The following is a 102924-nucleotide window of genomic DNA, read 5'->3' on the forward strand; positions in this document are numbered from 1 at the left end:
AATCTGAGAGCTGATAGGAAGGGTAGAGTGGATGGCTGAGGGCTTGGAGCTATCAGTATTGGAGCTCTAAGGACTCCATGGGGTCTGAAAGACATAGCTTCTTAATGTTCCATATTGCCAGTGGGTTTATTGTAACCCTTATAGGATTGTGACTGGAAAGGCTGTACTGAGGGAGCTTTATAGCTTGGAAGATGTTTAAGACTGGCAGGGCTTAAAATGAGGCTTTAATGTAAAATCTGAATATGGGACACATGTAACTCTGGCAGTGTGAAATGGTTGAGATTAGGAGAAGGGTTAAGTGGCAAAATACTACATACAAATAGAATTAAACAGAATAGTTCTGTTAGTTTAAACATTTATTTCATAAAAGGAACATGTACAATAGAAGTGGTTCTGATGCACAGTAATTTTGATGAATAGACCCAGAAAAAGGCCTACATGTATTTTCACAGCAAGCTAAAATTTGGAAATTCTGATGTAAAATTTTTGTGATAATTAAAATTGGAAAGTCTAATAATTAAAAGACATCAGGAAAATACAAAGGCACATAGAACCATTTCCAGGGGGTGATAAACTTGTTACAGTGAGGTTTTGAACAGTCACTGTTTTGGCTAAGCAGGGTTGATGGGTACGGTACAGGTACATGCTTATTGCCTAAATGGGAAAGGGGGAGATATGAAATGTGCAATACACTGTTCACTTCTTGAAAGCATGCAATATAGTTATCCACTCTCCTCCTGCCCTGGAGTGTAGTCTTTCCAAACGGTGACTATTTTATGGTACAAATATGTCTGGTCAGGGCTAAAAGGCCATTACAACAAAAATAATTTTTTTGAAAATACTTTTACTCTGAGCATGAAGGAAATGCATTGAAACAGACATTTCTTTAACTTTTTTTAAACTAGTTTGTTTTTTTTTTGACCAAAGTATTTAAATTTCAAGAAATTTTCTTGCCCAAGTTTATGTTTAGAAATACAATTTTTCAGTAAGGACCATTTAGCACCGACAGGACAAATTACAGTTTTTGAAGTACCATACATGTACATGTGTAGCATCGTGATAATGTTTTGACTTTATTTTGGGGAGACAGGTTGGCACAATGATACTTTCCTTGCCCTCCACCTCAGTGTTCCACCTCAGCGATCCACAATCAAATCTTGCCCAAACCGACGTGTGGATTGAGTTTCGGCCCCTACTTGATTCCTTGGGTTTCTCTATGATTATTTACCTGGAGTTTTCTTCCCACCTCTAAAAACTTTACATTAATCCCCCATGCAAAAATGGGTGAAAAATGTACATGTAATTCATGCACACATCATTACACTAGTCTAGTCATCCAATGAACATTCAGCACTTATTGCAGGATGACTATGAGTGGTAATGAAAAGGAAAATAAATCTTCAGATTTTAGAGATTGTGGGCCTTGGTGGGATTCAAACCTGGGCCGTTGAGGTGGAAGACAAGGAAAGAGCTGCTATGCAAACCTGATTCCCAGTAAAAGAACTTAAAGCAAGAAATTTGCATAAATATGATGTCTGTGTATAAAGCTCTTTCCCACTAATATACATGTACAAACACATAGTAGACTTGCTTCAGCGTGGAGGGAGTGCAGTTAATCCTCGTTAATAAGAGCCGGGTGCTTTGAAAAATGTACTGCACGGATATATGTAGGCGTCATTTTCAAGATTTTCAGTTTTCCAACTTCTTCAAATATTTACTATTTCATTTAACGGACGTTTATACCCACACAAAGGACTCTTCGGGCGCTACTCTAAGCTAACAGGTAGTTTTCATTGGCACCCGAATATTTCAGCCAGCCCTGCAGCCTTGTAAATGCCCCAAACCTTGGTATACTGTTCCCTAACAAATCTGGATTATCTCCACTATTGAGAGTGAAAAAATGTCGGTATTAAAGGCCCAGCAGCTCAATCTTTTGTGCTGAGCACAGTCTTTTGTCCCGGTTTTTAGCACTCCCGGCTCTGGGTGTAAAGCCTATGTACTCGAAAATGGGCCCCTTGACAGCAAATGGTTAAGAGTTAGCAGATTAACTAGTTATAACAGCAACGAACCTTGCATTATCAGGAATGAAAACAACGAAGGATTGGGACCTAAAATTTTCCTCGTTACAAGCAAAATGTGGTATTCACAATGCTCTTATTAACAGGGTTCAAATGTATATGCCTCCCCTGCACTTTTTGATTGGGGGAGGGGCTGTTATTGGGTCACTCCTGCCCAATTTTTTTGGTGGTGACAAAAAAAACCTGATTTTAAAGTACTTGTCAAACTCCCCACTAGCCAAAATGTGTTCAGTAATACTTAAAAGGCAGATAACACACAGTTGACACAATTGATCGTATCATAAACAGCGCCTCCTAGTGTTCTGCAGCATCCACTAATAATCCCCACATAAATGTGAACATGCCACAGACGTACAAATGCATAGACCACCAGATCACAGTGCAGCAAATTCACCCCTAGACTCAAAGTTGAAGAATTCCACTCAGAAAATTCCATGAAGCCGTTTTCCGATTGCCAAAAAAATCCTCTATTTACTTAATCTGGCCTATGTAGATTCAAAACAATGAGATAACAGCGTTTATTGGGAGCACATGTAAAGAAATGCAGGCAATGAATGTGTGCATTTACCACGCCATCATCCATTGTCTCACCCATACTTTAAAAATCACGGTTATAACAGTGAGACTGGCGGTCTATGCGTTTATGTCTGTGGTACAGCGCCCCCTAGTGTCCATTGGTATCCAGCCCCCTAGTCCCAGTCATAGATTTACATCACTGTGGAAGCAAGGAACTGCAGTCTTCCTTGCCTGTGTGAACCACTGCTTGAGATCCTGATGTGGAAACTGTTCTAACGGAAGGCGAGGACTGGCATCTATCTGAGTTACTACCTCTCATTGAAGTGAATCGTCCCTGGGAAGTCCTGTAGGATCTTGCCCTCAAGTTTGCTTCTGTCCTTGTTGAAGGAGGCAAGGGCTTTCTTCTCATCAGCACCATGGTCTGGTCCTCATAGGCCATAATGTACAGCTTTCCTACAAGGTCTGGGGGAGGAACCAATCACAAAAGAATGAGCTCAGCTACAGCGAGAACAGATGTTTCTGAAAAAAAAATTATCCTCTTTTATGGGTATCATGCAGGTCCAAGAGAGGGCGCAGTTTTCCTTGCAAAGCAGGTTTCTTTGGTGGGAACTGCACTTTGCTGGTTTACAAACAAATATGAAATGCATGTTACAATTGCATTGCTACCAGCAAAATGAGCACTTCCCACCTGCATGGCTCTTTTCAGCCGATGAGGGGGTATTTCTGTTCTAGGTGAATAGGTCTAAGTTCACCAACAGAATCTCAGTCTTTTTGTACTCAAATGACCACATCTTTATCAATATTGGAGCCACTGTTAAAAGTGAGATGTCAATGTATCAAGGAGGAAACATTTGTTCAATCTGACTTGAATAATTTCTGAAATCTATCGTTCTGGCAAGCTGTCATGAAGAAACAATGAAACGTCAGTTCCAAGCAAGCGTCTAAATATTCATTTTTGAAAATTTCCAGTAGAAACATGTGCAAGCATTGTGACATGACTCGTGTTACTTAATGTATAAAACTATAATTCATCGGTTTAGTACATGACATCACACAGCTGCACTTAATTGAATGTGAGAATGTGTACTGGCCATTGAATGTAGGTGCAATTTAACACATTACTCAGCAAATCATGATCTTAGAATGCTGTTCTTCCTGGAATATATATTATTCACTGAGCTGAAACTCAAAGTTTAAAGACTTAAAGGCGCCCTTTAAATTTTTGAGTAATTTTCTTGCTTCAAAGGAACATAATCCACAAAGGATCAGACAAATGATAGGCTGTATCTTTAAATGTAGCCCCCCCCCAAAAAAAGGTGATACTTTTCTATGCTGTGCCTATTAATTATTTACTGGCCAAAAGTCGACATAAATTACATGACACTCTTACCGTCTACCGTTCATGATGTAAGGCCTGCGTTTTCAACATCAGAGATTCCATCTCCTGGTCAGTCCAGTCACACCAGAATGCGGGATATGTTAGCGAGCCTCAGCAGTACCGGTGCATTCACCTGACAACAGGAAAAAGCAGTCAACATCATGACAAGTGAATATAACATTTTTTAAATGAAACGCTTTTGAGTGACGGTCTCCAAAAAAGAGCAGATCCATAACCAAACTTTTTTTTTGGGGGGGGGGAAGTACTGTTTGAAACTTTTAAGTTCCTGTACATATTTTGCTACCAAGTGACTGCTTATTTGTTCTTGCATTGCAAAAATGGCAGCTGTGTGACTTGGGAGTTCTTCAAGTGTATGGGCTCTTTTATAGAAGGCAGTGAATGTTCAGCCATCACTGGCAAACAAACGGCATTTTACCAGGAAAATGTGCAATAAACTGTTTTGGAGACCTTAATAATAATACCATGCCAAATCATAGTCTGGGTCTGTGCCAACATAGTCATTGTCACTTTGTATTCACTAAGTGGGGATCAGACCATTTTACAATTTCTTACTTTTTCGTAAAGAAAACAAATCTCCCAAGCTCCGGAGCAATGAATCAGAAAGAAGATGTACATGTACAGTAATACTCTGGTATTACTGTACATGTACATCTTCTTTCTGATTCATTGCTCCGGAGCTTGGGAGATTTGTTTTCTTTTTTTAATACTCTGGTATTACTGTACATGTACATCTTCTTTCTGATTCATTGCTCCGGAGCTTGGGAGATTTGTTTTCTTTACGAAAAAGTAAGAAATGTTGAATGTTAAATGTTGAAGTCAAGTCTCAACAACAAAAGAAGAAAATTCTTTTTTTTTTGGAAAAAAAAAGATAGCTGAACAAGAGCGTATCACACTATGAATTTGAACACCGTGAATTCGCTGTGAATTTGCAGTTTCACCGTGAAAATTTTTTTCACGGTGATTTCACGGTCGTTTACCTCGTGAAAATAACGTGAAAATGCTCCTGGTCGTGACCTCCTGAGGACACCTTGAGGTGAGACAAAAAGCCGTGAAAATGCCGTGAGCCCTCTGATGGAGTCCTCCCCTGCGGTTTGGTTAATCTAATAAACACTTTACGACCAATTAGCTTATGTCATTAACCAGGTCTCATAATAGGGCCAGTGAAACCACAAACCGCCCACTGTTTATAAAGTTACCAGGCACTTAACTGTGTGTGCTGCCCATGCCCACCACCCATACTTGCTCAAGGCCACGATCAAATAGGTTGGTGTACACGTACATGTACTTGTGCAATGTACATGTACATGCAACTTGTGGCCGGGAAATGGTCACAGTGCAGATACAGTAGATTACTGTTACAGAGCTCCCTGATACAACGCTCTATACTTACTATACCGATCTAACGCTCTATTTTCATTTCCCCAACTGCACGCCCATTCACTGTTTATTTTTTTATGTGGTTGCTTGTAGTGCTCCCGTTTACAAAGCTTTTTGGGATATAACGCTCAGGATTTCCGGTTACAGCGATCTTTACCTTGGAAAATCAGATTCTTTGAAAATCAATCCATCTTCACAAGGCCGCCGCGATTGGCTGGCCAGGCCTGGACACCATCCACTTAAGCGTAGTGCAGACATGTGGCTGGCCGTCCATGCAGCGCCATCGCCAGTACGACCTGCTCACCACGCAGAGCCGCGGCTGCGTGGCTATGATGTGGCGAAATTGTAGTGATTTCTTTTCGCACTTTTTATATATTCTGGTGATGTAGTTTGTGACATTGAGATACTTCTACATGTAGTATTTCCGACCTAAATGTTTCTTTCCACCAGTAAATAAAATGTTCGTGTTTGGCATGACAAGTCGTATCAGTTTTCATAGCCGTTTTCTAATTTTTCTAACTTCGGCTCCGTCTGATGCTTCAAGTTATTTTTTTACCATCTGACTTTGAAGCTGTAAGAGCACTGATTAGTCTAATAGAGCCACAAAACATAAAATAAGATTCAAGAGAACCAAAAATTACAGTAATCCAATTTAATGTAAACGCTTCAGGCCCATAATTGGGGATTGGTTTTGGGGACGAAGACGGAGACGAAGTTGAGAACATGTATAGACCGTATTTGCGGCATCCCCAATTTCAGTCGTAGTCCTGAACGTACAGTATGAATTTTAAACCCCTAATGGGATGGTACCAGGGGATTTGGGTACTCGGAATGAAATCGTAGAATATAGTCTGTGTGTGTGTGTGTTTATTTTTGTTTTCCAATTTAACGTTTTCCAATCAATACATTAAACGTTAGGGAATATGACTGAAATTGGGGACGCCCCAAATACGGTCTGTCACATGGTCATTGGGAAAAGTCAGTGTGTGGACTGACCATGACGGGTACGCAGTACTTTAGCAGTCACAGGATGTCGCGGTGGATGTGCATTGCAACTTTGCGTGTGCTCCGTGCTACGCAGCATGCCCAAGGTCCTGTTTGTTGCGGTTTTTGAAGAGAAGTTTGATGTGTTTATTATATCGCGTGATTAATATGGGTCTGTGCTGTAGTACATGTATAGTCGTACAACTGGACAACGATCGAAGTTCCTGGTGACTAGCAAGGGAGGGGGAGTAACGGGCACCTGGTCGCCTTGGCGATCAGAATTAAACATAATTTGATCATGTGTTGAAAGTTTGGATTTTAGGGTCACTATAGTAACAGTATTACAATGCATAATTATTTTTCATAATTTCCCTCTGCTTTTATGAATAAAACTTCATCACTTGTGTTGACATTATCAGGAGTCACCTGGAATCAGTCATCACATGTGAAGTTTGGGTTGAAAAGGTGGAACGATTCAATTTTTAGGGTGAAAAAGGTGTAGCCAAATATAGTTTCACCAAAGTACTCAGAGCAAAGTAAGATGGTCCTTTTCCTATACTTAGATATGTAAAAATTAATAATTTACACTAAAATTCTCAGGAATGATCTGAAATCAGTCTTCGACATCACGCGTCAAGATTTGGGTGAAAAGATTGAACGGTTCTGTTTTTTACGGTGAAAAAGGTGTTTTTAGGGTTTTGCCATAGTACTATGCAGTGGCATGATTTCCTATCATTTTCCTACACTTGGATGAGTAAAAATTTGATCAGTTGGGTTGAATTTTTCAGGAATGATCTGAAATCGGTCTCCGACATCATGCGTCAAGATTTGGGTGGAAAGATTGAACGGTTCTGTTTTTACGGTGAAAAAGGTGTTTTTAGGGTTTCGCCATAGTACAGTACAGCTACATGATTTCCTATCATATTCCTACACTTGGATGAGTAAAAATTGATCAGTTCGGTTGAATTTTTCAGGAATGATCTGAAATCAGTCTCAGACATCATGCGTCAAGATTTGGGTGGAAAGATTGAACGGTTCTGTTTTTACGGTGAAAAAGGTGTTTTTAGGGTTTCGCCATAGTACTGTACAGCTACATGATTTCCTATCATATTCCTACACTTGGATGAGTAAAAATTGATCACTTGGGGTGAATTTTTCAGGAATGATCTGAAATCAGTCTCCGACATCATGCGTCAAGATTTGGTTGAAAAGATTGAACGGTTCTGTTTTTACGGTGAAAAAGGTGTTTTTAGGGTTTCGCCATAGTACTGTACAGCTGCATGATTTCCTATCATTTTCCTACACTTGGATGAGTAAAAATTGATCAGTTGGGTTGAATTTTTCAGGAATGATCTGAAATCAGTCTCCGACATCATGCGTCACGATTTGGGTGAAAAGATTGAACGGTTCTGTTTTTACGGTGAAAAAGGTGTTTTTAGGGTTTCGCCATAGTACTGTACAGCTACATGATTTCCTATCATATTGCTACACTTGGATGAGTAAAAATTGATCAGTTGGGTTGAATTTTTCAGGAATGATCTGAAATCAGTCTCCGACATCATGCGTCACGATTTGGGTGAAAAGATTGAACGGTTCTGTTTTTACGGTGAAAAAGGTGTTTTTAGGGTTTCGCCATAGTACTGTACAGCTACATGATTTCCTATCATATTGCTACACTTGGATGAGTAAAAATTGATCACTTGGGTTGAATTTTTCAGGAATGATCTGAAATCAGTCTCCGACATCATGCGTCAAGATTTGGGTGGAAAGATTGAACGGTTCTGTTTTTACGGTGAAAAAGGTGTTTTTAGGGTTTCGCCATAGTACTGTACAGCTGCATGATTTCCTATCATTTTCCTACACTTGGATGAGTAAAAATTGATCACTTGGGGTGAATTTTTCAGGAATGATCTGAAATCAGTCTCCGACATCATGCGTCAAGATTTGGGTGAAAAGATTGAACGGTTCTGTTTTTACGATGAAAAAGGTGTTTTTAGGGTTTCGCCATAGTACTATGCAGTGGCATGATTTCCTATCATTTTCCTACACTTGGATGAGTAAAAATTTGATCAGTTGGGTTGAATTTTTCAGGAATGATCTGAAATCGGTCTCCGACATCATGCGTCAAGATTTGGGTGAAAAGATTGAACGGTTCTGTTTTTACGGTGAAAAAGGTGTTTTTAGGGTTTCGCCATAGTACTGTACAGCTACATGATTTCCTATCATATTCCTACACTTGGATGAGTAAAAATTGATCACTTGGGTTGAATTTTTCAGGAATGATCTGAAATCAGTCTCCGACATCATGCGTCAAGATTTGGGTGGAAAGATTGAACGGTTCTGTTTTTACGGTGAAAAAGGTGTTTTTAGGGTTTCGCCATAGTACTGTACAGCTGCATGATTTCCTATCATTTTCCTACACTTGGATGAGTAAAAATTGATCAGTTGGGTTGAATTTTTCAAGAATGATCTGAAATCAGTCTCCGACATCATGCGTCACGATTTGGGTGAAAAGATTGAACGGTTCTGTTTTTACGGTGAAAAAGGTGTTTTTAGGGTTTCGCCATAGTACTGTACAGCTACATGATTTCCTATCATATTGCTACACTTGGATGAGTAAAAATTGATCACTTGGGTTGAATTTTTCAGGAATGATCTGAAATCAGTCTCCGACATCATGCGTCAAGATTTGGGTGGAAAGATTGAACGGTTCTGTTTTTACGGTGAAAAAGGTGTTTTTAGGGTTTCGCCATAGTACTGTACAGCTGCATGATTTCCTATCATTTTCCTACACTTGGATGAGTAAAAATTGATCACTTGGGTTGAATTTTTCAGGAATGATCTGAAATCAGTCTCCGACATCATGCGTCAAGATTTGGGTGAAAAGATTGAACGGTTCTGTTTTTACGATGAAAAAGGTGTTTTTAGGGTTTCGCCATAGTACTGTACAGCTACATGATTTCCTATCATATTCCTACACTTGGATGAGTAAAAATTGATCACTTGGGTTGAATTTTTCAGGAATGATCTGAAATCAGTCTCCGACATCATGCGTCAAGATTTGGTTGAAAAGATTGAACGGTTCTGTTTTTACGGTGAAAAAGGTGTTTTTAGGGTTTCGCCATAGTACTGTACAGCTGCATGATTTCCTATCATTTTCCTACACTTGGATGAGTAAAAATTGATCAGTTGGGTTGAATTTTTCAAGAATGATCTGAAATCAGTCTCCGACATCATGCGTCACGATTTGGGTGAAAAGATTGAACGGTTCTGTTTTTACGGTGAAAAAGGTGTTTTTAGGGTTTCGCCATAGTACTGTACAGCTACATGATTTCCTATCATATTGCTACACTTGGATGAGTAAAAATTGATCACTTGGGTTGAATTTTTCAGGAATGATCTGAAATCAGTCTCCGACATCATGCGTCAAGATTTGGGTGAAAAGATTGAACGGTTCTGTTTTTACGATGAAAAAGGTGTTTTTAGGGTTTCGCCATAGTACTATGCAGTGGCATGATTTCTTATCATTTTCCTATACTTGGATGAGTAAAAATTGATCATATGTGTTGAAGTTTTCAGGAATGATCTGAAATCGGCCTCCAACATCATACGTCGTGTTTTAGATGAACAGATTGAGCAGTTCTTTTTTTAGGCTGAAATAGGGTATATTTAGGGTTTCACCCAAGTACAAAGCAGTTAAATCTTTTCCATCATTTTCCTATACCTAGATCTGTAAAATTGCCCATTTGTGTTAAAATGTTCAGAACTAGCCTGAAATCGGTCTTTGATATCACGCGGGAAGTTTGGGGTCAAAAGATTTAACTGTCCAGTGTTTGGGGTTTGGCCATGATAATTTGACAGTGCTCTAGGAGTGCCATCTTACTTGTTGCCATCTCATTGGCAGATAATCTAATCATTTCACTTGTACGATATCACAGTCCCATGACTAAATGTTTTGGATGTTTTCATCATGTAATAACTTAGCTTAGTCTCTGTATGTCTACATTTTGTCTGTTTTATGTAGTCATCCGACAAAAAAATAAGGATGTCAAAAAGTTGGATGGCATATATGGAGCTCCATACAAAGCAACTGCAGATGATTTTTATCATTTTTGTCCAGTGAAGTGTTTAAATGTTAATGATTTGTATTTAGATTTTCAGGAATGATCTGAAATCAGTCTCCGACATCATGCGTCCAGATTTGGGTGAAAAGATTGAACCGTTCTGTTTTTACGGTGAAAAAGGTGTTTTTAGGGTTTCGCCATAGTACTGTACAGCTACATGATTTCCTATCATATTGCAACACTTGGATGAGTAAAATTTGATCAGTTGGGTTGAATTTTTCAGGAATGATCTGAAATCAGTCTCCGACATCATGCGTCACGATTTGGGTGAAAAGATTGAACGGTTCTGTTTTTACGGTGAAAAAGGTGTTTTTAGGGTTTTGCCATAGTACTGTACAGCTACATGATTTCCTATCATATTGCTACACTTGGATGAGTAAAAATTGATCACTTGGGGTGAATTTTTCAGGAATGATCTGAAATCAGTCTCCGACATCATGCGTCAAGATTTGGTTGAAAAGATTGAACGGTTCTGTTTTTACGGTGAAAAAGGTGTTTTTAGGGTTTCGCCATAGTACTGTACAGCTGCATGATTTCCTATCATTTTCCTACACTTGGATGAGTAAAAATTGATCAGTTGGGTTGAATTTTTCAGGAATGATCTGAAATCAGTCTCCGACATCATGCGTCACGATTTGGGTGAAAAGATTGAACGGTTCTGTTTTTACGGTGAAAAAGGTGTTTTTAGGGTTTCGCCATAGTACTATGCAGTGGCATGATTTCTTATCATTTTCCTATACTTGGATGAGTAAAAATTGATCATATGTGTTGAAGTTTTCAGGAATGATCTGAAATCGGCCTCCAACATCATACGTCGTGTTTTAGATGAACAGATTGAGCAGTTCTTTTTTTAGGCTGAAATAGGGTATATTTAGGGTTTCACCCAAGTACAAAGCAGTTAAATCTTTTCCATCATTTTCCTATACCTAGATCTGTAAAATTGCCCATTTGTGTTAAAATGTTCAGAACTAGCCTGAAATCGGTCTTTGATATCACGCGGGAAGTTTGGGGTCAAAAGATTTAACTGTCCAGTGTTTGGGGTTTGGCCATGATAATTTGACAGTGCTCTAGGAGTGCCATCTTACTTGTTGCCATCTCATTGGCAGATAATCTAATCATTTCACTTGTACGATATCACAGTCCCATGACTAAATGTTTTGGATGTTTTCATCATGTAATAACTTAGCTTAGTCTCTGTATGTCTACATTTTGTCTGTTTTATGTAGTCATCCGACAAAAAAATAAGGATGTCAAAAAGTTGGATGGCATTTATGGAGCTCCATACAAAGCAACTGCAGATGATTTTTATCATTTTTGTCCAGTGAAGTGTGTAAATGTTGATGATTTGTATTGAAATTTTCAGGAATGACCTGATATCAGTCTGCAACATCATGAATCAAGTTTGGAGTGAAAAGATTGAACGGTTTTCGTTTTAGGGTGAAAAGGGTGAATTTAGGGTTTCGCCATAGTACCATGCAGTTACAGGATTTCCTATCATTTTCCTACACCTAGATAAGTGAAAATTGATCATTTGGGTTGAGATTTTTAGGAATGATCTGATATCAGTCTGACATCATGCGTCAAGACTTAGTTTGGGGGCAAAAATTTGATTGGGTCTGTTTTTAGGTTGGAAAAGTTTTTTTGGGTTTTACCATGTTATTGTACAGTTAGATGATTTCCTATCATTTTTCTTTAAATGGTTCTGTTTTTAAGGTGAAAAAGGTGTTTTAGGGTTTCTCCCTAAAAATGATTTTTCAATATATTACTATTCTTAGATGTGTAAAACTTGATCAGTTGTGTTGTAATTTTCAGGAGTGCCCTGTGTCCAATATCAGACGGCAAGCCTTGGGTTAAAGGATTAAACGTTTCCTGCAGTTTTAGGGTAAAAGGTCTTACTTCGGGTTTGACAATAATACAAGGCACTGAGATGATTTTTCAATTTTTTTCTTCAGTTTGATGTGTAAATATTAACCTCCCCCATAAGTCTGAGCTTGAAATCACACATATGGGCATCACACGTCAAGTTCGGGGTCAAAAGATTTAACAGGTCGGATTACTGTGAATGGTGTGCCGGGCGTGTACTGCATGGTCGAGTTGTCCCTAGTCAAATTGGTAAACTAAGGCATTTGACATCCGTCACGTAAATCGTTGGAGCAAACGCCAGTGGCACTGCTTCTTTGCAGAAAACCATCCTCGCGCTCGAGATCTCTCCGGGATATTCTTCGGGGAGCGATCTTGATTCATTTAAAAATCACAGTGATCAATCTACCTGCATTCTCAATGCATATCATAAAATTTCGGGTCCATTTCAAAGAACAGAACCTTTATTTGCCTTCAGGGTATCATGTCGAATGTTGCATGGTAAAATCACAATAAAGGAAGGGGCGCACGACAACATCCGCATTATGTTTGTTAGACATGAGAACAGCTTTTTTTTCAAGAAAGGCTAATGAAGAGTGCAGTTGATCGATTGCCATTATCGCGTAACTGTTCTCGCCAAAAGTTGGGAAAAATTAGTTGTTTTACTAGGTAAACTCGGCTGTCATGTTTTATATTTAAAATGTAGCAAATTCAGGGGTTTGACATGACACATCTGGCACCAGGGTCAGTTTATCAAGGTCGAAGCCAAGGTAGGGCCACTCAAGCTCCTCAATGCACTGATACCTTATTACTGTCCCCGCCTTTGTGGGTGCATTCAACCACGGAGGTAGAAATAGGTCTATTTCTACCTCCATGATTCAACTGTGCAACTCGCATTTCTTGGTCAAAACTTGCACAGCATAGCATGGGTGAAAAGACCCATTTCAATGTAATGTGCATGATGAACATCATGCGCTGGGAACCAGAACCTGAAGCACAAACGTATCGAACTTTATCATCATAGCAAAATGTACTGTTGCAAGGAAGTGCTATCAATTTTTTGAACAAGTGCCCAGCGCTTGACAAAAAGCATGGAATGAAAGGTCGGGATAGCACTTGACTTTTTAACATGACCCTTCAGTCACCACTCGGAATCCAACACTACGTACATGTACGTTGGCCTTTCACCTCGTACAGGCTTGTGCGGTTAGCCTTCCTTAGCCCTGTTGGCACAAATCGCCACAAACTCAAGGTGATCAGCGACCACTAGTATTGCGTGGATCGTAAATAATGGATTTCGGTGAGCATGCCGTCGCGCCTCCGCCGCGCCAGGCCTAAGGCGCGCGACACAAATTGGCTTCCTTCCTGACGGATATGTTGAGAACGGCGCAACATAAAAAAAAATTGAAGTCAAAAGAGGTGCCGGGTTGACGGCTACTTGAATATGATGTCAAGTTGGGATTTAAAAAACCTTCTTCTTCTATACAGAAGGTGATATTTGTGCACATTTACCAATGTGTTTGTAAGTTATATGGGAAATGTCCAAAAGCATTGAGAAAATGCAAGAAAGTTTTAAGTCCGTCCAAGAAGTCCTGTTAATTGGCCACTTCGCAGCGACGACGTGACTAGGAATCGTGTAGAAGCCCAAAGTCCAAACCCGATACCCTAGCCGTTAGCGGCTATAATTTGTGTGGCTGCAGTGGACTGGAAATACTGTTTATTATTAAGGATGGATGAAGATGGATACGTTCCATCCATGTTTTTCGTCTTCCGATTTCCCGCTGTCCACTGTAGCCGATGATTACAGCCTCATTCCAGTCATAATAATGGTCGAGGTATCAAACAGCCTCTCTCGACCGGCGCCACCAGCACCATCCTGCGTCGTGCCAACTCCACAAAAACAGGAGAACTTTATTTCATAACGACACAAGAAGAAGGGACGACAGAAAATGTCTTCATACCACCGGGGACAGCTTTGTTTACGTATTTTTTATTCTTATGCCACATGTCCCGAAAGGAAAATCTTCGGATCCAGCTGCCTATAGGCCTCTAATCCATGCTGTAGGATAACTGGATTTTAAAAACACATTTTGCTTCATATACTTTTGTCCGATAGCCAGATATGGTCAACCACAGTTTTAGCTTCAGACCACCACGTTGGGAAATATAATGGCTGAGATGTCGAAAGAGCAAACATCAAGACGATGGTATTTGACGGCTGAAAATGAGAATTGGCCGTTCAATTGTTTATTGTGCTTAGCTATTTGTTATGGTTATTTTAAAGCGGCACAACTCTCGTGTGTTAATAGTGTGGTATTGCATTGTATAAACTATGGTATTGCTTTGCTTTCCCTAGTTATAGACTCACTGCAGTTTTTTGTCTTTTCACTGAATAAAACGAGGCAGGCCTAACTGATTGCGATGTCCAACTTTGGGAAACGTCACGGTTAATGAAAAACCTTCAATTTTATTGGTTCAAAAACACTGTATACGTGTACGTATTCCTGAATAAGTAAATAAACCAATTGTGGGTTGTAAACTGACAATTACGAGAACTATCTCTGCAGGACTACACAGTGGCGTATCCAGCTTTTGGTGTAAGGGGCAAATTAAAAAGCGAATGCTGCTTAGGGGTCATTCAAAATGGTGTTGGGGAAGCAAAGAATAACAAAGAATCCAAAGCTGAAAGGCCTACTTTTGGCCTCCAGATCCTTGCTTTTTTGTAGTGTTGTTTTCGAAGGGTTTTGGTGCTAACATTTGATAAATAAGTGTACCGATTCCTGAGGCTCACCTGTGAAGTATCATGCATTAATAAACAAAACAGACAAACAAAACATTGGGTGGAGTTGCCGCCACTCATGGATATGCCACTGTTACTACAAGAATAAAAACCAAAACAAAACGTATTCACGTTGGTTGTTATGAGATCCACAACTAGAGCTTAAACATTCGTAAAATCGTGTCAGGACTACAGCGTCCTCAGGTCATATAATGTTTGATCATAATCGAACAGTAACCCATCCCCTTTTTGTTTGCTAACCCTCCCCGTTATGATTAATCCAAGGTATATCGTTTGTTTAGTTTGCGTTGGCGCTTGCCGTTGGCTGGCTGAAACTTCTTTTTGGCCACGGGGCTTCCTGGCACGTAGCCTCTCCATGCCTTCCTGTTCCTGAAACATAAATTTAAGAACAAACTCTTTGCAATGTCGCTCTATAGACTGACAGACAGACCACGTGCGTTAAAAGTGTCGGGAGTGCATACACGGGGAAGGGAAAAAGCAAAAAATAAATCAACATCGATGCATGCAAATACATTTTATGAAACTGGGCTCTGGTACTGAACACAACAAACTCTTCCATGCTATCTCTTGAAAGAATCGTTTGGATCGTTTCCCCGCAGTGCACCCAACAGGAATCACTTCTGTACTGTGAAGAGTGATGACGCGCGGTTATCTCAATTGTTGCGTTGCCCCTGGCCTGATCTAGGTCTTTGGTGGTTGGGGACCTAGTTAATCAATCACCAACCCCTGATGTTGTGCATGCGTTACTGCGCAAACTTTACTTCTGCATTTCTCAGCATTTTTATTCTTCTTCATTTGATTTACTGAGCAACAAATCCAAGCGTACATATATATTTCGCGCCAAATAAACCACCATCGCTTCTTGGTGCACTCACTTCTAACATTTCACAAATAGTGTTTCATAAATAGTGTTGCAACACCCAAAATGTGTGCATATGAACCTACTTGGCCATTGCGTATTCTTCATGTTGGTCGCCGACTTCTGCTTCCCCTTCCTCTGCCTCGGCAATGCCGTCTGACTCAATATCCTCCACCACATTGAAGAAACCCTCCCCCAGCTCACTGTTTTCTTGTCCTACATTTCTCCTTTCTGTTTGTGGATCCTCCATCGTGGCCTCATTTGTCGTCATAACTCCGGCTGTTTCTGCATTGGGAGGCCTCAGTCCACCTTCGTCCATAGAAACATTTGTGTCCCTGTGGTATTTATTCATTTATTTATTTGTTTATGTTTTTGTAAATTACGACATAAATTGAATAAGCAGTGTATGTTACAATAAGTTTTTCTAAAATAATATAGACGTTATTGTGCAAACACCATGGCGCACCATCCCAGTTACACAAGCTTTTGTCGGCAAAGCAAATTAAACAGCAGATGATATGTTTTCATCCAGACGTATTTCGCGTTTAATCTTCAGAATAGTTCATAGTCTCTTAACTTATTTGGATCTTTTTTGTGTGGCTTTTGTATGACTTAGAGTCTAGTAGCTGGCCAAATTTCCAGCATACTTCCAGCGAGGTCCTATTTCTTTCTAAATTTAAAATGTATTCTATGACGACAACAAAGGGATAGTACTTTTTAAAATTCTGAACAGAAAAGGAAATGGTCGTTAGATGATACGGCAAAACTGTGCAAACTTAAATTCGTACCTCATCTGCAAAGCCCGAGCTTTCCGTCTGAAAGGAAAAAAAGGAACAGTGAAATATCAACGGCAGGTATGAAGCACGATTAAACCTTCCAAGTACGCCCTACAAGTACTCTCTAGTGAATAGCATAAAAACAAACCATGGAAACATTTTGAATCTTCATTTCGTGTCGGCCAGCATGCATGGGTGTCGAGTATATATAGCAGTTTTTCATTCAAAGCGCATCAACTATTCAATTTCAGAAAACAACTGGTATTTATACACATAATTTCCTGTTACTATTATAAGAAATTATACCAGAAACTTTTTACTTGAATACAAAAACAAACCTTTTCCGGTTCTCATAGGTGTGACGGTTTGCCACACACTCCCCAATGTCTTGCCTGATCCTCTCACGGCCAGTTAACGTGTTTGCAAGTCCCATTTCAAGGAGCACATGCTTCACGGCATGGCGAATCTTGGCGTCCCTTTTGCCTGTTACTCCGTACAAATCAACGGCCTCCCGGATCAGTGTCTAACAATTGAAAATTTATTTAAAATTTATTTTTTGCAATTTGAATTAATAAACAAAAAATAATTAAGAGGATTTAAATACAGCTTCATTTCACAGGATCAAAACTGTACGCTTACAAAAAGTGTATAAAAAATGCAACACATACCAAATACATGCGCCTCGCCGGGGTAGTTTTTATTCGTTTTTTTTTTTTCTTTGGTGTTGGCACCTTCCTGGCCGGTGTGCTGTGACTGGTTGGTAGGGTTGGGAGAACAGATTCCTGATCAAACGAGCAGTCTCTGAGACTTGATGAAGGAGCAACTGGCTCATGACGCAGGTTGAGGACATTCAAGGAGTCCACGATGCAGCGGCTGATCAGATGGTTAAACGAGTTATCTGCCATTTTTGTTTATCGTGTATGCTCTGAAACACACGAGGCTGTAATACGCAGTGGACGTGTCTACAGTCGCACCATGGCCAGTTCAGCGCTCAAACTCACCGCGCTTTTTCACGGTCATCCACCTGTAGCCTATCAACGAGGGGGTCATGCGTGATTTTTTTGCCATATGCCAGCCCACACACTGAATTTGTCTAGACTTAAAAGCTGGACCCGGAACTTTTGGTGTGAGGGAGTTAGATCTCACCCCTAACCTTGGTACGCCAGTGCTCCTTTCCATTGTTGAAGAGATCTGACAAATCTTCACTTGTGCACGTTAGAGGTCGTCTTGACAAAAAATTGAATTCATTCCAATTCTCTTCAGTCTTGAAAGATTTTAGATTTCATTTACAGTTATTTTCAATTTATTAATTTGGTGTGCATTTCTGCTCAATCACTTGTTTTCTCGTAGCCAGCCATTTGGGGAGGGGGATAAAACCTTGCCACCACTTTGCTTGCAGAGTTGAGTTTTGAGGGCAGACCGTGAACCCCCAAAGGAAACTATCTAAACCAAAAAGAGGTTCTATAGGATGCGCAAAAGGGATTCTGTCTGATGATTTTTTCCTGGGGACCACAATCAAAATTTAATGTAGAATCATCTCTACTTTCGTACACAAAACAGGCCTAGCAATCTTTGGCAGCGATTGTTGTCTATTGTCGGGCAGTGTTCCTAAATGATCTGACCTAATACGCTAAGAACGGCAGGTTGATTGATTTATGTTTCTAACAACAGCCTTTCAGCTTGACAGCATAGCCTTCAATATTTTTTTTTGGGGGGGGGGTAAGTGGTAAGGTCCAATGTATTGCTTTCCCCACAAATAATACGTTGATACCGATATAGTTAAAAATACAATCTCTGGCCAGATTTCATCTTTTATAATTTCCATAGTTCTGTTTTCATTTTTTAATTGATTCTCCAAGCTGGGGAGGGGGCGAACCCAACCTACCCCGGATGTATTAGCCATAAAACATCCGGGCAGTGTTACCTGACACATGGAGGAGGAATGTTCTGTACAATTGCCTGCTTTGTACAAAAAACAGACCTGCTTTATAGTAAAATAACAAGGCGCGGCCCACCACGTTATCCGCAGAGAACCCACGGGGGACATTATTTCCACGTAGGTCTGTGGTTACCATGGCCTCGGATATCAGGGGTCTATCTTAGCTTTTAATTAAATGATAAATCTTTCCTGCGAACAATTTATCTTCTTTCGTGCACAGGCGTTTTGATCTGGTTTAGACAAGTGGAACTGATGACACAGTTCTTCTCATGCACAAAATATGTAGGTAGGATTTGATAACTTAGACCAGGGTTTGCAAACGGGAACAAACTAGAAAACGCGAATTGCGGAAAAGCACGGTGGATTTTTTGAGCGGCAACAAACATGGACAGTAAAGTCGTGTGTAAGTGTCCTAAATGTGGCCCGGGCAAGTTTGTCTCTGAAAGAACCTTCAATCAGCATGGCAAGGAATGGAGAGCGAAGAGGAATGACGAACATCGTGATGACCCTCGCAACTTCGACCCGAAAAACGCACCTCTTTTCACTGGCAGCGAAGTTTCTGTCTTGCAAGCCGTCACAATGCTCCTATCTGTGCATGGGCTCTTCCCTGGGGTAAGTTTATCTTCACCCATGTACTAATGCTAATAGCTAGTAATCATTGTGGCAGAGCACCGAGAACACAATCTCTACATCTTCTACCAACTCAAGCAGCGAGTGAAAACTCATACGCCCTGTGATTGCCTTTTAATCACTAGTGCAGTATGTACCCATACATGTTCTCGTGTTTAGTTAGCTTTCGTGATTCTTTTTGGGCTACCTTTGTCTGTGGTGAAATCTTAACTGTTTACCAATATGCTATCTTCTAAAGACAACCTGTAGACTTTGTTTTCTTAAACTTATAATTGTAGTAAAACTGTATGTTTTTTGTCAGTTAAGCACATTACTAAACAAACCATGAAGCTCATACTACCTGCTTCCCTAGTTATTGTAATGTATTTCCTATTTTGTAAAAATAGGAAATACAGTATGTCAAATAGGACTCACGTTAATATTGCCATATGCTTTGCATGTCGGCAAAACAAACACAAAAGTAGCACATTCACTCCATGTGGAGACCTCTAGACTTTTACATAATAAACCTAACTTTTTCAAAGCACAGCAAAAAGCTAAAGGGCCAATTTATGTACCTATAAGGGTGATTGGTTCAGTGCAAAATTAAAGGTGAATTGTGCTACAGTGGTACACCGTGCAAGGTTCGCTTGCACACAGGCAGCACGAAGGAGGTTCGGTTATGGCAGGCAGGCCTAGCAGATAATTTCTTGAAAATTCTCCAGCAGGGAGAATAACGAAAAGGCTTTCAAGGATACCACAACCACATGTTTTACTGCATTGAAGTTCAGGCCCGTTGTCTGACCAGAGACGGGGGGGAGGGGAGGGTCGTCAAACCAAAAAGTGGAACTTTTGCCATTTTTCGCTTTGAAACCGTGACCTGAAATGTGGATATTTGCCGGAACTTCCTGACGCTGACGAGAGATTAATATGCAGAATCGTGGTCACCTTGAGCTTGAGAATTGACGTATAAGCCGTGACTCTTATGTCGAATATTACGGTAGAATTAAAATATTCAGTACACACAAAAAAGACCACCAACAAGCGGAACTCAGAAGTGTCCCTATGGGCCTGAAAGTTGTAAGTAATTCTAGGCTTTAATAATGGGAAACTTGGAGTTTATTTCACGTTTTATAGTAAACTTGGAAAGATGTGCTGTTCGTTTTATCCATCGTAATGGCCAAAAAAGTGATTCACCAACCGTCTTTTTAAAACGATCATTAACGGGCATGACAAGGAGATTAATATTTAGAAGTAAAACACATGAGATATATGTGTGGGGGATTAGATCACAGGTATACTAATGCAAGCAAGAACTAACGGGAGTCTGTAGTGATCTGTCGTGCAATTTGAGGCATTTTCTGACCAATTTAACCAACTCTGTTTTTCTTGCAAACACTTCCGTAAGATTTAATTCATTTTGAATGAAACATACTCTTTCAAAGGATTTTTTGTTTCATAAATTACAAAAAGACCACGGGACAAACAGTGTTACAATCCACAGAAAGATGTTCCATTCTTGAACCCCATGCTGAGAGTGAAGCGAGCTACTCAGCGCCTTCTTAATTGTCATAAAAATTCTATTAAAGTAAAGATTAACATGTAAAGTTGGCCTAAACGGTAAAGTAGGCCTAAACATAAACATTCCTTGTGCTTTCCCTCATAGTACTGCATGGTGGCATATAAGTAGCAGCACGTAATTGTGTTGCGTGCAAGCACTCTCAATCTTTCAACCAGGTCACACAGAGGCATTCTGATTTATTTCCTTTTACTTGTAAAGTGCTTCTAGGACTCACGACTAATCATATCGTTTGCAGTGTGTCATAGAAAAATGATTCCTTGTTTCTCCTGACATGTAGGTGAGCCAAAGAGCGATAGGGGAGATATTTAGAATTTTGCACTACTTCATCCTCCCAGCTGGAAATGGTCTTCCAGACTCATTTGTTGCTGCAAAGAAGCTTGTTGGAGAATTTCTCATCCCCGTCAATACGTTTGATGTGTGCCCACAAGACCATGTGGTATTTGATGGTCCCAACAGAGAAAGACTACATTGCCCAAAGTGCTCTGCACCGAGGTACGTCCCGGGTAAACGTAAAGAATTCCATCGATTTTTATGTGTGTGTTTCATTCTGAAGTAACAAGTTTTCATTATATACCTCTTTAAGTTGGCACAATTACTCTATCGACTCGTGTAATTGAGGAGTAAAGGGTCGAAATTCAATTTGAAGTGTTGTAAGTTTTATTAAGTTCACGATTATGGATATGATGAATTAGTGGTGAACTTTAATTGAGACTAAATCACCACCATCACACCTGTTTAACTTTGCGTCTATGGTCGGTTGTAGTGTAATTTGTTACAATATTGGAAGTTCATAATTTCATTGACCTGCCATTCAAGAACTATGAGACTTTTGCAGATGACAGGTGTAATTTTTTTTGGGGGGGGGGTTGCAATGTCAACAAAGAGTTCTAGTACAATTTCTACAGCATTACATGGTTGGTTTTCGTAATGTTTCGTGAGACTTGAATAATCTGTCTCCGCTTGGTACACACATTCGTGCAACTTTCTGCAATGTATGACAAAGGAACAGAGGGACATAAAGTTCTCGTGAAAACTCATCCCTCTTTAAACAAACATTGATTCACTTATTTGAACTTCTCTAGGTATCACGATGGCACGCAAAAGCCCCAAAAGGCCTTTGCCTATTTGCCACTCATTCCCCGATTGCAACGATGGTTCAAGATGCCAGTCATTGCCAGAAGTCTTCAGCAGCATGAGCTGATAGAAGAACAAAATCCCGTGAAAGATATTCACATGTCACCTGCTTGGAAAAGCATGTATAACAAAGGTGATGCCATGTCTGTGAAAGCTTTGTGTTTGTTCTAAAATTTTTAATTATGTCTTATTTTTAATCTGTCTCAACACTGTTAACTTTGTAAAATCTCCTTTAAACCTGCCAATCTCGATGATGACTCTTTCAGCTTGTATCATTACACACACACATATGTACGGAAAATGGTCTGCATTGTGTGCTTACTATCTTTCAAGCCGCCGCACTCAATAATTGAGTCGGACTGAAGCTATTTGTGTACATTTTCTTGCATTTCTTCTTGATCAGATGGTGTTTTTGGAGGGGACAGTAGATGCCTGTCGTTGGCTTTAAGTGCAGATGGCTTCGACCCCTTTAATCATCAAAAGGTCCAATACTCGATGTGTCCTGTGCTCCTAAAATGCCTTAATTTCGATAGTACTTCCCGGGACAAAATTGGCAAGATGTTGCTTTCATGTATTGTGCCAGGTGAGCTCTTAGTCTTTTGTGTTCCTCAGGTGCATCTGCCTACAGCTATAGCACTTTGTTACCGCGCGGAGTTGACGGTGAACTATGCACTGACACCTTGGCTATGTTATGCATGGCATGTACTGTACACATTTTATGTTTATGCACACACTCTGTTTGCTCTCAACAGTCAGCAGTATCGTAACTCCTGATTTCTCCCGTCATATATCTCTACATTCGTTTGAGTTTAAATCTGAATGTTAGTGTGTACGCTCGTCAAAATAATGCAGTTGAAGGCATATCAGCACTGCAGCATTGCATTTAACATAATGATTCGAGGTGCCTAAAAGGTTCCACGGTTCAATTGTGCAGCAAAATATATAAAATTCAACGTGCCCTGTCACAACAAAATGAGAGTACAGTCACATCCCGCGTTTTCATATTTTGAGGGTTCAAAGTAAAAGTGAAGTTGGTGTCAATTGGAGGGTTTTGTAATATTAGTAACAGACTGACCTGTCGCCTATTTAATTCCAAATATTTTGCAGGATTGTATAGCTAAAGTGACAAAAATTTACTAGGCATTAGTTTCAAATTTGCATGGTTTCGAATATTGACATAGTGTCGGGAACAAAGACGCAACGCTGCCAGAATAAGGCCACGTCGTCACCTTATCATTTTGCCCAAGTGTTCCAAGTACATACTATTTAAAACCTTTGTTTCAGCCGGTCAAATAGACCAATATAAAAAACTCTGGCAACTCCGAATGGAAGCTCATTTGTGTTGACAGGTCACATATGACAAACGTTCTTCTAACTTCGTCTACCGGTATATTGTGTCTGGTTGAACACAGGACCATGTGGGCCAACGGATATCAATCCATACATGGCCCCCTTAATTGATGAACTGCAGGAGCTTGAGGAGGGGGTCCGTTGCTTTGATGGCAGCAAAGATGCAAGTTTTATACTGAGGGCAAGGGTTGTGATGGGCATCTTTGACAACCCAGGGGCATCTAAGGTGCTAAAGACTGCCGCACCAGGCTCACTCATCAATGCTTGTCGACATTGTCACATTGAAGGTGTGTATCTGATTAAATATCTGTTAAACCCTTTCTTGTCAACTTTCTTTCATACGAATTTTATGTTCAGCAACGTTGCCTTTGGTGATTAAAAAGTGAGATTTTTCACAGCGTTTTTTTAAATATTGGCTTCACACACGCAATGCCATTTGAAGAGAGCGCCTGTAGGCAATTACAAAAAAAGATTAACATGTACAAACAATGAGATATTTATGTAATTGTATTTTAAATTTCAAATTATGCCAACTCCAATTATTTCTGATTGTTGTCAGTTTTGGACAATTGCTTCTTTCTTGTGCCAACTACTAAAAATTCACATCTTTGATTTTTTAAATTTTTCAATCATACATCTGATAATGGGCTGATTGTAATGCCTTCTCAGGTAAACACATCAAAGAATATGGGAAGGTAATATATGGTGAAAATCGCCGATATCTTCCACCTGAATAACCCCTCCGGACTAACAGCTTTGGAAACTATGAGAACCGCCCCCCTCATGAGTTGACATCCATTGGACAGAAGCTAGACTTTGGCAGACAGGTGTTGGAACTTTGGCACAAAGCCTCTCACGATCCAACGCCCCATCAACGGAAAAAGGCAAAGTCTGCAGCAACAAAGCTGGAGAAGGCAACAGGAAAGAAGGGAGTGGAAGAATTGGCTCGATTGCCATATTACACTGACGTTGATATACCCGTCGAGCTCATGCACACAGTTCAAGTGAGTTATATTAATCATGTATTTCATGTGAGTGTGAAAATTTTCGATAAGCTAACATTGACCTTAAATGGCGTGAAACATTGTTTTATTGAGCCTGGGTTTTGTTAACCAGCCGCTTATTCTAAATCAGTAATGTAAACAAAGTTTAGTTGCATATTGAATAAATTGACAAAAGGTTATGACAGATGACAGATTTTAGGCAGGTTATGCTATCACGAATTAATTACTGCATTAAATGTGGTCTTGTTTAAATGGTATAAATTAAATCCCACAAAAGGGAAATACTTTTTTAGAAATTTGATTTCGAGTTATATATACGCACAAACATGAGTGTAACAAAAACAAATGTTGAATGAAGTCTTTTTTGTCAAGGGCAATACACATGACCAATTTAATGTATGAACAGGTGGTCATGAAGAAGTTTTTTGGGCTTCTGACTGGAAGAGACGACAACGAAAAGCTCCATGATGCTGAGGCTGCCCTTGGGAGAAAAATAAACATGCGAGCTGGGAACAGTGCACCATGGACATTGACAAAAGAGGAGAAAAAAACAGCAGATGAGAGGCTTCTTCAAATACGGCCACCATGTGGACTAGACTGGACCCCCAAGAAACTCTTTACACGGACCAGCCTACCGTACATGAAGTGCAGTGATTGGAAAAAGGTACCGGTACACATCTAGAGTTAACATTTTCATTTCGATTGCCGAGAGGGGCTGCTTTTGCATTTTTAAAAGTTCATGGGCGTTACAGAATTCCATTAGTAGAAAAACACGTGTAGTCAAATTTAGACAACGCATTGTTACTCTGAAAATTGTTGCATTCATCAAAGTTGAATAAAACATTTTTTTCAGTTTTGGGCAAGTTGACGTGGTTCTCCTGGTTAAATTTTCACTCAATTAGGCCACGTGCCCATTTTCAGGCATCCTCGGTCACATATGCGTGAAAAGATACTTGTGGCCTTGCCTAGAACGTTACAAGATTCAAAACTTTCATTTCAGCTTGCCTCTAATGGCATACTGAAATATGCACTACGTGGAGCTCTCGGTGATGCTCAACGAACTACGCTGTCCCGACTCTGCGATACTATAAGAGAGCTGACGGACTACAGTGTGGACCTAAATAGAATCGGAGCCATTGAGAAGGAGCTTCATGAGGTCTTGAGCCTGGTTGAACAAGACTTCCCATTAGGAATTCAGGTGAGTTTGAGATTGTGTTGCATGTTCACAAAACGTATTTAGTAAGATTCTGAAACGACAGAGTTTGATAATGAATCGACGTAACGTTCCATATATCTGATTTTTGGCACTGCAGAGACACTTACAGTACTGAAGAACATAAGGGTACGCGTTCCAAAGGTGTTGTGAAGCACAAAGGGAGTATTACCATACAAAATACACTTTCGGAATATTGATATTTTCGGTTTTTTAACTGTACAGACGCTGTGTATGCATATTCTACACCATGCTTCATCCACACTGCGAAAGTACGGTCCGGCAACATCCCAGTGGATGTTTGGTTTCGAGCGGTTTATGTCATTCCTCAGTGGTAGGATACTCAACAGGAAAGAGCCAGAAGCAACTGCAATCGAAGCATACAGAGTAAGACCACAATTTTCTTTTAACACATTGCATATCAGCAGTACGAGTTACGACCCTCCTAACTTGCAGTTAATCGGCAAAGTTATTTCCACTCATTCGTGGAGTTCTACAAACGATGGTGGGTTCATTCACGACAGTAAAATTTTTATAGGCCCTAATCAACTCAAAAAATCATTTCTGCAACAGGTGAGATATTGTCAGCAAGAAAAAAAATTAGCCCGGGGTGCTGTGGAGGGATCACTCTAACTCTCTTCTTTTCAATGATTTCTGATGTTCTCTTCACAGATCTATGAGTTCAGCCAGTTTATGGCTATGTCTGGCTTGCTTCCTGAAGGCAGTGTATGTACAAAAAACTCGATCACTGTGATTGCTGCAAACGAGTCTCCTGACAACCAACTTGAAAGTAAGGACCAATGTCTAAAAATGGAAAGTTTTAAACTTATACGGACTTAATGTGAAAGATTCATTGTTAACAATTAATACACTGATGACATCTCGAAATATCTCAAACCTTGTTAGGAAATGAATCAAGTTAATACTTACTTAGCAAAAGTATTTTGCTGTTTTCAATTTGACAGCGAAATACATATACACTTTAACCCAATCAATAACAGCAATTCAATTCAAATTTCACTGGTTTCTTGTACGGCAGGAAACAATTGTCTTCTTAAGTTTAGCAACAAACGGCATTTGAACGAATGGCCACCAGTGGCCAAAGGTTTAAAGGGAAACACTGTGGTGATGTGAATCGGTTCTAGCCAGCTCGCCACACTTAGGCTATCAGTTTCTCTTATTATGTAAAATGACTGAACAACCGAAAATTTGTTCTAAATCAACTGACAGGTCATGACAACCCGAAAGACCAAAGAGATGTAGTTCGGAGGCAAAGGGAAGCACTGTTGGAGGAGAATAAGGCTGCTCTCCTCTCACTTGGTATTTCAGGTACCAGTGTAGAGAAAGTGTTCACCGCCCAGAAGGCCAACCCGCGTACTCTGAAGTACTCGTGCTTGGAAAAAGATACCAGTAAGAGTACTGTCTCTTCCATCATCGCTGGCTTTTTTCAGGCAGGCGGTGGGTCAAGTAATCGTTGGGGTACACAGTACGTTTACTTTGGGCAAGTTCTCTACTTCCTCCGGTGCAAGGACACACTAAAGGAGTTTGGCAAGATATCCTGGTGGAAGCAGGCAATTATTGATACAGAGAGTGGCTTATGGAAAATAGAGGAGCCTCAGGAGCATCTGTCCACAGATGTTGTTCCAGTTGCACTGCTCTCTCCACCTTTAACAACAGCCATGGATGAACACGGTGTTCTTTGGGTACTAGACTTCAATTCCAAATATGTCAATGTAATACGTTAGAGCCAAAATGAATGCAAAGCACAAATATGTCTTTCGAATTAAACATCATTCCTGGAGGGAGACGAAAATGAAAAAAAAAACAATTACGAAAGTGACCCCTCTTTGACGAAATTAAACTGTCTTTTCAGTACTTTCAAAAATTGCCAAAAATTCCAGGCCGCCTGCAGGGATGTCAGAAAGTAATTTTGAGTATAACAACATACACTGATATCTCCAAATTTCAAGTCTGATAGTACACGTATATCCATCCAATGCTGGAATGCCCAATTGTCTATTGTAAAAGGAGCAGAAAGTAGATAACTCAGAATTTATTAATTTGATCAGAAATGTGGTTAATATTTGCTTATCTATTATATGCTTCAGGAGGAGAATGTCATGCCGTCAAAAACAGACATTTAATTCAAAAAGAATACACTTTATGCACAGATTTTGGTAGGTGAATATTTTCAAATCAACATGACGTGCTATCCTCACAGTTTCATTCGTTCCAGATGAATGCATTTCGGGTTCTCAATTGTGCTATTTTCAGTTGTAATGACACTTCATTTAATTCGCTGACCTACCCATCTTTAAGAAAGAGACCACGTGTTGTACATACAATCGTCAGTGTTTTCACGAAGTGAAAAAAGAAACAAAGTTTTCGATCTCTACTTTTTTGCAATATACCCGCAACTTGGTACGGATTAGCAATATCCGTGTGTAAAATTATATGACTTTGTAAAAAATTTCTCAATCCGTAACATAAGTGATCGAAAAGGTGTATTGGCAAGATTCTGAGGTTTTGAGGTTACTTGCCAACGTCACTTTCCAACGATGTGTTGTTGTAAAACAACTCGGCAGGCGTGTATACACCTTTATAAGTTGTAGCGCACTGTAAGTTGTAGTGCATGGCCAGAGGGGAATGGTCAAGAAATCGATTGTTTTATGCAATAATTATGATGTCAGTATTTCCCAGTGTTAATCTTTTTCGTTATCGTGAGAATAATTAACTGGTGCGAAACATCATAATTGACGTAAATTGTGTTCAGGCAGCCAGACTGATACCCTCCAGGAAAATAATGATTTACGATTGTAAATGTACATGTGCATCTTCTCATTAGAGCATAAGCTCTCTGGTGTGATTTTTGTAAATGTGTTGTGTGTACCATTATGAGGGAACTGCACTTTTTTTTCGTAAACTCTCTGAGTCGATGGTTGCTTTTCCCATATTCGGTGCTGATATGCCGGCCGTTTCCTCTCGGCTACCCTAAATAAGTAGCCCGGTAAGGGATCTTGTTAACGGGCAACTTCGGTCAAGAAAAAAAATAAAGTCACTTTTCCGAGATGGAAAGTCAATGTGTACTGTATAGCGCGAGTATACAGTATAGGCCTACAATGTCCACGTACACATGTAGTGACAAGCAACTTTACACAATCATGATCCAGGGCACGCCTGCTTTATTTCGGTAGTCTGCACTGACATGACAGGGTCGTGGTCGACTGGGCCAGCAGTATAGGTCAACGGCCTTTCCTACTATTAACCTTGAATAAGTAGTAGCAAGAGTTGCCAACCGCAAGTATCCAAGGCGTCTGTGTCACGTTTAACTATTTGTGGTTCATGGGATTGTAAATAACATGTAATTCCAAACAATCTGGATGTTTCAATTTACACACAGATCCATTTTTTGAGGCTAGTTCTTTTGTGTCTTCGAGTTTTGAACTATGTGACTGAAAAAAGTAAATGTTGAACAGCCTTACTGCCCCAATGATAGTGCGAACAAAGACTTGTAATTTACAATAAATTGGAAGTTTTGCTGTTTCATTTTTTCATGCTTAGTGAAAGGAGTGAAAGGTTTGTAGAATAATGACTTGGTGGGTCCGATAAATAATGTGTGAACCTCCATACTTCTTTTCAATGAAAGAAACTATTTCTTTCTCCGTGATTTCCAGTATTGTTTAACTATTTTGTATAACTTTGAATTATTGCTCCATTCTATCCACCGTAATGTGATAGAGCCCAAAACACTTGTGGCGAAACACATGTTACACAAATGAGAATTTCCCAAGGTAATGGTCGAATGCGATCACTCACTGCACTGACAGACCTCAAAAGCCAGAGTGCCCTTTGAGACAGCGGGCACCGTAACCCAACCACTGGCTCGCCGCGCTGGCGGTGCAGCACCAATCTTAGAAAGAGTGCAAGATACCCGCCCAGTTCAGCCAGTGCCAAAATGACGCCACGAGACTGTGCCTGCAATCATTGGCTAGTATCCGTCAGTCAGTTTGTGATGAATTATTCAGATTGCCTCGCTGGCTCCTACCATAGAGCTACAACCCATTCTACAATCAATGAAGGATGAACAAAACGTCTGTGGGCTATACCATTGAGAAGTTTAGGGAGGTTATTTGGAATTTCATATTGTGAAAATTTGGAATAAAAGTACCTGAGTACTCAAAACAAAATTTCTCCCACGTTTAAAGGAAAGAACTATTACATTGGAACAGTTTCAGACAAGCCATCGCTTTTTTTATTTTAAAATTGGAGGAATCTGCGATCTGGATTAGAGCCTGCCCACCTAAGATTTATTAAACTTGTCCTACACATATTCAGAGCCGTTGGCCAGGCGTCCAGCTTTTGGTGGACTATGCGGTTTCCCAATACATGTACTCGATTCAGGTCATCGAAGGCCTCAATTTTTTTTAAACCTGACTTTGAAGTTGTAAAAGCGATACTAAGTCTGACAGTGCCATAAAAAAGAAACAAACATCAAAATACTTCGAATTACGTACGATGCTTCAGGCCTACAATCAGGGATTAGTTTTAGAGACGAAGCCCTCGAATGGAGACGAAGTTGAAAAACGTCCTTAGTCACGTGTAGTCGTCATGTACAGTACATGTACACATGTACAGTACAGTACATGTACTGTATCTCTGTACATGTACGCGCGCTCATCGATTTGGACCATACTATTATTTTAAGGGGTAGTACCTAGGATACTAACATTGTCGCGTGAAATAATTAAATACTTAAATTATTAAACTTCATTGCATCCATTTTATTACTTTCTAATATGTTTGAATATATCGAACGTGCAATGGCAGCCTCACTTTTACCCATTTGTAAGTTACAGCCTTACTTTCACCCGTGAATAGACTCCTTCAACAGCTGTACGCATCCATCACACGCATATTTGTTGGGCTAGTTCACCGCAACGTCATTTGGACATGTCAAATTAACCCCTTGCGTGATGCCTTCTTGTTGAAAGAGGTCAATAAAGCGAGACAATTTATTGCTGACCAGCTATAATTGGGGGGCGGTACCGGTATGCCGTTATGGATAACACAAGACCTAGTGGTCACAGTGAAAACGCCGTGAAATTGCAGTGAGCTGCTCATCTGCAGAAGTGACCCACTTCCTACCGTGAAAAGGACCTCACTTTGCTGTGAAAAAATCTTCACGGCGATTTCACGGTGAAACTGCATTTTCACGGTGTTGAGATTCATAGTGTCAAGCCATATCAAGATGTGCACTCTATCAACTAGACAACAGCATGAATGAACGGAGAACATGATGTGATTTTAATATTCTTTATCTGCTTACTCATTCAAAGAGGGCACTCATGTCTACTTGTACCTGGCAAGATTACTTAAATTTACCGGTAATAATGATTCCACATATTCACTACCTTTATAATAGGCAAGTCAGAACTTTTAGACATTGGCAAATGCCATGGCCAAATGTACATGTCCCAGCAAAATTCATTTCTAAACGGATAGCAAACATCATGACTGAGAAGTGAGAACTTTTCTACCTACTGTTTTCTTCATCGGTCATTCTTGTTCCTCGTCACGTCTGAGTCTAGGTCATCATTGGGACTAGTTTCTGTCTTCAGCCTGCTTCTAACACTGTTGGAATACAATAGAGATACAAAAAACAAATGTTTTCATTGAGTGTGCGAGTTCCATGTACATGTAACTTCAGCCAGAGTTGCAATGAGTCACTAAACTTTGTAACTCAAGGTCAGTAATGACAACACTGTGACTCAAGTAAATGTAGCTCCAGTCAATTGAACATAGTACAGTATGCTCATTACATTGGGTCAAGTCCAGTCATTATGGTACAAAAGTCGAGTCTAGTCAGGTATGTACATGTATCTAGAGTCAATTTGAGTCACAACTATTTGAGCACATCAGTACAATAAACAAATATAAGACTGGTTCCCATTTCCATACATAGTCCACGTGGAGGTGTACTTCAGACTGATTCGCATGGCCTATACATGTACATGTATAGTCAGTGGCGTAGCCACAGGGGGACCTGGAAGCGCACATTTCCCCCCCCCCACAAACTCCTGGTGACCCCCCCCCAAAAAAACTGATGAATGGATATCGAACAAGGCTAACATAAACTTGCCCCAAAAAACCACACCCCTGAAAGCTGGTGCCCATCCATAAGATGCTGATGCCCGTGCCCCCCAGTCATGCCAGTAAAATCCTAGCTATGCCACTGTGGGTATCAAACATCAATAAACATATGGTATCTTTAATAGCAAACCCTACTGAAAATGTCCAATTCATTTACCTATTGAGACCAATTCACTTGGATCCAATTCACATACATGTACCAGTTGGATCCAAAATTCCAAAACCAATCGCTTTTGCCTGGAATCAATTGGGTTCAATTGGTTAGAATAGGAAATTTGGACCTTTTCTCAGTTGGATCATTTCAAACCAATTGACACCATTTGAATGCAAATTCATAATCCAATTGTAACCGACCGAAGAACCAGTTGAAACCATCTCAATACCAATTCAAACCAATTGAGTCCCATTTGAAAAAATCTATTTGATGGGGGAGCAAGCTGAAAGCAAACCAACTGGAACCAGTTGCGTCCCATTTGAAATTTCTAATTGATCAAGGAAAACAAATAGAGAGAAAGCATACCAATTGGAACCATTTGATTCCAATTTGGAATTCAAATTGGTTGGGGAAAATAAACAGCAAAGAAATAAATGCCAATTGCAATCAATTACGTCCCATTTGAAATCTCCAAATGATGGGGGCAAACAAATGGGAGGGAAGACATACCGGCACTAACGAACTTAGCAATTGATTGCAAATTGGACCCAATTCATTCCGATTAAATCTGATTCAAAATCAATTAGTTCTAATAGGCAATTATTAGTAGGGAAGTGTGTTGCAACGTCGATTTACTGAAAATAAAACTGACGTGCCGCGAAGTACTTAGACTGTTGATGATGCGCTAGGAATTGTACAGAAAATTGCCATTAGTTTTAGTAAACACTTTGCTATGGCGACAGGTACATGTACGCCATGTCTGTATCAATGTTTGATACCCCGACTACGGGCTACATGATTTGGTAGGTGCAACGTTCTGGTCAATTTTATTCATAACTAAAGACAGGAAATGACTCGCAGATATCAAGAAGTGAAACCTTGGTCTTATATCTGATTTGGCTTTGTGTCTAGATTTTGTACTCAAATTACCACTTTTTTTCAATATTGCTGCTACAGGTGAAGTGTCAAAACATGCACAAGAACACATCAGTTCAATATAACTTGACTGGTTTCTCTTAAAATGCTATAAACGGTCCAAATGAAAAAGTTATCGTTGAAAAAAAAACTTGTTTTAACACCTTCACGGCGGGACACGTCAAGACATGCCGTAAAAATTGAGATCCTCAGCCCGCTTTTCAGCTATTATTCTCGAACCATGAACACGGTGAAAGAAGGCAGACCCCGCCTCTTGTGTATATGGTAATTGGTCTTTGTGTGTAGCCCAGAAATGAAAAGACCGAATTTGCATCATAATCACTAGCTTCACAATAGTCCCCACTTTGAAAAGAGTCAATGGGAATGTGGAAGCTTGAGTAGAGCCGCATGCCACCGAACAATCAGCCTTTTCACGGTGTAATTTAAAGCGCTGGGTCACACGCTGGGCCACAAACCGAGAATTTGCAGTTTGCCAGGTGGCCTTCGTGGCCAAGCGAGGCTGGAATTCTTGGAGTCGGCTTTCAGAGAGAAATTCCCGCCGAGAAGGGGTTAAGATGGTAATGGGACTATAGAGTACCTGTGAAATTACATGTACTCTTTCCATCAAGCTGTCATTTTGAAGAAAACGTTGAAAGAAGGCCATTTCCAACAATGCGTCTCAAGATTGGATAGTTGTCATTAGAAGCATGCCCAAGTCTTGTGACACAACACATGCATTACTAAATGTATAAGTTGTTGGTTGTGAGCATGACATCGTGTGGTTGTCCTGGACTGTGCATGAGAATTGCCCCAGATGCTGGATTCAGGTGCAATTCAAAACATGACTCATGAGCAACCTTGGATCTGAAACTTAAACTCTACAATAATGTTTATTCACTGAGATGAGACTTCATCAGGTTTGGTCTTTAGTCAACCTTCTTTAGATTTTTGAGTCATTTTGATGCCTTAAAGGAACATATTGTACAAATGAAAAATGATGGACTGCACCTTTAAATGTAGGGCTCCCTGCAAAAAACATTGATACATTTTGGTGATGTGTATTGTTTACTGGCCAAAAGCAAGCATGAATCTAATGACATTCTTACCTGCTTCCATTCATGACATAGCTAGCCTGCATCTGCAGATTTGAAGATTTTATGCCTGGTCAGTCTACTCACTCCATGACGTGGGATAAGTTAGCCAGCCTCAGCGTAGGCATCCTTTGCAGTACATTACGCCTGTCAACAAGGCACTTCCATATCTTACAGAGAAAAAATAACCAAAATAACAAGATATATAACCTAAATTTTTTTTATATGAAAGAATAATAAGTATGTGTTGTCAAACTGAGTTTGAAGCTTTCAAGTATAATAGGACAAATCAAGCCCTTTAGTGGGGGGGGGTTGTCTTTGCTGGTTTGGGAAAGGGACACAACTTTTCTGAATGTTTGAGGTCATGTGGCCATTTATGGCCTTTCTGTGGGCCAAGACTACATTCTGGAACTTTTTACGCACAGGGAAAGAGAACTAAAGACAGAACCAAGAAAATAACCTTCAATTGCTTAACATAATTTGGCTCTTTTTTGGGGGGGAGCTGTTGCACTTCAACCCGGGATATGCAACTGCAAATGTAATGTAAATGTCTAAGACCATAGAAAAAGTACATTACTGCCTGGTAAGCAGAGAGTAACAGCGTGGGTCTATCTACAGGCTCTGGTAACGTGCACAGCCAGTATGTGCAAATGTTGTATGCATGATGGCAGCCACGTTGAAGGTCACAATTCAATGACCCCACTCATGGCTGTGAAATGCAAACTGCTGAATTACTTTAGCATGGCACAAGTTGCAGCATGACTTTCCTGCACGTAACCCATCGCATGACCGACACTGAGCATGGCCAGGCCTGGCCTGCATGTACATGTACCTCCAATGCTGCCAAACATAGTGCAGTGCGTTGGGGTAATAAGTCTGATATGCACTCTGTTGCACTGGGCAATCAACAGTAGACGAACTACCAGTAACTGGCCATGTTGAGACAATGACAACTGGACACTCATTGAACAATGCCACTGTGGGATCTTGTGGTAACTGGTAACCACAGACACCCAGGCTGTTTGGTCTTGGTGGCTGGCAACCACAGACTCCCAGGCTGTATGGTCTTGGGGAGAGGTAACCTGTTGGATCCTGTGGTGACTGGCAACCACAGACTCCCAGGCTGTTTGGTCTTGGGGAGAGTTAACCTGTTGGATCCTGAGGTGACTGGCAACCACAGACTCCCAGGCTGTTTGGTCTTGGTGGCTGGCAACCACAGACTCAAAGGCAGTATGGTCTTGGGGAAAGTTGACCTATTGGATCCTGAAGTGGCTGGCAACCACAGACTCCCAAGCTGTTTGGTCTTGGTGGCTGGCAACCACAGACTCCCAGGCTGTTTGGTCCTGGGGAGAGATGACCTATTTGGTCCTGTGGCGGCTGGCAACCACAGACTACCAGACTGTTTGGTCTTGGGGAGAGTTTACCTATTGGATCCTGTGGTGGCTGGCAACCACAGACTCCCAGGCCCTTTGGCCTTGGTGGCTGGCACCCACAGACTCCCATGGGCCCTTTGGTCTTGATGGCTGGCAATCACAGACTCCCAGGCCGTTTGGCCTTAAGGTTAATCGACCTGTTGGATCTTATTACGATTGGCAGGCAAACTACTTGGCAGGGATTCTGACACAGGTATCCTGGAGAATTAATTAAAGACATCTTTTTTAGGGTTATTGTGGGTGGTCAGGGGCCTGGGCTCTACTAAATAACATCCAGGATACTATTCCATCATGCCTAGCCCCATTATACCCCCAGAACTATAAGGACGAATCAACCTTCTAGGCAGACATTAAGTGCCATATATCATTATGTATCAAATAGATGGAAATATCCATTGCTTTGGGCTCATCAGGACTCAGGGAGATTTGCCATAAAGTTGTTAGAGATCAGTGTTTACCATGAGGGTTCTGCTTCACTTTCCCAAGCTTTTTGGCACTAAAACTCCCTTCAATTCCGCCACTTCAAACCCAACCAGATGGTGATTTTAAACTTCTGAACAGTTTAGCTCCACAAAAGGCCCCTGGTCCAGATGGGATTGACCCTTTCCTTTTGAAGACACGTGCATCAGAAATCCCCCCCAAGCACTTAGGCCTACAAAGATACTTTAGTCAAAGTCTCCTCACTGGTTTTGTTCCAGCTGATTGGTCTATGGCAAATATTGCTCCTTTCTTCAAAAAAGGAAGTCGTACCAATCTAATTACAGGCCTGTTTCCTTCACCTCTGTACGTTGCAAAGTTATTGAGCATATAATTTACAGTCATGTCATGAAACATCTTGATCGCTTCCTTGCTTTGAATCAATGCCAACATGGGTTTAGAGTAAAAAGTGTCTTTTGAAACTCAACTTCTGGCTACAGTTTATCGTATTTGGGAAACTAGCGAGTCTGTTAAGCATGTTCATGTCATTGTTTTAGATTTTGCTAAGGCTTTCGACACGGTTCCTCACTGCAGACTCCTTCATAAGCTCAATCATTCCAACATTGAAGGTCCCTTATTTACTTGGATCTCATCTTTGATCACTGGGAAGCATCAAACTGTTGTTCTTCAAGGCCCATCTTCAACTCCTGTTGAGGTATTGTCTGGGGTACCTCAGGGCACCGTTCTTGGACCTCTCCTGTTTCTCCTGTATACTAATGGTCTCCCTGATGGCATTACATCCCAAGTATGTGTATGTCTGTTTGTGGATGATTGTCTTGTCCTATGACATCAGCAGCAGATTCTGGGATCCTTCAAAAAGACCTGTAGCTGCTCGAGGACTAGGAGAGGAAATCGATGGTATCCTTTAAACCGCAGAAATGCAGCGTACATTTCACAAAAAGAAAGCTACATGTACCATTGGGTATTCGTATAAACTGTTTAATCCAGGGGTCAAAATTAATGGTGGTCCGATGGCCCAAGGCCAGTAGAAAAGTTGGCGGACCAGCTGATCTAATAAAACTCGTGGTCCGTTGGGCCAGTACAAAATAAATAGACAAATTTAATAAAATATTGAAGAACTGAAAAAAAAAGATCTCTGTACACATTATCCGAACTACTAGCATAGTGGATCCGGTTATACATTTTCATGTGCTGTACCTAGCTGTGCGACATACATGTGTGAGAACGATCCAAATTGTAGTTTTTGCCACACCTAGAGCATTTCCGAAATGAGTGCATTTGGCTTAGACTAGTTTTGCTGGTTCCAGGCAGACTGTGAGCTTGGACATGTGGTTTTGACTGCTGTTTCAAAATGGCTGGAACCGGCATAACTAAAGTTGAAGCCAAATCTACTCGTTTTGAAAACACTCTATGACTTTGGTTTCACTGGTTCCAGCCATTTTGAAAGCAGCATTCAAAACCATGTACACATACATGTTCCAGACCTGACTGGAAAAAGCGAAACAGATGTGAAGGACCAGTCGAAATTTTGAAGTACTGGTCCTGCTGACTACCAGAAAGAAAAGGTTAATTTCAACCCTTGTAATCTCACCGTCAACATATTGAAACACCACAAGTACATGTACGTAGGAGTTACCTTGTCTTTTGATTTGAAATGGAATACTCACATTGATGCAGTAGTCTCCAAAGCAAATGGTATGACTGGATTTCTTTGTTGAAACTTTGGCAATGCCCCTCAAAAAGTGAAGATTCAAGCATAGAAGAGCCTGGGTTGAGCTCACGTTGAGTACTGTAGCACAGTATGGGATTCTCATACTAAATGCAACATAGAGAAAGTGGAGGTACATGTAGTGCAGAGCCGAGCAGCTCACTTCATCACCGATGATTCTACCTGTCGTAGAGAAAGCTCAGTTACAGCTACACTCAAACACCTTCAACTCCCAGCACTTTGTGAGAGATGATGTATTAACAGGTTAGTTATGTTACACAAAATGGTTCACAATAATGTACATGTACATCTGCTAGTTGAAGACCACCTGAAGTTCAGCACACTTACGGGATGTCACACTAGGAAAACAAGATTGCACATTCCTCTATCACTAACAGTTCCTTCAACAAGAATTAAATGCCTTCAGCAACAACAACTAGGGACTGTGGAATCAGCTGCCATATTACAACATCAAATCTGTTCAAAATTCATCTACATGCACATTCAGAAGACATACATGTAAGCTGTTTGATATGCTTCTCTCTGACCTGAATTGAGTGATGTTCCAGTTGGAGCTGTTCAATATTACCGGTACCTAATCCAGACCAAAGGGACCATGGCAAATACGGTCACACATGTTAGGCCTACCTAACGTCTCTATGTAAATGTAGCCTACACTGTACAGAGCTATATGCAATCACACGTAGGAACCCAATCACGGTACACAACCATGCACAATGCATGACATCTACATCTAGATGCTCAACCAACCATAAAAACGTCACATGTTAAATCGGGCTTTATATTTTCGTTAATTAAAAAAAAACCTCCCTGTCCACAATTTCAACCGAGTATTCGAACTCACACCCCATTATCACAAACCTGGCATTATGCTGTACATGTATGTAACCACTGGATTACCAAAATTCACACAAATTGGCAGTGTTTGTACTGTTGATATACCGATGAACGGCTGCAACGCAAGTCTAATACACATTGGACAAGCGCAATACAAACACAATCACCGTGGTTTGGCTTCATGACTGCATATCTCCTGTATTGGTATGTACATGTAGGCCCTACGTATTGTGTACGTAGGCTATGTGTCTGCATGGTCGACCTGCTCCAGCAACAAATGATGCAAGCTTTAACTGAAACAACTGCTAAGCCATGCAAACTTTCACATTTCATTTACAAAGAGTAATTGCATCATCTCGTAAGGCTCCGGTCAAACTTAAAAATTACCTCCTGCAGAGGACGTTTTTTCCTCGCGTAAGTTTCGTCTGTTCACATTCCGCGCGCTGTCTAGTATTTGAGACTCCCTCAGCTAGCTAGCTGAAAATATAAATAAATAAAAATTGTAGCGCCCTCTCTTGAACTAATATTTAGCGCCATCTTTTGACCTAAGGAATAGCGCCCCCTATAGGAAGATTAAAATTTGTTAACAGCGCCCTCTGTTGAGTCGATTAGGCAATTTTCAATTTACAGTAGACAGTGCCCTCATGACTGAATCGATTCACAGATGTACTCTTAAGAATGGCGCCCTCAATAGATAACTAATTTTTTTTTTTTTTTTTTTTTTTTTACATAAAATAAAACTCCACAGCCCCGGCCTAAAAACCGGATGACTGAAAAAAAAATCGGCTTATTGTTTCCCCAGGAAAGAGCAAAGTTACAAGAGAAATTGCACCAATGCACGTTTTCATGCATCAACAGTAAAGAAGAAATTGAATTTGCAACAAATCTCTGAGACGTTCCATTTGAAAATATAAAATTTTCTCAAAAAACGTTTGCAAATATTCAGTAGTAACAAATTCCCAGTTAACACTTATAGTTATTTGTCTTTATCCAAAGAGTTCAGCTTCGAAATTAAATTGTTTTTGTTCCTAACATAATTTTGACACCAGAACTTCTGTCATTTCATTATCCACTGTTCGGTCGAGTTCGGGCGGCCTGTTCTTGACATGGGCTTTGTGTTCTCGCGCTCGAGCAGCAGTAACATGACCCAAGAACACTGTTCTCGAAACAGGATCACACATCACCCCCTCGTCAGGATTTTACACAAACACACAGAAAAACTCCTGTGATTTGAATTTTGATCAGCTGCACTCGTGAGATTTGATTTTTGATCAGCCGCAAAAAAGGATCGATATGGCTTACAAATCGGAACACAATAGAAAGTTTTGCAAAATTAACATTGGCCATTACAGTCCCGAATCCTCCGATTTCAATATGATTTTATATACACCCTAAGAAACGATTTTTTAACGGAAAAGAAATGAGCACAGTTAACCGACATTGACTATCGAAGAATGCACAGGGACGCTGCCATGTTGCATGTTGCTTGCCACAAATAACTACCAGCGATAATAACCGGTTGTACGTTCCCAGCGTTCGAGCAGCCGACCCACGAACAACAAATCGAGCTGAACATACGAGAACAAGCCGCCTGAACTCAGAATAAACGTGCCTCCTTTGGGTACAAACTATCTATTTTTTTCTAGTCTTTTGTTTTTCCTTTTGAGCAAGAAAAACACTTCAACACCGCATTATATGCACATGGGATTAAATTATAATTGAAGTGGAAAAAAGCTTGGAAGTTGCCGGATAACAAATTTAGTTTTCTAGAATTTCAGGCTGAGTTCCGGCGGCTTGTTCCCGTGTGTTTACGAACAGCTCGATTTTTTGTTCATGGGTCGGCCGCTCGAACGCGGGGAACAAACAACCGGTTATCACAAGCAACATGCAACATGGCGGCGTCCATGTACGTTATTCGACAGTTAAGGTTTGGATGGGCTGAGTTCTTTTCTGCATAAACATGATCATTCATTTCTGTGTTTCGGAAAATAATTAATGTTAACCTGGGACGCGTTCCTAATTTAAACTCACACGGTTCCGTGGACGGACTATTCCGTTGAGTCCGTTTTATTTTTCAGGTTTGCAGAGCCCTGTGCTCGTCCTGAGGGTATAGTAATGCTTCAGTGGTTGTCCCCTAGCCTCTGCAGATTTTACAAACCACCAAAACCCACCAAAGTACATTACAGTACCGTGTGGGCCGTTTTCCCAGGCTATCCGGATTTGAAGGGGGGCCCTCGCCAGCCAAGCCATACCGCCACCACAACACCCCCCCAGCAAAAATAACACTTCAAAGACAGCCGACAGAGGCCTCTGACAAGTTCAAGACAGCTGTCACTGATGAAGAACATTCCACTGCCTGCCCCAGGCACCGTTTTGTAAACAACCCATTAGGTTGTGCACAAGGGACCACTTAGTACACATTCCTATGGGAATTGCCTGGAGGCTGGCTCAAGGCCATCTGGGTTTGTTTGCATTTTTTTTCCGGTTAGGGGAGGCCCTGGCTGTAAAATGACTAAACAAGGCTTTTCAACATGTTCAGGGGTAGGATACGATAAGTAGTCGAGGAATTTGGACTTTAAAAAATTATATGTTAATTAGCTCCAATGGACTCGCCAGGAGAGGCTGCTCCCTCTACCGAGGCTTTTAATTTTGCAAAACTTTCCATTGTCAACATGGTCTATTGCTTTGGAAGCCAGCTCTCTACTTTTTGCAGCTGCTCAAAAATCAAAATCTCACGAGTTTTTCCGTGTGTTCCTGTAAAACCCTGACAAGGAGATGGTGTGTGATCCTATTCCAAGAACAGTGTTCTTGAGTCGTGTTCCCGCTGTTCGAGCGCCAGAACAAGAAACACGTGTCGAGAACAGGCCGCCCAAACTCGACCTAAGAGTACCAGTAACATCTTCTCTGTAAAAGCTCTTAAGTTTTACTTTTTCTTAAAAAAAAGTATAATTATTGTACATTGAAGAATTCACGTATGCGCAGCCGCCCTCAATATTATTGTGGCACTTTCAAGGACAATACTATGAAGCTATAATCGAGGCAACCGGTACACACACACAAAACAATTCCACTATCAGAGTCTCAATCCTTACAACCTTAGGCCATAAAATTCATTGTCAGTCACTGGTCTGCTTCAGCAATCCTCATATTTGTTTGCTTAAGCGAACAGGTTCTCTTCAGTCCCCATGTGCCACGTAATTAATAATGTTCGTCCTTCTCATTATGTCATTATTTGAAATTGTCAACTCCCCCGCCTTTGTGTTGGTCATTGTTTGATCATAATTTCAGGAATTCTTTACAGACTTCTAGGGGGTGTATTAGGTAACAATAATCTAGAGTGTGTATAGGGATTTGACATTTTGCCCCTATCGTGCACGATATCGTATTTTTCCGGCTGCCTCGCTACACCAGCAGTGCTTCTTCTGCTACGTACCATAGCACTTACCTTATCTCGTGACACATATACCATTATAGGAAAAGCCTTGCCTGAACTGGTCAGCCCCCATACTAATGCGGTGGTACAAGTATCCATGATTTAATATCACTATTTTTCTCTCAGCAGAGGGCGCTGTTTCACTTTTACTGTTAAAGCTACGCGAGTTTATTTCGGGGAGCTAGCTGTATCCAGGGGAAATAGGCCATGGTAATGAGTTTTTTGTAGTGTAAGGGTGTCAAGGAGCCAATAGTGGTTGGATGGGGGTTTGCATGGAAATTTCCCACAATGTTGAACAATGTGACAATGTTGGTGAAGAGATTGTAAACAAGTGTTTAATCTGTGCAAGGGTTTTCGCGGGCGTCGGACAGACTTGTGAATGTTTACCACCATGTCATGTCTGTAATGGAATCGGATGAGCAAGAAATAATTTTTTTCACAAAATAATGTACCCTGACCCCAAACTCTGTTTAGTCAGTTCACTACACTAAATTAATCAAAACGTGCTACAACTACTGTAGTTAAATCTATAATGTATTCAGAACCCTGTTGTTAAGAAAGTAGTTTACTATTTGGTAAGCTCTGACAAAGTTCTCAACTGCAGATAAGGCGGTTGAGCAGCCATTATAATGGGTACAAGCCTACCCATCCCCCGGCCCTACATTCGTTTAGAACGATCAGCGCTCACTGATCTCTATGCACTTGATAGGCAGCTCAGCAGTAACTGCCGATGTGTGTCGCGTGGCCATCTTAGGGTATTCAATACAATGGCCTCCAACCTCAGTTCATTCACTGAAGTGCATTCATGCACGGCGCTAAAGCCGGTGAGTTGGAAAATGCCATAGTAATGAATAGCCTGTGATGGCCGCGCAGTCCCTTCAATTCGCCGAGCTGAATTTCCTGCGTCTGTGCTGCGCATGTTTGACAATCCATTTGATTGACATGGTTCACGCCCTCAATATTGGGGAGAGGGCTTCTTTCACGTCCAACCCTGGCCTGCCCAAGTGGTTGCTTGATTGGACCACGTTTGCCGTCATTTTATCATTTAAATCAATAAAGTGTGTCGTGGTATATTTTGTGTATGCGTTGCCAACCTAAGAAAAGGCTGCCTTCATGAAGCGGGGCAGAGCTTGGTTTCCCTCAGTTTTAAAATAGGTGCTGGTAATTTCTCAAAATGGGTTGGTACTGTATAATATATTGGATGAATTATCGGTTCACATCCAGTAGAATGAGCTCTGAATACTGTAAGGCATATTGTGAAATTCTCTAAAACCTACTGGTCACTAGTTTGGTTTGAAATGTATATGCAGTCGAGTAGAGTTGGTGCAGTTCTTGTCTGGAAACACCTTTCACTTCCGAAAATTTGAAATGCATACAATTCGGAATTTATCGTACGCAGATTCAGAAACTGTGGGAGGAACAACAATCAAAGGATTATCGAAATAACTGTACTCTCTCGAATCACGGTGAAAGTTTTCATTAGTATCTTCTTCTAAAACGAAATGAGGACCCCTCCTTGAAAATATCCCCCAAAAATGGGCTTTCATCACAAATATCCCCAGACAACATGCGGAAGATCATCGTCTCTACTGGGCAGATTAACCATACCCTGGAAAGCATCATGGTTATTGCACTGCTCACCAGGGGCTACAAAGGGGTAACGGCTAAAATCTTTTGTTCTATTAGGGAGAACACATCATCTGCAATTAACATCTTTTTTGTGTCAGCAAATTATTCGAGGAAATCAACCATGACCTCATCAAAATTAGTTTCAGGATCGATCAAAAAATTACCAAATGTAGCCTCTTATAGACAAATCATAGACACAAAATACCATTGCGTTAAAAGATTATCATAACGAAGGGCAAGTGCATCCTCAAGCACTGTTAGTGCACCCATGATCGTACAGGTGGAGATGGAAATTTCACTCTATATATTAAAAATCAATGCCATATTACCAGAAAAACCGTCAATAAATGGTACATATATGTTGTTTATTCACCAATACTTGCACAGGGAATCGTTGTTCCCGGTGCACGCTTTCCTCCGATAGTAAACTAAGGTTTATACAAGGAATTTCTACGACCCCAAATAAATTCAAGCCATTTCAAAAGTGCAGTATAACAATGACGCTATTGGAACTATTTTCGGTTTTTTGGAAAATGCTACTTTTTTAACTTTTCTGCCAAAAAACCCCAATAATTGACCAAACAGGTGTGCTTAATCAGGTAAACCTTGCATTGAGGATTGTTGTACCAAGGATTCTGATAATTGATGCTTAAAATTGTAATTTCAGAAATACATGCGTAATTATATCAGCTCAAAGATTTAACGCGAGAATTCCCTAAGGAAGTTAAAGATAATTTTATACAGCAAATACTGAAAAGCTATTTCTTGATCAAACTAAAATGGAGTTTTTTCCAATTAAATAATCAATATGTAATTCCGATGACAATATTGCCTGCTTTTTAAGACCCAAAGTGTAAAAGCACGCTAACAAGTAAAATAAACCTTTAAAAAAGAAGAAATTTATTAGAAATTCTCCCTTTTCATCAGCAGTTGTTTCATTTGCATAAATACTGAAATCCCCATTGCTCACAATAAATTCAATCTCAATGAAAGGGTTTCAAGAAACAATATTGGCAATTTATTAAATTTATACATCCAACAATAAAAATCACAAAAACACACCGATCTACATGTAAGTAACCGAGGGAACGTATGTAGAAATAGTACACAAATACTGATAGGCTCAGAAAGAAATGGGAGAGCATGAATGAGATCGTAGTACTGGTCCTTCACATTTCAAAAGAAAGGATCAGTATGTGAGTGATATAATAAGACAGACACTCCCTTACTGAAACCAAAATGACCACGTTGTATCATCGATGCCGTGGGGTACTCCCTAGTGCGGTACACACGTCGTTTTACAACATACTATGTCCTTTATGCCTCCAACACCATACTTCAAGAACTAATCGCAAGCACATGCAGTGTCCAAACTTATCAATTTTTATGATGAAATCTCTGTATATTGTAGTCCCTCTCCACTTTAGTTATTTCACCACATTCGAAATTATCCCTGTCTCCAACCACAAAAAATGCCTCTATAGATAAGTCTTTAAACACTCTGACCATCATTTTAACGAGCCGATCATTACCAAGGGCATATATCTTCAAGCACTGTACGTGCAACCATGAGAATATAGGAGGAAGTCAAAACTTCACTTTATACAAAACAAATACATGTACCAACGATCTTAACCACATGGTTGTCAATGAGAGGTACATAACATACTGTGCATACGAAAGACACCAATCAATACTTGACAACAAATAACAAAATACTAAGAATATACTTTCATCTACCCACTAATATGGGGTAGAAGTCTGAATTCGCTAAAACAAATGCCTCTTCATCAAATACGCTCACCGTTGTTTTAGCAAGCTTATCGTCACAAAGGGCAAATACATCTCCAAGCACTAGCAACCATATAACACAGGAGGAAATTAAAACCTCACCTTATAACAAACAAAAATTAACGATCTCAAAAAAACGGTTGTCATTAAGTGGCACATAATACTGTGCATACAAAATACATCAATCAATACTTGATACTTGATCAAACTTTGATCAGCCAACTCAACAAAGGGGAGGGAAAGAAGTCTGACGACACAATTATTAGTGCATACTTGATTCACCCTCTTTGTAAATTATGATATAACATTTAATAATATATAATGTTTTTGATCCATCCACTCTCTAATGGATAGGATACGAACGATCTAAAAACTTCCCAGTCACGGGGCGTATTCATAAAATATTATTAAATCTTGTTTTTAAAACAAGTAAAAAACAGCAAGTCCACCAAATCTTATTAATCTCCTCAGATTTAAAACAATCTGTTTTATTTAATACTTTAAACTCGCGAATACCATTCATTGCCTTTTTTCTAATAGCTACGTTTTCTCTTATTTCCAAGCCGAGCCTCCGAATATCTTCTCTAATCTCCAAGGATTTATTGACAATGAATTCATCGCCACTTTTTAAGTTTCCACACTTCAAGTTTTTCATTAATACAGCGAACAAAGCAATTTTACTTTTAGTATTTTTGCATCGCAAGGAGTCTTTATAAACATCCGAAGCAAAAACAACTGATTCATTCAATGGATTAACGCAAAGTAATGCCTTGAAACCAGAAACCTGATCTAGTTCAATTTCGTCTAATACAAGAACCTGTTTAGGTAACTTCACAGAGCCATCCGGCAAAAGTTTATTAACAGAGTTATTCGACCACTCCATGTTTTCAGTAAATTCAAAAATAACTTCGATCAATTTTGAAAATGCAGGATAACAATGGGATTTGTCTATATTAAACAGATGCGCTAAACGATCAAAATGAAAACCATGTCTTAATTTGACTACCGTCATCATAAAACATTCTCGGAAAGAAAGGTTCATAGCATTTTGATTTCGCTTCCTTTCACAAACCAACTGAAACCGTTTTTCAAGTTTGTCAACAATAATATCAAATTCGTTTACGGAAAATCCCGTGTAATAAGCAATATCATCTAGACCATTAAAGTATTTTACATATTTCTTATCTCTTTCATGATGACCATTTGACAAAGGTATCGTAATTTTTGGAACTTCTGATAAAATTATTTGGAATGCTTCTGGTTCTGCAGATGGGGCACTGTGAGTAGCTGTAAAAGCAGAGAAAGGAAAGAATCATTTTAGTGTATTTATAACCAGTGTGAATAAGTATATACGACAGGGCAGTTTATTTGTATGTTTAGTGAAATGTAAAATTGAATGAACACTTTATTCCCGTATCAGTTAATGCACCAAATCTATCATCACAGAGGAAAATCACCTCAAGAGTCATGGGGTAGCGCCCACCCACCCCAAGAAAAAGAAATGCTGACTCACGCGTGATGTATAAGGGTATGTCCCAGCTTTTGTTTTGCGGTAAGGATATCAAAGCTTTAGTTCTTTCGCACATTTAATTAAATTTTATTCCCCCAGTGTCTTCTTTTGAATGATACCATTTGATATGGAAAAGGGAAATATATATACCATTAAAAGCTTTAACTCCCAGTTATGAGGCTGAAAACCTTTACGTGGTGTTGCGCTAATGGTTGCATGTATACGCTATATGAAGTATCGAGTGGGCATTGATGCCAAACGCCACGGGTTAATTAATTCTCAAAATAATCTGTTGTTATTATTGTCACTGTTTTCCAGGGCATCCAAGAACTAAAATAGTGCTGATATCAGCATAATGGATTTCTTGACAGTTTGCTACACCTGCGTTTTAATGGCATCTTGGTAATGTCGCCAGTGAGTAGTTTGCCCTCATGCTACTTAAAAAAACCCATGGCAGCAAATGGGCTGTGGATACGTTTGTATGCATGCTAAGTGTGGTAAAAGCAAAATGATGCATGTCTATCATGACTTTTACGCGGATTTTATATAGGGTAAACGATAGGAGATACTGCTTCAGTAATAAAGACTCTTGCAACCCAAACTTTACAGGCAAAGGTGATCGACCTAACAAAATGGGTCAAAGGTCGCCAGAGTAAATTTTGTGTCGAAGGCCATGAAGGGAATATGTATTGCACGTATAAACCAATGGGAGGCCTCAACATTTCTAAAACCATGTTGCTAATTTTCATCAGGATTCCAATATGGCTGAAACAAACAAAGGCGTTATTTTGGTCATCCTCTTGCAACCTAAAATAAAATTACCTGCAAAGACTTTGAGGCTGAGCTAATGAGATTCACTAACGTGTAGGCCTATGCAGCATTAAGAGTCAGCCCATGTAACTCCTCCCGTTGCTGATGGGACATTTGAGCACAGGGAACATTATACCTTACCTGCTGGTCGTCGGGATGCGTACTGATGACCTCGATACTGAGATGGACCCACTGCAGAATCGGAATCACCAGTGGATATCCCAGCACCCTCAGCTAATGCATGTTCAGCATCTGTGGGTATGAATTGATTGGAAATTACAAACAAATGAATTACCTTTTTTATGTTTTCCACTCACACAAACATTATCATTGGCACAAACAATTAAGAGGGATACTTTTAACCACAGTCCACGTTTAAAAGTGTTTTCCCTACATATCACGAGAAATAAATATTGTTTTCTCAATCGGTTTAGTTTGCCTCAATTTACCTGATGTTTTCTGCTGTGTATTATAAATGTTGATTTTGTCGCCGAAGACGATCCGGTTTCCATAACCTGAAGTGGTAAACTTGTAGATATTTTGACCATTGGATCTCAATGCTACTTCTGAGACACACCTTCTACGTGCCACCGTCCCTAGAAAAGGTATACACAGCAAAGAAATGTAAGCGTTTGGTAGAGAAAGACCACAACACAGACACCCAATCTTCTCTATGTTAACCTTTATACATCACCTCAATAATTACTTTGATTCCATTTTTTTCAAACAAGATTAGGGGTCTCCCTTTGCTTTGACTGTTGAAAAATTGGCGAATCGTTGAAAAAGTTAGACTTGGAACTGGTAGATCATTCCTTGAAATTCACGTTGAAAAATTTTCATGCGTCAGAGCGACTCTGCTCAAAATGGTATCGAATAATTGTGAAATTTTAAATTAGCTAGTTGTCTAAAGATGACACATTGACACCCAGGTGTTTTCCATGTAATTCTATCCCGCCACAGGAACACTCGGGCAGGTTTGTGTTCCGTGACCAATAGTATAAACAATATCAAACAGGTCCAATGTGCCTAATCAGAAGTCACAAAAATGTATCCATAGAAAGGGAAAGGGAAATAAAAAGGACGAGGCAAAGTGCACTGAAAAATTAAAGAACATCCAATGCGGTGCATTTAGACGTGAGCGTGTTTAATTTTCAAAAAAGCGTGAATTCCATTATTTCCCGCCAATATTTTTTAGTGCCGATGAAATTCAAATCTCATGTTGTTATTGGTTAAATTAAGCTGATTTAACGCACAATACGTGGATGTAGAGCGGATCACCCCTGGATCATTACACCAAAAATAAGCACCCTTGTTTACACAATACATTCAGTTGTACCGCCCGGGTTCTAAGACACAACTGTGCACGTGTGTATCGTGTACACGCACGTGCATGCGCACTTTGATCTCTTTCTGCGTCCCCTGCAAGTCTGCCGGCTGATCACAGTTGCACCAATCATGGTTGTACCAATCATTCGTTTTTTACACAGGTTTGTGAATATAACGTGCAGAGATATTTCAGGATCTTGGGGGAGGGATAATTTTCTGAAATAAACTAAGGTCTGTCAACGGTATCAACTTTTTTTGCCTACAATTTACGGTGTGCAAAAACAATAATTGCTCTTGCTCGTGGTCAAGCATTTACTTTTAGCGCCTTCTGAAAAAGGAGGTCGTAGATTTACTCCACAGGCAGGTAACATCAGTCTGCACGTCCTTTGAACCATTTTTATAGTCTCTTAGACAAACAAAGCCCTTAAAAAACCAAATAACTCTTTCTTTTTATTTTCAAAGTGATAAAAATCAAGTGATCACGAATTTCGTACACGAACTTGGGAGCAGAAATTGCACAGTCAAACAGAAACATACCAAGCACTGCATATTGGGCCCTACGTTTTCGATAACATTCTAGTTTGAGAACTAGTTTGAGAAATTAGCACACTGTTAGTTAGAGTGCAATTTCATTGTTTCTACCAGCATTATTAATGGTATCTTTCATGCCTCAGAGGGGAAATCACACTTACCATCATCTGGCAAAGCAGATTCAGCATACAAACATTCAGTATCTGCACATTAAAACAGGGAGCAAAAAGAGTAATGTTTAACACCATTGGTATCCGTAATGTGGACGACACCAATCTGTTTTTAATTGCGTTTCGCAATATGATAGCTTAAGGATTTACGTATATACCATCAACTGTTTGATTAGACAGCACTTAGCACTTCACCTGACTGTTGCCCTCTGCTTTCACAAACCGCTAAAGTGAAATTACAACTCTATAGGTTCTGGGTTGCAGCGGATGCAATTTGGCCATCTTATAACCACTTATCTCGCAACGCCTAATGTTGCATCACAAAGGACCAACCATTTCAAGGCAGAAAATTCATTCATTCATTCTTTATTCCATCTAATTATATGAAGTAAAGATATAACAGGAAGGAATATGATTGTGGATGGGGTCCAATAGAAGCAGTTCTTGTCGAGTAAGGGTTCCATTAGGAATAATACACTTTATTACGAAGAAATAAAAAGAAAAATTTTTTGGGGAAGTCCCCAATTTCGCAATGCACTGCTTTTTACCAAATGTGGACTCCCGGTCTCCAAGGGACTTTGGTTCAGGGGGTACGTCATGTGCACTATTGTCCAAGAGGCAAAATGTCACCGTACATTACCGCGTCTGAAATACGACATGCAATGCTGCTTGCGTGCATAACGAAGGGTTTTAATTCGTGGCTGCTATAATATGGAAACTTTTTTGTCACGGTATATTTGCCTTTGTTATTGTCAGCTGTAATTTGGACACCGCCCTTGTATCATTTGTACTGGAGATGTGGGTTCTGGAAAAATCACAAGTGTGTGTGTAGTTCGTTCCACCATTGCTGAGCAAGGAGCACAAACAACCCGAGGTGTATGCTATATTGGTCATTCTATCCCAAAATAGTCTTTCACGACGACCATTATATGCAGCGTTTTTAGTTACATACATCTACTGCTTGATAGATCACAGATTGAAGACATTTTCAAGCATTATGCCCCTAATGGTGAAATTGAAATTATTTCAGGGTTTATATTTTGATAACAACGCTCATTCCAGGCACCATGTTGTCAGCTTGTTTCCAACCAATCTTATAGTCACCGACATAATGTCATGAGCAAGATATACACGACCACATTTAATCCATCAACGACTCCTGTACTTGAAAAATGCCTTTGGAACAAGACAACACTATCTCAGATACGATGGCGTCTTCTGGTATTGCTGTGGTATCCTCTGCCACGCCTAAACGTTTACTGAGAGCTATTCCATCATTGTTGCCAGCACACTCTCTAAACAATTAGGTGGATCGGATCTCATTCTTTCACCTTATGTTTAAATGTAGTACTTTTGGCTTCTGTGTGAATAGCAAGAATATTATTGCCTCATTTATTGTAGAAGAGGAGTGCTATGGTGTGCTTTGCTTTGCCTTCTTTTCTTCTGATTAGATAAAATTTTAGATCAGATTTGTACATTTTTTCAGGAGTCACAACTTTCCTGCTCAGAGTAATTTCATATAACTGAATATTCAAATAAGCTTTGCTGTTGTCGCATGAAAACACGGTCATACTTGTTTTACATGTAATTTTCTCCATCATAAAATGAACTTCACAAAGGTATGTATTCAGTTACCAACAATTTGGCCACCACTTCCTGCCGGATGGAATTTGCACATGACGGATAACTTGCCGGGCGATTTAAATGATTTTCCGCCTTCAAAGTTCTTCAAAAATTCTGAACATCATTTACTGGACGCTTACACCCACACGGATGACTGAAAAACAAAGGCGTTATTTTGGTCATCCTCTTGCAACCTAAAATAAAATTACCTGCAAAGACTTTGAGGCTGAGCTAATGAGATTCACTAACCTGTAGGCCTATGCAGCATTAAGAGTCAGCCCATGTAACTCCTCCCGTTGCTGATGGGACATTTGAGCACAGGGAACATTATACCTTACCTGCTGGCCGTCGGGATGCGTACTGATGACCTCGATACTGAGATGGACCCACTGCAGAATCGGAATCACCAGTGGATATCCCAGCACCCTCAGCTAATGCATGTTCAGCATCTGTGGGTATGAATTGATTGGAAATTACAAACAAATGAATTACCTTTTTTATGTTTTCCACTCACACAAACATTATCATTGGCACAAACAATTAAGAGGGATACTTTTAACCACAGTCCACGTTTAAAAGTGTTTTCCCTACATATCACGAGAAATAAATATTGTTTTCTCAATCGGTTTAGTTTGCCTCAATTTACCTGATGTTTTCTGCTGTGTATTATAAATGTTGATTTTGTCGCCGAAGACGATGCAGTTTCCATCACCTGAAGTGGTACAGTTGTAGATATTTTGACCATTGGATCTCAATGCTACTTCTGAGACACACCTTCTACGTGCCACCGTCCCTAGAAAAGGTATACACAGCAAAGAAATGTAAGCGTTTGGTAGAGAAAGACCACAACACAGACACCCAATCTTCTCTTTGTTAACCTTTATACATCACCTCAATAATTACTTTGATTCCAGTTTTTTCCAAACAAGATTAGGGGTCTCCCTTTGCTTTGACTGTTGAAAAATTGGCGAATCGTTGAAAAGTTAGACTTGGAACTGGTAGATCATTCCTTGAAATTCACGTTGAAAAATTTTCATGCGTCAGAGCGACTCTGCTCAAAATAGTATCGAATAATTGTGACATTTTAAATTAGCTAGTTGTCTAAAGATGACACATCGACACTCGGGTGTTTTCCATGTAATTCTATCCCGCCACAGGAACACTCGGGCAGGTTTGTGTTCCGTGACCAATAGTATAAACAATATCAAACAGGTCCAATGTGCCTAATCAGAAGTCACAAAAATATATCCATAGAAAGGGAAAGGGAAATAAAAAGGACGAGGCAAAGTGCACTGAAAAATTAAAGAACATCCAATGCGGTGCATTTAGACGTGAACGTGTTTAATTTTCAAAAAAGCGTGAATTCCATTATTTCCCGCCAATTTTTTTTAGTGCCGATGAAATTCAAATCTCATGTTGTTATTGGTTAAATTAAGCTGATTTAACGCACAATATGTGGATGTAGAGGGGATCACCCCTGGATCATTACACCAAAAATAAGCACCCTTGTTTACACAATACATTCAGTTGTACCGCCCGGGTTCTCAGACACGACTGTGCACGTGTGTAGCGTGTACACGCACGCGCATGCGCACTTTGATCTCTTTCTGCGTCCCCTGCAAGTCTGCCGGCTGATCATAGTTGCACCAATCATGGTTGTACCAATCATTCTTTTCTTACACAGGTTTGTGAATATAACGTGCAGAGATATTTCAGGATCTTGGGGGAGGGATAATGTCGCTAGCTCGATCTGCAGCTGCGGGTAATTTCTTTGGCTCGATTTGTTCCGGTTGAATCGCTTTTAAACTTGGAATCGCCTGGGCTACTTTTTACCGTAATTTTCAAATCCTAAAATATTTTGAACAAAGCCCGTCCCGGAATATCCAGCCTCTCTTGCGTGTTTGGCGATCGTATCGAGATTTACAAATCGACCAACTTCCCATTTCTTTTTACTAGTTAACAGTACTTCCCGTGTTGCCCATTTTTCCCCACCTTTGAAAAATAGCCCTCTATTTTCTCGACATGTAAATAATCCGTAATTGAGTTTAGGCGGTACGTCCGTTCTACCCATGTCACGGTAATTTTTGTAAAATTCATCGACTTTTGGATTAGTTACCTCTGGGCCAGAACCCGGTTGGGGATTTAAGTATAATTTTGGTTTAACCAATATTGTCGTCGTTTTTGATCCAACTGTTCCGCGGGTATTGAAGGTCCTCACCCGTGACGTAGAAGTCCAAACAGAAGGATTAAACTATCGCGAGTTGGTCGCTTTAGATAAATCATTACAAACGGTAAAAGGAGAATTAATTTTAAATCAAGGTAAATTAGATGAGTTAGACGCAAAATTTCAACAGGTCGAAGCCGAGTTAGAAGAGGTGACGTCCGAAGGAGAACGTACAGAACTTCAACGGCAATTGGAAGACTTACGAGTCGAAAGACGGGGTAGATTAGAAGTCATCAATAGAAACACCGATCAATTGAGGAGCCAAATTAATCGCATCAAGGAAACGATCGAAAAGATCATGAATTCGGATTTGACACTACGCGAGAAGATTCGAACGATATTTAGAGAACAAGGCGTCACGATCGTAAGCATCTTAACGGCTTTTAGTTTAGCGGTAAGTACCATCGTTAGTAGTATCGTAGCTAGCGTCAGAGCTGTTGGAACTCCTAGTGTAACGCCTGCACCAACGCCGGCTCCTCCTTCCGAAGGTGGAATTACCGATTGGATCAAACGTCAACTGTGGAACCTGGCAAACGTATTGAAGAAACTCGGGTTGAAGGCTCTAGGCGCTTTGCCTGGGGTTATCGGTAGCATTTTGAGTTGGATTTTTAACGTAGCGAGTAAAGCCGTTGGATGGGTGGCAGAGCATGTGTGGATCTTGTTCGTAGGATTGGGCGTTTTGATTTTGACGTACGTGCAAAAAGGGTAAACGGATTCTAAAAAGGGAATAAAAAATAAGATAAAAATTCACCCCAAATTTGAGGTGAATTTTTTTACGCCTTAATTCAAACCGTTTAAGTTAAAATTTTATACAACGTAAAACCGATGACACCCACGGCAACGGCTCCGATAGTTAATGATAGTTTCTCTTCGTTGTGCGCGTCTAAAGGCTTTAGAATTGGTTCTGGTTGCTTTAAAACTGGCTTTACAATTGGCTTCCTCGGTAATTCCTCTTCGTTAAAATCACCTTTTAAACTCGCTCCGTTCGTTGCTCCGCTCGCTCCGCTCACTTCGCTATTCAAACTCGGTACGTATCCAGTCTTCATATCCTCAGTCGCGACTTGTAAATTATTGTTATATCCCTCAAACGTACCGATTCGTAAGTCCATGTCCGAGGGCACCAGGTACAAACCCGGGGCAACTACGAAATTCAACGGCGTTTTCGCGTATTGTAGCGAATCTTGAAATTGGTCGATCGACTGTTCCAGATCGGGGTCCGAGTTAATTAAAGATTCCACGATCGTAATAAATTGCCGTCGCGCGTCTAATCCGGTGCCGGTGGCCAAAACGCTGGTCTTGGTCTGTGCCTGTGCCCCGAGTAACGCGTAGACGTAAGCTCGAATTGATTCGTTTACCTTGGTGATTCCCCCGTCCGCCAAGCGAGACTTTTTAGGAACGAAATCCCACCAGGCCAAAGTAACCGCGTCCGACTGTGAAATCCAGGTGACCGTGTAGGTACTCGCGTGACCGGAGCCTTTAGGCGGTTTAGCCCATCCAAATCCCATGTAAGTAGATCCCGCATATTTACCGTTGGTCACGCGTAAGTCGTGCGCGTCGTAGTTTTTACCCGGAACAGGTATATATCCATTGTCGTAATAATAAGTGGTGCCTAATCCGTTCGACAAAGTGTCTCTTGTTTGTTTATACGATTTATTCGGGTCTACCCATTATAAAGGACACGTGTCCGTAAACTTCCGATGGTCATAATTATTGTGTAACGCGTCAAATACGTCGTCGCTCGGAATGGGCATCACGCAGTCGTAAAATATTTTTCGTACGGTGTAATACACGTAAAATTTAGATAAAGCCGAGACGTACGGATTAGGGTCAGACAGCAGATCAAAACCCACACCGCAGGCCGTCGTCGCGCAATAGACCGCGAAATTAAATTGATTTTGGTAAAACGCTATCGACTCGGTAGACCACCTATTTACCGCTTCGTCCGTGGTTACTTTCGGTAATTTATACGCGTGCGTTAAATTTGGAAACTCGGCTGTAAAGGAATTGTCTTCGTTTACTAAAATATTTAGACTACTAAAATTGCCTCCCATTTATTTTAAAAGAATTTTAAAGGAGGTGCCGTTGGAAAGACCAAGTTTTGATAAGCGGGCGGGCTCTCTTCGTACACCCCCCGGTCGTACTTAACCGACTTTGTAAAACTTCGCCAAGTTTTTTCATAAGATCTTTTTTTAAAACCGCTGCCCGTTCGTTGGCTAGCGCTTCTGCTCTTTCGTTGACTTGACGTTCAAATTCTTCTTTAGAAGTTTCGCTCGCTTTGCTCGCTTCCAATTTTGTAGACGTACGCGATCTGATCTTTTCTTTCATCTCGTTAAACTTTTTAAGCTCGGATAAAATAAGGACAAATTCTTCCTGGGATATGTCACCGTCTTCAATCGCGTGAGATACGTATTCCTCGATGGTGTTTAATTTAGAGTCTGCCAAAATTCGAATTTGGTCGTGTTTTTTAGTTTTGTGGGTGAGTCTACGGGAGGCGTACTTTAAAACCGCGTAAAAACCAAACGCGCCGATTGCAATTCCTTCCATAACGAGTCCAACGGGACCGGTAATGACACCCAAAATGGCGGGAATGCCTACGGCTGCCGATGTGGCTCCAATCGCTTCCACGCCGTACTCCACGTATCTGAGCGCGGTTTAAAGTCGTTTGATCTTTTTGTAACTATTTTCCCTCGCGTCGCGTTCTCTTTGGATTTGGGATATAATTTCTTCGATCTTTCTGAGCCTGTAAACCTTTGTTTCCGCTTGTTCAATCGAGTTTAAAGTCAAATCCGGGTATATCATCTTATTACTGTTATAATTGAGAGTTTTAAAAAAAATGTCTAACTCGATTAAAATTTTGCCAATGTTATTCAAGAGCTCGCCTCTGTCGTTTTTAACAGAAAAAGTCAATTCACTGATGTTTCTGTGTATTAACTTTTTAGGCGTTTTACAGTGATTACAGGTGCTAGGCTCGGTAGCTATCACGTCTAGCAAGTCTAAAGTCCGCCCGTTATAAAAGTTGTCAAATTTATTTAATTGTTTGCAATGAATAAACGCGAGTTTCAATGGGTTCAAATCGTACTTGCCTTCGTAAATGACGTTGGGTAAAAGTTTTATTTTGGGTAAGTTTAATAGCTTGGACACTTCTTTATTTAGTCGCAACTTGAGATTGGGGTCCGTAATGGCCAAAGTGATCCGTTTAGATTCCGAGTGAACCTTAAAAGAAACGCCCGGTATCGGGTTTAACAAAAAGTGAAACCAGTCTATGCTATAATAACCGGGGGATACCACGATGCTTCCTCTTTGGTCCTGGGGTAATGGTTCGGATGAGCTTCGCGAATGAAGTCTGTCGTATATAGGTCCAGTTAGCCCCGTCAAAAACAGTCTTTTAGTTAATTCTCTTCTGGGTCTCCTGGGGGAGTTGGTGATGGTGGTAGGTCGAGTTGGTGGATTCCTTTCGTAGATTTCATCTAAAGCTTGTCTTTGCCCCTCGAGCAGTGAAGCTGATTTGATTTTTTTATCGTCGATATCAAAAGCTAAACGAACTCGAATTAGACCGCAATGTTTACACGCATATCTTTCGTCCATTTCAAATATTTGGTGGTTACAAGGTGGTCTCTCGCTACGCTCGCTTCCCGCTACGTGTACTTCCTTTAGATTCAACAAGTGGCAAAGTTCCGCATCAGTCATTTTATATAAGGGTTTATTTATTTAAAGTAAAAAAAAATTTCACCCCGGTTGATATAACCGAGGTTAAATTGACTTTCTTTAATCAAACACTTCCCAAAAGCAAGGTTTTTCTTCAAGCGTGAGCACAGCCGACGTGACTCGATATCTAACGCTCGCTCCGCAAGAAAGTGAACCGTGGGCGCCATAGTAAATATCTTTAGGAGAAATCAAAGAGACCGCCTGGCATTTCTTATTCGCAAAAAAAGCGCGATCGATTTCTTTAAATGACTTATCCACAAAAGAGGCATCATAGTTGATCTTAACGTACATCCTACTTTTATCGGTATAAGCCAGTTTAACTAAGTAATTGATCCTATCGGGTATGTCGTCTAGTTTTTGAGACACCTTAAAAGAGTTACGCGTACTCGCGGGGAGATCTTCCAGCATCTTATCTGTTAATTTTTCAAAATAATTATAAACTTCATCATTTACACGTAATAGCAACGACTCGGTCTCGGGAGATATCTGATAACAAATTTGATCTTGGCCAGTAGGTTCCTTAGTACCATATTTATAAACTGGGTTGACTCCGTAACAAGGATCCTCGAGTCTAATCAACAGTCATTTAAGTCCCTTTTTTGTTTGAGAGTTATTGCTGGTGCGATCGGTGCTAGTCAAAAGTTCAAGGTCAGTGAGGTGGAAATTCCCGGTTTTTTTAGTCGATGTACTACCCAGGGGTGGTGGGCAAAAACGGGGGTTCACGTCATTTCTGGACTTTCCCATTTTTTCTCACCAAAAAGGTTTCGACGATTTTTTTGAGTCCATGTACTACCCAAGAGTTTTGAGCAAAAACGGGGTAAAAAGGGGCGTGTGATCCAGAACTGTCCCTTCCCTACTACTGTATTTTTCTCTTTTTTTTCAAATTAAGAAATAAAATGACTGCAGCGTTGATGAGGCCAATGAGTTGACCCAAGGATAAAATGGTGCAGCTCGTGCGTGTTGTCGCTGAAGCGTTTGTACAAACCCAACCAAACAAAAAGCAAGCTCTAGTAAGAAAACAAGACGCGGGTATAATGAGCAACCATAAGTAACCTTTCCTCGTATGGTGAAGCTGCATATTCTAGAAAGATCCACGGGCTGCAATTCGTCTCGCTTTTGCAGAGCAAGGAATCACAAAAAACCGTGATTTACCCTGGTCTGTTCAGAGCATGTGCCCCTTTCAGTCTTATTAACGTCTTATTAATATCGTCTTGCTCCTTGATAGATCAAAAGGTGAAGGCGATTTGCGCCATTGGTAAGAAAACGGGAATTCTTGTAAAAGGTTGTGAAAAGGGAGGTAAGTGATGTTCTATAGAAAATTGATTCCGCCAGTATCTCGAGAGAGGTAAATGAAGTTTATTTTGCTTTTTATCACACAACAAGTTTCTCTTTTCAATTTTAGTTGATTTTCCAGTCGTATTTTCAAAAAAACAAAACAAGAAATTCTTCTTAGGAATTCTTCTGTACAGTAACATATATAGCCTAACATCAATTCTCATTACAAATATCTTGTAGAGAAATTCATTCTTGTCATGAATAGTTGACAACGTCTCTATGCTTGAATCATTTGGGGCATATTTCTGACATAAGACTGTTCATGTCATGGCCTTATGTTATTTCGATGGTTCTAATTACCTATGTCCATGTTCGAAAAAATACATAAGTTCAAATTTGGTAATATTGATACATTTGCTGATTCACGTAGTTTTCCAACGGCCTTCATGCCAAACTTAGCTGCAATGACAATTATCCGCAGTAGATTCGTAAATTAAGTCAACATGCATTTACCAAGCATAACGTATTTGAAGTTTTGATGCAGTTGTTCGATTTTATTTTTTTACATAACTCGGGACTAGTTTGAGTGCCTTCTGTATCAGCTCTTTACATGTCACGACTGTAAAATGCTATATTCTCCCACTGCAGTTAAAATTTGCACTTTATTTCCTCCTCTTGACTGAGGCACCAATGCCAGACACCGAAATGGCAAGTTTGTGTTGCACAATGAAATAACTGATTGGAAGTCGACCCAATAGGCCTATTGTAAGCCTTGGGCACAGATTTTTTTCCAGGGTTTCTTTTGAAAATTTCACGGTTTGTATTATATTGTGGACCCAACTCCAATCCTTCACCGCATTGGAACGACAGGTTTTTGTGCCAAAGTACACCAACAAGGAAGTAAAAATGGTTGAAAGCCGCTACGCTTCATTCAGTTCGTACGGGTAAACATCATTGTTTGCCTTCAGAGAGTGTGTATTTTGCTATGATGTTCACCTAAATGGCCTTCTACCAGTATATCTGCGGACGGAAATTTATGTGATGGTGTGCGCTTGTACATGGTGCCTTGCGGGGTACCGGAATAATGGAATGTACCCCACAAAGCCAGTTTTGGTCCTTGTGGGGTACTAAAGTGGTACCCTACAAGAATTTCACGAAATAGAGAATTTCAAATTTACTCAAAAAGGAGGAATTTTCAAGTGCCATTCATCGCAAATTGAAGCGTTTTATATAAGGGACAGTACACGGTCGAAATTTCAACCCAGGAAACTGTATTTGGTTGAAATGGCAGTGATTTGAATTTTTTTCCGTGTTGTGTGGGAGTTTTGTACACGAAAACAAAGGAAATACCCCACAAGTATACATATGTAAGGAATGTGTGTGTGTGTTGTCAAATTAACAAGAACAACAAAGACGATTAGGACAAGAGGGGTTAAGTATTCTTGTTCAATGAGAGGAACGTTTAAATCGCACGACAAGGGATTGTGTCGTCACCATTTTGATGGTTGTCATTCGAAAATCTAGCAGCTGCCATCGTGTGGTCGGCAGAGTTTCACATCTGTTGTGAACTTAATAAAGAAATATTTTAAAGTGGAACATGGATCCGTCTCTTATTCTTCCTGCATCTACTTATACCGCACCCATGAAACTTTAAAAGTAATTTGCTTTTGTAAGTTGTAAAAGAAGCGTAATGTTCAACATAGGAAAAATGTACCGCCATTATCTTCCAAAATTTAAACATAATCTTTCCTTTAGAGGGAGCCTTTTTAACAAGACGATGTCATAGATTACGAGAGGGGGGGTTACAGGATTAATAGGGAAATATAAATTGATGTAAAGGGTTTAATTATGATTAAAACGTTGATGGGGGCACTGTATTACCAAAGTGTTTCCAACCACTCTCATTTCCATAGGCATTATGTCAAAAGCAATACCACCTTTAACCCTACAAGAGCCGAGGGTGAAATTTCCCGATATCGCCGAAGTGCTTTGTTTTCAGGAGTCAAGTCCTTAGGACCTTAGGAGTTTAAAAGAGAAATTTCAGCGGTCATTTTGCTCCCAAATTGGGGAAAATCGGACATAACCCAACCTGTCTTACGCACCGCCCATTTTTCCGAGATGAGTCAGCCAAAAATGTATACGTAATGCACAATGCACGCCGGCTGATCACGCAGGTAGTCTTCAACTTCAAATGACTTTATCATCAAAACTATACGTTTGATTGTGTTCAAACTTTACATGTGTGATAAGGAGTGTCTTTACTAGCATGAAAAGTTTCAATAATCGATCAAGGCGCAGTCGAGTTCTTCGCCCCCCCCCCACCAGCTGTGAGATGGGCCAAAGTAAACCGGCTCTTTTGGGGTTAATGCATCCACTGCTCGTAAACTATCTTTCAAGCAAGGCATCACCCGTATTGAAGATAAGCCAAGCCCTCCTGAGTTTCCCTGCGTCCAGTACTACGCTGGAACTACCACCATCATGTTAATTCATCCTTCTAGAAGACAAATGCGTTTCTGGGCATAAAGCATATATCTCCACATCTCCCATCTCAATATCTCCATGGAAAATCCTTACTTAAAACCAAGATAACTGCTCAATACTCCGTACCACTTTTCAGGAAGAGTCACACATGTGGATATTGAGGGGAAAACAAGCTTCCAAGATAATCGCCAGAGAGTCGAATCCTTTGATAAAACTGCAAATAAAATACTCTTTTGAAGCACTTTTATGTGTTAAAAAACCTCCAAATAAGAGGGAAAGCAAGTTGGCAGCTTCAAACGGGGATCTGTATCGCTACCTTCATTGACCGAACCAATGTGATTCAAAAACTGCCCATCTGCTGTGCTGACACAAGTAATAGCTTTTGGAAAGTACCATACTGTGCAAAGCCCTCCAACATTGCTCATCAAATGGCACACACATTCGAGTTTCCTATTATTTTGTTATTTCCTCTGTGCAGTTAAACGATGAACCACACCAAATAAAACATGCTAGAAATTAATTCCACATTTCCAATCACTTTCCCTGAAAAAAATCTGAGAAAATGACGTAAAGGAATATGGTAATGTTTCCACCAACAATGGTGGATATTTATTTTTAAACCCGCCAGCATATGATAGAGGGATATAGCACTTCATGCATACGATCATTAGCTTCAATAGCGGAATATTCAATAGCTGTAGAATGAAAAAGCACAAGGTCAACTCAAGAATGTGAAATTAAAACTATAAACGCAAAATGTACTATTGTTTTATATTTCCCCTAATGAAAACGTCACATTATACACCATCAGTATCCACAATGCCAACAGTCTGTCAGACGAATAGGCTTACAGCATTTCAGCCTCACGTGAGCGCTGCATTTGTCATTAATCTGTTAGCCAACCTAACGTAATCACATCAACAGAGCCCGATACATTTGTTGTAAGGAGCAAACAGAATAAAAACACCAACACAAAAATGCAGTTGGTGGGCCTAGTCCCAAATTGTGTATTAACTGTTATTTACTGCCGATCAAGCAGTGCAAATAATACATTTTTTCCCAACTTCCCCATCCGATCAAATACGATGTGTTGCTTTATTTCATACAGTTGGTTGGCTGCAAATTCATGTTTTCAAATCACTTCTGCATTTGCGCACCTATAAGCTTGTATACGACACAAAGAAACACCACTGATATCGCCAACTAGAAGAAGCAAAATGTATCGTGTACATGACTCAGTAGCTTTGTATTCATCCGCGCTTTTCAAAATACAAGGTTAGCACAATACTGATGCCATTTGCGCCTGTTCTAACCAACTGTGCATACAACACACAAAAGGTACCATTGAACCACTGATTTTGCCAGCTACTATAGCAATGTAACATCCAAATTGGCCGGTTTTGTATCCATCCGCCATTTTTGTGGTAGGCCTATAATGGTTTAAAGTATCGCGTGCATTTGGCTGATATTGATTAAGTGCACCTGTTCTAACCACACCTACATTCAACAAAAATATCACGCACCGTCGATTTCATATTGCTGTCTACTACAGTAAAACGTGTAATATGTAGGTGACTAGTGGCGTAAATTCATGCCCGGAAATTGGGGGTAGGGGATGGGGAAGGATAGGGGAGGACTTGCCCGGCCATGAAAAATTTGCAGAGCGGGGGTAGGACACCATATCCCTCTAAACAAAGGTTGGATTGTCTAACTATATTAACAACATTACAATCTTCAAACAATTTCAGCATTGTCTCCACTCAATTGCTCACACTACAGATGAATAAGCAAGGTCATCACATTTATCTTTCTTTGAAAATGGGTGATTTACGTAAATTCAAGAAGAAACCCTGTCAAGATCATTTCTATCAGTTGACCTACAACACAAACACGAGTTTCGAAGAATTTTGAAGAACAATTCAGTCTGTCACAAAACTAAAATCAAGCCTACTTAAATGATTTGATGGATATTAATTTCTGACATACTGACAGCAATTGCACTCGTAGGATACTTTAATTCGTTCATAAATATTTCAATTTAATTACTACTTGAAGAAGGGTCCAACTCCAACAAAACTTTTTTTTATCAAAATAACAAAAAATGAAATCAGTTACTTCTTCTAGGCCAAAGTGATGAAGTTGTGCCTTTCTCTTAATGAGGTATTTAACTGGTGACTTCGTAGTAACAAAAAAGCATCAAAGTAGGTTCATAATCAAGCAACCGTATGTTGAAGACGGTATTGAACATGTTTACCTGACATTGACTTTGCGGGTTGGTTTCACAAACCCCAGCATACAAACTTTGACATGTGGCTTTATTGAGAGGCCACATACGGCAGAAAAAATTTGGTCATTTTTAAAATCAAGTCGCTTGTAACGCTTGATGACGTATGGAGCGGTCAAACCCCTTCGAGAATAGGGTTAATCTTGTGTACAGTTTCAGTTTTTAATCTTCAAGATAAACCTGTCTTGTACATACCACAGGCAGAGACGGACTTCACACGCTGATCACCAGTAGAGAGTGAATTATGTTGTGGAAAAAAATGTTCATCCGCTCAGCTTGTAAATTGAGCATTCGTATACAATTCGGTTTCTTGAGTACGGGGTAAACTTCTGCTTTGAAGCGAATACCTGTTCTGGTTATCCACAGCCGGAATTTTCACTTGACATTTAGCACAGAATTCGATCAAATGAAGCGGATTCAACGAATTTTGTCTCCACGTCCTGCTGCGTTATTCATGTTAGAGGTACACATCTAATTTTTTAATGAAAATGAACAACAATGTAACTACATACCCTTTTTGCATTTTTTCATCTTTTTAGGAGATGATCCACCACCTTCGTCATCCATGATTACAGTTGCAGTTGTGATCTACGACAATTGATTATGTTACGTCTGTACACAAAGCTTTTGCAAACCGTGTGAGCCTTTCTGTTTCACACAAGTATCCAGATCTTGATCTTAAATCAAAATGAGATATCCTTCAATGTGTTCATATAATGTTCTGAAAATACCTAATTTTAATCTCTGCGCATATGTTTCATTTCTACACTTCTGCAATAGGGCCTATTGAAAACTTTATTTGACATTTTCGCAATCACATGAATATGTGAATGCAACTTAAAATGTCAAGCTAAAATTAGCTGCCGGAAAGTTCCGTATTTCGCAATAGTTTAGGGATTTCCCTTATGGGTGCACTGAACCAATTCAAGCTCCATTGAAAATAGTGTAAAATCAATCTCTGGGGGTACTTTTTGTGCGCCTCTGCCTGGCGGAGAATTTTCCTTGAATTGGGACACTGCAGCCTTTATCAACGTAAGCAATATCCTAGGCTATCGTGTTCATAGACGTGTGCAACGACGGCGAATGCTATACAAACCCTCGCGTCACTTACACCTGACTATATTCCGCGTCGCTGTTCGAGGCATGTACGGGCGAACCCACATTATTGAAAACAGAACATTGCGTATACGGGTGCACTGAACTAATTCAAGCTCCACTGAAAATAGTGTAAAATCAACCAAGTTTGGAGCCCCATGGCAGGCAACTGAAGTCCCTGAGGCCTCTCAAACAAAAATCAATGTGTTGTTTGGTCCTTCACATTTCATTTGATTTTCAATTTTTAGTAGGTTTTTTTAATTATCCGCCCAAAACAATCACCCCCCCAAAAAGTGAATGTTGCCAAGCCCTCCCAGCGGCCATTTTTCAAATGACATCCCTCACCTTCCGGGGGCTCTTCTGACTAATTTTCAATCCCATTTTTGTCTGCTTTGCCCCCAGATGGGTGCCCCTGAATCTACAGAGATGATTCTGGGCCATACTGACACAATTCCACCATTTCCTGGCCCAAACAGACCCCTCTTTTCGAAACAATCTCTGGGGGTACTTTTTCTGCGCCTCGTCCTGGCGGAGAATTTTCCTTGAATTGGGACACTGCCCCCTTTATATACACCCCTTTTTCACAGTCTGACACAGAAACAATGCTGAATGGTTGAGAATGTTCCAAAAACTCAATTTTTGAAAATAAATTGGAAAAAAAGTCCACTGGCTGTGCTATGGGGAGTAAATCATCAAGGTCAGCCAATAGCAAATGTGCACAAACTGCCTATACATACACTGTACATGTACACTTCTACTATAGTGCAAACAGAAGAATGTGCAATCAGCATTTGAAAATTGCACCTTTCCCCATGAATAGCTTCAACTAGCATGTCCTACTGATAAGGAAGGGTTACCCCTTTGGCCATACACTACCAACAGCAGAGATCAAATACAAGAAAATTATGAAACTTCAGCCATGCTTTGACATGAAAGCTCTACGTAGAATTTATTCCTGTTGACACGCTTCAGCCCAAGAGTTGAAAACCTGAGCCCAAAATAGGGCACTTCCAACACAAGAGTGGAACAAACCACCAAGGAGAGTGTTTCGAGAACTTTCAGTCACCTGTGCATATATCCACAGCTTGGTCAGTTGGTGCGCGGGCTGTACTTGACCATCGAGGAAGTGTCCCCACCCTTGGTTAGGGCCCTAGGGTTACCCTTCATAATTAGGGTTGGCCTCCGTTAGGGTTAGCCGTCATTAGGGTTGGCCTCCGTTAGGGTTAAGCTCGGTTAGGGTTGGCCCACGGAAACCATCAAGTCCTTCGGTCACTGCTGATTTCTTGAAAATTACACGCAAAACAGCATGAACAGTGACAGAGTTAATTGTTTTTCAGAATTTCACATGATTGCATGGGTATTTACCAGTGGAGTGTTGCTGCCAACAATCAAATGTTTCTCATGTCTCACAATTCATAAAACTGCTATCCCTGGCTTGTTCCGGTCTTTCCACCACTGGTGTAACTATCGCAAACGTGAGAAATGATTTTTCAATCCAACCGTCATGACATCCAGGACGCCGCCATCTTGGCAATATAGGGTGCACTGAACTAATTCAAGCTCCACTGAAAATAGTGTAAAATCAACCAAGTTTGGAGCCCCATGGCAGGCAACTGAAGTCCCTGAGGCCTCTCAAACAAAAATCAATGTGTTGTTTGGTCCTTCACATTTCATTTGATTTTCAATTTTTAGTAGGTTAACCAATGAATTTTTTAATTATCCGCCCAAAACAAACTCACCCCTCAAAAAGTGAATGTTGCCAAGCCCTCCCAGCGGCCATTTTTCAAATGACAGGCTCTTCTGACTAATTTTCAATCCCATTTTTGTCTGCTTTGCCCCCAGATGGGTGCCCCTGAATCTACAGAGATGATTCTGGGCCATACTGACACAATTCCACCATTTCCTGGCCCAAACAGACCCCTCTTTTCGAAACAATCTCTGGGGGGTACTTTTTCTGCGCCTCGTCCTGGCGGAGAATTTTCCTTGAATTGGGACACTGCACCCATACATGTACTGTGTACGTTTTGCCACGTTCGATTGCGCTCGGGAACAAGGTTGTCCAACGCTGAAAAGACATTTGACTTATTTCGCGCTGAAAGTTTCTTCCTGTAAAACCTCATATTTAGGCTCTCACTTTGACAGTAAATCAGACCTGTGCGTGTATATGGTCATTCAGCAAGAAAGATGGCTGATGAGAGTCATGGCATTTCCTCAACAGTAGGTAAGAATCAAAATTAACCATTTGGTAGTGTTGTGGTTTAGACGATAACAAGGCCAGACTCACTCATCAGACCGCTGTGGTTGAAGATCTTCTGAATTGATTGCGACTTGAATCCAGACGGAGAATTTGCACGGTGTTGTTGTGATGACCTTGTGGGATCTTGTGGTCTCGATCTCAAGCAGTGTGACTGCGATACTGCCTGCAACATGTGTACGTGTAGTCATTTACAGTGCAATATGCATGCATGTACAAGTTCCGACCCGCTGCTGCATTGTTACACAATACCTTTGTCGCGGCTGTATTTATTGAAATCCATGCTTTTAAAACCTCTCTGGTTATGAAGAACTTGCGCCAACGTAAGAAGCAAGGATTTGGGGCAAAAGCGAAGTCAAGAAATTGATTAAAAGGGAACAATGCTGTTTCTACTGCTGATAATCTGTTATATTCAGTGATGGAATTACGTACGACCGGCTGTATAATCATAACACTTCTAGGATGATTTTTAACCTCAGTCCTCCAACAGGTGAAGGATTGAGGAGTGTTAGGGTTAATGGGCCATTATTAGAAACTTTGGAATAATACAATGATGTACAATTTTAAAATACAATTACAAGTGATATCATAAGCATTCTTCAGTCCTCTTGCGATTATCACAAGACCTGTAAGACCGTCACAGAACCTCAAATCTAAATTCAAGTCACAAGCTATTCGTATAAATTCTGAAACATCCTTGTCATTGTTCACCCTGGCTGATCTTGTAATTGGTCTTGTGTCTTGTCTTGTGTGGTCAAGTTCAACTGCATTACTGATTAGGGGTGTCTTAAATTTAACAATTGCAGTGTGTGTAAACAAACATGGACCTGGCTGTACTTTATTTGCATGACACATGTATGTAAAGATCGAGTAGGTTTATATTTTCTAAGCGTGGAATATTTTGTTCAATAATTTGCAGACCAGTTTTGTAATTCCATTGTGTTGGAACGCAGAACAGCTGTGAAGTCAGAATGCATCCATAGAAAATGTGCAACTTTTTTATAGGAAAATGGCTAGCCTTAATTAAGTCTAAACTCCCCTTTTCCCCGTGTTATTCCAGAGGATTCTCTCCAGAGTCCGCCGCCAGGACGGGAGTCCTGTTTGCCACGTCATCGAGCCCCCCGTGAGGAGTCGAGCGTGTCAGTGGGTGAAATCAGTGTTACTGGGAATAACAATCCTGTTCTCTGTGGGAGCGATGGGAACACTCTGAACTTCCAAAAAAGTGCAGGTAAAAGTTTGAAAATAGACCACTAGCTGTGATAGATCGAACCTATTTGAACTAAAATCAAAACTAAACCAGTAGCAGCTCATGAATCTTTTTATTTCTAAATTCTACGTAGTCATATTTTGTCCATAGAAGTGAGTCCATAGCATCAGTCTGCTTCTGAGACATGCCCATCGTGCAGTACTAAACATTTAGCAACGTTTGAACTTCATGCATGTATAGGCCTGCGTGTATGAGCAATCCAGTGTTTAGTTCAGTGAGGAACAACACTTGTGACGTTTGTCACAAATGTGAGATATTAGATTTGTGTACGTGTACCCTTTTCTGTTGCATGCTATACTATGTGCCATGCTGTTTTGTTGATGAAACAGGTCACCGGTACAAAGTTTCCAGTCCACCTTTCGTACAACTTTAAGGGAGTCACCTTTTAATTTGTTACCATGCAACATGGGCATTTACGAAACGGGTGGCTTGGGCTTAGTCTTCGCTGGTTCCAGACACTTGAGGAGACTCTCACCATGCGGACTGGTACCAGTGACGCCAGAGACTGAGCCCGAGCCAACCGTTTCGTAAACGCCCTAAATAGTTCCCCACTGGCAGAAACAAGACTTTGATCCAGATTTACTCTAGGTCACAGTGGCATTAACGCCTTGGCGCAGGCTAAATTTAATCAGCGTTTAGTTTGCTGCTGGCTTCCAGGAATAAGATACATGCAATTGTCGAGCAAGCACAGCTTATAAAAAATTGTTTCAGATGTCCAATACAAACCGTCTCGTCGACGGTTTAATCCCCTCTTTTATCGAAATTCCCCCTTTCTTTACAAAATTGTACACTTTGCAAATTCACTGGCCCTATTTTGCAGCATTACGTTTCGGAAATGGTCAACAGCTTCATGCGCATGCAGAGATCATGGACACATGCCCGGGCTCCTGAGTTGCATGAACTAAAAGTCCAGAAAGGGACAGGGCAATCTTTGTCTGTTTGTTACATGGTTATTGCGTTGTAGTTGATTTGCATGAATTACTGTCTCGAATTGGTGTGCATGAATCAGTAATTCCTGCGAACGAAAACGCAACATAAAGAAATTGATCATTAAAATTACCCACACTTTCCTTCCTGTGAAAAACGTCCATCATCTTGAAAGTCAAAACAAGTTCTAAAATAGGACAGTCGTGTTGTTGAATAATAAAAGGTGCCATAAGACAACCATCTTCGATATGCAAGCATGATTAAAAGTCTTCTTCATAAAGATCGTAATTTCCAGGGGAGATACAAAGAGGACAGGGCACATATCGATTGATTACCCTCTGCTGTTTAATGAACAGACAGTGACCCGAAAGTGTTGTCCACAAGTACCACCTCTGCGGATGAAACCTCCGGACCTTTGGTACTAAGTAAAAAGTCTACATCGTCTCAGCAAAGAGAGATATCGACAGGGGAAGAAACCATTGGTACACGTAACTTTGACGTTTTCTTTACATGCACTGCTAAGATGCATTAGTCTTGTGGCTGAAATTCAAGTAACTGCATATGTCAAGCAATACAAACCGTTAAATCTAGTTCCCCGTTTCTGCTGATAAATTTACTTTTCACATGTAACTTCAACAAAACCTCGAACCTATATTGTTTATGGTGCTAAAACTGTACAATGAAGATAACTCGTACGAATGAACCTGTCTCACAAATTAACACCAAAACAGTGTCGATTGTCTCCAGGTGCCAGTCTTTCCAAAATGTTTGGTTGTTACATGTATTAACCTCCTTCAAATCATCATGTCCTGTTAATCATGGTCGACCTATCACTTCATTCTCCCGTAGAAGACACGCTTCCACCCACTCCGTCATACACCAGGAGCAGCACTCAAAGGGTAGAGTCCCTAAAGATTGCCGGTAATGAAAATTGTACCTTCGTTGGCTGTAACGTGAACATCATGAAATCTTCAGGTAAGGGCCTAGTGGGAGTCAATAAATTTATTATTTTATTCTTTTCCCTTCAATTTAATTAAAACTAACAGATATTTTGTCGTTCTTTTTCCGCCTTCAAAGAGGAGAAAAATGAACTAATGGATTTTAGATTCCAATGTGGGTGCAGGTTGTTTTAGGTCCGTTTTACTTATCTTCAGCCTTCAGCCTACCGTTGCGCTGGTGATTTAGTTATGACACTAACTAATTCGTTGTCCTACTCATTGTTTGTGTGAAATAAAATCTACTAGATCACATTGGCATCAGATAACCATGTAGATTTTGCCAAAAAATACCAGACACAGCAAGAAGAAATAGTGAAAAAAGTCACTGTAATGGCAAAATTACTTTATATGGGAAAAGAGAAATGTGTTAGTCCAGAAAGGGCTGGATGCCCTTTTTGCAATAGTGTGCAGTTTGTGATGTTACTGAGACAGAGGAGAGAACAAGTTAGACCGATGTTAAAGGTACTGAAATAGGTACTGTGACAAGTTTGCATATTTAGTTCACAAGGCTCAACCATGCAAGTGTGCAGAATACCAAATGCCTTTGCTTTGCGAACACATTCTTGAAAACAAGGAAAGTCCAATTCAGTCTGATCTACTTTGTTCTCGCTACTTACTCATAGGTTTATTGAGCTGTGCCCTTCACATGGCCACCATTCCTTCAATGCACATCTGACATCTTCGTAACACTTATAACTGCTTGTCTGATTATTTCAAAATATGCAACTTGTCACAGTTCTGATTTCAGTACCCTTAACATCTGTCTAGTTTGTTCCATGATCGGTCTCAATAACATCACAAGCTGTATACTACTGCAAAGAGGACGTTCTGCCCTTTCTAGAGTAGATACACATTTCTCTTTCCAACATATAAAGTCAAGTCATGCTGTGAGTCTGTCTGTACTACCCTTGCACAGCCGATTCTGGAATTGGGGACTCATTCAGCTCCGTTGACACCTCTGTTGGAAGTGATAGCCACACCTCATTAACTAACCACGAGGTGACAGGAGGGAAGAAGGAGACAATCGACGAAGGCGTCATATTTCTCATTGACTGCTATGATCCAATGTTCCAACAAAGCAAAGATGGAGAGGACAGTCCGTTTCAGCTAACCATAAAAGTAGGCAGATTTTTGCTGGGTTTTTTTAATGTTCACCCTTTCTTATGAGACTGTAGGTTTGAAAAATAAAATAGCATTGTTGCATATTGTTTTCTCCCAATTGGACGAACTGGGATGGGATCACATTTCTGACCCTTCCGTTTGGTGGGTAATGCAAGTTTGCTTAAAACATATTCTCTCTCATCCTCCAAATTGATGGTACATGTATAATGCAAACCGTAAACACACGTGCATTCTCTGAGTTGAAACGTGAAAGCTTCAGTAGTCTGGCAGCCAGAGGATGAATCCTGTTTTGTTGGGTATATAAATATTTATTTATTTATTTTGGCAAATTCTGAGAATGGAGGTCATCCTTTTCAAGAATTTGAATGATGAGACCTTTTCATGGTTGGGCAATTTAAGACATGTTTTCATCGATACTTCATCAATACATTATACATTTAAACAGTTAAACACAAACTTACACCATGTTTCCTTAGATATTCTGAGAAAAGAGGTCATACTTTTGTAGAATTTGAATGCTGATACCTTTTAAAGGTTGGGCAATTTTAGATGTCGATTATTTCTGTTTTTCGATATTTCATTTATACTGCGTTGGCACGATTAAAAACAAACTTATTTTCTTTGAATATTCTGAGAAATGAATATGTTTTAAGAATTTAAGTGATGAATCCCTGTCGGGTACAACAATTTCAGATATCAATTATTGGGCTTTTGGTCGATATTTTATCAATACATATTGTGTTTGCTTGGTTAAAAACAAATACGATTAAACTAACAAAATTTGGGCAGTTCTATATTTCCAGACCCCTGGAATGCCCAGTAAGACGTTCCTGTATGCTGTCTTCAATCGGTTTGGCTATGCCGTTTTACTGATGCAAGTGTTACCATTGTTAGATGATAATGTCTGCATCAAAGTTATTAAAACAACCCGGTACCACCACCCCCCCCACAAAAACATAAGTGAAGGTTTATTTTATTTTCTCATTTAATTTCAACCAATTTCTTAAACTGTAGCAGTTCGTCATAAGTAAGGGTGACTCCAAATTTTTTTGTGCATGCAGTTATTGAATTATTTTCTATATCCAGCAAGAAATGAGACTGAGGGGTCACCCTGGCCCCCAACATGTTCAATCCCTTTACACACTCTAGGCTATTGTTCCCTAACACATCCCCCTAGATGTCTGAAAAGAATTCTTCATATTCCAGTAAAGCAGTGACCAACACAAAAGAGGGGCTTTTCTCCGTCTCATATTTTGCTTCATATGTTATTTTCTGTGCTGGACAATAAATCGACGTGCAACTAACTCACAAGTCCTCAAAAGCGACAAGACTCGAAGACCCAGCCACCCGTAAAACGTGTACACAAGGTCACAAAGCGTACAAATAAGGCCGAAATACACTTTAAGTTCCGCTCATTAAAATCACTAAACAAATACATGTACATTCGGCATGTTCTGAATTAACTCATCAAAAATAGCCTTGAAAACAACCGTCAAACCGGCACTAATGCTACCAAGTATAAACTGTAACTTTTACAAATTACCCGAGTTCTAAGTCGCAAGAAGGCCTGTTAATTAAAGCTGATATCAATTCAAATTAAGTTGCTTGCAAATTACGGCAATTGAATTTATAATTACAAACCTGTTAATGATAGGTACTGTTTATCAAATCACTCCTGTCACATTTGGGCCGCAAAATTACTATAACAATTTCGACAAGAATCCACACCAAACACCAACGAAGACATAAGTTTCAGCATGCACGTGTACATCGTTTACATGTGTGTGTACCCATACCCATCTAAGATTCGTTCGCACACACTGTCTGGACGGCACCAGATTGATCAATATGGCCACTCTTCCAAAATGATGTATTAATTTAAAAAAAACTTTAGGTAATAAAACAATTCTGCTTAATTTTTTCAACAGCAATAGGAAACTAATGTTTTCAAGGTTTTTATTTTTGTAACTAGGGGTTTTGTGTATAGAAACTTTAATAAAATTTCAATTCTGCAATATATATGTTTCAGTAGTTGTAAAAGTTTCACATCACTTGGATTTATGAACAAAATAGTTGAAAGATATTTTCAGTTAAATCTTGAAATACCCAAACTTCACCAAAGGTCATCATGCAGATTCTGGCCGTCTGTGGTCTACAAAACACGGTTCAGGAAAAAAGTGGCATTTGGCTGCTGGACTATTCGATACAAGCACAGTTGGACCACACGGTGGAATCACAAATTGTTCCATATTAATATACTGCAGATTTTTTATCAAAAACTTGTATATTCCAGTGCACGATGTCGTTCCAAAAAATGATAGTGTTTAGCAACAAGGCAGATCATCAAGCTGTTCTACTGCTAGGAAACGACATCCATATTTTGCAGGTATAAAAATATTATATGCACATTTATTGACTGAACAGTTGGTATTTCATCAAATAGTGAAAACTCACTACATTGTGGAATGTTGAAACTCATGCATGGGCATTTCTAAAGATATTATTAATTAATTGTAGCTGCAAACAGTCAAAACAACCCAAACGTCCATCTAATCTTGCTCACATTTTCCAGTTTACCATCATGCACCAATATGGTATAATTTTTTCTTCATTTAGAACCTTCAGCGACCAGGGGCTCCTCAAATTGAAGAATTGGAGGCTCTTGTAACAGGTACATAGAAGCTTTACAAAACCTTAACTCTGCTACCCACCTATAATTCAGCAGGAATTCCTTCAATTAAGAAACTAAGAAAGTATCGTGAAACACTTGGAAGCGATCCCTGACGTTGGCTGTCTGTAGTCATTCAGCGCTCCTGGATGTAATAGTAGCAAAAATAATGTATTTATGAAGCACAACATTTTTGCAGGGCGCTTAATGTAGAACATCAGTTGCAATTAAATTAAAGAACACAGTTTGCCAAATACTTTAGTTTTTAAACCTGGGTAAAGCTCATTTTAATTCAGATCAAAGCTCCGAGCGGTCAAATTCAGCTCGTGTTTGGTGTAATGATGTCGGAAACTGAACCCATGTGTGCTGTTTCTTTAGTTTCTTTTGCGTCCAAAGGTAGGTTGCAGGCGCTGCTGCAAATACGTGCACTTACAAAATGCTGCTTACATTTCCTTGGGTGGCTCGTTATCCCATGCCGCATCCGATTCCTTTGAGTACAACCTCCTTTGTAAACATCGGATGCAACTTGGGATCTGTTTTTTGGAAGGAGACGCCAGGTCGTATCTTCAGGCTAGGGGACCAGGCTTTCATGTCTTACTTTGTTCCCTTTTGCACTGCAGACCACTCCAGTCTCCGAAGCAGACATGGTTATATCGCGGATTCTAAACTTAACCACGCACTGCAGAAGTGCCGCAGTTTATTTAGTCAAAGGTACACATGATTCCTCTTCATTGATTCGATTTTTCTGTGTCCGTTTAGTGTGAGTTTATACTGCAGATCTTTTTTTTCACGTTACTTTCCTCCTCCTTTTTGGATATCTTTCGATTGCCCTCGTTCATGGCGAAAAGCATTGTGTTGGGTTTTGTACTAAGCTACATGAACAGTGGCTCAACACCGCAGTCATGTACTTACTTGCACTATCGGCGGGGCCCACTGGGAACGCGGTAGGGTTACAAATAGTCACCAGATTCGTCGGTACCTTAATAGGACACTTTTAACTCAAGGCAGTCCACTTTATTTCATTGTTTTGCAATTACATGTAACTGCAGTTCTCTGCTGCACTCAGCGGAAATCATGGCTAATATTCTGTCACATTCGTGCAGATCTGACTGCGTGACGATACGCCGGAAGAGAATCTTCCTCTTCACGAACTTGGACGGTCCACAGGATCCCACTGTTCAACGGAACAGCAAACTCGAAGCCCGACAGCTCTACAAAGAAGACGTGGAGATCAAGCTTGTGTATTTTGACGATGAGAGCAAGCCGTTCAATGCGTCACTCATTTACAATGTAACCTACATATATAATGACATCAGCCGTCGATTTTGAAAATTATATTGCCGCTGATATTTATCAGAGTGAGAGTTTTTTTTTATGCAATTTTTTTATGCAATTTAACCACTTGCTTGCACGAGAGACAAAATGACCGAGAATGGTGTTTATTTGATGAAGGATTATTAGCAAATGCATGCCCCCTCCACCGAGCCCATTTTGGCTGGTTACGTTGGCCTGCTCTCGGAAGTCTTAGGTTGGGGAGTTAATGGGGTTTTTGGAACAGGTTTTCAGGTTTTTTATCCATAGAAGAATCATCACCACCACTGAAAGACAGTAGGCCTAGTACCGCAAGTGATTGTATATTGTACTTCCATTTTCTTTAAACAGTGCTTAAATGAAAATGTTTGAAGGTGGGTTCACTTCAGACAAGCTACCTTCTTGGCGCCAGTCCATCACGTACGCCAGTTCACTGGGCATTAAGTGAATGTCTTCATTCTTACCGTAAATTCAATGCAGGACCTGCTGCTTTCGAAAGACGACGCATTCTGTGGAAATAGGTGTGATCGTGACCAATTTGATGCCCGTGTCTTCACCACCAAACTGGAAGCCATCAAGGGTCCTCGAAGAAGACTGCATTTCTCATTAGGACAAGACCTGCATATTGGAATCGGCTTGTGAGTCTTTATTAATTTTTCTGCTTGACGAATGAAACATACGTTCCTTGTGCACTCGTTAAGGATAAAGCGAGCTCCACACGTTAACAAAGGGCGGGGTTCTAATAGCAACAAGGTTCCTTTTGGTCCAATATTGCACGGGCGTTCACTTTCCATTTTCGAGCGTAAGTGGCGAAGAGCATGTCTTATTTCTGTCTCTGTCGCCGAGGAAGCATTTTGCACGTCACAGAGGTGCTATTCTAACTCAGTATAAACTGTGACATATACATGTACATCCATGAATAATGATTCTTATGTGGAGTTGCTAAAACTATTTGCAGATACAACCTTGTTCAAGAAAAGAAGTTGACAAAGTCATTCCGCGTGGAACAAAACCAAAATCCCGCAGACAAGGATTCCAGCAACGAAGGAGCTCAGTTACCGGCTAGGAACGGAGGAAACCTTGATTCCTTTGACCTTCAGAATCAGTATAAGAAGGAAATAAACGAGGCTCAGTCTGGCAGTTCTTCGGTACGCTTTGTGCTTTGTCCAAATTGGTCTGTTTTGCCCCATTAAGACATGCCACGACAAAGGACGTCGGATTTGGCCATTTGATCTTCAGTTTTGCAGTGCTCAAAATAACGGCGTCCCCTTGATTATGCTCACAGACACAATAATTCATATAATTTCGAATATCCTTTACATCCAATAGAATGATTAATTCTTGTAAAAACTAAATGCCGCTGCATACATCATAGAGTTTCTGGAATTTGAGCTGAGAACAGTTCTACTGTATCAGGAGCAAGTTTTTCAGCAAGATTGAGAAGAGAAATGAATCACCTCGTAGCTTCTTTAAACAGTCTTTGAGGTCGCCCTGTGTAAATTCGAAAATTGTCACCAATGCACTCAGTTTGTATTTGTTTGAAAAAAAGTTTGTATTTGAAAATGAAATATTTTTTATTATCAAAGGATTGGGCTCATTGAAACGTGAAAACAACATTAATTTGTACTTTTGGATTCCACATTTAGCCATTGACTTATTATCTCTTTTTCGCCTGCCTCCCTCGTACGACAAATTCATTTTCCAATAAGGTCCCGAGAATTCTCGGTCTCTCTACGTCCCTTTGAAGTGTCTAAACATAATATCAACACAAACGTTTGTCCGTCTCACCGATTTTGTTTTCTTATAAAGAAAAAGGAATTGGGCGACGATGACCCTGGGGGCCACTGGATGTACTCCATGACCTACCGTGGAAAGGAAATTAAGTTCACAGAGCAAGAAAAGACGGATCTTTGCACCTTCGGTGAAACTGGTATGGCAATTTGGTTTCATTTACCTTCGAAATCGTCAGAGGACTTCGTTTACAGCTTTGAGGGAAAAATATCCCCTAAATTAAACCCACATTCCCTAAATTCCAACCCACTTGCAAGTGCGTACACGTGTTTGTCCGTGATTGGGAACAGCCAATTGTTCTTAACTTTAGCGGAGGAACTTAAATGTGATTTGTACACTATTTCCTGACTGGGAACCCTAACCCAACTGGGGACCTATCGTTCTTTGTTGCGCAGTGTCCCCATTTGATTCCAGAAGACTAACTCGGCCAGACACATCTCAAACAAACACATCCCCTCTCCACCAAACCTATAACCCAGCCCAACTTCAACTGCAAGGCAACCCCACTACCAACTTGTACTCTATGTCAACCTAACGCAATCCAACCAAAATAAAAGTGTTGTTAACCTTCGAGGGGCATTGATTTTAAAAGGCCAGATTCGCGAAATAACATGCTTTAATTTTCAAAGAACTGCTACATGCTTCTGTTTGAGAAATTATGGGTTGACAGCTAGTATCTTCCATAACTCCTGTCGCTTATTAGGATCTATTAATGACATAATAAGCACTGTTTCTTCCAATCGCCAATACCTATGGTATTTTTTAGAGAAAATAACTTGGAAAGCACTTTCATGTTGGGTTCACTTTAAAGGCTGTGTTTAGCAATAATTATTACGCTCAACATTAATAGGCCTAGTATCACTTCTTGACCATGCTCCAAGGATCAAAATTAGCCTGTCCATATATTTAATCACATATTCAATCATAACTTTTCAGCACAGTTTTGCTTAATGATTTTTTGGATGATGTTGATGTGACACTTTTGATTTCTTCTTTGTTTTTTTAGATGTCTATTAGATAACTCTTGGTCTGATTCGTTTGACTCACTGTCAAAGGTCTTTCCCTGCTGGGATTCAAGCCGCGACATGAAATGAGAGATGGCCACCTCCGTCCTAAAATAAAAGATGATCACCAGCTCGGGCATCCAATGTTCGTCTTCCCGGATGAGCTCATGGTGAGTGGAAGTACCCGCCTGTTCTCGGCTCTCCTCCAGCGATGCTTGGCCCTAGACGTGGTCGCTATCTGTAGACTGATTGTGCCCTCGGCCTGGTATTTGGCACCTTCAACACAAATTGTCGCTTTACTACCCCAGGTAAGATTATAAACTTGTTGCGTCGGCAAAGAGGTTTCCCTTTCGAATCCTTGACCAACAAACGAGCCAAATTAGTTCAAACTAATGCGAATAATATGGTTACCGAGTTGAAATAAAAACACAAGACATAGCCTCGGCATGTGGACGCCCACTTTCTTGGAAATTTCACCGTTTTATTTATGCCAAAAATGCTTGCCTCCAAGTTCATCAATGAGACGAACATTAGAAATACATGTAAGTAGTTCTCAAAGACAATTACAGGTAAAAATTTTCTCAGACTATGGACACATAAAGATTTGAGCCTGCGCCAATCATCAGATTATTTCTTCTCAGAACCAACTCTAAAAGAGACTGGCTTCCACGATTGTTACTGCAAACCTTCCAAGTACTTCGCTTGTGTCTATATGCAAATCTAACATTTTCCTCATTCCTCTCTATCACAGAAACCGGCCGTGGCGTGATTCTAACCGTCCGTCGATTTTTGTGTTCAACCTTAGGTTACCATTAATTAGCAAACTTTTTGTAACTTTTTGGGCTTTTTAATAGAAGGAGGAGCTTGATGAACACGGAAAGGAGATATGCCCAGCAGGGTTCCATCTCATCAAACTCCCTGGACCGCGTGATCTCCGGAAGGTTCCAAAACGTGTAATCAACAAAGGTAGGTTTGGGCGAGAGGTTTTTCCTTTTGAAGAGAATGGTGAAGTGAGCCTCCCACATTGTCATCCTCAAACAAGCAGCAACCATTGCGCATTGGACTAATCCCATTCCAGAAATCACTCCCTTTGATAACAGCAAATACAGTACATACAAAAAAAACATGATCAGACGAAAACACAAGTCATAGGGAACTTGTCAGTAGTTTGGAATATGTATACATATCGAATCGTGTTATTTTTGTGTAAACTAAGAATTCCCCTTAAGTGAAGTCTTACTTCACTTAAGTATTTGCCTCAGCTTTTATACGTCGGATTAATTCATGATCGATAACAATTGATTTTTACCTCAGGCTCTATTTGATACAGTTTATTCCCTGGGTTTCACTCCGTGCATTCTTTTGGGCTACAGACTGTGGTGCCAACAACAAAGCAAATAAGATGCAGATCGACAAGGCCAAAGCGATGATCCAGAAACTGCAGTTTTCGTTCCGGAGTGAGAACTACGAGAACCCCTCCTTGAAGCGACACATGCCCACCGACGACATTGTGGACAATACCAGTAAGTGTGACTCAAACCCTGGTGCATGGCAGATATATATTATGGAACAAAAGTGGTTTACTGACGCTTGTCCTGAAAACACCGTGCATTCCCAAAAAACATGGGTCGTAAGGACGAGGAAGCAACATGGCGTTATAGTTCCATATTTTCAAATCCCATACTCAATATGGCTGTTCATTGATCCATAATTTACTTTCAAACTCAGAAAGAATGTTGTAACATCGAGCTTGCCCCAAACAAATGCATGTTTCCGGTTCGCATAGTTTGGACTTTCGTTCATGGGAAGAAATCTAGGTATTTGAACAATGTCCAGGTAATAACAGGTAATGTCCCTGCTGGTCAGACGTCAGGAAAGACTCGACTACAGCATTGGGAGCTGTAGAGTACCAAATTGAATACGTCACGCCTACAGTTATGTGTGTAAAGGGCATTACTGCGAGAACCTGCGCGTTTGACCAACACGCGCCTGTACTCCATTCGTATGCACTGCACTTCTTAGTTCAAAATGACGTCACACCTCGGTAATCTATAGCCACATACATGTGTACCATTTGCTCATTCATTTTTCAGGGAGGCTTTTAATTTCTGTTCGCCATGTAGAGTTCCAGGCACGTGGACATCTATATTAGAGGCAGGACATTATCTTTTAGAGCAAGATTCCCAGGGTAACCTTATCATGTAATTAGAAAAGACACGATCAGTATTTTCTGTAAGACCTAAATTTGAACTTTTATTCAAAGTTTTACACCTCTTTTTTCGCTATCTTTGTACTTGTGAAATAGAGCCCAATCATGCCTTCTTCGCTGAAAAAGCCGATATAGAAATTGACGAGTTTAAGAGAACCGTGTATCCAGAGGGCTACGCCCCAGCCAAGGTATGGGCAATTTTTTACTTTAAAAGTAGCTAAATGAACGTATTTTATCTGAAATAAAAAACAACCAATCACTTATAGCCCATTTTTATGGTTTAATCTGCCCTTCTGAGCATCAGCCAAGCGTTGAAGTTTGAAACGTAACGCCCATAATCCTCAACGCTATTCTTTTGGGCCTTCGTCTTTGTGTTTTTGTTAAAAGCGAGATACCCTTCCACTGTCTCTTTACAACATAAAAATTAACCTCAAGTGTCTCTCACAGTTTCAAATTAAACTGTGGTCGCCGTTTATCTGTCTCCAGAAACAAAGGAGCCAGGGCACAGCTAACGCTTTGGCGACAAAAACAATGGAGGAGCATGTACGAGACGGAAGTGTAAGACCTTCGTCGATTTTTAAATCATTTCATCAAGTGGCAAAAATATAGATTCATAACTTTTTTTTCCAATTTTTCCTGAAAGTACATTCTCCCCTTTTCGAATTTCCAGTTTGCTTCGGTTTCCATCATGTTTGTTTGTCTTTATGCAACAGATCACTACATGTACAGTGGCCCAGCTGAAGGCGTTTTGCGTCGAGAACAGATTGGCCACACGCGGGAAGAAAGCTGATCTCATTAGAGAGGTGTGCGGTTTCTACAATTGTGACCCGCCAGCAGCAAAATAAGAGTTCAGTTTTAGCTTCACTTCTAGGTAAGGGTAAATGATAAAAATCTTAAATTTACAAAGGTTTTTATGTCATTCTCTAATGATGAGCCGTGAGCCAAGATTACCCGAATTTATACAGTGTACAAGATTTCGTGGAAACGCATATAAACTTTATTTGTCGTTCGATCAGTAGTCCAATAATTCGTTCCGTTTTCGATAACGGTATTTAGTAATCGAACGGCGTTTTTAAACAAAAGTTCCGCAATAGGCGGAAACAACAAAGCCAGCGGCCTAACTTCAGTCTTCTTTTAAAGTATTTCTTTTTCAAATGATTTATTTCTAAATTTTTCTGGAACAGCTTCACACGGCATGTCGTATTTATGCCTTCCAATATAAACCGGCTCATTGTCCCATTGCTGGTTTGATAACGTTTTACTCTTCAACTTTTGAAAAGAAAACCTGAATTTCCATAAACCGGATATGTAATTAACCGAATAGAAAAGACATGTATATCAATCCACAATTAGAGTGATTAATCAAGAACATCACTGTGGGAACTGAAGATCGCAGTTTTGGGACAGGACACGAGGTAAAATTCCTAAGAAATACATAAGCTTCAGGATGAGGTCCCCACAACCGTACTTGCGGAGCAGTGGGGTAGATCCAAACGATTGCATTTATTTCCAGGTTTGCATTCATGAGAAACTTCTCTTTGCCACGCCTTCTCGCATTACTTCAAACCAACGTCTCTACCCCCCCCAAAAAAATTAGACAAGGGCAGGACGCATGCATGCCATTTCAATCTTTCATGGAATTTATTCCTGACTAAAACATTCAGACATGTGTTCCTCTACAATGTATAAAAGTGATCAGACAGCTTCATTTTGGTTTTTAGCTTAGAAACGTGGTGTCCTTATGGAAATGTCTTTTAGCTCTTTGCTTGTTATTGTTCTTTGGCAGTTTGATAGCGTACGTTTAAAAAACTACAACTTCGACTCCTAAATAATGTTCAATTGTATTTTATTTATTGTAATTAATTTTCCATGTATACAGACCACACTGTATAAAGTTGTAATGCAAAGAAAAAATAAGAATTTTACCGACTTTTTTACATTGCTCCAGTAGAAATACATGTAATTGAATAACTATAGAATACATCACTTGAGGTGACCATCGCTCAAACTGATTTGGTGTGTGTGTTAGTGTGTGTTTGAGCCTTACCCAATTCAAACACATCACACAACATCCACACCAGCCTTTCTGCTCCGAGCATTACTATAGGTCCTTTTGTGCCGACACATTAACCCTAACCTCCTAGGGTGTATGTAAAATCATATTGAAATTGGAGGATTTGGGACTGCTAGGGTTAATACAAGCTGAATTTGCTATATAAATGACAAAGATTACTATTTGGTAATAAAAGTTTTTTGTGAACTGTTTTAACTTTCTACTTCTAACTTTCCTATGCAATTTATACAATTTAATTTCCAAGCTGAATTCAACAGAAAAATTGAAAATGACTGTTTGGTCGATTAAGTACTTCATGCTCTGGTTTAACTACCTACTTTTGTTCTGTAACTGTTCTATTCTACGCACAGCCTTGTTTTGCCTTTGGGTTATCGTAGACATTGAATGCACGTTGACCAAAACCCAACGTGTGTTATAATGAGCACTGTAATTCCATCTTTTTACAGATTTATAAAAGGATGTTGTAATAAACGATAATATTGAAGCAACAATCTGTCAACATATATAGATCTATTGTAGATGAATGTTCAAGGCGTTTTGTGGTGTTGGTGCACGAGCAAGCATTAAGGCGAACAAGGCAAAGGCATGGATGCCGTTTCCCTTTTCATTAATTGTGGAGAAGAACCAGTCTCTCTCTTGAACACACTGATGAGATATGAACGAAAAACAGCAACCAGCTAAGACCAAGCATCAGCCAGTAGTCTTGCTCCAAGGGGATACCGTTGCTAGGTAACAGAGTGCCCTTTTTCATTAGTGCTACAAGTGACATCTGAATTGATGATTTGACATGCAGTTCCTCCTTCAATCAGCAAGCTGCAAAAGTGAGGCAAGTGATTAGGGCCGTGCCGAATATTTGATCGATTATCAAATATTTGAATATTATTTTCCGAATTTGAATATTCGAATGGACAATTCATGAAGAGAAAGGAAAGTTTTCTTCAGGTTTAAATGAGAAAAATTGCACTATGAAGGCTTGTTTCAAGTAGATTAAAATGAAAAGCAACAGAAATCTTACAATTCAAAAAGTAAATTATTCATTAACAATTTAAAAGGAATAGACACTTCTCACAGGGCAAGAAGTATTGTTCATGTCTTAAATCTTGCTAAATGGTGGCTGGAGATACTCCTAGACGTGAGAAGCTATTATAGTGATTATAATGTACATTATTGTGTGCGCTATTGCAACTGATTTTGTACATGGTTTGTTCATCAACAATCTGCCAGTCGGTACGACCAATTCGATCAAATTGAAGGTCAAATAGTGAACTATTTGAATCGACTCGGCCCTAAAAGTAATCAAGCTTAGAAATCAAAATAGCGATTAGTTTATTTAACTTTGGGTATATTTTCAATACAAAAGACAAGTAGAGGATATTCCTACCTTGTCATTCTCAAAGGCACGAGTCACGAGATCGAGAGGTTTTTTTCTATACTTTAACGATGGCTTTGCCGGTATTTGCTCCAGAGAACAGCCCCAGGAATGCATCAAACATGTTGTCGAAACCCTGTGTGACATGTTCCTTATACTTCAACTTGCCCTATAAAAATCACAAAGAGAAATGGTATCGCTTACACATTTGTAAACCAAACAGTTCTAAAGCCATTTACAAAATGTTCAAAAACGTTTCACAACATGGAAACAATTTCAGAACCTCGTGTCGAAATGAGGCAGTTCTGGCAAAAATATTGGTCAAATTAATGGTCTGCTTGTAGTATAGTGAATCTGTCGTCGAAGAATGAATCTGTCTGAGTCATCAAAAGACATCTGCAGCAAATTTGCTGGAACATTTGATGTGGCATCACAAATTCTCGTCCGTGTACACTTTCGTACCAAGTACGATGTGTGTGCGGCCCTCCTCAACTACAGGTGATTGTAACACAAACCCTAAATTAGATTCACTTGGAACTTCGCAGTTGCACTGACAAAAGAGTGTCCATGCATTCAAGCAACGTTTCGAAAAACATGGTATGGAATAGCTAAATTCTTGTGGGGAATCCAAAACAGCCTGGCTCTTTCAGGGTTTTGACAGAGTTGTGGCAGTTGCTGCAGTTTCGTTTTCCCTTGAGCATTGATATTTATTTAGCCCACCTCTTTTATCCACTGGATATGTTGCTTTGTCCACTCCGGCCAATGCTTAATGTGTGTAGTGATGATGAAGCCCTCCATCTTGATCTCCATGAAGACGAGCGTGCCAAACACGGGAGGCACTGGCAGGAACAAGATGGGTTATCACTCAAACTGTGCCTTTTCATAGGCTAATCAACCCCACCCTTTGGAGATTCTGCAGTCTCAGCATTATCTGCTGTTCAACAACCTTTCAACTGCCTATCAACATTTTCACATGAATGCGCTAAGTAGTTGTGACCTCATTTTTAGTATCAACGTACTTAAAGGAGTTGATCGGTTGGCAGGTGTCAGCTGACCCACATACAATGTACACGCCAGTGAGATTGTTTGTTTAAAACACAGATGGAACTGTGTATAAAAATTCTGAAAGAGGCATTTTGTCATATACATGAACTAATAATGTTTCTATCATAATTGAAATGTCTTAATTCAGGCAAAAGTCTGAAAAATATCACGCCTGTACCCTGTCAGCTAACAACATCAGCTGATCACATTTTCATGTACAGTATTATCATCAAGTTTCCATAAAATGCCTATAAATACATGGCAGATCACTGGTTCCAAGTCTGGTCCATAAACTACTAATCCCCAAGGGTGTGCAAAGACTGATACTGATCAATGACTACAGCAGTTGAAAAATTTGGTACTTATTCCAATCATGCGAAGTGTCTGCTGACCTGGGAAAAGTTTGATTACAAGACACGCCCTTGGGAAGATTATCTTTCAGTCCGTGACCCAACTTGAGGAGCTGCCAAATAAAGCACTGCTTTGGCAAAGTTTGGCACTAAGCAAGGCAAAGAACCAGTATCTAGTAATATCTTCAGCACAGCAGATGCTGCTGAGCATGTCTTTTTATAGCCAATGTTAGGTGCTCAGAAGCTTTATAAATACGCCATTTGCCAGTTGAATTTGAATAAAATCTGGTACACTGAGTTATCTGACTGCACATAAACAAAACGATTTGAATTTCTCAGACTAAAGACACTGTTGCTATATACCTTGTGATTCGAGGCAAGCTTTTGCATAGCGACCACCATCTCTGGAATGGACTGGTTCCTTTGTGCCGTTCTTATCCATTGGGAACAGTGTACTGTTGCAAGGCGTCTCTCATGTAACTAAGCGCAAGCTTGCCCCGAATCATGAGGTATAGCAACAGTGGTTTTAGTATGGAGAATTTTCATGTGTATTTTAAAAACTCAGTGTACCAGATTTTGGACAAAGTTGTCTCGCAAAAGGCTCATTGGCCACAAACATGGATGTCGGCCGGGAGAAAGGATGGGCAAGGAGCTACTTTGCCCTCACTGGAAAAACAAACAGGAAAAAGCCAAAAACTGAGCAACCTATAACCAGAGATCAAAATCAATAATTTACTCAGGGAAAAAAATTTAAAAGGCACCCTTCCACTAATGCTTCATTAGTTCACTGCTGAGTGTTCCCTCCCTCCCCCGAAAATGCTGGTCATGCTCATGGCCTCACAAAGCCTTTATAAACAAGTACGCGTTTACACTGCACAAAATTACAAAATATGCTTTCACATACGCTTCTGTGGAGCTGTGTCATTGTACTGGGATATGGCACCACAGCAGCTGATGCGGCCGTACTTGGCCATGTTGGTGACGACTGTGCTTGCAAACTCCCCTCCAACCTGCAAATTGACCACAGTTGAAAAAAAGTTCACAGTTCAAAGACTGTTCAGGACAAAGTCAGGCATAGATCTCCGATAGGTCATTATTCTTGTTTGCCAGTGAAAAATTGAGATTACTTTCAAATTTCTAGATCCACAGTTCAGTTCATGTTTCTTGTGTACACTTCTGGCAAACAAGTACGCAAAAGGAATTTGATGTCATGATATATTCGCAAGTGAATTTGCTTGAGTTGAGATACTGAAGTTGTGCCATTTGGCAACACAGATATTTGATCCGACATCATAATTTTGCAGTTTTGTAGTTGAGACTACTAAAGATCTTCACAAGACCAGCACAAGACCTCCAGTTTGAAGTCAAGTCATAAGCTATTCAAATGAACTGCAACAAAAGCATTCCTTTGCCACTGTTCACCCTGTTACTTGTGCATGGTCTTGTATCTGGTCTAGTGTCTAGTCTTGTGATGGTTTCAACTACAACACTGCTGTTTTGCAACTGCTCTATGTATGATTCGGCCTTTAGAAACTGCAGAAGGGGAACTTTTTTCTTTGAGAACACCCACAGAATATTTCTCCCCATGCGCACAGAAAACTTGAAGATACAAAAAGTACTTCTGTACACATATTCCTATCTGTTTAGGGACTCATGAAAACCAATCATTATTCTTTAAGGAAATGATTATACCTAGCTCTGTAGGCGAAATGTATAGGCCAGTTGGTCAGATATGCCAAAACCAGGGCATTGGGAATACCATTATGTTATCAGCGACGCATGACTCCAAATAAAGTAAAGATGAGGGCGCTATTTGCACACTGGAGGACCGGCATTCCTTGAACTATCTGTAGGGGCAGTAATGAAAAGTGGATGTTGAAGTTATTTGAAGGGTTTAGAGCAAAACTCACATTGTCGAAGTAGCAGTTGATGCCGTCGGGGGCAACAGACTTCAAGGTAGCGTCCAGGTTCTTGATTGTCTTGTAGTTAAAGGCTTCGTCAAAGCCCAGTTCTTTGAGCCAGGCCACCTTCTCATCAGAGCCAGCAAATCCAATAACTTTACACCCCTGATTAACAAGAAAAAAAGAAATTAGTTCCAAAGTTGTAAGTAAAACTTTTTCTTTAATAAGGAAAATGCCAGAAGTTCCATATGTGAAGAAAACTTGTTGGTGTTTTATGGAAGTCAAAAATTCCTAAGGGTTGGATACAGAATTCTCTCCAGATTTCTTGCATTTTTCTTTACCTTGATCTTTGCGATTTGTCCCACGACGGAACCCACCGCCCCAGCGGCACCGCTGACAACCACCACCTCCCCCGGCTTTGGGGCACAGATTTCAAGCAAACCATAGTGGGCAGTCATCCTAAAGACAATCAAAAAGCAAACTCACAGAATGCACATTATGACAGAAAGCAATGCTGCTCATTCCTCAGTACTGCACTGGATTCTGCAACTAAGTGCTAGCATTTTTTTTTTCATATTTTGCTTCGGTAAATGTCAATTTCTTTGGCATTTTATTGTTCCACACATATATGGCAATCAGCGACTCAGCAACATTTTTGCAAAATGTTTTCAAAGAGTAAATGTGTGGTTAATATTTGAATATCAAAAAACATGGAACATGATCTGCGTCTTCCCTGAGTTACATCACATCAGATAAGCTTGGAAAATGTTTAATGTTCACAAAAAGTGCGCTTTTCAATACAATATCAAATGGTTTCATACACTGAAAAGGAGTACACAGATGGATAAAAAATGGGTTTAGGAAAAATTCATTGCATGGTTCCTCCCGAGTGCCCGGCAACCCACAGGCATCTCTGATGTACAACTTCAAACTTGTTGGATATAAAATAGCTTTGCACCTATTTCAAGCTGTGTCACCAGCACTAAAGCCATTTCTTTAAAGGGTTTGGATTGAGCATAAAAAAGACATTTATAATAAATCTGCTGACTTCTTCATCATCGCCCTCTGTAATCCCCCCCGTCGAACCCAACTATACTTACCCAGGCATCCCCAGGGTCCCAAGGGCCAGGGAGAGAGGGACTCCCTCTGGATAGGGCGGGAGCTTACTCTCGTTTTCCCCTTTGCACAAGGAGTGAGTGGTCCAACCCCCCGGGCACACAACGAGCGTGCCGACCGGAAAGTCTGCATTCTTGGTCTCAATGACCCTGCCAAGGTAAAAGCGGCCACAATATTAATAATGGTCAGTGGGCAAAGCTCACAATACGGATTTACCAACCTAGGATCCACGCAGACAAGTTCACGCCATAACTAAAGAGCTCATCCAAGACGACATTAACCATCCAATAACCATGTTCTCCAGCTTTGTTCCCTCTTAACCAGTCCAACATTTGGCAGTGAACTTGGTACTCGAAAGGTACTCCACTACAACACTCCAGTACCTATCTGAGTCTAGTCCGTTCTTCACTGTTTCCAATGTCAATTTTACCATTTAACCTTTGAACAAACTTGAGCGCCCCAAGAGAACTTTGGATTGGGAGAGTGACTTGTCACTTAGTTTGAAATTAACATGTTTGCACTCATCTGGGGCTTGTTTCCAAAGATACTGTATCACAAAAACAAAATTTGTCTTTCAGGTGTAATTTGAAACAAAAATGATAGTTTATTCTTGTACGAGATAGTAAATTATTTTATATTGTAACAAAGACAGACTGTCACAGAATCTAAAGCAGATACCAACTTTGCGACCTGGGTCCCAATCATGGTGATCCCTTCTGGCAATCTTGCTGAGTATGGCCTTTAGAAGAAAAGAAAATCGAGCAGATTAGGGTTGGCTTCCTTATTCCCTGACAAGAGAAGTGAGTGGCCAATGACATTCCGCGTCATAAAAGGGCTATATATAAGTTCGAGCGACGGCCATCTGTTCCGACACTGGTCAAGTCTGCCAGGTACCCGGAATATATGTTGTGCATAGGTTACCAGGGAAAATGGTGCAGTGTATAACAAATGGTCATCACTCAAACTTCTCCTGATTTCTTTTCACGAGGTAGAGCCATAATGACAGGGGGTGTGATTCTCCATTACAACTTGATTCGACTTTGGCACAAGGGTAACTGACAGGACTTTAATAACTGGGATTCAATGACTCAAATGTCTCAACTCGCACAAAACTCACCGACACGTTACAATACTGCAAACATGGGAGCATGCACCATCATTATAAATCAAAGAGGTTAGCACGTACATAAACACTACTTAAAGTGTGGACTACTCCATAATGTGATGATGTCCAGGGCAGCCAGTATTTATGTTGAGCATTTTCGAAACGAGTGGATTCGGCTTACAGTAGACTTTAGTTTCGGTGGTTCTAGCCATTTTGAAGTAGTGTGCGAAACACATGCTCAAGCTCTGATGGAACCAGCGAAACTGAAGTCTTAAGCCGAATCCACATTCAAAAACGCTCTCTGTCAAAAAGGTGGTGAGAGATTACTGGTCTTTGGACTTGGCCAAATATGAATCCCTGTGAAATTACTGGTCTGGTCCCTAGGCTTGGCTGAAAATGAATCTCCTGACATGAAATGTAAGAAGCCATTCGACAGCATGGGATAATACTCCTCTGACTTGCCACCTGACTTTGCACTGCTAGCCACTTACCGCATGTAAGGATCCACACTAAGATAGATTGCCTCCACCAGGAATGCTGGAAAAATCAAGAAAAAATACAAAATAAATTGAAAGTACTCTGCTTTTTTAAGTAGGAGTCCATCCCAACTGTACATGCATCAAAATCCAACTCTGAGAGAACGCCACATGACATCTTAGTGTTTTTTAAGTGAAGGCCTCACTTTTTTCACAACTAACTTTGACTCTTTGAACATTTTATTGTTTTCATATGCATGTACATGTACATGTATATAGGCCACCACAGGGAAAAATGAGTGGTTTTAAATTAAAAACTTTCCCAAACTCAGCTGAAATCAAAATCCAGCTTTGTTTTGCTTAAGTGTTGTCCATTCTTTGGTGTTGGGGGATGCAAATATTTAGTCCAATTTTGTTTTCCATATGCCTCATCACACAGTCTTGACAAAACCTATGACCTAAGGGGACTCGTCATTATGCTTATTTGAGTGGTAGAACAACGAGCCCTAAAGTTCCAGGGTATAGCCTCAACTCAAGTCTCATCTGTCGGGCTTTGTAGCAGACTCACATCCATCTGGAACTGTCGGCAGATCAAATTCCACAATCTTCATGTCGCTTCTCTTCGGCATTCCCTGGAAATGCTTCTCCAAAATCCATTTCTTCCCCTTCCCCATTTTTGTTCTCGACGATAAACTGATGATGTAATTAGAAGACTTGAGTCCTGTTCACAGATTCCTGCATGAAGACAAGGAGGAAAAACAGGATTATAAAATAACAAAAACAAAGGAAATAATTCTGTATACCAACACCACCATTTTTTCTCTACAGTTCTTTATTATCCATCTGATGGTGGATATGCATAAAAAGATGCCTTGAAAGGTCTCAGTTATCAAGGAAAATATGAAGGAACTCATGTAGCTAAGACTTAGAATTTTTCACACCAGTCTCACAGGGTTTGTGTACAGGTCAGGTGGCATCCACAAATGGAACTCTTCCCCCCCCCCCAAAAAAAAAATCTTGAAATTTCAAATAAACCCTGCTTTTCATTCATTGAGACAAGGCACGAGTGTGAACAATGATTTCATGAAAAGCTTTTCAAATTCACACTTATTTTAGTGTACAAATTGTGCATTTACGAATGCACAATCCCAAAATATCTCCAAAAATCCCCTTTTCAACTCAATATTTCCTTGCTTTGCAGAGTCCAATGGAATCCAAACTATGATATCAAAACATTTCTTATGGTATCCCCTCCAAGATCACTTCAAAAAGAACACGGAAAAAAAGTTCAACAATTTATGACCCTCCCTAACTTGGCCCCAGCCCAGTGCCAACTGACCAAAGATGAAAGAATCAGCGGTACACCTGGCCCCAGGACTGAAGCAATGTGTATTGAACCATCACAAAAAATACTTTTCCGCATGATTTGCGCTGCCGAGTGCCAGCTGTCAGTAAAAACGTAGGCCTAGTATTAAAGTATGAATAGTAAACAGGTCCGGCCTGCGCCTAGCAAGTCCGCTTTGATCATGTTGATTCGAGTCGTTTACCGCGTAACGTTGGTCTATCTGGAACATTTTACCTGCATTTTGTACCCTTTAACACAAAGTACAAGTGTCCTCTGTCGGCTAACCATTTTACTAATCGAATAACTGTATATACTATAAATGATACCAATGTCACTACTATTCACGTTATTTTTTTTTACTCACTTCACGGAGGGGTGCTCACCTTTAGCTGGACTGCCAACTTCTGCAATGACGATCCGCGTGGTAAATCATCATGTGCGTGTATTGACATGACACCAGCCTAGCCTCAGCACACTACTTCAAGGATAATAAGAGACGTCTGTGTGCTGAACATGTGACCCGGCAGCCCCTGACCTGGAATGGAGGGCACGCCTCTTATCTAAACCTCGATAAACTGGCCCCACCGAAAATCAAGCAAGACAGAACACTAGCGGTAGGCCTACGCGAACAGTAACAACGGAGGAACGTGCACAAAGGTGCGTGTGTGACTCATCAGTTTTTAATCAGAACACTAATAGATTTACTGTAAACAGAAAAGACAATCAAGCGCAGTAGGTACATGTAGGCTACATGTAAACAGATCCTTTAAGCGTTGAGGCTGAGTTTTCATTTGACTGCACCCATATTGGTGAAAATTTCGCTGTGCATTTATACAATTCAACACATTTTCAGGCTTTATGGGCCTAATCAGGTCATGGAGGAAACTCCATGAACAGGTGAACACAAATATATTTACTATAAACAAAAAAAAACAAAAAAAAAAATCAAGGGCAGTAGGTACATGTAAACCAGATCCTTTTGGCGTTGAGGAGTTTTCATTTGACAGCACCCACATCGGGGAAAAAAATGCTGTGCATTTATACAATTCAACACATTTCCACAGGCAAATTTCTACCCATCAAAACAAGCTCAATTAGCATACCAATATAATTTACAAATTACTCTTTGCTCGATCAGAATTTCCTGATCTGGTTAAATCATCTAGTTCTTTGGATTAAGAGGAATTGCTTAATTTGCAAGTCAACGGAAATTGAACAACACGTCCTGCAAGCTATACCACATTTTTGTCTAAAATATGAAAGGAATTTAAAACAAACGATAATATTCATGCAGCAAGTAGTCAAAGGCGACAGAGTGTAGATGAATACACAAGCAAGCATTAATCAGGTGAACAAGAAAGAGGCAACTGCATGGCTCCTGTTTCCATTTTTATTGTTTTGCAGTTAAGACAATGGATGGGAGAGCGGGACCAGTCTATCTCCCTGATGATGCGATATGACGGAAAAGCGGCATCCGGCAACCAGCTAAGAGCAAGCATCATCAGCCAGTGGTGTTGCCCAAGAGGAATTTCGTTGCTAGGGCACAGAGTGCTCTTTCTCATTCGCACTGCGGTTCTTAGTGTCAATCTCCTCTACGAATGCTTAGGAAGAATCAAGTACAACTTACTTGGCAGTTAATTGACATGCAGTTTCTTATTTTGATCAGCAAACTGCAAAACAAAGGGGCAAAACATCCAGCTTATTCAGCAACGGTGTAAAAACGCAACACAGAAGAATGCAATGCAGCAAAACGTGATTTATTTACGTGTCATAGAGTACAGCGGTATAAACGTTTCCGTTCCAAAAAGTCTAACTTGTTACCATGATCCTCAAGCAATTTGCAAAGAAAGTGAATTTTGAGCGCACTTTTCGTACAGAAATCAAGTCTAGCTTTATTTCTACAATGTCATTCTATGGCAAAGGCACAAGTCACCAGATCGATTGGTTTCTTCTAAACTTTAACGACAGCTTTGCCGGTATTTGCTCCAGAGAACAGCCCCACGAATGCATCAAACATGTTGTCGAAACCCTCCGTGACATGCTCTTTGTACTTTAACTTGCCCTAGAAATTAAAAAAAAAAGAAACGGTCTGATTACTTACACGTTTAAATTAAACTACCCATTTACATCTTTCCAAAATGTTTGCAAACATGGAGACAATTTCAGAGTCGAACCTTATATCGAAATGATATGGCAGGTGGGGCAAAAGTGTTGTTCAAATTAAAGGTCACTTCACACTCCAGCAGAGTGAAATTGTCGTCACAATATATCTGCAGCAAATTTGCTTGAACATTCATTTTGATCTAACATCACAAATTCTCTTTCTTGAGCGCTCTTGCGCAAAATATGAGCCAGCCTAGTCCTTTGCGGAGTGCATCTTTTTTCAAGGTGCCAAACTTCCTGGAGTAATATAACGATTTTTCCCGAGGTACATAAACCCAAAATGACGGTTTTACAGTGACAAGCTCAATACATGCAGGCCGTCGTCACACGCACGGCCATGTACTTCAACTGACTGCAACAACTTCGCCGCTAATGAATGTCTTTACGTGTATGCCAAGTTTCAAAAGATCATGTATGGAGCAGCCAGGTTTTGAAAGGAGAGCGACTGAAAGCTGGTCCGAAAAAGCCCAGCTTGTTTAAATTTGGGGTTTTTATTACGCAGTTTTGGCAATTGCTTGCTGCAATTACATGTTGCATTTATTATCTCACCTCTTTTATCCACTGGATGTGTTGCTTAGTCCACTCGGGCCAGCGCTGAAGGTGGGTAAAGATGATGAAGCCCTCCATCTTGATCTCATTTGAGACGAGTGTGCCAAACAGAGAAGGCACTGACGGGGAATGACACAAGCACTGATCAGTACAAGCTGTGCTTTTCTCTAAACTACGGTGATGTACCCGACTTCTGAATAACTAGCCTCCACCCTTCCCAGATTCTATTAAAATCCTTGTCTTAGCATCACCTGCTGTCCGACACAGCTTGCAACAGCTCATCAACGTCTTATGGATGCGCAAATCACTTGTGACCCCATTTCCAAATGTAACAAAAAGTGCAGGTGATTGACAAGAGCCACCTGGACCACACACCCTATCCATACCAGCTGATCACGTTTTCATTATGCATCATTCAATTTCCTGACAAAGCAGTATAATACATGGAGGGTGCTTTGGTCAGAGTCTGGTCAAGAGGAGGTCCTCGCATATTCAATTACCAGACATGTTCTCGGATCATGAACTGTCTAAGGGTTGTACGAAGAATGCTACCGAGATTGAAGGATCAACGACTGATAGCAATGTAAGAATCTAGTACTTGATCTGGGAAGAGTTAGGGAACAACAAAACCCTTGGGCCGATATCTTTCAGTCTCGCGGCTCAAACTCAAAAGCGGCCACATAAAAACACTCAGCTTGGCAAAATTCGGCTCTAAGCAAAATCAGGCAGAGAACCTGTGTCAAGTAAACATGTTTTGTACAGCATTTTGGCCTGTTGTTGCAAGCATGCATTTCTAAGAATTAGCCAAAAGTGCTTTAACAGCGCCCCCATGCCTCTGGTCACGAGGGATCTCATAAAACTTTTATCATAAGCGCCTGTGTACACTGAATAATTGAAAATACTCGTGCATACGTTTTGGTGGAGCTGTGTCATTATATTGGGATATGGCACCGCAGCAGCTGATGCGGCCGTGCTTGGCCATGTTGGCGACAACTGTGCACGCAAACTCTCCTCCAACCTGCAAACAGAACCGAGTTGGAAAAAACCAAATCAAGTTTTAAAGATTTGTAAGGACCAAGTCATGGATGTGTCTTCAATAGGTCGTTACGCTTGTTTCCCAAAACTGAGATTATAAGTTGCCACTCTTGAGGCACATCCTTGAGGTTGAACGCCCGATGCTTCTGATATATGTAAAAGGAATTCGATCGATGTCTTGAGTAAATTTGCTTGAGTTGAGGTGTGTTCAACTTGTGCAATTTTGCAACACAAATATTTGATCTGACATCACTATTCTGCAACTGTACCATGTATGATTTAGACTTCATAAGCTGTGGAAGGGAACTGTTTTTCTTTATGAGCACCCACCAAGAGCTTTATTTCTTCAAACACCTAAAACTAAAAATATAAGAATTACTACACATTCTCCTACATGTTTAGAAACTCAGTAACTTGGTAGGTTGAAATTTTGAGACTAATTGGTTTTTAGTTTGTATTCTTGGTGTATTTTTATTGTTTGCAGAAGGTCATCCAAATTTCCCCTGGAGGGATAATAAAGTTATTTGAATCTTGAATCGAAACACAATCACTGTTTAAAGGAAAAAGATTCAATCAAGGGTGATTCCACATTTTAGAGGCAAGGTGTTATGTATAGAGGTTATTCATGTGACGTCACTTGACCAGCAAAGGTAGTTCAAGACGCGTTCCAAATCTGCAGCGGCGCGTGCATATTGGAATCTGCATCTGTCGGTTGCCATGTTAATGTACGACAGAATGCTGAGAGACTTCCGTACCCGTGTGTACACTGAACACTGATATGCCAATAACTATTCACAGGGCATTGGGGGATGACTCCAAATCTGAAGACCAGCATTCGTACAAGTGTCAGAGGCTGACCTCAGCAAAGTACATGCTGGATACTGTATTTGGAAGATATAGACCAATGCTATATTTGGTTCATTATCTCTCTTGATTGCTACCTAAGGGTTCAGGAATGCTCTGACAGTTTTTAAATGCTGTGATGGCTTGTAAAGGCTATCAGGAATTCTGTTTGGCAGTCCACTTCATTCAGTCCTTTGAACTGCTATAATGGCATTCAAGTTTGGCAAGGGAAAACTCACATTGTCGAAGTAACAGTTGATGCCGTCGGGGGCAACAGACTTCAAGGTAGCGTCAAGGTTCTTGATTGTCTTGTAGTTGAAGGCTTCGTCAAAGCCCAGTTCTTTAAGCCAGGCCACCTTCTCATCGGAGCCAGCAAATCCGATGACTTTACACCCCTGATTAAGAAGGAAAAAAAAGAAATTGGTTTGAAAGTTCTAAACGGAACATTTTCTTAGGGAAAATGGCAGCAGTGTCGTTTCTGATAGTTTTTAAAACTTGGAAGACGAAAATTCTCTCAAGATTTCCAGCAGTTTTCTGATCTTTACCTTGATCTTTGCGATTTGTCCCACAACAGAACCGACCGCCCCAGCGGCTCCGCTAACAACCACAACCTCCCCCGGCTTTGGGGCACAGATTTCAAGCAAACCGTAGTAGGCAGTCATCCTAAAAACCATCAAACAGCAAACCCACAATACAAAGCATATGCTACGTGTACATGTATGTGTTATTTGAAACAGAAAGTACAGTTTTAGGGTTAGCACTCTATGTATGTATAAAAGGCCTCAAATCCTTGTCGTTTAATTGGTGGAACACGCGTCACGTGCGTCAGGTACTATTTGCCCATGAACAGATGTTAAAAATATACAACGGTTAGGATCATCCTTCTTTCCACTGATTTCCCACCTTTTCCCTGATTTACATCACATGAACAGCGCCCGGACTTGTCCAGAAATACTTGGACACTTTCACGGTTTACAGAAGTGCACTTTTCAGTGCTCCTAACCCGAAAAGGATATAAAACAGTTTACATACAGTATGGAAGAGGAGGGCATGTACAAATATGCATACAGTGTGAGTCCTTCTGTGGCAGCAAGGAATTAACTCACACGCATCTTTGATACACAACTTCAAACTCGTTAGATATAAGATGACTTCACACTTGTCGAGGTAGGTCACCACCACCTAACACTTGTGTCATTTTTTGAAAGGGGTTGCTGACAGCTTCATCACCCTCTATAACCCCCCTGCCGAACCCAATTATACTCACCCAGGCATCCCCAGGGTCCCCAGGGCCAGGGAGAGAGGGACTCCCTCTGGGTAGGGCGGAATCTTACCCGAGTTTGTCTTATCACACAAGGAGTGAGTGGTCCAACCTCCCTGGCACACGACGAGCGTGCCGACCGGGAAGTCTGCATTCTTGGTCTCAATGACCCTGCCGAGATAAAAGCAGCAATAACGTGTTCAATGAGCGAAAAAAAAAGTTCACGGTACGGATATGCCAGCCTAGGCTCAATACTGACAAGCTGATCAGAGCATTAAGAGAGAGAGCCGCTATTATCATAGTCAAGGTATTAACAATCCAACAAACACATTCTCAAGCTTTGTTCCCTCTTGATAACCAGTTCGACATGTGGCGGTGAACTTGCGAATTCAAGGGGGTCTGATTGCATCACAGGGTACTACGAGACAGGTGGGTTTTTTTCTTCAGGGAAGAAATTTCACATAAAATCAACTCCATTTTTCACTGTTTCCAATGTCAATTGTAAAATTTCAGAAATTTGGACAAACGAAGACCTTTTGAATAGGAAAGTGACTTGTCAATTGATTTGAAATCAACACAGAGGTACTTGCATTCATTTGGGGCTTGTTTACAAAGATACCATAACACCATAAAATCTATCATAAAAAAACAGAAATTTGTGTGTCAGCGTAATGTGTAAAAAAGAAGAAAATTTTTTCTTGCGGCAATTAATTATTTCACATCTTAACAAGGGTGGATTGGCATAGACTCCTGTTTTACACACAAAAGGATACCAACTTTGCGACCTGGGTCCCAATCATGGTGATTCCTTCTGGCAGTCTTGCCGAGTATGGCCTTCAGAAAAAAAGGAACAGGTGAGGGTTGGGCTTCATTATTTTTTCATAGACATCAGAAGCCAGTGGCATATTCAATGTCATCCGAAAGGGCTATAAGTTCGGGCAACGCCCATCTGTTAAACACTGGTCGAGTCTGCCTGGTACCCAGGATATATGTCGTGCATAGATTACCAGGTACTATGGAAAAGTTGTCAGCGGATGACAATTAGTCACTATTCAAGCTTCTTCTGATTTAGTTTTACAACTCAACTCGTAAGGGTAGCTGCATGATACGACTTAAGTCAATCGGAGTAAATGACTCAAAATGTCTCCACTCACACAAAAAAAATGGGAAAATCAAAGTTATTGTATTCAAAAAAGTGTATATGTACACACAAATAAAGACTACTCAAAGTGTGGGCAACTCCATAATGCAATGATTTCCACGGAAGCCAGGTTTTTATGTCAAGGAGGCGGTGTGAAATTACTGGTCCCTATAAGGTTTAGCTAAAAATTAATCTCCTAGCTAACATGAAGTGTAAGAAGAAATTCAACAGCATGAGATAATGCTGCTAAATGCCACCTGACTTTGCACTGCTAGCCACTTACCGCATGTAGGGATCCACGCTGAGATAGATTGCCTCCACCAAGAATGCTGGGAAAATAAACAAAAAATGAAAAAAAATATTGTAACTACCTGCCACGTCATATCTGATTTTAAAGTTGGAGTCCACCGTGACTGCAGAAGCCTATCCAGCACTTTTTGAACGCATTGAAAAGCAAATACAGGTTCAGTCGTATGAAACATGAGGTTGAGGGGGAATAAACATTAAAAGCCTTACTCAAGCCCTACGTGGGGGGTAGTTGATGCCAGGTAACATGACACTATTAAGTGATAAAAAATTAATCCTTCAGGGTTGAGCACTGGTGAAAATGATTTCAGAATTAGCAGCGGTAAGAATGTTAATCTCCAAGGGTTTCATTAGGAAAAGGTTTTTTCCAACCAAAGCAACACTGAGGTTTGCTTGGCTTGCTGTTTAACGAGCAGAAAGTCTCAATCTCCAACTTTCAATTAAGACAGTCTCCAACCTGGTCGATGAAATACTCATCAAGGGCTTCATCTTTGCCTTAGATAGAAATGATGCCAATTTTTTGGTACTGGGGGATGCAAATATTTCCCCCAATTTTGGTTTGCAAATGTATCTCAACCTGTCCTAAGATCTATGGGTTCATCATTACATGTGAGGCAGTAGGGGCCTAAGACAAGGAAGATAGTTCTAGGGGTATAGCCTCAACTCAAGTCTCATCTGTCGGGCTTTGTGGCAGACTCACATCCATCTGGAACTGTCGGCAGATCAAATTCCACAATCTTCATGTCGCTCCTCTTCGGCATTCCCTGGAAATGCTTCTCCAAAATCCATTTCTTCCCTTTCACCATTTTCGTTCTTGATGATAAACTGATGATGTAATTAGAAGACTTGGGTCCAGTTCACAGATACCTACATAAAGGCAAGGGGGGAAACAAGATTATAAAACCAAAAACAACACAGGAAATAATTCCACATGCTGACACTACCAATTTTTCCCTACAGCTATCTATTAATGATCTCAAACCCAACCTCAAAATGGATGACCTACATGTAGAAAAGCTTACTTTTATCAAGGAAAGCATTGAGGAATTCATGGAGCTAACACTTGAATTTTTTACAAGGCTCATAGGGCTTGTGCACAGGTCAGGTTACATCCATTTTGTTTACTTTTTCAAACAATCTTCTTGTAATTTCAAGTGACGCCAACATTTAATCCATTGAAATAAAGCACAAACAACTTAATAAGAACAAAGACTTTATGAAAATATGTATTTTCAGCTTTCAGTCAAAATCTCCACTCAGTTTTGTGTTCGCAAATCACAGTTTGCTCTGCTTTTACATATAAATCTCCAAATATCTCAAAATATCCCGACTTCAAATCAACATCTGTTTTGCAGCATCCCATGGAATCCAAACTTATATCCAAAAAATTTCGTATGACATCCAAGATCGCTTCACAAAGAACACAGAAAAGAGATTCATAGATGTGTGATGAGGCTCCCTAACTTGGTGTGGCCCCAGTGCCAATTGACTGAGGGGGGGGCACCTGGCCCTACAATAGTACAAGGAGTGAAGCCGCTGCATTGAACTATCACAAAAACTGTTCTGCATGATTTTCGCCCTCAGCTGTTGGGCTAGTAGTACTAGAATTTAGGCCCATGAACACTACTAGTACAGGGCCGGCCAACATGCCAAAGTCCGCTTGGATTCGATACTGTTTATTTACACGTACATGTACATATTTCTAGCACATTTTACATGCATTTCGTACCTTAAGTACAAATACAGGTAGCAATCCACTGGCCATTTTCAATAATCGAATAACTGTTCATTTTTATCATGATTGATACCTACATCACTACTACTAATGTTGAAAAAATAAGTTTTACTCACTTCAACTTCAAGTTAGACATCTACCGGTACAGTGTTTTAAAAGCGCAATTGTGCACGTTATCGCTATCGATATCATGCGCGTGTGCGTGCTACAATAGCAAATACGCTAGGTCATGGCCCAAGAAGAGACGTCTGGGTGCTGAACATGTGACCCAGTAGACCTTGACCGCGAGACGAGGACACTCCTCCTCCATTAAGCCCGAGTTTGTGACTACCATATCGATTTTGAATCAGAACGTGTTTAGATTGTCCAAAATCACGCGTAGTACATGTACATGTATGTAAAGATCCCATACGCGTCGATGAGGTTTAATTTGACTGCAGAGACTACAATAAAGAATACCGATAGTGTAGTCTTGAATGCCCTGAAGTGGAATGATGCCGGAACAAAAGTGAATGGCAACTTAAGCTGAAAAAATAGTGCATGGAAACTGTTCATAGAATAGGGAGAGAGAAAACCCCAAATAATCGTCGCTCCTTTGCAAATGTGGATACATGTTGACGGAGATTAGTGGATTGTTACTGAAATTGGTAGGGAAAACATATCGGTAATTTAAACTGCAAATACCAGAAAACATTTCAAAAAACGATAATAATCATGCACAAAAACAAGTAGTCCGAAATCGATAGATCCATAGCAGATGAATGTTCAAGGTGTTTTATGGACTCAGTGCACATGCAAGCTAACCAAGTGAATAGGACAAAGCAACTGCCTTTTCAGTTATTATTACGTTGAAGTTGAAACAACAGGTGGGGGAGTGGGACAAGTCGTTCTCCCTGCGGGAATACACTGATGAGATATGAACGAAAAACGGCACCCAGCAACCAGCTAAGAGCAACTTCAGCCAGGTGTTAGCCAAAGGGATGCGGTTGTTAGGAAACAACGTACCCTTTCTCATTCGGGCTACTGCAGTACCTATGCATGTTTTAGAAGAATCAGGTACATCTGCATTGACGGTTAACTGACCCTGCAGTCCATTTTGATAAGCAAACTGCAAAACTAAGGTAAAAAAATTATAAAAAAAAAGAAAAGAAAAAAAGCTTATTCAGCTACGGTGAAAAAAAATAGCAACAGAGAATGAATTATCTAACAAAAAGTGCTTTACCTGCTAAACATATACAACGGCTTTAAGCAACGTTTCCATCCCAAAAAGTCTTCAAAAGTCTTGTTACCATAACTCTCAAGGGATACAATAGCAAAGAAAGTGCATTTTAAGCGCACTTTTCGTACATAAAGTAAGTCTAGCTTTATCTCTACAATGTCATTCTATGGCAAAGGCACAAGTCACCAGATCGATTGGTTTCTTCTAAACTTTAACGATGGTTTTGCCGGTATTTGCTCCAGAGAACAGCCCCGGGAATGCATCAAACATGTTGTCGAAACCCTGGGTGACATGTTCCTTGTACTTCAACTTCCACTAGAAAATCAAAAACAGGAAACGGTCGTTACACTGCTGTCCACGGTACATGCAAAACATAATTGTATTCAAAGAGCACATACCAATAAGGCTATTCAAAGAGTGGACTACTCCATAATACCCAGGGCAGCTAATTTTTTTATGTCAAAAAGGCAGTATGAAATTAGTTGCTAGGCTCAAGCAGTAGGCTTGGCCTAAAATGAGTCATCCAATGCAGTGTGTAAAAGGAAAATTAACAGCTTGAGATAATGCTGCTAAAATATGCCACCCGACTTTGCATTGCTGCTACTTACCGCATGTAGGGGTCCACACTTAGATAGATTGCCTCCACCAAGAATGCTGGGAAAACCAGAACAAAAATGCAAAATATAGTAAAACTACCCCCCACATCATATCTAAGTTTTCGACTTGGAACCCACAAAATCCAACTCAGCTGCAATCAAAAAGGTTTAAGACTGTGAGCTACCAAAATGTCTACATAAGAAATCCGGTCCTTGAAAATAAAAGACAAGTGCGGGCAGATTCGGCATAACCTTTTCGACCCGGGGAGGCTCTGAGGGAACAAACTTCCAATGATTATGCCCTGGCCATAGCTATTTAAGCATTCCCTCCAGGTCTACACAACTGATTCAAATCCTTGTCGGGTTTCCTAAAGGTCCAGAAACATAGCTGAGAGTTTAATTTTCTCGGATTCTTTTCAGACTTCAGGAGAGAAAACAAACGTTCCTTCAAAGAGCAAGGGACGATCTCCAAAAAAACGTTTTGGCATGATTTACGCCGCCAACAGAGCAGCAATTAATTTGCAAGCAGTAGTATAACAGCAAGCGGGCCGGCTGGCCGAGTCCGCTTTGAAGTTTGATTCGATATCAGATAGCTATGTCATGGCGTCTAGTACTAACGTTACACGATCCATTTAGCACATTTCCCCACGCACCGTTTATCTTATCCGGTTCGTAAATGTGACGTCACTTCAGTTTAAACCACGCCCACCGCACACGTGCACGGCACATAGAGTTACAGGCATTAATTGCTGTTTACGTGAACCATGGAACCGCAAGTTGCGGCGCAACTTAAGCGATTGTCCAATGAAAGCCTGCTAACCGTGGTGCGTCCGCCTTTGTGACGAAGTCCCTTACGAACTGGATTAGTCAAAAAGCGCTGCCAAGGGACTGTGTATTAAGATTTTGATAATGCTCGCTGAGATTTTATCTGTTGTTGATTATGCCCACTTCGTTAAAAAGGGGGCCCCGGAACCTGGATACAAGAATGTTCACCTCTGCATAATTTTGATAAGGGAGTAAATATGTGCTGGACGGTTATGAAGATGCGTTTAAGACCGGCTAGGAGTCATTCACCGACTTAGCGCCACCATGGTGCCACCCACCAGTCGGTGTTAAATGGCCGCCCTAGCTCCGTTCACACCCGTAAACTGGGCACTACACTGTATATACTCCTTCGTCAAGCTATACGCTTATGGGGACGACTTTTTAAAGGTTTTATCTGTTAACTTCTGTTAACTTTTAGAAGCCGGAATTGCCAAGATATATACAGTGTATTCACTTCTGAGGCAATCAACTGGCCCCCATATGTTGCTCTTCGCTGGAGTTCGCCCGTCCCTCGGACGAATTTTGGCCGTTGACCTGACTTGCACGGAGGAGATTCCTCCATCCTTGCACAGACTCCTTTGTGCCAGTAGAAATGGCTTTGTCCGACAGCCTGTCTAGTACTTAACACCCCGACTTCAACACTGTACGAATCTCGACCAGCTCTGCAAGAGAATCTGTCGGT

The 102924-nt window shown here is 40.4% G+C and overlaps 7 protein-coding genes and 1 long non-coding RNA gene across 13 annotated transcripts; 3 read left to right on the top strand and 5 right to left on the bottom strand.

Annotated features, from left to right (window-relative positions):
* Window positions 1-338: 338 nt before the first annotated feature.
* On the bottom strand, window positions 339-38821 carry LOC110974913 (uncharacterized). Of its 2 annotated transcripts, none has more exons than XR_002597639.2 (6): window positions 38739-38821; window positions 37453-37676; window positions 33930-34084; window positions 31146-31235; window positions 3985-4105; window positions 339-3056 (listed from the first exon to the last, which is right to left on the bottom strand). It is a non-coding gene; the product is annotated as an uncharacterized LOC110974913 (long non-coding RNA). The 2 variants fall into 2 exon arrangements; XR_015423431.1 differs by lacking the exon at window positions 38739-38821 and adding an exon at window positions 38042-38715.
* On the bottom strand, window positions 15367-17678 carry LOC110984297 (uncharacterized). The gene is made up of 5 exons (XM_022244322.2): window positions 17505-17678; window positions 17112-17296; window positions 16786-16812; window positions 16084-16332; window positions 15367-15507 (listed from the first exon to the last, which is right to left on the bottom strand). Exons 1-5 carry the CDS (start codon window positions 17676-17678, stop codon window positions 15393-15395), a joined length of 750 nt encoding a protein of 249 aa, XP_022100014.2. The 3' UTR covers window positions 15367-15392.
* LOC147795882 (uncharacterized) lies at window positions 17292-24193 on the top strand. The gene is made up of 6 exons (XM_087130555.1): window positions 17292-19324; window positions 21181-21395; window positions 21986-22170; window positions 22441-22620; window positions 23450-23674; window positions 24057-24193. Exons 1-6 carry the CDS (start codon window positions 19097-19099, stop codon window positions 24122-24124), a joined length of 1101 nt encoding a protein of 366 aa, XP_086986681.1. The 5' UTR covers window positions 17292-19096; the 3' UTR covers window positions 24125-24193.
* LOC110984295 (uncharacterized) lies at window positions 24131-30841 on the top strand. Its single transcript, XM_022244318.2, has 6 exons — window positions 24131-24391; window positions 24798-25055; window positions 25392-25589; window positions 25830-25991; window positions 26277-26394; window positions 26835-30841. The coding sequence occupies exons 1-6, from the start codon at window positions 24377-24379 to the stop codon at window positions 27347-27349; spliced, it is 1266 nt and encodes a 421-aa protein (XP_022100010.2). The 5' UTR covers window positions 24131-24376; the 3' UTR covers window positions 27350-30841.
* A 4936-nt stretch (window positions 38822-43757) lies between the features above and the next one.
* On the bottom strand, window positions 43758-64089 carry LOC147795883 (uncharacterized). 3 transcript variants are annotated; one of them, XM_087130343.1, is made up of 7 exons: window positions 63656-64085; window positions 51821-51967; window positions 51513-51623; window positions 49543-49584; window positions 47974-48120; window positions 47666-47776; window positions 43758-46491 (listed from the first exon to the last, which is right to left on the bottom strand). In XM_087130343.1, the coding sequence occupies exons 1-7, from the start codon at window positions 63708-63710 to the stop codon at window positions 45599-45601; spliced, it is 1506 nt and encodes a 501-aa protein (XP_086986469.1). In that variant the 5' UTR covers window positions 63711-64085; the 3' UTR covers window positions 43758-45598. The 3 variants fall into 3 exon arrangements, 2 of the variants coding, with proteins under 2 accessions (XP_086986469.1, XP_086986470.1); XR_015423448.1 differs by lacking the exon at window positions 63656-64085 and adding an exon at window positions 63339-63649 and having other exon boundaries at window positions 49543-51623; XM_087130344.1 differs by having other exon boundaries at window positions 49543-51623; window positions 63656-64089.
* Window positions 64090-66014: 1925 nt separating this feature from the next.
* LOC110974898 (DNA repair protein Ku70-like) lies at window positions 66015-82366 on the top strand. 2 transcript variants are annotated; one of them, XM_022226833.2, is made up of 18 exons: window positions 66254-66459; window positions 67553-67720; window positions 69043-69168; window positions 69536-69661; window positions 70601-70803; window positions 73100-73192; window positions 73423-73477; window positions 74095-74185; window positions 74578-74764; window positions 75266-75423; window positions 75744-75933; window positions 76595-76715; window positions 77632-77888; window positions 78435-78546; window positions 78954-79103; window positions 79886-79977; window positions 80276-80347; window positions 80503-82366. In XM_022226833.2, exons 1-18 carry the CDS (start codon window positions 66423-66425, stop codon window positions 80632-80634), a joined length of 2370 nt encoding a protein of 789 aa, XP_022082525.2. In that variant the 5' UTR covers window positions 66254-66422; the 3' UTR covers window positions 80635-82366. The 2 variants fall into 2 exon arrangements, with proteins under 2 accessions (XP_086986468.1, XP_022082525.2); XM_087130342.1 differs by lacking the exons at window positions 79886-79977; window positions 80276-80347; window positions 80503-82366 and having other exon boundaries at window positions 66015-66459; window positions 78895-79031.
* LOC110974899 (prostaglandin reductase 1-like) lies at window positions 81619-91102 on the bottom strand. Of its 2 annotated transcripts, none has more exons than XM_022226835.2 (11): window positions 90953-91102; window positions 89793-89959; window positions 89240-89285; window positions 88326-88382; window positions 87628-87792; window positions 86869-86986; window positions 86537-86692; window positions 85531-85636; window positions 83953-84071; window positions 83245-83401; window positions 81619-82676 (listed from the first exon to the last, which is right to left on the bottom strand). In XM_022226835.2, the coding sequence occupies exons 2-10, from the start codon at window positions 89896-89898 to the stop codon at window positions 83291-83293; spliced, it is 984 nt and encodes a 327-aa protein (XP_022082527.2). In that variant the 5' UTR covers window positions 89899-89959; window positions 90953-91102; the 3' UTR covers window positions 81619-82676; window positions 83245-83290. The 2 variants fall into 2 exon arrangements, with proteins under 2 accessions (XP_022082527.2, XP_022082526.2); XM_022226834.2 differs by having other exon boundaries at window positions 90934-91082.
* A 125-nt stretch (window positions 91103-91227) lies between these two features.
* LOC110974900 (prostaglandin reductase 1-like) lies at window positions 91228-99849 on the bottom strand. Its single transcript, XM_022226838.2, has 10 exons — window positions 99719-99849; window positions 98568-98734; window positions 97845-97890; window positions 97198-97254; window positions 96427-96591; window positions 95705-95822; window positions 95399-95554; window positions 94194-94299; window positions 93282-93400; window positions 91228-92631 (listed from the first exon to the last, which is right to left on the bottom strand). The coding sequence occupies exons 2-10, from the start codon at window positions 98671-98673 to the stop codon at window positions 92521-92523; spliced, it is 984 nt and encodes a 327-aa protein (XP_022082530.1). The 5' UTR covers window positions 98674-98734; window positions 99719-99849; the 3' UTR covers window positions 91228-92520.
* Window positions 99850-102924: the final 3075 nt, after the last annotated feature.

This window comes from Acanthaster planci, linkage group LG20, assembly GCF_054643075.1.
Source record: "Acanthaster planci isolate LZ-2023a linkage group LG20, COTS_SCS, whole genome shotgun sequence".
In the NCBI taxonomy this organism is placed as follows: domain Eukaryota; kingdom Metazoa; phylum Echinodermata; class Asteroidea; order Valvatida; family Acanthasteridae; genus Acanthaster; species Acanthaster planci.

Bases quoted from the DNA above. Each gene is read 5' to 3' on its own strand.
- LOC147795882 (XM_087130555.1), top strand. From the start codon at position 19,097: ATGGACAGTAAAGTCGTGTGTAAGTGTCCTAAATGTGGCCCGGGCAAG. The intron at 19,325-21,180 runs GTAAGTTTATCT...CCTGACATGTAG, and splicing joins TGCATGGGCTCTTCCCTGGG to GTGAGCCAAAGAGCGATAGG. The intron at 23,675-24,056 runs GTGTGTATCTGA...ATGCCTTCTCAG, and splicing joins TCGACATTGTCACATTGAAG to GTAAACACATCAAAGAATAT.
- LOC110984295 (XM_022244318.2), top strand. The intron at 25,992-26,276 runs GTAAGACCACAA...TTCTCTTCACAG, and splicing joins CTGCAATCGAAGCATACAGA to ATCTATGAGTTCAGCCAGTT. The intron at 26,395-26,834 runs GTAAGGACCAAT...ATCAACTGACAG, and splicing joins TCCTGACAACCAACTTGAAA to GTCATGACAACCCGAAAGAC.
- LOC110974899 (XM_022226835.2), bottom strand. From the start codon at position 89,898: ATGGGGAAGGGGAAGAAATGGATTTTGGAGAAGCATTTCCAGGGAATG. The intron at 85,637-86,536 runs GTGAGTTTTGCT...GTCAATTTGCAG, and splicing joins TCAACTGCTACTTCGACAAT to GTTGGAGGGGAGTTTGCAAG. The intron at 83,402-83,952 runs GTGGGCTAAATA...TGATTTTTATAG, and splicing joins ATATCCAGTGGATAAAAGAG to GGCAAGTTGAAGTATAAGGA.
- LOC147795883 (XM_087130343.1), bottom strand. From the start codon at position 63,710: ATGGATGACGAAGGTGGTGGATCATCTCCTAAAAAGATGAAAAAATGC. The intron at 49,585-51,512 runs GTAAGGTATAAT...TTTAATGTGCAG, and splicing joins CGCATCCCGACGGCCAGCAG to ATACTGAATGTTTGTATGCT. The intron at 46,492-47,665 runs GTAAGGTATAAT...CTGCTTTTACAG, and splicing joins CGCATCCCGACGACCAGCAG to CTACTCACAGTGCCCCATCT.
- LOC110974900 (XM_022226838.2), bottom strand. From the start codon at position 98,673: ATGGTGAAAGGGAAGAAATGGATTTTGGAGAAGCATTTCCAGGGAATG. The intron at 97,255-97,844 runs GTAAGTGGCTAG...TTTTTTCTGAAG, and splicing joins AGCGTGGATCCCTACATGCG to GCCATACTCGGCAAGACTGC. The intron at 93,401-94,193 runs GTATGCACGAGT...ATTCCCCGTCAG, and splicing joins TGACACAGCTCCACCAAAAC to TGCCTTCTCTGTTTGGCACA.
- LOC110974898 (XM_022226833.2), top strand. From the start codon at position 66,423: ATGGCTGATGAGAGTCATGGCATTTCCTCAACAGTAG. The intron at 75,424-75,743 runs GTGAGTCTTTAT...AACTATTTGCAG, and splicing joins CTGCATATTGGAATCGGCTT to ATACAACCTTGTTCAAGAAA. The intron at 78,547-78,953 runs GTAGGTTTGGGC...TTTGGGCTACAG, and splicing joins AAAACGTGTAATCAACAAAG to ACTGTGGTGCCAACAACAAA.
- LOC110984297 (XM_022244322.2), bottom strand. From the start codon at position 17,678: ATGGCAGATAACTCGTTTAACCATCTGATCAGCCGCTGCATCGTGGAC. The intron at 16,813-17,111 runs GTTTGTTTTTGT...TTTTCCTTTCAG, and splicing joins ACCTATGAGAACCGGAAAAG to ACGGAAAGCTCGGGCTTTGC. The intron at 15,508-16,083 runs GTAGGTTCATAT...TTTATGTTTCAG, and splicing joins GAAGAATACGCAATGGCCAA to GAACAGGAAGGCATGGAGAG.